The 121,896-nt window shown below is 44.3% G+C and overlaps 2 protein-coding genes across 6 annotated transcripts in view; both read right to left on the minus strand.

The window, feature by feature from the left end:
• The window catches only part of tmem131l (transmembrane 131 like), a 143,718-nt gene extending 132,081 nt beyond the window's left edge, over positions 1–11,637 (minus strand). For all 4 annotated transcript variants that reach the window (XM_067991802.1, XM_067991812.1, XM_067991821.1 and 1 more), the window contains exons 1-3: positions 11,448–11,637; positions 11,014–11,084; positions 807–850 (exon numbers count right to left, since the gene is read on the minus strand). In XM_067991802.1, the coding sequence (XP_067847903.1) occupies positions 807–850; positions 11,014–11,084; positions 11,448–11,571 (239 nt within the window). In that variant the 5' untranslated portion in view covers positions 11,572–11,637. The remainder of the gene's footprint in view (positions 1–806; positions 851–11,013; positions 11,085–11,447) is intronic.
• A 43,809-nt stretch (positions 11,638–55,446) lies between these two features.
• On the minus strand, positions 55,447–119,530 carry mnd1 (meiotic nuclear divisions 1 homolog (S. cerevisiae)). Of its 2 annotated transcripts, none has more exons than XM_068007894.1 (8): positions 119,459–119,530; positions 113,040–113,105; positions 107,988–108,045; positions 100,402–100,550; positions 94,415–94,489; positions 58,855–58,969; positions 57,831–57,875; positions 55,447–57,706 (listed from the first exon to the last, which is right to left on the minus strand). In XM_068007894.1, exons 1-8 carry the CDS (start codon positions 119,459–119,461, stop codon positions 57,600–57,602), a joined length of 618 nt encoding a protein of 205 aa, XP_067863995.1. In that variant the 5' UTR covers positions 119,462–119,530; the 3' UTR covers positions 55,447–57,599. The 2 variants fall into 2 exon arrangements, with proteins under 2 accessions (XP_067863995.1, XP_067864080.1); XM_068007979.1 differs by lacking the exon at positions 119,459–119,530 and adding an exon at positions 114,515–114,654.
• Between the last annotated feature and the right edge of the window lie 2,366 nt (positions 119,531–121,896).

The following is a 121,896-nucleotide window of genomic DNA, read 5'->3' on the forward strand; positions in this document are numbered from 1 at the left end:
CTGCTAGTGGCGGTCTTGGAAGAAAGCTGGAGGCAGGTTACTTGTTCACTAGGCCATTAGGCACCCTTGGTGGTTTAAAGCTTTTAAGACATTTAAGCTAGTGAGCACATTACCCTCAGACTGCTGGTATGCAGGTGATTATGTAGCCAGAGCACTGACACAGGCCTGGCAACAGACTGCCAACCTGCCTACCTTTTAGGATAGGTAACCTATACAGCACAGGAAAAAACAAAACTCGTCACACTTGTAACATGACTGAAAATGTTGGATTTCTTTGTCATATCACTGCTAAAAATAAAAGATACTCCTGAAACTTCCCCAGTGGTTCAGTCAATTTACCCATGAGCGAGCCTGGACCACGATTGCAAGTGAGTTATTTGTAGAGTCTGGCCCATCATAGCCAACGCAATCTCGTCCTCAACATCCACACACAAGCACTTCTAGAATGGGTCACTGAATAGTTGTTAGAAGTGGGAACCATGGTTGATTTTTCTACCCACCCACAGTTCAGGATGCTGTGGACAAAGGGTGCAGTTCCATAAGCACTGTGGCTAACATAGCACAGATCAGAGATCAAATGTAATAGTTCCCTCGTCTGTGCAGCTCACTGCCACACTACAAATGCACTGACCCATTTATGTTCTGAATTTTAAAAACATCTGCAGCTTTTGGAACAAACTTTTTCTTATATATAAAATAATTATTTTGAAAGATTTTAGAATGGCTTAGTACAGCAAACTCTACTTTCATTTTGATTTTATAGTGGTTAGAATTAAAACACATTAAAACCAATTAATCACATTTACCTTTGTTCCAAAGGCAGGTCATCAGCACTCTGTTCAGAAGTAGTCTGCAACATAAGAGAAATAAATTGAAGTTATCTGAATGACAGTACAAAATCACCATCTCCTTGAGCATAATGGTCCTAAAATGTCCTTTAAGAACACAGCAATTACTTTAAAAGCAAGGCCACCTGTAAGGTGTATGATGCTCAATTTTGTAACTAGGTAGAAGAATACAACAGAAAATTTCCTGCTTTCTATTACAATACAAGATAATTTAGCATTTGGGCTAAGGATTAGTTTGTAAAGACCACTATTTTCTAACCTTACTTCCTTTTGAATACTGGGACAGTTTAAATATATTTAAACAGTTTAAGATGTGCAGAGAGGCCAGGCAGCTTGGTGAACTGCTTTCTCAGACAGGGAACTCGGAAGTAAGCTGCTTTTGTATTGGTTTTGTGCTAATGCTGCTGCCTCCCAAAGTGTGGGTTTCACACAGCTTGTGGCTATTCCAAAATAAATTTGATGGACTGGCAGGCCACTGAGAAGGCCTCATTACAAAAAATATAGCTAAAATACAGCCATTAACATACAGTTTTCATAATAAACCCTAGGAGTGACTATTTACTCCCTCTTGGATAAGCCTACTTCTTCCCTCTGTGCCTCCCTTGGCATCCTCCGAAGGGCCCATCGAGGCACTCTTTGCTGTCTCCTTACGAGCGGCAAACCCAACTGTCCCATCATACTCTCTCACCGGCCTTCCCACCCAGGTGCCTGCTGGGAACTAATCTTGCAAACCTCCTTCCTGTCCCTTTCACCCCTCCCAGCACCGACCCTGTGGACTCTGCCAGCGGATCAGCTATCACCTGCCCTCTTCGCATCTCTCTCAAGAATGTCTGTTCGTTTGTGAACGAGGCCCCTGCCATCCATGAGCCTATTGTGGATGATTGAATTGACATCATGGCCTTGACAGAAACTTGGCTCACAGGTGATGACACCTTCCCCCTTACTGAGGCCTCCCCGCCTGGCTATATCTTCCACCATTTGCCTGGCCCAGACCACCACGGTGACACGTGGCCCTTATCATTAAATCACACCTTGGTATGTCCCTCTACTCGTCTGGTACCTTCTCCTCCTTTGAGCATCTCACCTTGTTCCACCCCTCTCACCTCTCCTTCAAAATCCTTGTTCTCCACCGCCCACCCTAGTACCTCACCAAGTTTCGCACCGAGATATCGTCATTGCTTTGCTCCCTCAGCCTCTGTGCTGAACGACTTCTCATCCTTGGTGATTTCAACCTAAACTCATCATTCTCTCTCCTCAGAGTTCACTGCCCTACTATCCTCCCTTAACTCGCCTACCCATATTCACGGCCACCCCATCGATCTTGTCATCTCGCATGGCCTCTCTACTTCCATCGTGTCAATCAAAGATATGGTCATCTCTGATCACTTCCTTCCTGCTCCACTCTCATCCATCTCCGCCCCCCCACCAACCCCACTTCGTTTGGTGCCCACCCCTAGAAAAAAACTCTCCCCAAGTCACTTACAATGCCATTTTCAAATTCTCAATTGTCTAGCCTTTGGCCTTCCAGCTACCAATCAGCTCAATCGCACCCTCACCCTAGGAAAACCATTACTCACCCCCCTATCTCCGCTCCCTTAAGTCCATGGGGGCGTCGGCTTGAACGTTTATGGCAGACAACTGGTTTAGCCATTCATCCTGGAATGCAAAGATAACCCCCGGCTTCTCCTCCACTACAAACCGTCTTAAACCCCTCTCCCCTGACCTACAAGTGCGAGGAGCTCATGGACGTCTTTGTCACTAAGATTGAGACCATCCATTCAGCTGCCACTGCTACTTCCCTCCCTTCCCCTAGCCCACCAACCCAAACTTCCCCAAAAGGTTCCCCCTTGTCCTAGTCCTGAACTCGCATCTTTCTCTAGTACCTCTACTATCTCCCCTCATGCCCTCTCCAAGCTCATCTTTTACACGAGACCCACCTCCTGCGCTCAACCCCATTCCCAACAAACTGCTGACCACCCAACTTTCCCTTCCTGTCCCCCATGTTAGCTGATGTTGTTAACTGTCCCCTTCCCTTCAAATCACAGTCATCACCCACCCTCCTCAAAAAAAACTACCCTTGACCCCTCTGACTTTGCAAACTGCCACACCATCTCCAATCTCCCTTTTCTCACAACTCCTCAAACGTGTTGTCGTCCCCCAAATCCATGCCCATCTTTCCCGCAACTCCACGTTTGAACTCGTCCGATCAGATTTCCACCCCTGCCACAGCATTGAAATGGTCCTCATCAAAGTCACAAATTAACATTCTATGTGACTGTGACCATGATAAACTATCCCTAATCATCAGTCGCTTGGCGACATCATTCAAAAACATGTCAGGTTCCACACGTATGCTGACAACACGCAGCTCTACCTCACCGCCGCCTCTCTCAACTTCTCCACTGCCTCTGATTTATTATGCTGTTTGTCCGACATCAAGACCGAAGCCATTGTCTGCGGTCCCCACCACAAAGTTTCTTTCCTAGCCACCGACTCCATCCCTCTACCTGGCCACTGTCTGAGGCTGAACCAGACCATTCGCAACCTTGGGATGCTACTTGACCCTGAGCTGAGCTTCCAACCCCATATCCTCTCCGTCACTAAGACCACCTACTTCCACCTCCGTAACATCGTCCGTATCTCCCCTGCCTCAGTTCATCTGCTGTTGAAACCCTCATGCATGCCTTTGTTACCTCCAGGCTCAACTATTCCAATGCTCTCCTGGTCAGCCTCCCTCGTGGCACCCTCCGTAAACTTTAGCTCATCCAAAACTATGCTGCCCGTATCCTAACTCACGCCAAGTCCCATTCACCCATCACCCTGTGCTCGCTGACCTAGATGGGCTACCAGTCCGGCAACACCTTGATTTTAAAACTCTCAGGCTTGTTTTCAAATCCCTTCATGGCCTCACCCCTCCCTATCTCTGTAATCTCCCGCAGCCCTACAACCTTCCGAGATCTCTGCACTCCTCCCAATTCTGGCCTCTTGAGCAATCAACAATTTTCATTGCTCCATATTGGTAGCTGTGCCTTCAGCTGCCTAGGCCCTAAGCACTGGAATTCCAACCCTAAAACTCTCTGCCCCTTTAAGAAACTCCTTAAACCTATGACTTGGAAGATCATTTTTCAGCCTTAGAATCATAGAACTTTACAGCATAGGAGGCGGCCATTCGGCCTGTCGTGCTTGTGCCAACTCTTTGACCAAGATTTTGGTCACCTGTCCTAATATTTGGAATTCCCTATCTCAGAAGGCAATGGATGCTCATTGAGTATATTCAAGACTGACAGATAGATTTTTGATGTGGAGATCTTGGGTTCATGTCACGCTACACGTAACCCCACCAGCAGGGAAAAAAAGTTATCTGTTTTTAATACAACTGGACATTCTCTCTCTCTCTGCCTTTCGGGTCTCTTTCTCTCTCTGGCTTTGTAATCTGACCCATTGTGTATTCAGTACTGTTTTCCGTGGCTAACCTGTCTGAACACCAACGACACCTTTGATTGGTGTGATCGTGTCCCAGCCTAATATAAGATATGTGATTTGAGAACCTTTCACTCACTCACCTGACGAAGGAGATAATCTCCGAAAGCTTGTGATTTTAAAATAAAACTGTTGGACTATAACCTGGTGTTGTAAGATTCCTTACGATAGATTTTTGGACACTAAGGGAATCAAGGGATATCGGGATAGGGCGGGAAAGTGGAGTTGAGGTAGAAGATCAGCCATGATCGTATTGAATGGTGGAGCAGGCTCTAGCAGCCGAATGGCCTACTCCTACTCCTACTCCTATTTCTTGTTATTATGTTCTTATCTCATGGGGGTAGCTGTCAAATTTTGCTTGATAATGATCTTGTGAAGCACCTTGGGACGTTTTACTACGTTAAAAGCACTTTATAAACGCAAGTTGTTGTTTAGTTTACTTCAGTGCAAGGTCATCAACATGGCTTTTGAAGTCTTATTTATTGATAAATATCCAGTACTACTGTAGTCAGTGGGAGTATCCACGCTCATAAATATTACCACAGAACATATCTATTTCTGCTTGTGATGCTCACGGCAAGGTGCAGTGTGTGAGGAGTGGAGTCAATGCCACAGAATGTACTCAACCTCTATACAACAACCATTACTACAAGAGAAACAAACAAAACTACCCTGCCCCATACTCAATATGCTTAATCTGGCCCACTTGAAGATGAGATCGTACCATGTTAGGAGAAACCATCATAACTACTGAGCAAGACTGATCTTGTAAGTTCTCCAAAAGTGAAACAAACCAAACAGCAACAGATGAGGACTCATAGCGTTAGTAGCCCATGAGTACACATTTCACATATGCCAGGGGTCAGCGTAGTTGTCAGCATGCAGCAGTGATATTTGGTTCCCCAAGCCTGCTAGCAGACCCAAAGATGCTGTAAATTGATGTGCAAAAAAAAAACCCACTTCCTTTGAAATAGCTTCATGTGGTGCACACTTACATAATCCAAAACAGATACCCTTCACATGTGTAAATTAGGAGGTGATCAAGTTGATTATAGTAGAATACAAAATATAGTAGAAGCACAATAAGCATTCTGGTTTCAACCAAAGGCATTAAACTTGAATACAACACAACAGAATGAGAAAACCTATGACTTGGAAGATCATTTTTCAGCCTTAGAATCATAGAACTTTACAGCATAGCCATTCGGCCTGTCGTGCTTGTGCCAACTCTTTGAAAGAGCTTTCCAAGTTAGTCCCTCACCCCAGCTTTTTCCCCATAACCCTGCAAATTAGTCCTCTTCAAGTACATCTCCAATTGCCTTTTGAAAGTTCGTATGTAATCTGATTCCACCACCCTTTCAGATAGAGGGCTGTTAAGATCAGGAACGCACTGTGTGAAAAAAAATTCTCATTTCCCCTCTACTTCTTTTGCCAATTATTTTAAATCTATGACCTCTGGTTTCTGACCCACTTGCCAGAGGAAACAGTTTCTCCCTACTTGCTCTATCAAAACCCCTCAATTTTGAATACCTCTATTAGGTCTCCTCTTAACCTTCTCTGCTCTAAGGAGAACAATCCCTGCTTCTCCAATCTCTCCACATAACTGAAGTCAGTCATCCCTGATATCATCCTGGTAAGCCTCCTTCTCTACCCTCAAGGCCTTGACATCCTTCCTAAAGTGTGGTGCCCAGAATTGTACACAATATTCCAGCCGAGGCCTAATTAGTGATTTGTAAAGGTTTAGCATTTTTTGTATTCAATGCCCCATTTATCCCATACGCTTTCTTAACTGCCGTATCAACTTGCCCTGCCAACTTCAAAGATTTATGAATATGCACCCCCAAGTCCCTCTGTTCTTGCACCCTCCCTCAAAATAGTACCATTTAAATTATATTGCCTTTCCATGTTGTTCCTCCCAAAATGCATCACTTCATACTTAGCCACATTAAATTGCATCTGCCATGTGTCTGCCCATTTCACCAGTCTGTCATATCCTCCTGAAGTCTGCTACTACCCTGATCACTACAACATTGTCAAGTTTTATATCATCCACAAACTTCGAAATTGTACTCCATATACCCAAGTCCAGGTCATTTATATACAAGAAAAGCAATGGTCCTAATACTGATTCCTGGGGGACCCCACCACATACTTCTCTCCTGTCAGAGAAACATCCATTCACCACTACTTTCTGTCTCCTATCTCTTAGCCAATTATGTACCCAAGTTACAAGCGTCCCTTTAATGCCACTTGCTTCTATTCTCCAAGTAAGTCTGTTAAGTGGTACTTTATCAAATGCCATTTGAAAGTCCGTTTATACATCTACTGCACTACCTTCATCAACCCTCTCAGTTGCTTCAAAGAGTTCAATCAGGTTAGTGAGACACAAATTTGCCTTCAACAAATCCGTGCTGGTTGTCCCTTATTAACCCTCGCTTCTCCAAGTGAGAATTAATTTTGTTCTTGACAATGGTTTCTAGTAGTTTTCCCAGTAATGTGCGTTAACACTAATTGGCCTATAGTTATCAGGTTTATCCCAGGCACCACTCCCACATGCAAGGAGGATTGAAATATTGTAGTCAGGGCTTCTGCTATCTCCGGCCTTGCTTCCCTCAGCAACCTAGGATGCAGCCCATCTGGACCGGGTGACTTGTTAAATGACCTGGACTTGGGTATATGGAGTACAATTTCGAAGTTTGCGGATGTTAACTTTGAGGGATGCCAACCTATTTGGCACCTCATTTCTATCTAATTTTATCCTATCCAATATCTCTACATTTCTCCCCCTCCCCAACCACCTCCTCTACTGCAACATTAACTTCATCCTCTTCTTTTGTGAGGACAGATGCAAAGTACTCATTCAGTACCTCAGTCATGGCCGCTGCTTCCACAAGATTTCCTTTTTTGTCCTTAATCGGCCCTACCATTCCTTTAACTATCCTTTTACTTTATGTTTATAAAAAAATTTTGGGTTCCCTTTTATGTTACCCGCTAATCTTTTCTCATACTCTCTCCCTCATATCCTTTTTCCAATTTCCCCCTGCACTCTCTATTCTGCCTGGTTTTTGACTGCATTCTGTACTTCACATTTATCATAAACCACCTTTTTCTGTTTTATTTTAACCTCTATTTCCTTTATCATCTCTCCCTTTGGATGCCCCATCTTTCCTCATGGGAATATGCTTGGTTTGCACCTGGAGTATTTCTACTTTGAAGGTCATTGCTCATTTACTGATTTCCTGGCCAATCTTAGCTTCCAAAACACCTGTGCTAGATCCCTTTTCAAAAATCACTAAAATTGATCACTCTTCCAGTTGGGTATTTTGACCTTTGATTTTCTTTGTCCCTTTCCATAACTACTTAGTGATCATAATATAATTAGATTTCATTACCCAGATGTTCTCCCACTGCAACACGTTCCACTTGCCCTACTTCATTCCCCAGAATTAGATCCAGCATTGCTTCCTTCCTCATTGGGCTAGAAACATACTGATTAAGAAAGTTCTCCTGTACACATTTTAGGAATTCTTCACCCTCATTGCCCCTTACTCTGCTTTTTTCTGTCTATATTAGGGTAATTGAAGTTCCGTACCATTACTGCTCTATTATTTTTACATTTCTCTGAAATTTGCCCCTCTATCTCCTTCTTACTATTTGTGGGTCTATAGTAAACACCCAGGAGTGTAACAGCAGCTTTGCTGTTCCTCAACTCTAACTAAATGGATTCAGCCTTTGAACCCTCCAGTATGCTGTCCCTCTACAGAACTGTATTATCCTTGACCAGAAATTTAACTGGACCAGCCACATAAATACTGTGGCTACAAGAGCAGGTCAGAGGCTGGGTATCCTGCGGCGAGTGACTCACCTCTGACTCCCCAAAGCCTTTCCACCATCTACAAGGCACAAGTCAGGAGTGTGATGGAATACTCTCCACTTGCCTGGATGAGAGCAGCTCCAACAACACTCAAGAAGCTCGACACCATCCAGGACAAAGCAGCCCGCTTTATTGGCACCCCATTCACCACCGGCGCACGTGGCTGCAGTGTGTACCATCCACAGGATGCACTGCAGCAACTCGCCAATGCTTCTTCAACAACACCTCCCAAACCTACGACCTCTACCACCTAGAAGGACAAGGGCAGCAGACACATGGGAACACCACCGCCTGCACGTTCCCCTCCAAGTCACACACCATTCCGACTTGGAAATATATCGCCGTTCCTTCATCGACGCCGGGTCAAAATCCTGGAACGCCCTACCTAACAGCACTGTGGGAGAACCTTCACCACACAGACTGCAGCAGTTCAAGAAGGCGGCTCACCACCACATTCTCAAGGGCAATTGGGAATGGGCAATAAATGCTGGCCTTGCCAGCGATGCCCACATCCCATGAACGAATAAAAGAAAACTCCCACCACAGCCCCGCACTCCTGTCTTTTTTCCTTCCCTATCCCCTCTGAATATACTGTAGCCAGGGATGTTTAGTTCCGATTCCTGCCTATATTTAAACCACTATGTCATAACCTCGTGGCAACTTGCGCCTGTAGCTAGTCAACCTTATTTGTAACACTCCTTATATTAACACACGTGCATTCCAGCATCATGCTAGTCAGCTTTGCTTTTCTCCCCTCCATCTAATTCTTGCTCTTTCTACACTATTCTTTATCCCTCCTAGTTTTCTATGCACCTTGTCGCTCCTCTTTGCTGCTGAGCCTGGTGCCCCTCTCAAAATTAGTTTAATACATTCTTTTAATACATTTTACTTCATGTGCAAAAACATGCCATTCAAGAATGTTTAAAAGGGAAATTAAAGAAAATACCATTTTTACAGAAAAGTGCAAATAAGAGGTTACAAGACATAATGGCAGAACACCCAATACAACGCTTGCGAATGACTTATCGTGACAGTTTTGCTGGCTTTTCATTCTCTCTAAAATGCTTGCTGGACATTTTTCCACAAAGGTAATGGGCCAGAATTTGCTGGCAAAGTAAAAAAATGAGTTTAATGCGCTTGCCGTTATTAGTATATAAATAACCCAACAATTTGTGGCAAGAGGTACACCATGGGTTGCGATTCGCCACAAACTGCTGGACGATTTGCGCCGTTAGCCTCACGAAAACGGGAGCTCGCCATCAACCTCCCCATGAGTTTCAAGAAATTGCTGCACTTGCGCTGTTAAAACAAATTAAACTTGCCGGATGGAGAAAGCTAGAGCTGGTACTTTATGTTCCTGCAATGTCACTCAACCTCTCCAGCACAGAAAGGGAATTGAAACTGTGGAGTCTTATTCCTGCAGGTAGTAAATTGTTCTTGGAGGTTTTAAAAAAATTCTTACTTTTCCTTTCTCTGTCCCTTTTTTCTCTCTCAATCGAATCTTTCTTTCCCTCTCTATTTCTCTTTTTGCACCTAATTTGACACTAATTCATCCCATTTCCTTCTCTGTTGTTCCCGTTTCTGTCTCTATCCTTAAATCTCATTGATTAAGGAGATAGATTGTCGATTCTGTCATTCACCAAGGTCCCAGATGCCCCTTTGACCTCACTATCAGTTCGCACTTCCAGTCATTTGCAGCGCAAAAATTTTTCGAGCCGGGGGTGGGGGGGGAAGGAAAAAAAATCTAACGAATGGGGCACATTATGCACATATGTTAAGAGAAGTAGTTGGAGGACTTTACAAAAGGGAGAAGTTATCAATGCCCCAGTTTGGGAAAAGGATGACAAGTAGTAAGGTAGCTCACAAAAAGTATTCCGTGGGCCTTAGGCTACACTGACGTACAGCTGCCTTTACACACAGGAAAAAGTTAAAAAGCACTGCAACAACATTTTGTGTTCTTTGCCAAGTAGGCAGGACCTTTACAAATAATTTTGTTTGTGAACTCAGTAATAATCTACATTACTAGGTTAACCTCTTCACGGGTCCACCTTTTTAGAAAAAGCTACTGCAATACTCAGTCTGGAGCTATGAAGTCAATGTAATTTAAGTTTACTTTGATTACTCATATAAAAAAAGATTAGATATCCTTGTTAAACAAAACCATAGCACTTATTGACTGCACAAACAGAAACTGGAGTGCAAACATCACAGATTTATACCAAAAATTAGATTAACCTGAAGTTCAAGTAGTGTCTGATAAGTCGCTGGAGATTGTAATCATCTTCCCTGAATACTCCTGTTTAGATGTTGTGTGGAGCAAGGCATCAAGTGAAATAAAGCAGATCAGCTAAATGCAGTAATGTTAATGATCTATGTTCCTAAATTAAAAATAACTTCTTGTTGACAAGACAAAGAAACACAACTCAAAGTGATGCAAAAGCAGAACAATGAATGTTGGCAGGTTTTATTGATGGGAGACCGTTTATTAGTTGTTTGATAGTTTAGTAAACTCTGAGAAATGCCGAAGTGGAAACAAGTTACTTTACAGTTTCGATTACATCTCTTTACATTATTTAATTAGCTCTTGCTGCTAGCAAGACACAGATACATAATTGAGGGTGTTTTGTGAGTGTAGTATAGTACTCATAGGTCATCTTAATTATATGTTAGCTAATTTCATTAAAAATAACAGCGAACCATTATGTACGATTACATAAACTAGGAACACATTTTTTGACATCCAGCTGCAGGAATTCCCGTTCCCCAGAAATGTTATGAATATAGTTCCAGGCCTTATTTCAAATGTCTCACCTGAGTGGGAAGTAATACTTCTCCCTCCTCTGCCTGCCAAAGCTCCACTACGCTGGGAATTTCAGCAAGTGCTATTCGAAGAAAGAAAAATATACGTATCTTTTAATGAAAACGAAACCGCTTCGAGACACGAAGTACTTAAGAATACTGAAGATTTAAATTGCAGGTTTTAAACGACAACTAAATAACTGTTAGAACAAGACCACGATATTTCAATAAAAACATTTTGAAACATTAAATTTTGAACGACGAGTGGGGACTTATAGCACATTGCTCTCTGGATCACTAATGCCTCACCACAGGAGAATATATACATGGTCATTCTATATCCTGCCAAGATACAAAAAAAAAATCGCTTTGCAAACATGTACAATTGGGTCTGTTTAAAAATATTGAGAATCACAAACAATGTGGCACACAAAAGACTCCCAAACCTTGTGCGGCAGACGTCCCTTGTCGAAAGCAAGGTAAAATAAGCTGCAGGATACCCAATAGTAACTTTATCCATTGAGCACGATTGCAGCAGCTCCGACCCGGTTGCACGCACAGCCCCGCCATGCTGCTCAGTGTCCCTCAGAGTGACTGTCTGCACTCCTCGCCTCTCCTCGCCTCGCTCGCTCTCAGCCTCTCGCGCTCCGGGGCCACTCCCCCGGCTCGTGCTCGCCGGCCGCGCGCGCGCGCGCGCTCTCAGTCTCTCGAACTCCTCGCTATCGCCTCATTAACAGGCTCGCACACCACCACACACTAAAACAAAACGTAACGTCCGCCTCCCCGGCACCTACCGCGCGGGAGCGCGCGCGCGCGCGCACAAACCCCGGCCGCAAATATTACTCCTACCATCAGCAGCCTGAGGCGGCGCTATTAGCGTTATACGCGAACGAGTTCTTCCCTTAAACCTGGAAAGCCCCAAACTTGTTTTTTTTATATAAAAAATTATTATTATTACTGCAGTTTTTAAGAATGCATCTTTGGTCAACGGAGGGTGTTAGAACGCTGGGATATTTTGTTAGTTGCTTGGACTTATATGATTACAAAAAAAAATTGTTTTCCACACAAGCCAGTGGCATTGGAGAAGGTAGTTGATGCAGGGTCAGTTGCACCCCATTTAAAAGGGAGTTGGATCCGTATCTGTTGAGAAGGGAAAATTGAAGTTATTGTTGCAGGAGTTCCTCAGGGCAGTGTCCTCGGCCCAACCATCTTCAGCTGCTTCATCAATGACCTTCCCACCATCATAAGGTCAGAAATGGGGATGTTCGCTGATGATTGCACAGTGTTCAGTTCCATTCGCAACCCCTCAGATAATGAAGCAGTCCGAGCCCACATGCAGCAAGACCTGGACAACATCCAGACTTGGGCTGATAAATGGCAAGTAACATTCGCCCCAGACAAGTGCCAGGCAATGATAATCTCCAACAAGAGAGAGTCTAACCACCTCCCCTTGACATTCAATGGCATTACCATCACCGAATCCCCCACCATCAACATCCTGGGGATCACCATTGACCAGAAACTTAACTGGACCAGCTATATAAATACTGTGACTACAAGAGCAGGTCAGAGGCTGGGTATTCTGCAGCGAGTGACTCACTTCCTGACTCCCCAAAGCCTTTCCACCATCTACAAGGCACAAGTCAGGAGTGTGATGGAATACTCTCCACTTGTCTGGATGAGTGCAGCTCCAACAACACTTAAGAAGCTCGACACCATCCAGGACAAAGCAGCCCGCTTGATTGGCATCCCATCCACCACCCTAAACATTCACTCCCTTCACCACCGGTGCACAGTGGCTGCAGTGTGTACCATCCACAGGATGCACTGCAGCAACTCGCCAAGGCTTCTTCGACAGCACTTCGCAAACCCGCGACCTCTACCACCTAGAAGGACAAGAGCAGCAGACACATGGGAACAACGCCACCTGCACGTTCCCCTCCAAGTTACACACCATCCCGACTTGGAAATATATTGCCGTTCCTTCATCGTCACTGGGTCAAAATCCTGGAACTCCCTTCCTAACAGCACTGTGGGAGAACCTTCACCACACGGACTGCAGCGGTTCAAGAAGGCGGCTCACCACCACCTTCTCAAGGGCAATTAGGGATAGGCAATAAATGCTGGCCTCGCCAGCGACACCCACATCCCATGAACGAATAAAAAAAAATATGAACAACTCTGATTTTTTTTTCAGGGAACGAACTTAGCGTTGATTAAAGTGGGGGTGTCGGGTTGCAGAGAGAGTTTGTGTTAGAAAAATCATGCATGGATTGTGGATAAAGTGGGCTTAATGGCTCGACTGGCCTTTTTTACACCAGACTGTCTTGTTTTTTATGTCTTCCTCACATGTGGAGTCACATGCATCTCTACTGCACATTCTGTTTAAATGATTTCTACAACTCTTTCAAGCTACTTTAAAAAATAGCTTTTTAATTACTTTCCCATCTTTGGATTTTGCCTCCAATCTACCCTCTCTCTCTCACCTTTGTTTCTGGCTTCAATTTCCTCCACCCAGTGGCTATTCTTGAATTGTACTGCTTAACCTTCATCTCACTCGGAGAGTTCAGGAATTTGAGTGGGAGACAGGCTATAGAAAGAAAGAAACACGTGCATTTATATAGCGCCTTTCATGATCTCAGGACATCCCAAAGCGCTTTACAGCCAATGAAGTACTTTTGAAATGTAGCCAATGTTCTAATGTAGGAAACATGGCAGCCAATAGCACACAGCAAAGTCCCACAGACAGCAATGTGATAATGACCAGATAATCTGTTTTTAGTGATGTTGGTTGAGGGATAAATATTGACCAGGACACCGGGGAGAACTCCCCTGCTCTTCTTCGAAATAGTGCCATGGGATCTTTTACATTCATCTAAAAGGGCAGATGGGGCCTAGGTTTAACGTCTCATCTGAAAGACAGTACTTCTGACAGTGCAGCACAAGTGTCAGGCTGGATTATGTACTCAAGTCCAGTTTTCCAGATTCTAATTGTTAGTGACTCCTAATGACAGCCTGGGGCTGACAACTCAATTATGGTAAATTGTGTACTGGATTTACACAGGTTGATGTCAGAATTGCATTTCTAAGATATTATTTTGATATGTAATGATAACACAATCCCTCGTAATACTTATTATTCAATGTTTACATGTCTTCATCCACCAGATACTGCATGTTCTTGAATAATGTGATTCATTTAAGGGGAAGCTGGATAAACACATGAGGGAAAAAGGAATAGATGCTTATACTGATAACATTAGATGAAGAGAGCTGGGAGGAGGCTCGTGTGGAGCATGAACACCGGCATAGACCAATTGGGCCGACAGGCCTGTTTCCGTGCTGTACATTCTATGTATTTCTATGTAAGTCTCTGGAGTGGAACTTGAACCCACAATTTCAGACTCAGACTCAGAGGCGAGAGTGCTCACTCTGAGTCACGGTTGTCACATCCGATCTCATAGTTTTTTTGGGGGTTACCGAAACTTTCTATTACAAAAATGAGTCTAGTATTCTTACCAATACTAGACAAGATTCAGGAGTGCAAGTAATAAATACTAAGATAGCCCCACCTTGTAAGAGTAACGAGGAAAATAAGAAAGAACAGGAGCAGCACTGAATCAAAACTGAGAAATCAGGAGGCGAATTTGGAGACTGAAACGTGGAAGACAGGAAATCATGGGGAATTGAAAGCTAACGTGGGTAATAAGCAGAACACCACCATGTGCATGAGGAGAAGAGATGCTTTATATCAGGAATTACACTAACAAAAACAAAGTGCACCTTTAACATAAAGAAACATCCTAAAGCACTTCACAAATAGGTGCAAGGAAACAGACGCTCCTGCTAGGAAGGAAGAGATTAGGAGAGATAGCCAAAAGCTTGGTCAAAGAGATGAGATTTGAGAAGGTTTTAAAAGGTGGAGAGAGAAGTGAAGAGTTGAGTAGGGTAGGGGATTTCCAGAGAGTCGAACTGAGACAGCTGAAAGGTTTTTCCCTAGTGTTGTAGCAAAGGGAGAGGAGGGTTGCACAAGAGGCCGGACTCCGAGTGTTCGGTAAGTGATACTGAGCTGGAGAAGATTGAAGAGATAGAGTGGGGTTTTGTCTGGAGAGATTTATATATGAGGGTGAGGACTTTAAATATAATGTGTTAGCATACTGGTAGATCAATGAGAATGGGAGTGATGGGCAAGCAGGACTTAGTGCGGGAAAGAATACAAGCAGCAGAGCCTTGGATAAGTTGGAGTTTATGTAGGATGGGAAACAGGCAAGGAGGGCATGAAATAGCCAATTCTGGAGATGACAATGGTATATGGATTTCAACAGTGCAGGATCTGAGGTAGGGGCAAATGTGGATGATGTTGCAAAGGTGGAAGTAAGCTCTTTTTGTGATGATTAGGAAGCTAAGTCAAAAACCAGCACAGAGCAAGTCTTTAAAAAAGGAAAAAGCACTGAATAATAGAAATAACTGCGAAAAGGAGAAATACAACAAAAATGCAACTAATGATGAAATCAATAAATAACAGTAGCAAAAAGACATAAAGGAAGAGCTACAGATATTTAAGGAAAGAGGGATACAGAAAGAGATTAATAATGTCCATGTTTCTTAAAAAAATTAACTGAACCTCAATACCATTTATGGCTATTGAAGTGCTTCTTAACATTCCTCCCCTCTGTACATTTATCAAACTGCTATGTACTAGTCCTATAAGCTTGATTTTTGGTCAGTTTAGGTTAAGGAAAACTTATATGGAGGGAGAAAGATTTGGAGACCACGTCAACCTGAGTCACCTTTGCGCACATCTGGAAAACTAAGACAGTTATTGTCAGGTGTCCTCAGAGTACATCACCTGTGCACCCATTGGAGTAGGGAATAGTATATGGTCATCTAATAATGAAAGAAAATCAGAAAACTGAATTTTTGTAACCACAGTAATAACCAAATAATATCAAACCGAATGCCCCTTCATAAATATTTTGTTGGAGAAAGTTATCACATAGTAATGGCTGAATGAATAGAAAAATAATAAAAAGAAAGGGAAACCAGATGATGCGCAAATGTAAAGGTTAGAACAGGGATGGAATAATAAGCATGTCTAAGTGTGCATTATATGTATGAACTACAAAAGTATATACTCACATCAAAATTAACATTATTATTAAAATACACTCAACTGCAGCCATTCAATAGAAAGGAAAGGAAAACAAATTCTGGTTTCTAAATATACACTTTATTAGAGTGGACAGAGAGGTAGGGAAGGTTCATAGTATCATAGTAGGTACAGCACAGAAGGAGGCCATTCGGGCCATCATGCCTGTGCCGACTCTTTGGTAGAGCTATCCAAATAGTCCCACACCCTCGCACTTTCCCCATAGCCCTGTAAATTTTTTCCCTTCAGGTATTTATCCAATTCCCTTTTGAAAGATACTATTGAATCTGCTTCCACCACCCTTTCAGGCAGCGAACTCCAGATCATTACAACTTTCTGCTTCCTCATGTTGCCTCTGGGTCTTTTGCCAATCACCTTAAATCTGCGTCCTCTGGTTACCGACTCTTCTGCCACTGGAAACAGTTTCTCCTTACTTACACTGTCAAAACTGTTCAAGATTTTGAACACCTCTATCAAATCTCCCCTTAACCTTCTCTGTTCTAAGGAGAACAACCCCAGCTTCTCCAGTCTCTCCACATAACTGAAGTCCCTCATCCCTGGAGGAGGAGGAGGACACTGACTCAGAGGTAACCAGCTGAGTGTGCTTACACAACAAGATGGATATTGGACCTTACAGACGAATTTGGCAGGGGGATAGGCACCAGAAGGAAACATTAGAGAGGAGAAACAAGGTGCACAGAGGACTGGGAGGGACAAGTAGCACTAGAGTAAAGAGAAGTTCGGAAATAGGAGGGATTGGACTGGGGGCAAATGTGAAGCTGTGTAAGATGAGAATGGAGTGCATGTGCGTAAATGCACGTAGCATCAATAAATAAGGTTGGGGAGCTGCAGGCTCAAGTCGCCACACGGGACTATGATACAATGGCAATAACAGAGACCTGGCTCAAAGAAGGGGAGGATTGGGTACATAATATTCCTGGCTACAGGGTATTCAAGAAAGATAGGGAAGGATAGAAAGGAGGGGCGAGTGGCAGTATTGATGAAATAAACAATTATAGCACTGGAAAGGGATGATATAGTTTTGGGATCAATGACAGAATCATTTGGTTAGAAGTAAGGAACAATAGAGGAGCTATTACACTACCGGTGTATACTATAGGCGACCAAATAGTGGGAAGGAGATAGAGGAGAACATTTGCAGGCAAATTACAGAAAGATGCAAGAACTATAGAGTAATGATAATGGGGGACTTCAATTATCCCAATATAGACTGGGACAGTAACAGTGTAAAGGGCAAAGAGGGGGTGGAATTCCTGAAATGTGTTCAAGAGAACTTTCTGGAACAGTGTGTTCCCAGCCCAACCAGGAAGGAAACAGTGCTGGATCTAGTTCTGGGGAATGAAGTGGGGCAGGTGGAGCATTGTTTCAGTGGGGGAGCATTTGGGGAACAGTGATCATAATATCATTAGGTTTATAATGGTTATGGAAAAGGACAAGGAACAATCAAATGTGAAAATGCTTAACTGGAGAAGGGCAAATTTCAGTGAGTTAAAACGGGATCTTGCCCAGGTGGATTAGAATCAAACATTGGTTGGCAAAACAGTAATTGAACAATGGGAGGCCTTCAAGGAAGAGTTGGTTCGGGTACAGTGTAGACACATTCCTACGAGGGGAAAAGGAAGGGCATCCAAAGCTAGTGCTCCCTGGATGAGCTAAAGATATAGAGATTAAAATTAAACAGAAAAAGGAGGCTCATGACGAATGTAAGGTTCATAATACAGTAAAGAACCAGGCTGAATACAGAAAGTACAGAGGAGATCTAAAAAATGGAATAAAAGGGGCAAAGAGAGAATATGAGAATAGATTAGCGGCTAACATAAAAGGAATCCAAAATTCTTTTATAAACATATAAATAGTAAAAGCGTAGTCAAAGGAAGTGTGGGACCGATTAGGGACAAAAAAGGAGATCTTCTTGTGGAGGCAGAAGGCATGGCTGAGGCACTAAATAAATACTTCGCATCCGTCTTCACTATAGAAGAGGATGCTGTCATTGTAGCAGTAAAGGAGAAGGTAGTAGCGATATTGGATAAGATAAAAATGGATAAAGAGGAGGTACTCAAAAGATTGGCAGTACTCAAAGTAGAAAAGTCACCCGGTCCAGATGGGATGCATCCTACGTTACTGAGGGAAATTGCAGAGGCTCTGGCCACAATCTTCCAATCCTCCTTAGATGTGGGGATGGTGCCGGAGGACTGGAGGATTGCAAATGTTACACCCCTGTTCAAAAAAGGGGAGAGGGATAAACCCAGCAATTACAGGCCAGTCAACTTAACATTGGTGGTGGGGAAACTTTTAGAGACAATGGGCTCGATATTAGGAGGGAGGCAGGTTGCCAGCAGTGGGTTGACTGGGCGCATGGGTAACCTGGCCAGTAAAATCGGTGGGTTCCCCACGCGATTGTAAATAAATTGAAGCCACTTACCTTGGCTTCCGGGTTTCGCGCTGGAAAGCTGTGCAGCGGGCGGACTGCGCACCCGCATCATAAGCTGTCAGCTAGAGGAGCCCTAGGAGCAGTCCTCCACTGACTGATGCTGCGGAAAGGAGCCAAAATTACAGCATGGGGCAGCCCACAGCGAAGGCTGCTCCCAGGTCTAATGATGCCTCACTCCAGGTCCTACTGGATGGGGTGAGAAGGAGGGGGAGGACAGAGATCGACTCCCCGGCGGACGGGAGGAAGTGGCCTGCCTCTGCCACCATGAAGGCCTGGCTCGAGGTGGCAGAGGAGGTCACCAACACCACCCACATATCGCCCACTTGCATACAGTGCAGGAGGCACTTCAATGACCTAAGTAGGTCAGCCGAAGTGAGTACACTTACTCATTCCCCTACACTCCGTCTGCCACATTACCGCCCACACCCCACATCTCCTTCTGCATTGCCAACACTACTCTATTACATCACTCCTCACACCCACTCAAAGCTCATCCTCATCTTACTGCACTTACTCACCTCGCCAGTACTCATCCCACCACTACCACTCAACCCAATCCTCATACAATCACATGGCTCTGTCTCATACTCACCCTCTCATGCATCTCTTTCATGGTCAGCCTCACCCAACCTGCCACTACCTGTGCTGCAGCCACAGAGCATGTATCACATATGTGTAGTAGGAAGCGTAAGGCAAACATGTCGTGAGCATGAAGAGGATGCACAAGGGTGTTTGAGGGTTTGTCATGGTTTTTACTTATATTTGATTTCTGATCAACTCACATTACATATTATATTGTCACCACTACTGCCACGGCTTGGCCATTCTTGACTGGCTTGTGCAATAATGTCCTTTCATGAGGTTCTCCATGAACACCCTTGATGCCACCCATTGGGTCACCCCACAGTGGGTGTATGTGTAGTTGCACGAATACTTTGTGCAGGTGCCTATTGCACAGCACTGTGTTTTGTAGCTCCACGTGGCGGAGGTGGACGGCGTGCCTGGTGAGGCTGGTCCTCCAATGGAGTGATGAATGCAGCAATGGAACCCCCCCCCCCCCCCCGCATCCTGACGGTGTGAGTGTGAGGGGGTCCACAAAGTAGGTAAATGTGTTTGGACAGCAGAGTTTAGAGTATGATTTAATAATTTGGAGTGTGGAGACAACGGTGTGGCAGGCCAAACTTTGTCTGAGGTGACAGAGTGCCCTGCTGCAATGAATGAGGGTTTACCCGGCATGTGTTAAATGGACCTTTGCAGCTGCCACTGGCTGCAACACGTCTGTTTAAACAGGGAGTGTTTCCCCCAGCATGGGAAACATGCTCTGGGTAGTCCAAAATCTGAATCGTCCTAAAATCTCCAACTAATGAGGTCTGTCAACGACCTCAAGTACACAGATAATGATCTTAAGTGGGATCCGGCTGGCTTTGATTGCCGGTGGGAGTCCCACATGCGGGGGCTGCGCGCGCATCGATTCGCGTCATTGGGGAACCTGGAAGTGGACAGGTTGGACCAGGCTCCGGACCCGCTCCGGGAATCCCCAATTTTAGGAGCCCCCCCCCCTCCCCCCGCCACGAACACACCTGCTCGGCCATCCGCAAATTGACCCCAATAATCCGGGACAAAATAAATTGGCACTTGGAAAAATGTAGGCTAATAAATGAAAGTCAGCACGGATTTGTTCAAGGAAAATCATGTTGACTAACTTGATTGAGTTCTTTGATGAAGTTACAGTCAGAGTTGATGAGGATAGTGTGGTTGATGTGTGTATGGACTTTCAAAAGCATTTGTTAAAGTACCATATAATAGACTTGTTAGCAAAATTAAAGCCCATGGGATTAAAGGGACAGTGGCAGTGTGGATACAAAATTGGCTAGGGGACAGAAAGCAGAGAGTATTGGTGAACGGTTGTTTTTCAGACTGGAGGGAAGTATACAGTGGTGTTCCCTAGGGGTCAGTATTAGGACCACTGCTCTTTTTGATATATACGAATGACCTGGACTTGGGTATAGAGGGTATAATTTCAAAGTTTAGAGATGACACAAAACTCAGAAATGTAGTAAACAATGTGGAGAGTAGTAACAGACTTCAGGACAACATAGACAGACTGGTGAAATGAGCAGACACATGGCAGATGAAATTTAACGTAGAGAAATGTGAAGTGATGCATTTTGGTAGGAAGAATAAAGGGAGGCAATATAAACTAAATGGTACAATTTTAAAGGGGGTGCAGGGACAGAGAGACCTGGAGGTGCACTACACAAATATTTGAAGATGACAGGACAAGTTGAGAAGGCTGTTAAAAAAGCATATGGGATCCTGGGCTTTATTAATAGAGGCATAGAGTACAAAAGCAAGGAAGTTATGCTAAACATTTATAAAACACTGGTTAGGCCTTAGCTGGGGTATTGTGTTCGACCTAACAGTACTGTGAGAGAACCTTCACCACACAGACTGCAGCAGTTCAAGAAGGTGGCTCACCACCACCTTCACAAGGGCAATTAGGAATGAGCAATAAATGCCGGCCTTGCCAGCGACGCTCACATCCCATGTATGAATTAAAAAAAATTCTGGGCACTACGCTTTAGGAAAGATGTCAAAGCCTTAGAGAGGGTGCAGAAGAGATTTACTAGAATGGTGCCAGGGATGAGGGACTTCAATTATGTGGAGAGACTGGAGAAGCTGAGGTTGTTCTCCTTAGAGCAGAGAAGGTTAAGGCGAGATTTGATAGAGGTGTTCAAAATCATGAATGGTTTTGACAGAGAAAATAAGGAGAAACTTTTTCTAGTGGCAGAAGTGTCGGTGACCAGAGGACACAGATTTAAGGTGATCGGCAAAAGAACCAGAGGCGACATGAGGAAACATTTTTTTTACGCAGTGAGTTGTTGTAATCTGTAATGCGCTGCCTGAAAGGGCAGTGGAAGCAGATTCATTAGTAACTTTCAAAAGGGAATTGGATAAATACTTGAAGGGAAAAAGTTTAGAGGGCTACGGGGAAAAAGCAGGGGAATGGGACTAAATGGATAGCTCTTTCAAAGAGCTGGCATAGGCACGATGGGCTGAGTGGCCTCCTCCTGTGCTGTACCTACTATGATACTATGAAATGCTTCTGGAGACTGTGGTTTAGTAAAAAGTTTGTCCATGAACTGTCACCTTCTGGAAAAAGACCTGAACCATGGTCCCAAGTCTTCATCGCACTGTTAATGCCAGTACTCATGGTGGTACTCATTAAAACCCTCCATTAAAACTGTGGCTACACTTCAAAAGTACTTCATTGGCTGTGAAGCTTTTTGGGGCTTCCTGATGTTGTAGAACCGCTACGTACACTGGAGGGTTTCAGAAGGGTACCATTAATATTATCCAATTGGAGTGCATCCAACAGGTCACAGATGCCTTGGGTCAATGTTTGTCTTGCTACTGCCCCGTTTTTCGGTGGAAGCAGGGCAGCAGTGAGATGAAAATCGCAAAAAAAAATTTCCTGCCAACTTACCACCACCTCAAGCTCAGTGCAATTTGGAAGGGGCCCTGAAATAGCCAGCCAGTGTTCCTGCCGGAAACAGTCAGGAGCCTTATTAATATAGTTAAATCAAGGTCCTGTGGCATACATAAGACCCCGATGCAATTTTGATGTCCAAACACATGGGGCCTGATTTTAGCAGGCCTGCGGGTTTCCGGCGGGTTTGGTTTCGGGAGCGTGGTCAACGCGCCCGGTGAAATTAGTGGGTTGCCCGCGCGATCGTGGCAGGCAACACACTAATGTGATTCAGTTACCTGCTCCTCCGGGCTCCGCGCTGCTGGTCTGCGCGTCGGGCGGGCTGCGCATGCGCAGTACGATCTGTCAGCTGGAGGCTCTCTACTTAAAGGGGCAGTCCTCCACTGACAGATGCTGCAACCAATGGAACAAATTACAGCATGGAGCAGCCCAGGGGGAAGGCTGCTCCCAGTTTAATGATGCCTCACCCCAGGTATCATCAGATGGGGTGAGGAGGAGGGGGAGGACAGAGATCTTCCACCCGGCGGGCGGGAGGAAGCGGCCTGCCTCTGCCATCAAGAAGGATTGGCTCGAGGTGGCAGAGGGGGTCACCTGCACCACCAATATATCGCCCACCTGCATACAGTGCAGGAGGCGCTGCAATGACCTCAGTAGGTCAGCCACAGTGAGAACACGTAGTCTTTCCCCTACACGCCGTCTGCCACAACACTGCCCCCACCCCACATCTCCTTCGGCACTGCCAACACTACTCTGTCACATCACCCCTCATACCCACTCAAACCTCATCCTCATCTTACCTGCACCTACTCACCTCGCCAGTACTCACCCCGCCACGAACACGCAACCCAATCCTCATACAATCTCATGGCTCTATCCCATACTCACCCTCTCGTGCATTTCCCTCACGGCCAGCCTCACTCAACCTGCCACCACCTGTGCTGCAGCCACAGGGCATGCATCGCATATGTGCAGTAGGCAGCGTACGGCAAACGTGTCGTGAGCATGAAGGGGATGCACAAGGGTGTCTGAGGGTTTGCCATGGGTGTTACCTATATTGAATTTCGGAGCAACAAACATCATACATTATATTGACACCACCACTGCCATGTCTCCCCGAATCCTGTCTGTTGTGTGCAATAATGCCCGTTCATGGGTATCACTATGAGGAGCCACCACTGATGCCACCCATTGTGTTACTGCAGAGTAGGTACAGGTGTATTTGCAGGGCTCTTCCACGCAGACGACTGAGAGACATCGGCGGTGTACCCGGCTGCACCCTGGAAGGATGCGGAGGAGAAGTTGTGGAGGGCAGTGGTGACTTTGGCAGCGACAGGTAAGCAGATGGTGCTGGGGCCAGCCAGGATCAGCTCGGCATGAAAGAGGCTGCAGATCTCCACGACTAGATGTCGAGTGAATCTGCGCCTCCGTGTGCACTGCTGCTCGGAGAGGTCCGGGGAGCTGCGCCTCGGTCTGTGGACCCTGTGGCGAGGGTAGTGCCCTCTGTGACGCGTCTCTCTCTGCGGTAGCCCTCCCTCCTGCTGTACAGGTGGATGTGTCACAGCACTCTGTTGTGGAGCTCCACGTCTCCGAGGCGGACAGCGTGGACTGCGAGGCTGCTGGGGCTGGTCATGCTGTTTGTCCTCCGAGGATGTCAACGCACCACCCATCTGGCAGGTGTTGGTCTGAGGGGTTGTGCAGGGTAGGTAGGTGGTTCCTCGCACTGGGGCTGCGGTTTCACGTCGGTCTGTCCTCTGGCTTGGCGGGGGGTGGTGAAGGGCAGGGGTTGCCCTACGTGACGCGGTGGCCTCCTGCGTGGGTGAGGGCTCTCCCACCCGCTGTGGAGTGCACCTTGGCAGCTGCCACAGGCTGCTGGCTGGAACACGACCGGTTGAAGGGAGACTGTTTCCCCCAGTATGTGAAACACACTGCCTTGAAGCTAAAATCCCACACTTCCTGTTTTGACAGCTGCTTCAGCTCATTTAATGACCTCAACAAGCAAGGTAAGTACACTCAAGTGGAACCCCGCTGGCTTTAATTGCCTGCGGGATTCCCACCAGTGGGGGCCACGCACGCAGCCCCGCACGTCAGCGCGGCACCCGGAAGTGGCCGGGATCTCGGCGCGATCCGGTCACGTGACTGGATATCGGGATTTTCGGGGCCCCCCCGCTGGAAACCCGCAGGAAACCCGACGCTAAAATCGAGCCCATGGAGTCCATGCTGTGCAAACTCTGCACTGAATAGAACGCAGCCAAAATAGCATTCTTTAAAGGGATCGCTGGATGCCACTCAGACATGGCCAAGAAATAGGAAATAAAAACAGAAAATGCTGGAAATACTCAGCAGGTCAGGCAGCATCTGTTGAGAAAGAAACAGAGTTAACGTTTCATGTCGATGACCCTTCGTCAGAAATGGGAGAAGTTGAAGATTAAACAGTTTTTAAGCAAATATAGAGCCAGGGAAAGGGGAGGGGGGGAGGAAGGGGAGGGGAGGAAAGAATAAAAGGGAAGGTCTCTGATAGGGTGGAGGGCAGGAGTGATTAAATGACAGAAGGGATGATGGTGCAAGGCAAGGAGGGTGGTAATGGGACAAGTTAAGAAACAAAAGATGGGTCTAGAGGAGCTGTAAGTGGCAACATCAAAACCATTACCAGCATCTGCTGTCTGAAAAAAAGGAGCAGGGATTATGATCTGAAGTTATTGAAATCAGTGTTGACCCCAGAAGGTTGAAATAGGTTAGGCCAAAAATAGGTTTGTGGTAGATTTTTGAGAGGCCGGAAGAACATGAATGCTCTTTCTGTGCCTCCACAAAAATCCTACCAGCTGTTGCCTGACCTTCTGCTGCGTTCCAACACCACCATCCACCTCCCCACCCCGCCAATTGTCCTGGCCCTCCTCTGCAAAGGTGAACTGTTGGCTCAGTTCTGCAGTTTGGCTTCTGGACTTCCTACCCTTTCCCCCCAATTGGTGAGCTGCCTATTAGCACGAGCAGCTTGATAATTCTATTAAAATGAGGCCAATCATGAAAACGGTTTGGAAGCAGAGAAAGCTTCATTTAGTAAGCAGTGGGCTCAGTCATGCCCGATGATCAGGACCACATTAAAATTTCCCCTGTTGTTTGACAAGGCAAATAAATACATCATGTTCCCCATGGATGTCAAGGAGCAGCAAACACGTGGGGCCCGATTTTACCAGGGGTGCGGGTTCTCGGCGGGTGGGCCTGCAGGCGCGTTGAGAACGCGCCCGGTGAAATTAGTGGGTTGCCCGCGCGATCGTGCCAGGCAAACCACTAATTGGATTCACTTACTTGCTCCTCCGGGTTCCCCGCTGCTGGTCTGCGCGTCGGGCGGGCTGCGCATGCGCAGTAAGATCTGTCAGCTGGAGGAGCTCTATTTAAAGGGGCAGTCCTCCACTGACAGATGCTGCCACAAATAGCAAAAATTACAGCATGGAGCAGCCCAGGGGGAAGGCTGCTCCCAGTTTAATGATGCCTCACCCCAGGTATCATTAGATGGGGTGAGGAGGAGGGGGAGGACAGAGATCTTCCACCCGGCGGGCGGGAGGAAGCAGCCTGCCTCTGCCACCAAGAAGGCCTGGCTCGAGGTGGCAGAGGAGGTCACCAGCGCCACCAACATATCGCCCACCTGCATACAGTGCAGGAGGCACTCCAATGACCTCAGTAGGTCAGCCACAGTGAGAACACGTAGTCTTTCCCCTACACTCCGTCTGCCACAACACTGCCCCCACCCCACATCTCCTTCGGCACTGCCAACAGTACTCTGTCACATCACCCCTCATACCCACTCAAACCCCATCCTCATCTTACCTGCACCTACTCACCTCGCCAGTACTCACCCCGCCACGAACACGCAACCCAATCCTCATACAATCTCATGGCTCTATCCCATACTCACCCTCTCGTGCATCTCTCTCACGGCCAGCCTCACTCAACCTGCCACCACCTGTGCTGCAGCCACAGGGCATGCATCACATATGTGCAGTAGGCAGCGTAAGGCAAACGAGTCGTGAGCATGAAGGGGATGCACAAGGGCGTTTGAGGGTTTGTGATGGTTGTTACTTATATTGAATTTCAGAACAACTCACATCACACATTATATTGGCACCACTACTGCCATGTCTTCGGGAATCCTGTCCGGTTTGTGCAATAATGCCCGCTCCTGGGTATTCCTATGAGGACCCACCACTGATGCCACCCAGTGTGTCACTGCAGAGTGGGTGTAGGTGTATTTGCAAGGCTCTTCTGCGCAGACGACTGAGAGACATCGGGATGTCCCCAGTTGCAGCCTGGAAGGCTGCGGAGGAGAAGTTCGGGAGGGCAGTGGTGACTTTGACAGCGACAGGTAGGAAGATGGTGCACGGGCCAGCCAAGAGCAGCTCGGCATGAAAGAGGCTGCAGATATCCACGGCTACATGTCGACTGACTCTGAGCCTCCATGTGCACTGCTGCTCAGAGAGGTCCAGGAGGCTGAGCCTCGGTCTGTGGAACCTGTGGCGAGGGTAGTGCCCTCTGCGACGCATCTCTTTCTGCGGTAGCCCTCCCTCCTGCTGTACAGGTGGATGTGTCACAGCACTCTGTTGTGGAGATCCACGTGTCAGAGGTGGACGGCGTGGATGGCGAGGCTGGTGAGGCTGGTGATGCTGTTCGCCCTCCGAGGAGGTCATGACTGCAGCTACGCCGGCCCCCATCCGCAAGATATACATCTGAGGGGGTCCGCAAGGTAGGTACATGTCTCCGGACCCCGGGGTAAGTGTGCAGGTTGGTGACTTCGACCATCAGGAGGAGGGTGGTGGAGGCCAAACTTTGTCCCAAGTAATGGAGTGGCCTCCTGCAATGGCTGAGGGTCTCCCCCCCCCCCCACCTGTCAAATGGACCTTTGCAGCTGCCACAGGCTGACAGCAGCAACACGTCCATTTCAACTGGGAGTGTTTCCCCCAGTGTGGGAAACAGTCCCATGTTTATCCAAAATCACACACAGTCCCTTAATCAGGTCAGTTAATGACCTGAAATACCTAACTAAATATTGTCAAGTGGCAACCCGCTGGCTTTGATTGCCTGCGGGATTCCCACCAGCGGGGGCTGCGCGCGCACGCCGGCGCGTCATCGGGGAACCCAGAAGTGGGCGGGATCGAGGCGCGATCCGGTCCCGCACCTGGATTTCGGGATTTTCGGGGCCCCCCCCGCCGAGAACGCACCCGGTAGCGGGTGCTAAAATCGGGCCCATGGTTTCTACATCTCACTGGTTTGCCCAGGATGTGATTGGCAGGAATTATAGTGGGCCTGGAGTTCCAGTGGAGAAGAGTCCCTTACATGAATCGTAACAAGTTTAACTCAATGTGTAGATAGTGTAAGATAATGCAGGTCAATGTCAGGTTCCCTGGTGACTTGTACAATCCCTTTATCCTATGTCATCAAGTCGGGACGGTGTGTGACTTGGAAGGGAACATGCAGGTGGTGTTGTTCCCATGTGCCTGCTGCCCTTGTCCTTCTAGGTGGGAGAGGTCGCCGGTTTGGGAGGTGCTTTCAAAGAAGCCTTGGCGAGTTGCTGCAGTGCATCTTATAGATGGTACACACTGCAGCCACGGTGCGCCAGTGGTGGAGGGAATGAATGTTTAAGGTGGCGGATGGGGTGCCAATCAAGCGGGCTGCTTTATCCTGGATGGTGTTGAACTTCTTGAGTGTTGTTGGAGCTGCACTCATCCAGGCAAATGCAGAGTATTCCATCACACTCCTGACTTGTGCCTTGTAGATGGTGGAAAGGCTTTGGGGAGTCAGGAGGTGAGTCACTCGCCGCAGAATACCCAGCCTCTGTCCTGCTCTTGTAGCCACAGTATTTATGTGGCTAGTCCAGTTATGTTTCTGTTCAATGGTAACCCTCAGAATGCTGATGGTGGGGGATTCGGCGATGGTATTGCCGTTGAATGTCAAGGGGAGGCGGTTGGACCCTCTCTTTTTGGAGATGGTCATTGCCTGGCACTTGTGTGGCACGAATGTTACTTGCCACTTATCAGCCCAAGCCTGGATGTTGTCCAGGTCTTGCTGCATGCGGGTTCGGACTGCTTCATTACCAGAGGGGTTGAGAATGGAACTGAACACTATGCAATCATCAGCGAACATCCCCACTCTAACCTTATGATGGAGGGCAGGTCATTGATGAAGTAGCTGAAGATGGTTGGGCCTAGGACACTGCCCTGAGGAACTCCTGCAGCGATGTCCTGGGGCTAAGATGATTGGCCTCCAACAACCACTACTTTGTGCTAGGTATGACTCCAGCCACTGGAGAGTTTTCCCCCTGATTCCCATTGACTTCAATTTTACTGGGGCTCCTTGGTGCCACACTCAGTCAAATGCTGCCTTGATGTCAAGGGCAGTCACTCTCACCTCACCTCTGGAATTCAGCTCTTTTGTCCATGTTTGGACCAAGGCTGTAATGGTCCTGGCAGTACCCAAACTGAGCATCGGTGAGCAGGTTATTGGTGAGTAAGTGCCACTTGATAGCACTGTCGACAACACCTTCCATCACTTTGCTGATGATTGAGAGTAGATTGATGGGGCAGTAATTGGCCGGATTGGATTTGTCCTGCTTTTTGTGGACAGGACATACCTGGGCAATTTTCCAGTTTGTCGGGTAGATGCCAGTGTTGTAGCTGTACTGGAACAGCTTGGCTAAAGGCGCAGCTAATTCTGGAGCACGTGTCTTCAGTACTACAGCCGGGATGTTGTCGGGGCCCATAGCCTTTGCTGTATCCAGTGCACTCAGCTGTTTCTTGGTATCAAGTAGAGTGAATCGAATTGGCTGAAGACTGGCTTCTGTGATGGTGGGGATATCGGGAGGAGGCTGAGATGGATCATCCACTCGGCATATCTGGCTGAAGATGGTTGCAAATGCTTTTGCATTCACGTGCTGGGCTCTGCCATCATTGAGGATGGGGATGTTCACGGAGCCTCCTCCTCCCGTTAGTTGATTAATTGTCCACCACCATTCACGACTGGATGTGGTAGGACTGCAGAGCTTTGATCTGATCCGTTGGTTGTGGGATCGCTTAGATCTGTCTATAGCATGCTGCCGTCGCTGTTTAGCATGCATGCAGTCCTGTGTTGTAGCTTCACCAGGTTAGCACCTCATTTTTAGGTAAGCCTAGTGCATTGCACAGTGTTTTTCTTTTACTCATGCCGCAAAACCATCCTACTCTTTCCTGTCACTTTAAAAATGAGCTGCTGGCAAAAATAAGTTCTCGGAAGTACTCCAGGGCATTTGGCTGCAGGTTGTAGGCCTCCACACTGCTCACCGAGGCTCAGGCTTCACTGTTTCCTCCACAGGCTCTCTCAAGGCCCAAAGCTGCAACAGCCCCTTTAAGCAGCCACTTAGCTGTTTTAATTTCCTGTGCCCGCATGACTGCACCCAATAGCAGGCCTCTGCGACCACCCACATAACGCCCACAGCATGCAAATTAGCCTTGAAAGGAAATCACAACACAGAGAAATGGGTTAGGTGCAACACTATTTCAATGTCCTGCCTTGAGCCCAGAAAATTTTCAATGTGCATCCTTTAAAACAGCTCACATACCTCCATTTATGAAAGTATTACATAAAAACTGTCAGAATTAAGTATAAATAAGGATCTATCGTCTATATGAATGAAAAAAGTGTTTATTGACCAATATGCAAACAAGACATGGACTGATTTAGAGAAAATGTTAAGCAATATATTTGTTATTGACAGATTCATTCCAGAGGTATCGGCAGCATATCTAAAACTGTACACTCCACTATTTAAGAAGGGTAAGAGAGACAAACTAGGCAACTATAGGTCTATTAGTCTAACATCAGTTGTGGGGAAGTTAGTGGGAGAGTCATAGAATCATAGAATCGTAGAAAGTTACGGCACTGAAGGAGGCCATTCAGCCCATTGTGTCCGTGCTGGCCGATAAAGAGCTATCCAGCTTAATCCCACTTTCCAACACTTGGTCCATAGCCCTGTAGGTTATGGCACTTCAAGTACACATCCAAGTATTCTATAAATGAATTGAGGGTTTCAACCTCGACCACTCTTTCAGGCAATGAGTTCCAGACCCCTACCACCCTCTGGGTGAAAACGATTTCTCCTCAGCTCCCCTCTAAGTCCAGAACAAGGGGGCATTACCTTAAAATTAGAGCCAGGCTGTTCAGGGGTGATGTCAGAAAGCACTTCTTCGCACAAAGGGTAGTGGAAATCTGGAAATCTTTCCCTCAAAAAGCTGTTGAGGTGGAGGTCAATTGAAAATTTCAAAACTGAGATTGATAAATTTTTGTTAGGCAAGGATATTAAGGGTTACGGAACTAAGGCGGTTAGATGGCATTAAGGTACAGATCAGCCATGATCTAATTCAATGGCAAAACAGGCTCGAGGGGCTGAATGGCCCACTCCTGTTCCTATGTTCCTATGTACACACTCCTTCCAGATGGTGCTCCCCTCCCCAATACTTGCCAATATGGGAATTCCTAGGAAGGTCCAGGGACATGCTGCCTTAGAAATGTTATATTATGGTCAATTTTGGAACACTTTTTTACTTCATAGGTGATAGATTTTTAATTTGGGAAAACAAAACACTTCCATCTATTTTTATGAGGATGGTCACTCCAACTCCTTAAAAGAGTGAATTTTTACTGTGAGAGTTCATGACTTTTTAGTAGGAGAGCTTAACATTTTTATTGCAATAGTTCCTCGCTTTTGATTTGCATCAATTATGACCATCATTTTTAATAAACAGTTCCAGTAAAATGAGAAGTTTAACTTCTGCATTTATGACCAGTTGCAGCCGACCTTACGCAGAGACTCGGAGTTACGGGGAGTTTTTCAGACTGGTTGGAAGTGGGTAGTTGTGTCCCATAGGATTCAGTTCTGGGGGCACTTCTGTTCACTGTGCATATCAATGATTTGGATATAGGCCTAGAGGGAGGAGTGTCAAAGATTGCAGATGATACATAAGAACATAAGAAAGAGGAGCAGGAGTAGGCCATACGGCTCCTCGAGCCTGCTCCGCCATTCAATAAGTACGTGGCTGATCTTCGACATCAACTCCACTTTCCCACCCTATCCCCATATCCCTTGATTCCATTAATATCCAAAAATCTATCAATCTCAGTTTTGAATATGCTCAACGAATGAGCATCTACAGCCCTCTGGAGTGGAGAATTCCAAAGATTCACAAGCCTCTGAGTGAAGAAATCTTTCCTCATCTGAGTCCTAAATGTTCGACCCCTTATCCTGAGACTATGCCCCCGAGTTCTAGGCTCTCCAGCCATGGGAAACAGCCTCTCAGCATCTACCCTGTCAAGCACTCTAAGAATTTTATATGTTTCAACGACACCACCTCTCATTCTTCTAAACTCCAGAGAATATAGGCCCATTCTACTCAATCTCTCCTCACAGGACAACCCTCTCATCCCAGGAATCAATTTAGTGAACCTTCGTTGCACCCCCTCTAAGGCAAGTATATCCTTCTTTAGATAAGGAGAACAAAACTGTACACAGTACTCCAGGTGTGGTCTCACCAAAGCCCTGTACAAATGTAGCAAGACTTCCTTACTGTTGTACTCCAACTCTTGCAATTTGCCTTCCTAATGCTGTACCTGCACGTTAACATTCTGTGTTTTGTGTTGTTGACCGGAAGTCCAGTTAACAGTTTTGGCTTAGTACACAGAGGAAGAGTCAATTCTCTCTTAATTCTCAATTCGCTTTATTAACGTTATTAGATCATGTACATACCGCTTATACGTCTAGTTAGATATAGGCATGTAGTTTACAGCAGGTTATACAGGTTTATACTCAAACTAGGATTTAAACGCACACCCACTAGGTTTCTCTATTAATACTCCCCGAGTATTAGGCTTTAAATGCACACCCACTAGGTTTTCCTGACAACACTCCCAGAGTGGTCACAGAATAGAAAGGATATTATATTACCCGGAAAGGAGAGACACTGCTGGCCAGGCAATTCTCCCTGTTACTCCCGACGTCGTCTCCACGTCCCTGACGCAGTCTTTACATCCCTGACGTAAGGTTCTCACTTCCACGAGGGTTAGTCTCCAGAGTCTCCCTCACAAACAAAGACACAAACACACACCAACAAAAACACACACTGACTCTCTCTCTTGCTCACAAACAAACAAAGACACACACTGGGACCAAACCAGCAACTCTTCAGTTTTTATTCCCCAAGTCTGTCTTTTCGAACGATGCTGTCTTCTCCGGTTGGCTCAAAGTTGCTGGAGTGACCGATGTCATCCCCTGATTGGCTCTGTTCCAAGGGCCTAGGTAGCATCACCGTCCCTTTGTCTCTCTAAGAAGCGGAACGAATTCAAACCGGGTCTGGCCAGTTCAGACCAGTGACTGAACTCCAGGTCACCTCAGTTCAAAAGTCAGTGTCTTTGTTAGCACTTCGAATTAAGCTCAATAGGTTTTTGCAGCCTCTGGCCAACAGTGTACAAGGTCATCCAAATCCCTTTGAATATCAACATTTAATAGTTTCTCACCTTTTAAAAAATATTCTGCTTTTCTATTCTTCCTACCAAAGTGGATAATTTCACATTTCCCACATTATACTTGGTTAAATTACCCAATCACTTACCCTGTCCATATCCTTTTGTAACCTCTTTATGACCTCCTCACAACTTACTTTCCCACCTCGCTTTGTATTATCAGCAAACTTGGATAAATTACAATCGGTTCCCTCATCTAAGTCATTGATATATATTATAAATAGCTGAGGCCCAAGCACTGATCCTTGCGGCACCCTACTAGTTACAACCTGCCAACCCGAAAATGACCTGTTTATTCCTACTCTCTGTTTTCTGTCCATTAACCAATCATCTATCCATACTAATATATTACCCAAAATCCCATGAGCCCTAATCTTGTGTAACAACCTTTTATGTGGTACCTTATTGAATACCTTTTGAAAATCCAAATATACTACATCCACTGGTTCCCCTTTATCTACCCTGCTAATTACACCCTCAAAAAACTCTAATAGATTTGTCAAACACAATTTCCCTTTCATAAAACCATGTTGACTCTGCCTAACCATATTATAATTTTCTAAGTGCTCTGTTAGCATGTCATTAATAGTAGAGTCTAGCATTTTCCCTACTACTGATGTCAGGCTAACTGGCCTATATTCCCTCTTTTCTTGAATAGCGCATTTGTTACCTTCCAATCCACGTGGACCATTCTAGAATCTAGGGAATTCTGGAAGATCAAAACCAATGTATCCACTATCTCTGCAGCCACCTCTTTCATTACCCGAGGATGTAGGCCATCAGGTCCAGGGGATTTGTCGGCTTTTAGTCCCATTAATTTCTCCAGTCTTTTTTCTTTACTAATATTAATTACTTTAAGTTCTTCACTCTCTTAGAGTCTTGGTTCCCCACTATTTCTGGTATTTTTTTCTGTCTTCTACTGTACCAAAATAGGAGGTGTAGTTCATTCTTTAAAAGACAAAAAAAAATGCTGCAATGGGATATTGTATATGGGGGGATGGGCTAATAAGTGGCAGATGGAATTCAATATCAGTAAGTCTGAGATGATCCATTCTGGTAAAAGAAGTAACAGCACATATACTCTGAATGGAAGTAGCTCGGTATTGTAGAAGAGCAGAAGGAATTGGGGGTACAGGTTCACAGGACATTAAAGGCAGTACCGCAGGTTGATAAGGCCGTAAAAAGGACTAATGCAATTTTAGGTTTTAGTACAAGTGGTATAGAATATAAAAAGTCCAGCGGTAATGATTAGCCTACATAAAATCTTAATAAGACCTCAGTTAGAGTACAGTATGCAGTATTGGGCTCCACTCCATAGGAAGAATATTGAGGCTTCAGAGAGGGTACAATGCAGATTCATGATGAAACACAATGTGAAGAAAGACTTGAAAAATTGGGTCTCTTCGTTAGACCAATGCAGATTATGAGGCGATATGATAGAAGTGTTTAAAATTATGAAATGATGGGACATAGTAGATAGAAGCAGACTGTTTCCAGTCGCTGAGGGGTCTGGAACAAGAGGTCATAGATACAAGATTAAATGTAAGAGATTTAGAACGGAAGAGAAACAATTTTACAGATTGGTGTGAGGCTATGAAATTCATTTCCAGGGTTATTGGTTGAAGCAGAAACTATGTCAACATTCAACATTATATTGGATAGGTGGATGGAGGAAGAAGGGATGTAGGAATGGGGTGAGTGAGTGTGATTCGGACTATTTGCTCGTTTGGAGGGTAAATGCTGACATACACTGGTTGGGCCGAATGGTCTGTTTTCATGTTGTAACTTCTAACTTCCATGTGGGAAAGTACTGAGAAAACAATGTGGTCTATATGTGGAACTTTGCATCATGCCACAACTTTATGAATACATGTCAGTGGCCAGTATCATCCAATAACACCACCCCCATAAAAAATCTTCCCCATTGATTCCATCCCAGCATGGAGGACACTCCTCAGAAACATCTCTCTGCTTCAATAAAATAAGGTGGCAGTAGGGATTGTGGATGCTTTGGTAATAATTTTCCAAAATTCTCTGGACTTGGCAAAGGTCCCGGCAGATTGGAAAACTGCTAATGTAACACCCTTATTTAAAAAGGGTAGTAGGCAGAAGGCTGGAAATTACAGACCAGTTAGCCTAACATCTGTGGTGGGTAAAATTTTGGAGTCTATTATTAAGGAGACAGTAGCGGAACATTTGGATAAACATAATTTAATAGGACAAAGTCAGCATGGCTTTACCAAGGGGAAGTCATGTCTGACAAATTTGCCTGTGTTCTTTGAGGACATAACGTACAGGGTGGAAAAAGGGGAACCAGTGGACGTAGTGTATTTAGACTTCCAGAAGGCATTCGACAAGGTGCCACATAAAAGATTATTGCTCAAGATAGAGAATCACTGGATTGGGGGTAATATTCTGGCATGGGTGGAGGATTGGTTATCTAACAGGAAGCAGAGAGTTGGGATAAATGGTTCATTCTAGGACTGGCAACCAGTAGTCAGTGGTGTTCCGCAGGGGTCGGTGCTGGGTCCCCAACTCTTTACAATCTATATTAACGATTTGGAGGAGGGGACCGAGTGTAACATATCAAAGTTTGCAGATGATACAAAGATGGGAGGGAAAGTAGAGAGTGAGGAGGAAATAAAAAACCTACAAGGGGATATAGACAGGCTGGGTGAGTGGGCGGAGATTTGGCAGATGCAATATAATATTGGAAAATGTGAGGTTATGCACTTTGGCAGGAAAATCAGAGAGCAAGTTATTATCTTAATGGCAAGAAACTGGAAAGTACTGCAGTACAAAGGGATCTGGGGGTCCTAGTGCAAGAAAATCAAAAAGTTAGTATGCAGGTGCAGCAGGTGATCAAGAAGGCCAACAGAATGTTGGCTTTTATTGCTAGGGGGATAGAATATAAAAACAGGGAGGTATTGCTGCAGTTATATAAGGTATTGGTGAGACCGCACCTGGAATACTGCATACAGTTTTGGTCTCCATACTTAAGAAAAGACATACTTGCTCTCGAGGCAGTACAAAGAAGGTTCACTCGGTTAATCCCGGGGATGAGGGGGCGGACATATGAGGAGAGGTTGAGTAGATTGGGACTCTACTCATTGGAGTTCAGAAGAATGAGAGGCGTTCTTATTGAAACATATAAGATTGTGAAGGGGCTTGATCGGGTGGATGCGGTAAGGATGTTCCCAAGGATGGGTGAAACTAGAACTAGGGGGCATAATCTTAGAATAAGGGGCTGCTCTTTCAAAACTGAGATGAGGAGAAACTTCGTCACTCAGAGGGTAGTAGATCTGTGGAATTTGCTGCCCCAGGAAGCTGTGGAAGCTACATCATTAAATAAATTTAAAACAGAAATAGACAGTTTCCTAGAAGTAAAGGGAATTAGGGGTTACGGGGAGCGGGCAGGAAATTGGACATGAATTTAGATTTGAGGTTAGGATCAGCCATGATCTTATTGAATGGCGGAGCAGGCTCGAGGGGCCGATTGGCCTACTCCTGCTCCTATTTCTTATGTTCTTATGTTGTTAAGGTCACCCTAACTGTAAATCTAACTCTAAACCGAATGCTAGCCCTAACTCTAATGATAACCCTAAATCCAACCTTATCCCTTAATCTAACCAGCAATATAACTTTTATCAGAAGCCTAAATCTAACACTGAATCTAATCTCAACCTCAAATTAATTCTAACATTAATCCTAAATCTAACTCTTATCCTAAGTCTGAATCCAAATCTAATCCTAAACCTAAATGTAACCCCAAACCTTACCGAGTCCAACCCTAACCGAAATCTAACATGTGAAATCTAACATTAACCCGAACCCTGAATCTAACACTAACCCTAAATGTAACTCTGACCCGAAATCTAACCCCATACCTAAATCTGAGCTTAACCCGAAAGGGGTCACTTTGCAAATGTAATTTGTAGATTGCCAATACTAAAACTGAGGGACACTTCCCTGCTGAAAGGAGTACAACTGTGAGTGTGACTGTGCATCATGGTGTCCCTGTGTATTGTCCTGGCCCTCTGAGTCTGACTGATGCTCAGGAACATCATGGCACACGGTCGCACTGCACAGACAGACTTCTTTGAGGTGGCTTTTTTCCTCAGTTTCGGAACTGCCAATCATGCCAGTGCCCCCTGCAAAAATATGTACAAATGTATGTCTGCCTACGCCTATTGTTTAATCAGTTTGTGTATGGCTGTACCGTTAATGTAGAAATGGACCCAAGCCAGTAATTGCTTTCTTTGGGAAAATGTGAATGATTGTCTTTTAAAAATACAAAAAAACGATCTAACAGCAGAAGTATGACCTGAGGTAGTCATAAATAGGGGGAGAACAAATGTACAGTGCTGTTACAGTAATATGGACTACAAAAGGACCTGGACAAAATTTTCAAATAGGCAGAATTACACTAGATAAAATTCAATGAAGACAATTGCAAGGTTTTACATATCAGAAGGAAAAAATGGGAGACGTATTCAATGAATGGTGTCAAACTGTAGCAGGAGGCTTACAGAGATCTGGAAGTGATAGTAGACTCAACACTTACCATGCCTAGGCATTGCAGAGCAACTGCACCAGGCTTCCATCAATCACAATTAAACAACCAAACTACTCTGCACCAATGGGCCACAACTTAACAGTTTTCCAAGTTCCTACAGTGGTACAATTTCCCAAATAAGAAACTTGATATTGCAGTTTGTAGAAGTTTGTAAGTGAGTGAGGTTCTCTTCATTTCTGCAGAACCAGGTTCCAACCCTATAGTGGAATCTTTGCTTTTGGGGCTGCAAAAGTGGTGAATGAGCCTGAGTCAGGAATAGGTATCACAAAACACTGACCAGTCTAATAACAATTCAGGTTAAGGATTAGTTGGGCCTGATGATGGTCATGGAAGGATGTCCTTGCCTTGGAGGGAGTGCAACGAAGGTTTACCAGACTGATTCCTGGGATGGCAGCACTGACGTATGAGGAGAGATTGGGTCGACTAGGCCTATATTCACTAGAGTTTAGAAGAATGAGGGGTGATCTCATCAAAACATATGAAATTCTAACAGGACTAGACAGACCAGATGCAGGGAGGATGTTCCCGATGGATGGGGAATCCATAACCAGGGGTCACAGTCTCAGGATACAGGGTATGCCATTTAGAACCGAGATGAGGAGAAATATCTTCACTCAGAGGGTGGTGAACCTGTGGAATTCTCTACCACAGAAGGCAGTGGAGGCCAAGTCATTAAATATATTCAAGAAGGAGATAGTTATATTTCTTAATGCTAAAGGGATCAAGGGATATGGGGAAAAAGCGGGAACAGGGTACTGAGTTAGACGATCAGCCATGATCATCTTGAATGTCAGAGCAGGCCCGAAGGGCCGAAGGGCCGAATGGCCTACTCTTGCTCCTATTTTCTATGATTCTATGAACCAATGTCCATTTAGTTTTGATGTTCAAATAGTTCTTTACTCATAAAAGTATTTTTATTGAAAAATGGCACATTATCAAAATATTTTATACATTGTACCTTAGCCAACCACCTGAATGCAGAATATATAACAAAAAACTAGACAACTGGCACTATAACTGTTTGAATGAAGAAAAATTCCAAATTTTTCATACGGAATTGTATGGTGGAAGTTTTTTTTTATTCGTTCATGGGATGTGGGCGTCGATGGCGAGGCCGGCATTTATTGCCCATCCCTAATAGCCCTTGAGAAGATGGTGGTGAGCTGCCTTCTTGAACCGCTGCAGTCCGTGTGGTGAAGGTTCTCCCACAGTGTTGTTAGGAAGGGAATTCCAGGATTTTGACCCAGTGACGATGAAGGAACGGCGATATATTTCCAAGTCGGGTGTGTGTGACTTAGAGGGGAACGTGCAGGTGGTGTTGTTCCCATGTGCCTTTTAAAATTTTTTTTTTATTCGTTCACGGGATGTGGGCGTCGCTGGCAAGGCCGGCATTTATTGCCCATCCCTAATTGCCCTCGAGAAGGTGGTGGTGAGCCGCCTTCTTGAACCGCTGCAGTCCGTGCCTGCTGCTTTTGTCCTTCTAGGTGGTAGAGGTCGTGGGTTTGGGAGGTGCTGTCGAAGAAGCCTTGGCGAGTTGCTGCAGTGCATCCTGTGGATGGTGCACACTGCAGCCACTGTGCGCCGGTGGTGAAGGGAGTGAATGTTTAGGGTGGTGGATGGGGTGCCAATCAAGCGGGCTGCTTTGTCCTGGATGGTGTCGAGCTTCGAGTGTTGTTGGAGCTGCACTCATCCAGGCAAGTGGAGAGTATTCCATCACACTCCTGCCTTGTGCCTTGGAGATGGTGGAAAGGCTTTGGGGAATCAAGAGGTGAGTTACCTCAGGAGGCCGCAGAATACCCAGCCTCTGACCTCCTCTTGTAGCCACAGTATTTATATGGCTGGTTCAGTTAAGTTTCTGGTCAATGGTGACCCCCAGGATGTTGATGGTGGGGGATTCAGCAATGGTAATGCCGTTGAATGTCAAGGGGAGGTGGTTAGACCCTCTCTTGTTAGAGATGGTCATTGCCTAGCACTTATCTGGCACGAATGTTACTTGCCACTTATGAGCCCAAGCCTGGATGTTGTCCAGGTCTTGCTGCATGTGGGCTCGGACTGCTTCATTATTTGAGGGGTTGTGAATGGAACTGAACACTGTGCAATCATCAGCGAACATCCCCATTTCTGACCTTATGATGGAGGGAAGGTCATTGATGAAGCAGCTGAAGATGGTTGGGCCTAGGACACTGCCCTGAGGAACTCCTGCAGCAATGTCCTGGGGCTGAGATGATTGGCCTCCAACAACCACTACCATCTTCCTTTGTGCTAGGTATGACTCCAGCCAGTGATGCTGTTATTAATAATACTGAGATCACAGAACTATCTAACTTCTTTTCCTTGTATCTTTGCTTCAGTATTATGTCTACTGTCATTGTCCTTTGCTTGATTTATATATATGGCGTTCCTCTAATCTACTACAATTGTTAGAGCAGCCTCAGGTCCTCCTGCTGGGCTGTTTCCATTATGTTCTTTGGATCAGAGTTTGAAAGCAGCGTTTGTGGGCATTTTTAAAGAAGTTTTTATGGGGATTTTAGGTAAAATTCCTCCTTTTCTCTGTGATAGTCTCCCCCTTTGTTGTTGCCTAGCCTGACATCTCTGCAACCAACAGGGCAGACACTGCTGCTCCCAGACCAGTGACAGTTCTTTCTGTAGGCAGTCACCAGGAGATGGCAGGGATGGCAAAGCTGTGACTCTCCCCTACAATTTTCCCTCCCTCCATTCTGTCAGATAGCACTCACTGCATATAACCTCTCTTCACATTATGTGGTTCAGGTCAGAAGCATTAAATAAAAGTATTATATTACTGTATTCTTTAACCTCCTCGTCAAGTCATTTTTACCAATAAAAGTATGCAAAAGTATATTTGCTGGTGAAAAACACTATCAGTAAAAAGAAACCTTTTATTTTACACAAGGCAATTTGAGAAAAGAAACAGAAATAAGCTTTCATAATCAGTTATAGTGACAAAGCAAACCTCATTCTCTATTTCGATACACATCCAATGAGACTTGTTGAGTATTCATTATCATCTAGCAACAGCAAATTCTGTGAGTCTTTCTTTACTACCATGTTTTTACTGATAAGTATACTAACTCATGCACAAAGCTCACAGCGGTATGAGAAAGCTCAATAATGTACAAGGATCATTCTAGGAATGAAACACCTTGCTGATTTAATAAAAACATAGAAAAGATTTTTAAAAATACTATTTCAGCACTTTATGCTCACAATTATATTTTCACTAAAATTAGCAAAGACAAGAATTTCACCAACATTGTTTTGGAGGTTCTACCTACTAGATTTCAGGACTGGGAATTCTGGTTGATTTATGCCCCTCTCCAACCCTTGGGTGTTGAGACTGATTACAAGCACCCCTCCCATTGTCCTTGCTGAGATCAGCTAACCCAGTGCAGATCAATTATCAAACCAGGGACCATCCTGGTCTGTATGACTCAGCTCCTCGTTGGATAAACTCACTGAGCCATTGAGGGAGGATCCTTTATTATTCAATTGGTTTTTCAAGACATAAATAATGTCTTTGAATACATCTTAATGTTTTGGGGACATTAATGAATATTCATAAAGCCAAGAGAAAGGACTGTGCACTTTGAACATTTAACTAAATGAAGAGTCTCGGTTATGATGCATGCTCCACGTAGACCGGTAGACAAACTCCTTGACAGGCACAGCAAAGTCTCAACTGTCCTTAACATTGATGCTTTGGGATCATTTCAAGCTGCCACTAGAGAAATCAGCAACATAAGCTAAAATCAGCTATCCACAGATGTATGAAACAAATGGCAAATACCTTGCTTCGACAAGCAAGCAATTTTATCAGATCCCCCACAGACAACTGATAGTAAGATTAGAGAATTGTGAAATATCATGTGGCAGGATTCCTGAAGATTCAGAGGGTTATAGGTTGTACCAATGTAGCCTACATGCATTCCCACACAATTCACCATGACTCCCCATTTTGAACCTCTTCTGTCTTGCTTCCACCTCTCTCGCAGCATAGAGATTGCCCTCACCGATGATTTTCTCCATGACTTTGACCATGGTGCATTATCCTTCCTAGTCCCTCCTTGATCTTTCCATGACATTCAACGTGCTTAATCATGCCATCATCCTCTATTACCTCTCCTCCAAGCTGCACCTCCTTGCGTGGTTCCACTTCTACCTGTATCAAGCTCATCTCTTCCATGAGACTCAGATTCTGTTCTCTTGATTCCTTCCCCACTCAACTCCTGATCACTCAACTACTGCTTACTTTCACCTTTTTGACCGTGACTACCTCTGCCCCAATCTCACTTCCACTGCAGCCGAAACCCATGGTTTCATCATTGCCAGACTTTAATGCCCTCCTCACCTGCCATCTAAGCTCCAAAAACTCGAATCTTCCAAAATTTCACCACCCATATACAGTTCTACATTAAGTTCCACTTATTCCTCAGTCCAATTCTCACTGAACTGCAGTGGCTCCTTATTCTCCAGTGCATCAATTTCAAAATCCTCATCCTTATCTACAAATTCCCCCATGGCGTCACCTCACCTCACCCTACCTCTGTGACCTCCCCCACCTTTATGTCCCATCCTGAGCCCTTTATCCCTCTAACTCTGGCCTCCTGTGCATTACATTCTGTCCCGCTCCCCCTTTTCACCATGGGTGGCAGAGTTTGCAGCTACCATGCCCTACTCTTTAGAATTTCCTCCCTAAACCCCTGAGTTGTTTCTTCCCTCCACACCTTATCCACCTTCTCAAAACCTCACCAATTCGATTATGTCATTGGTCATTTTTCTGAACTCCCTCACTTATGCTCGCTGTTCATTTTTACTCCTCAGTGAAGTGCTTTGGGAAGGTTTTCTGCGGGGGACGGGGGGACGGGGGGGGGGTGGAATTGGCCTATGCTGTGCCCGTTTGTTGGGCGAAAAATTAGATTTGGACGACCAATTTCTGGGAGTGATCCTGAACGCGCGATCTCCCCTGGAAGTGCACCGGCTACAAATTTGGCAGCCAGCAACTCCCGTTTTTCCGGGTCTTCAGTGGCCTAAGCAGAGGTCCTTACTTACGTTTATTTGGAGCCAGCAGGTGTGCTCCTCCTGGCTCCACAACAGTACTGCGGGCCACTACTGGCCCTTTGCTTTCTCCCCTCCGGTTCATCTCCTCTCCCGTTCCAGGACTACCTACAGGCTGGATCGTGTCGTAGCCAAACTATTTTCCTGAGGCCCCCACCAGTGAGCTGCATTGGAACACCCAATTGGTGTTTGTGAGCGCGTGTTCCAGGCATGATGCCCATTTTGTGCTGGGTTCTGGCACTAAACAAATTTCTTAGCCTCTATGTTATGTGCAGTGTAAAAATACAGGCAACTGCATCAAGAAGTAAACATGTGTACACATCTTTCTTTAAAAAACGAACGTCCAGGGTTTGGATAGTGCATTGAGCTAAACACTGGCCTTCACTTCGGAGACCTGGCTGATGGAATGAAAGTCTTCTCTGTTTGCTGACTGTAAGAGTTTTACATGAAATAAGTTTTGGCACTCTCATTATGCAAAACTGTCCCGAATTAAGTACCAATTGGCACTAAGTTGGCAATCTCACTCAGAGAATTTACATGATGACTGTGTGGGAAATGGAAAAATGTCACTCTGGCAAAGTAGGGTACGCTTTTCTGAAGTTGAGACCAATGTACATTGTTGTATGTAACCCTGATGTACCTGACCTAGGGGTGCTTGTTGCTGACACTGGATCCCTGAAATGGAAAGTGTTTCATTTTTCACCACTAACATCCTTCACCTTGAAGACCACAAAATTATTTTTTAAACTCAGGCCCTCAAGTTCAAGTTGTAACACACTAATGCATTGCCTACTTTCTTTCAATGCTTCTTTTTAAATTAATTGTTCATTTAGGCCACATTATTTGACATTGATATATCCATCACTAGCCACAGTTACTAATGTGTACAATTCAACTATAAGGTTATATCTGTAAATAATTCAAAGATTTTTGGAAAACATACAGATTATGAAAATTAAATAACCACTTGCATTTATATAGTCGTGCCTTTAACGTAGTAAAATGTCCCAAGGTGCTTCACAGGAACGTAATCAGATAAAACAAATTGACACCGAGCCAAAGGGGGGCAAAGAGGTTTTAAGGAGTGTCTTAAAGAAAGAGAGGTGGAGAGGCAGAAAGGTTTAGGGAATGAATTCAAAAGCTCAGGGCCTAGTCAGCTAAAGGCACGGCTGCTAATGGTGGGGCAAAAGGGGGGATGCAGAAGAGGTCAGAATTGGAGGAACGCAGAGTTCTTGGAGAGTTATAGGGCTGGAGGAGGTTACAGAGATGGGGAGGGGTGAGGTCACGGAGGGATTTGAACACGAGGATGAGAATTTTAAAATTGAGGCATTGCCGGACCAGGAGCCAATGTAGGTCAGTGAGCACAGGGGTGATGGGTGAATGAGACTTGGTGGGAGTTAGGATACGGGATGAGCTCAAGTTTCTGCAGTGTGGAAGATCAGAGGCTGGCCAGTCTAGTCTGGAGGTAACCAAAGCATGGATGTGGGTTTCAGTAGCAGGTGGGCTGAGGCTTGGGTGGAGACAGGTGCTATTACGGAGGTGGAAGTAGACGATCTTAGTGATAGACAGGGTATGGAGTCTTATCTCAGCTCAGGGTCAAAAGGACGCTGAGGTTGTGAACAGTCTGGTTCAGTCTGAGACAGTGGCCAGGGAGGGGGATGGAATCTGTGGCCAGGGAACGGAGTTGGTGGCGGGGGCCGAAGACAATGGCTTAGAAAAGTGTCACACAGCATTAAACAAGTCACAAGTTTACAAAATATACATTAGTTCATTATAGTGAAATAAAACATTAGATTTGTTAATTAGGCATTGAATTTAATTTTAACAATGACAGAGGAGCCTGGTAGATAAAACATTTGAACACTTGACTTTCAGTTAGGAGGCATAATTTTAATGCAAAATCGTAACTAACATTTGCACAAGGGCTTCCCATTTTGGTGAGATTATCAGTACCGGCGGATACCTAAAACAAATTAAAACTTGATTATCTGACTATTGCAACAAAAAAAATAAGACTTATTGGAGCAGGGAGAAAAAAAAGTCGCTGATTGATAGAGCGCAGTGACACATCTCCAGGAAATGGGCTAACTGCTCTCAGGTTGCAAACGTATTCAACAGTTCAAAAGCAGTGCTTTCTCTGCTCTGAGCGGAAGGATTATATTGGTCTAAGCAAATTAACTCTTTTTTCATCAAAAACCACACTAGATTTTTAACTTACTTCTACTTCCTCTCGCTACCTAACTGAAAAGTGAACGTTTTCTTTTTGCAGCTGTTTGTGTTTGTGTTTGTTTCCAAGTATCTCAGCATCATTACCCAGACATCTGTTTTCCAGTTCTGGTAGTAGTCAAACCAAATACTTTCAAATTAATTCTAAAAATTATGTACAGTAGTGGAAAGACTGAGTTTGAAAGAAGTAGCTTACTAAATAGAGAATTGAAAGATGCATTTGTACAACAACATAGAATAAAGAAACACACTGGAAAAGGAACCCATTTCAGAAATAAAGGCCTCGATACATTCCCCCCCTACCCTCCAAAGACAGACAGGAGAGGGATGGGGTGGGGGGGGGGGATTAAAAATTTAAAAACGAGCGACCTCCTCCCCTCTAAGCCCCGATCTCTGGCTCCCTCCCTCATGATTGCTGCTCTCTCCACAACCCCCCCAACCAAACCCCAATCTTTCCCTCCCTTCGATTGCCAGGGACTGTCCCTAAGGGTCCCGGGCTGCGGCCTCCTGCCACTGGTTTTCCTGCCCGGCAGCCTATCAATTTGGCCGGCGGCCGGGCGGGAATCAGAAGAAAAAAATTATAACTAGGTCCTGCCATTAAATTCGGCAGAAACTCTGCGTCCCTGGACTTGCTGGGTTTTCCCCATGCTCCCCTGCTCCCTCCCTGTCTCTCCATAAATATCGGAGCCAAAGTGATTAAAAAAATGGAGTTATAATTTTAAAATAATTTTTTAAAAAATCAGACAGGATCCCGCCTCCTGATCACTGGCCAGTGATCTCTATTGGAAAGTGCATGTACGTGGATGTTGGGAGAAGACGGGATTAGGCTTGTCTATGATACATCCCAGTTTCAAAAAGCTCATCAATGCTTCCTGCCTAGCTTTGCACATGAAGAACAACCATTTGTTCGGGACTGGAGGTCAACTACCACTCATGTAATTGGATTCTAGCATGAATCACCATCTTAAAGAGAGGAGGGAAGAAAATTGGTGGAGCAAAAAGGAATTTAATTACTTTAAAAGCAGCTGGGGTTACCTATTTAAATTTCTTGAGTGTCAATTGTTTGAATTTCAAAGAATATGCAGCAACGTAAGTATTAAATACATGCAGACAAATACATATACAAATACAAAGAGCTCATCTCTTTTAGTTCATGCACCACAGACAAACAAAATTATTCTGTTCAGCGGTGCAGTGTGGTCATTAATGTCATAGTTATGTGCCACAACCATCATTTTCACACTGGGGCATCACACAGGAATGAGCACGCAATTTTCTGGAAATTAAAAGGGCCATCCTCACACAATATAAATAAAGGATTTTTAAAAAAAATCTTGAACATAGTATCAATGCCACTTTTGAGCCCTTTCCTCACTGGTAACTTTTTGGGGAGAGGAAGGGAGAAAGAACTGCCAAAAAATGGAAAATGTGTCACGGCCCTTCACTACTCCACAATCAAGATGGTCTCATGAGTTTCTTTAGGCCAGTGCAAATTTATAAACTAAGGCCGCGCTTAATGTTGTATAAAACTAAAATAGGAGACTGGCATTGGCTGCACAAAAGACATTGTATGAATCAATATTTTCCTGCTGCTATCCCAATATCATCACTAATAGGCAGGAGGAAGGATAAAGTTTTAAAAAGATCACCAGCAGGTATTGTCCTATAAATCCTAGACTGGAGTGCCACAAACAAAAATAGAATTCTGTCTGTCAATGTAATTCCTTCGAAGCAAAATGAGGAAGATGGTAAGAAAAGGAATTTCCACTTTTGTATTTTGTATTCTCAGGATTCATTGGTCTGGGCAACTCAGAGCAGTTGTTATTAAAATATGTTCATGTTTTAAATCACTAAAATGTTTGTTGTTTGTGAAGCTAATTCATGTTTCAAAGTTTAATTAAAATCATCCCCGCCACAGAGAACCGATTTTTTTACTTCCTTTTTTCTTTAATCAGGGTGTTTTTTTGGGTTTCCCCCTGTTTCTGTTATTTTATTCCATTTCTTCCACATCAGCTAGAGGCGTGAGACCTCTACAGCAGAGATAGCCTGCTCGCAGTGTGCCGTCAGTGTCCTCTGTAGCAGGCTATCAGAAATTGCCCTGGTATGACTCTCCTTCCTCTTCATGGGAGTCTATTTCATTGAAAACTCATTATAAGTACCAGCATTCTGTTGTGTCTGTAGGTGGCACTGTGATAGGTATTTTCAATATTAAAAGTGACACCCTTTCCTGTCACAGCCTGTGTCACATACAATAGTAGCTATTTCATAGTGAAAGCATATGGTTGTTGTAGTTTTCATAGCTTCGTACTCCTCCATTGGAGAATAGTGTAAAGTAGTGGAAGGATTCACAATCTGACAGGTTGTGAAGTGAACGCTCCTTCCATGGCCATAATAATCTTTAAACCACAGAAAGGGTAGCTAGTCCTTTATAGTGGGAGGGTTTTAAGAGCTCCCACAACTCAAACAATGAGGGGGAGCATGAATATCCCACTGGATGTCAACCCAGGATTCAGAGTCAGAGCTGTGGTCTCCAATTGCCAGGACTGTCTAGGGCAGGGTTCGAACACTGCACCTTCTGACTCAGAGGCTACCACTAATCCAAAGGTTAGCTCCAAAGCATATGGTAAGAAAACCATGCAGTTACAGGCTCTGGTCACTGAGTGGCATCAGGAGCAGATTTCTGAAATGTTTTTGCCAGCTTAAACACCATGTGGGTATTAATGTTTGTTCCTGGGCAAAAGACAAGCGACAGCGAATCAACCGCCTTTTTACACGCTACTGAAGTCAATGGAAAGGAAAATCAGGCGGAGTGTAAAACAGGCGGTTGATTCGCTGTCGCCCGTTTTTTGCCCAGCGACAGAAGTTAAAATTAGCCCCCGTGTTTTTTTTCTTTTGATTTTTCTCTTGGGGTAAGTTTATTTTTTAAACATTATTCTATAGTTTATACTTTAAAATTTTACATTTTCAGTGTTACTGATGATTTCGCCTTTCTTTCAGGTTTTTCTCTTCCCATTCGCTGATACCTCCAGGCCCCACCCAGCACCTGCCGGCTCTGACTACGACCTCAATCAACTCCCCATTTCAGACCTTCAGAACTCTTCCTGCTCCCACATCACCTCTCCCCTCTGGTCAATACTTTCCTTTTGACTTTCTACATCAATTTTCATGTCCTTTTTGCAGTTTTCTTAACTGTTAATATCCTAGATTGGGCCTCCAGGCCGTTCCTGCTGCCACCTCCCAGGATATTCCAGCTCCAAGGCCTTTTCTCCTACCCATTTGGCCCTCTCCCCTACTTTTTCCATCTCCATTGTGCTCTTAAAATTTCTTGATTTTTCGATCATGATACTCAGCTAATTCTTACTGCCGGAGATTGGATCCTCCAGACCATTCATACCTTCTCCCCTGCCCCCAGCTCTGCCCACCACCTCCTGGGCAATTCCAGGTCGGGCCTCAAGGACCCTCTCGTTTATCATCATAATACATATACTTGTGCACGTATTATATATTTATATAAAATATGAATGAAATAAAATGGGTGCAAGAGGATATATATAGCTATTCAATTTTTAATATTTCCATTCATAAATATGTATTCATAAATAAATAATTAATATCTGATATTTAACTTTTCAATTCAAATAAATTGTAATTTTAAACATTTAAATTATTCAAAGTTCATTTAATAAATTAAACAATGTATTTTATATATATCATCTTAATTTATCATACAATTACTTTTTAAATTTATAATTTGAACATGTTACTTAGTTACATTAAATGACTGAGCATTTCTATATTTTCCTGTGCAATATTTCATTAATCATTTTGATGATTTACTCAACCAATAGTAAATTATTAATTTTCTGTTGAGTCAGACTCAGTATATTATAATTTAAATTTTTCATTTATTCTTCAATCTACATTATATTTTTCATAACTTTCATAATTTTAGAACATTGCTAATTATGGGTAGGTTGGCTCTTTCAAGACCATGAGGCATTGTGATAGCATTGTGAGTGACTAGCACTCCATTAGCTTCGGACGGGACAGAATGCAGTGAACAACAACTCTAACAGCACAAGCTTCACATCAGTGGCAGACTGTTGCCTCAGACTAACCATGTGGAATGCCATGGGTGATTGATTAGAAATATATTAAATTTGCTATCTATGGCATGCACTCCATATTTGAGCATCAGGACTTTCATACACGGCCTTACCTATAGCTGCACATTTCTACCACTAGTTGGAGCTTCATAAGCACTGAAAGCTGCAGATCTTCACCATCCCTAATACACTCTGAGGGAAATTTACTTTGTCCGGACTTTGCATGGGCAGCACCATGACTTAGTCCACTAGTGTATTCTAGTTTTTCATAAACTGTCCTTCAGTGGCAATTTATTTCTTGGACATGGGCTGGGAATTTCCTCCTAGCTGCTCCCTGGCCGCTATAACCTTGTTGGAAATGCAGCGGAAACCCTGTTTACACACATAAACCAGCTTCTCAATGCACTCCCGATGAAGTTACGACAGCAGAGAGAACAAGCTCCAAGGAAATTCCTGGCATGGGCATCATCACAGCACGAGGGATATGGCACAGTGCCATGTAAAGAAAGAAAGAAGTTGCATTTATATAGCACCTTTAACAATCTCAGAACATCCTAAAGCTCTTCATACCTAATGAAGTACTTTTTGAAGTGTAGTCACTATTGTAATGTAGGGAAAGACGGCAGCCAATTTTGCACACAGCAAGGTCACACAAATAGCAATGAGATAAATGACCTGATAATCTGTTTTAATGATGTTGATTCACGGATAAATATTCAGCAGGATACCACAGAACTCTCCTGTTCTTCTTTGAATGGTGCCATAGGATCTTTTAGATTCACTGGAGAGGGCAGATAGGGCCTCAGTTTAACGTCTCATCCAAAAGACAGCACCTCTGATAGTGCAGGACTAATGCTCAGACGTCTCAGCCTAAATTATGCGCTTAAATCTTCGCATGAGGCTGGAACCCACATCCTTCTGACTTAGAGGCATGAATGCTACCACTGAGCCAAGTAGCCAACCTATAGAGGTCATCTCTTTCCTCTCTCCCCCTCACCACCCCCCTCCCCAACACCAAATACTTTATCCAGTCTATCAATTCCATGTTTGCCAGATCATATGCAATTTGCAGTCATAGGCTCCCCATAACTTAATCTCCTGAGGCAAGTGAGTCCACCCATCTGTTGTGCTTTGCCCTTGACGTATTCAAGTCTCACGAGATTCTTGAGCCAATTACTAGGGAAGACTAGCTGAGGTGGTTTCCCATTGCCTTCCTCACAATTTGTATCTGCAGAGTACCTTCTCCTAGGTGGGCAGCAACCAAGGCTAAAGAGCCCCACCTACTCTTTACGATGGAGTGATAAATCCTGCATTCAGAGCTGGCGCTCAGGTTTCCACTTGCTGGGACAGTCTGGAATAGGGCGCAAACCCAACCCTTCTGATTCAGAGGTGAGAATACTACCACTGAGCCAATAGTCACTCCATCAGGGAAGTGAATAATTACTAGTAAAATATTCAATTCTTCCTTAATACCCAAAAATGATTTGACAGATGACTCCAGAATATCAGAATAACTTTGCAACCTACATTATTCAACCCTGGCTGGTTACATTTCAGAGATGACATTCCCACAGTTTCAACAAGGCTAATATTTGATCATCTGGGTCTATACTTATCCTTATGACCTTCAAACCTATTCCAATTTTGTTCAATTGAATCCATGCAGAGCGTAGATAAGATTTATACAAACCAGGATCAGTCTAATAGTTCTTACAAACTGCTAAAGTGAAAGACAGGTCAAAGCCAGGCTTTATTAAATGATTGCTGCTTACCACTGAAATTATTAATGAACCATGGACCGTTGGCAAATGTATCATTTTCCAAATCAACAAATGATTATCTTGTGCAACTCATTGGAAAATTAGCTTTCCTAATGGTTATTTCACTGACAACACATGGCCTGGATATTTAGCAAAAGCTCGCTCTTAGTCATAATACATAATTTAAATGTCATCAGATGTGAAAGGTCCATACTGTATATAGATCTACTAAATTGGTTATGCTAGTAATAGAAAATCACTGACACAAGAATTCCTGCAGTTTGGACTAAAATCAAGTTGGCACATTAAATTACCATAACATCTGTAAATGCATGTGCAGAACTATAGATTAAAAATTGAAAGATAGCCACAAAATTGCCTATGAGTATTTAGAGTGTACTTGTGCCCAAGAATGCAAAGACAACAGTGATCAGTGGATTATGAAAATCAGGCAGTCTCTTCCCAAAGTTACAAATGACCAGGTAACTAGTAAAAATTTTACTTTTATGATTTGTATTCATTATGTTTGAATTCAAATATATCTTATTTTACACCTGCACATTACTAAACCGCAGTTCTGATTTCTATATTTTGTTTCCAGTGTGTTAGACAGTAACAAAACTTAAGCTGCAGCCTGAAATGTTAACTTGTCACTTCTCTCCACAGATGCTGTGCCTGACTTGGAGTGTTTCCAGCATATTCTGTTTTTGCTTCAGATTTTAAGCATCTGCAATATTTCATTTTTTCTTGAATTAAAAATGGTCTGTTGAAATGTGATTAAAATGGGTATAACCTCCTAAAATGGCTGCATATAAAAATATGTTCCGTCCATTTAGAAACGTTCAGGAGCAAAACCATTGCTAGAATGACAAATAAAGGCAAACAATTGGTGCTGAATTGATAAATTAAAATGGAATTAAAAAACAAAAATTGAAAATGGGTTGAATCACAACATGGTATCACCAAATGGCATTTCTGGAGTTGGAGTTCAGGAAAGGTAAAAATAAAAAGTAATGATAATTGAAATGAAATAAAATAAGAAAATTTGAATAGTTTAGTAACTAACTCCAGATGAAGCCAGTCAACAAGCAGCTCAGGAATCAGCAATGGGCACCAACTCACTGAGAAACTTGGAAATATTAAAGGCAGCTAATTTAATTCACCAATCATCTGATTGATTTATGGGAATGGAGACATTCTCACTGATCAATCAAATTAGAAGATTCATGCAAGATACAATGTTTTTAATGAGATAGATATTTAGATAAATGTAAGTAATGCGCCAGAGTTCTAAAACAGTCACTCACTTTTTAAATCAGCTTAATTAGTATTCTGCTAATCCTAATATGAAGTAATAGTATAAATGATTTTGTTTAGAATTCTGACTCACCATGAACATAGCAGCACATTGTGCATCAGAACATAGCAACAGTGCAATGACAATGTAATTTGTCACCCTAATGATCTTATGACAAATTACACCAATAACATCTTGTGCAGATGAGCTTCCAGAGAAAACAGATTGTTGAATGTGTTTAAAATAATTTGATGTTGTTTGAAAAAAAGAATGTACGTTTTCCACTGAGGAAAAAAGGGTGTAAAAGAAATGACAGCCAGCCATGGCTAAGTAAAGAAATTAAGGATAGTATCCGACTAAAAACAAGGACATATAAGGTAGCCAAACTTAGTGGGAGGATAGAAGATTGGGAAGTCTTCAAAAGACAGCAAAAAGTAACTGATTAAGAAAGGGAAGATAGATTATGAAAATAAATTAGCAAAAAATATAAAAACAGATAGCAAGAGTTTCTATAGATATATAAAAAGAAAAAGGGTGGCTAAGGCAAACGTAGGTCCCTTAGAGGATGAGACCAGGAAATTAATGGTGGGAAACATGGAGATGGCAAAACTGCTGAACGGTAGAGGACACTAAGAATATCCCAACACTGGACAAACAGGGGGCTCGAGGGGGGAAGGGGCTAAATACGATTAAAATCACTAAGGAATTGGTACTCAGTAAATTAATGGGACTCAAGGCGGATAAATCCCCTGGACCTGATGGCTTACATCCTAGGGTCTTGAGGGAAGTGGCAGTAGGGATTGTGGATGCTTTGGTAATAATTTTCCAAAATTCTCTGGACTCGGCAAAGGTCCCGGCAGATTGGAAAACTGCTAATGTAACACCCTTATTTAAAAAGGGTAGTAGGCGGAAGGCTGGAAATTATAGACCAGTTAGCCTAACATCTGTGGTGGGTAAAACTTTGGAGTCTATTATTAAGGAGACAGTAACGGAACATTTGGATAAACATAATTTAATAGGACAAAGTCAGCATGGCTTTATGAAGGGGAAGTCATGTCTGACAAATTTGCTTGAGTTCTTTGAGGACATAACGTACAGGGTGGATAAAGGGGAACCAGTAGACGTAGTGTATTTAGACTTCCAGAAGGCATTCGACAAGGTGCCACATAAAAGATTATTGCTCAAGATAAAGAATCACTGGATTGGGGGTAATATTCTGGCATGGGTGGAGGATTGGTTATCTAACAGGAAGCAGAGAGTTGGGATAAATGGTTCATTCTCGGACTGGCAACCAGTAGCCAGTGGTGTTCCGCAGGGGTCGGTGCTGGGTCCCCAACTCTTTACAATCTATATTAACGATTTGGAGGAGGGGACCGAGTGTAACATATCAAAGTTTGCAGATGATACAAAGATGGGAGAGAAAGTAGAGAGTGAGGAGGACATAAAAAACCTACAAGGGGATATAGACAGGCTGGGTGAGTGGGCGGAGATTTGGCAGATGCAATACAATATTGGAAAATGTGAGGTTATGCACTTTGGCAGGAAAAATCAGAGAGCAAGTTATTATCTTAATGGCGAGAAACTGGAAAGTACTGCAGTACAAAGGGATCTGGGGGTCCCAGTGCAAGAAAATCATAAACTTAGTATGCAGGTGCAGCAGGTGATCAAGAAGGCCAACGGAATGTTGGCTTTTATTGCTAGGGGGATAGAATATAAAAACAGGGAGGTATTGCTGCGGTTATATAAGGTATTGGTGAGACCGCACCTGGAATACTGCATACAGTTTTGGTCTCCATACTTAAGAAAAGACATACTTGCTCTCGAGGCAGTACAAAGAAGGTTCACTCGGCTAATCCCGAGGATGAGGGGGTGGACATAAGAGGAGAGGTTGAGTAGATTGGGACTCTACTCATTGGAGTTCAGAAGAATGAGAGGCGATCTTATTGAAACATATAAGATTGTGAAGGGGCTTGATCGGGTGGATGCGGTAAGGATGTTCCCAAGGATGGGTGAAACTAGAACTAGGGGGCATGATCTTAGAATAAGGGGCTGCCCTTTCAAAACTGAGATGAGGAGAAACTTCTTCACTCAGAGGGTAGTAGGTCGGTGGAATTTGCTGCCCCAGGAAACTGTGGAAGCTACATCATTAAATAAATTTAAAACAGAAATAGACAGTTTCCTAGAAGTAAAGGGAATTAGGGGTTACGGGGAGCGGGCAGGAAATTGGACATGAATTTAGATTTGAGGTTAGGATCAGATCAGCCATGATCTTATTGAATGGCGGAGCAGGCTCGAGGGGCCGATTGGCCTATTCCTGCTCCTATTTCTTATGTTCTTATTTGTTCCTGTTCAACTGGATTCTGCTGAAGATTTTAGGATAAATTAAGTTCATGAATTGTGAAAATGTGGCCCATGAAAGCCTCTTTTATTATTCACCTGTTAAGTTACTTACGGGAATAATTTCGGTAGTTTTATCACGTCTCCACCATTCTTTTCCCCTCCATCCCCCACCTTGAACATAGTTTAAAACTGCGTTCTCCACAATCATTTTAATTTCATTTTTATTGTAGGTTGTTTTATGCAGTCAAATTAAAACAAACACATCAGAAGCAGAATTTGATTAAGAACTGGCAATAGTCTAGGTTGTTACTTCAGAAATAAATAATGGAGTTTCTGACCATACTAAACTTGGAACAATTTTTAAAAAAAAATTAGGTCTTCTGTGGTGTTAATGAGTTGAAGGATCCTGTTATGTAACAACAGGGGCATTACACCATGCTCAAATGTATTGTTTTATATATAACTAGTAGAGCTCCCGTGGCATTACTCGTCACTAGGTAATGATCTGTAACAGTTGTGTGTGAAATGTTCAGAAGTGTTTTAATACAATAGGCTGCTGCATAAATACAAGCCCCCTTTTTCCTTCTGTAACCTTCTTAGTGTCTTTCAGTCTAATTCTTTATGTCCCCCGTGCTGTCTTTCTCTTCTACATTTTTTTCTCTCTCCATACAACTGTCATGCAGTTTTTTCATTGTAATGCCTGTATTTCTGTACACAGCTATTTCACTCACTCTTTCCTTATGACCTTTTCTGTAATTCTCTTCTTTCCTCTGTCACCTAATGTTTCTGCATGACTTTCATTTATATATTCCTTGAGTCAATTTCTATGTCTCACCTTTATTATACCCAGAGTATGCATAATGGCAGCAAACAAGTAGCATGTCAGAGATGGATATTGGATTGGGTGAAGACAGGCTGTGCAGGAGCTGATGCATTATGCATAGAATCATAAAAAATTTATGGCATAGAAGGCGGCCATTCGGCCCATCGTGTCTGCACCTGCCAAAAATTAGCCTCCTAGCCTAATCCCACTTTCCAGCACTTGGTCCGTAGCCTTGTAGGTTATGCCACTTCAGGTGCATATCCACGTACTTTTTAAAATGTGATGAGGATTTCTGCCTCTACCACCCTTTCAGGCAGTGAGTTCCAGACCCCCACCACCCTCTGGGTGAAAAAAAATGTCCTCAGCTCCCGTCTAATCCTTCTACCAATCACTTTAAATCTATGCCCCCTGCTAATTGACCTCTTTACTAGGGCCAATGTAAGGAGTCTTACAACACCAGGTTATAGTCCAACAGCTTTATTTGGAATCACAAGCTTTCGGAGCTTTCCTCCTACACTCACCTGACGAAGGAGGAAAGCTCCGAAAGCTTGTGATTCCAAATAAAGCTGTTGGGCTATAACCTGGTGTTGTAAGACTCCTTACATTTGTCCACCCCAGTCCATCACCGGCATCTCCACATCATCTTTGCTAGGGGAAATAGGTCATAAGAACATAAGAAATAGGAGCAGGAGTAGGCCAATCGGCGCTTCGAGCCTGCTCCGCCATTTAATAAGATCATGGCTGATCTGATCCTAACCTCAAATCTAAATTCATGTCCAATTTCCTGCCCGCTCCCCGTAACCCCTAGGTCCTTCCTATCCACTCTATCTAGGCTCCTCGTAATTTTGTACAACTCAATTAAATCACCCCTCAGCTTCCTCTGTTCCAAAGAAAACAAGCCCAGCCTATCCAATCTTTCCTCATAGCTAAAATTCTCCAATCTTGGCAACATCCTCATAAATCTCCTCCGTATCCTCTCTAGTGCAATCACATCTTTCCTGTATTGTGGTGACCAAAACTGTACACAGTACTCAAGCTGTGGCCTAACTAATGTTGTATACAGTTCTAGCATAATCTCCCTGCTCTTATATTCTATGCCTCAGCTAATAAAGGAAAGGTAAGAAAACTGAATCACCGGCTCCAGGTGCGATTTGGGCTTGAATACAGATTAGGTCTGGCAGCAATGATGGGGTGGGAAACTCATGAAAAAGTTGCCTGTACTCTACTAATATTAAAAAAGAACTGACAAAGAGCAGGAATGCAGAGCTCTTTCCTGGGAGGCAGAGTGCAAGTCATGACCTGAAATATAATGCCAGCTTTGCTGGAGGCACTTAGCACTCTGCAGTCTAAGTGGTTGCTGCCACTGATTAAGAGCACTCAAGTGATGGGTCTCAACTGTAAACATACAGCAATATTTTAAATTAATATCTATCTAAGCAACCCTTCCACATTCAGTGGTTTGTTTTTTCATTGACATTTGCCATTACATTTATTGTTACTTAATTCATGCTTTATGTACAGTCAGGCCCATGAACAGGAGCCCTGATAATTTCTGTTCATTTTTGTACAGGGAAAGCTATCTTCAGAAGCTTTGCACTGAAACAGTTCAGTATTTATTTCAATTATGATAAGTAAGTAATAGGCTGGGTTTTTGCTTAAGATTGCATGTGATATTTATTACAGTAATACAAATTTCTGATTTACAATTCACTTATATAACAGCCCCATAGACCACATTTCTGGCATAGTAGATGTAGTAATCTTATCATGTCCCAATTTCTTCATGACTTAGTCAACATAAGTATAGTGTAGTCAGTCCTGTTGCATTAGATAATCTGGTTCAACTTTCCTCATTTTTATTTGTTTATTTCAATACAACTTGGATCAAATATTTGTACCTGGCACGGTTTTGTTTCCTTCTTTGCGAAATGAAGCAAAGCACTACAGTAATTTTCCTTTTGTTTTTGAAAAATTGAAGCAGTGGAAGAATATTCAGTACAGCCTCACTTGATAAACATTTTTCTCAGGTTGGGATATCAGAGACAGTGTTGTAACAACATGTAACTGGGTCACTTAGCGTATAGAACAAACTGTTCTTAGTTTTATCAGGATCAGTTTAATAAAAATTACTGCAGAGTGGTCATCTGTGAGTTATGGCTAATCCGTCATTCCCATGGGTGACCATAATTGAAGATTGCTCTGTTTAATACAGGTGACTTATATACAGGTCATACTATTATTAGTTGGCTTGTAGAATACATCTTTATACTACTTTAGTCAATTCCTGTTTAATTTAACTGGACTCCATTATCCATCAATTGTCAATAACTGCCAGGAATTTGTCTTTCATAATGGCAGATAATCAAGGTTCCCAGTATAAAGCATGTACAAAATAAAACAAAATCAACTATGTGAAAGTGGCAAAAAAATAATAAAAGGTCTTTCTCTCTACAATATTTTGTGCCATTGCTTGATGCCAATATTCTCAAAAATATATCCAATGAACATCCTACTATGTATACCGTGGGTACAAAATAACACAAATTTTAATGATCCTAGTTTGCAATCCTTATTCTCTGCTGCAAACACTGATTTAAACAGCAGTAACAGAAGACTCAAAGTATCTAAAGCAAACTGAACTCAACAAGACCGAGAGCCCAGACGTGGAAGTTTAAATTCTCTTGTGGTAAAATTAGATATTTTTAATAAACATAACAGTTTGATACAAACTCAAAACAAAAGCAAGACGGATTCATACAGTTTGAAACCATCACTCAATATAGTCAAAATCTTCTGGAATTCCAAAAGCCTTATCAATTTGATTCTGTTCAAATCCAAATTTTTTCTTTGCCCAGGATTTTATGGCATACACATTATCTAGAAGAACAAACAGAAATGACTTAACATTAAAGAACAGCTGAGTCTCCATTGTGACATTTGGAAACGGATAATAAAGAACTGTGATAACTTTACTGTGAAATACAGGTCTTTTGTAACATACCAGTCCACCTATTGGCTGCATCTTTTGCTACCTTGTTTATCTGCCCTATAAAAAGACACAAAAAAAATCATTCAGAAAGGCCACATTACCCGTACTTAACAAACTTATTCTTCCTAACTGGGGAATATGCAGGGTAATATTTTATCTGCCTACTGTACCAACAGAAATCGCAATAGATTAGGATTATATAGCATCAATTTAAATTCAAATTTAGACTAGGTAACGGATTGTAGCTACCAAACCCAACAGACTAGTTACCATTGTTAAGAAGTATTCAAATAGTTTCCTTTTTGTTTACTTCTTTGGTCAATTGTCATGGTCCATGTTTCAGGATGGATGCAGTGGTCAACCTAAAAAAATGGGTAACCACACAGCTATCAAAGTAGTGGTAGGAAAATACTGGATAAGAAAATACCACCTATCATGCATTCAACATATTGATAATCTACAAACAATTTTGATTTAGAAATACAGCTGATCCCGATCCAGTCAATCAGCCTCACAGCAATGAAATTACTACAGCCGTACAACCATTAAAAAAAATATATATTCTGCACCAACTGATATGAAAAATACATTATAGATGCACTCTAACAATCAATGTTACAAGTTTGTATGACTAAATGCTTTGATACCCTCCACTGCCAAATAGAGAGCAGTTCTGTATCATCAGCTCTCAATATAATGAAGTCACCATACACTGTTCACAAAAAAAAAGGAACTAGGTCCATACTGTCTGGAACTGAAAACTGCTCATTCCAGGTACAGCATCATCTTTTAAGGCAATGTGAAATCATCATACTTCACTGGTAAGCACGCGTTACTGTGCCAAAACATCAAAATATACTGCTTAGCCATTATCAGGTTGTTTAGTAACCTCCACTTCACAGGTCCAAAGGCACCTCCACTGGAAGTGTCGTTTGGGTTTATCTAAACCTCAATTTAAACTAATTTAGAGAAGCAAAATCTTCAGAATGCAAATATCAGAACTATTTTGACTAAACTAAATGGATTAGTTACTCACTGATTTCTTCGATTACTTCTGGATCACATTCTTGGTATTTTTCCAGCTCTGTTTTCAACTGATTCCTTTGGTGTCGAAGTCCCTCCAATTCTTTTAACATAGTTGCACGACTCTCCTATTTTTAAAATAAACATTTTAATGCCATTATGCACAGATAATTTGTAATTGATAATGTAACATAGCAGGTTTAAAAGTCATCAGCCCTGAATTTCCATGGGGTTCTCCCGATCTCTCATCGCAACTTTGGTGGACACCATGGAGAAATGGCCATTAACTAACAAATAATTAGCTAATGGCTAATTATTTATTAATCCTGCTAGAGAACCCCTGCAGGCAATAGTTTTCAAATTTACATTAAATGGGTAGAATTACAAGTGGTTAAGTTTAAAACATTTTAAACACAGAAGAACCCTATTATGATTAACATTGCCAAAATGTAATCATGATTAAAGATCAATTCATGAATAAAGTTATTCTTGTTCAATGCATTGCAAATTGTTAGCTGCACCAAAACATTGGATACCTCTTTTACTAAGTGGAGATAAAATTCACCCATCATCCGTTAGCCCCACTAGATGTTCCTATCATGCACAATACGCTACAGTCAGCATTTTTAAAGTCACCAGTTAAACCCAAAAGAAAATCAGGAGTGTGTGAAGGTTCATCTTACTATAATCAACAATGGCTTCTTAGTTTAAAGAAACTATTAAAAACCACTAAAAGCAACATGCAGAAATTAAAAGGTGACATAGCTCTCCTTTACAAAATGGGTAAAAGTGCTCAATTTGGATAAAGAATATTTATAAAATCAGGCTATAAGTAGCACCCACTCTGACTTTTTGCTATAACTATTGCTACTGCATAGAAGCAACATGGAAGAAATACTTAGATGAGTATTCAGAGTGGTATATAATCACTATTAATATTCCCACACATTATCAGAATAATTGCTTTGGAAAGGACGCTTCAACTCTTCCTCTGGAACCTATAGAAGCATCACCTGCATCTTGTTCACCAATCAACTGTTGACTATGAGGACAGAATAATCTACATTAGGTTTTCTGTTAGATAAACTCACTTTGATGACCTGTGACCTAGCAGTGCTCAAGCAAAAAGTACGTCATGGTTTTTAGATCTGGCAGTCAACAAAAAGATCTACATCTCAGCTTGCGACAGCTTAACATACCTCATGGTAGCTTCAGTTACATTTCTCACCCTAAAAATACATTTGAGTTGCGTGGCCGGGTGCCTAGCAAAAGGAAGTGCATTTTTTGCTTTAAAGGGTGAGAAACATTACAATTGTGGATGACAGATCGCAAAAGTAGCAGCAACACACCCAAGTGGGTGCATTGGCACCGTTACAAATCCAGGTCTACTGTCGATACCTTCTCGGGTTCCATGGTGTCAGTTCCTCCCATAAGCAATCTGAGCGTTTTCTTTTTTTTTAGATGGGAGTTGACTCACATTGCCCTATATCTACTTGTAAGATAGTGTCATGCAGTGTGTGTAACAATAATATCCCCTTAAGACCTGAACCAGATATTTATATCTTTTACACATGTACCTTCTTCAATCTCTCTGAAGGCAGATGGAGCGAATACTTAGTGAGGTGAGGCTTGCTATGAATCATTCAGCTGCTTTCTTTCACAGCAAGTGAACATAAAGCCATAATTATGATCAGATTCATTTAATTCAAATCAGTACAGCTCATCTTTGGGTAATGATACAAAATAAAGAACAAGCTATGCTTCCCCAGATCAATGAATCACCTTACTTGAGCTAAACATGATGAAGGTGATCTTCAACTTTCTCCTGAAACAGGTGCAAAGTAAGCAGAGTGGTTGGTCTGCCTGCTCATTTAAATGCAGCCTGTGAGCTGCGGACGCCTTGCAGCAGCTCTCTGGTTGTGGGAGGGTGGCAAATCAGCCGGCTGAATTGAATTGGCCAGCAGGTCCGGCTGGTGGGTCACAGGTTGGCTCGTTCCTGTTCCTCCTCACCGTACAGAAATAAAAATCAAAAGTTTCCTCGACCATTTTTTCAAGCAGCCTTTAAGGACCGCTCCACTCATTTGTACCTGATAATTGCAGTTATGGGTTCTACAACTGGCATAGGACTCCAATTTGCATTTTTAAGAACTCTCCCACTGGAAACAGGTGGGCGAACTGCTTGCACAGTTACAGGCCTGCCTGAAAATTGCATCAGGTGCGCCACAGGCATCAATGGGATGGCTGAAGTGCCTTCCCCTGCCCCGATTTTCAACTACCAGTTGCCTGTTTTTCAGGCGAGAAACGAACATCTACCAATTGAAAATCGTCCTCTACGCCTTTTGACTATTCTTCAGTATTTCTGACTTTTCCCACTTCAGAGAAGGCCCCCACAGCTTATCTTTACACAAATCTGACTGTCAACATGCGGGTCTTTGTTCACCTCATTTCTGCCCCATAGGAAGCTGGTGCTTGGCTCGTGGTCCCTCTCCAGTGGTTGGCCAGAAGAGCTGCTAATCAAACTTGCATCCGTGCCCCCTCCCTTTGAAACTAGCATCATGAAAAGCTCAACAGGAAGGAACATTCCATCATCCTACAGTGTGAATGATTGTTGGAAGCCCCTGGGATTGTTCCCAGTCCTCCTGAATAACAGCATGAATTTCTGGCTTTAATACATACTTTGAGAATGCTTCAAACCTATGGTTTTCATTTTTAAACCTATGCAAATAGGCTCTGTTTTAAAATCCAACATTTAAAAGTAATTCTTTCACAAATTCTCTCTGTGGAAAAATGGTCAAAATAATCCCAAAATGTGGTGGCTACATACAAAAAGAAATAACTCGCATTTATATAGCGCCTGTCACGATCTCAGGTCATCCCAAAGTGTTTCACAGCCAATGAAGTGTAATCACTGTTGTAATGTAGGATAACATCAAGTTTGAATCCAAAATCACCAAAAAACAATTCAACAGGTGCAGCAGGTTCAATATTCCAACGATAATTTTGACCCACAAAGTATTTTCACAAACATTGAAGATTTTTGCATGTGCACTTTGTTTTTCCTTAGCTTTCCTGAAACCAGTGATTCATGCAGTAGTACAGTTCCACAAGTGCCAGGAGCTCACTGGGTACCTCACCAGAGCGGTCATGCCTCATGTATGTTATCAGGCTTTTTGACCATGGGAAGGGGAAGGTGGGGCATCACAGCTGAGCTCGATCATGTCCCCACGTGACATCCAGGAGGTAGCTCTAGTGATTAAAATGGCTGACTTTGGCTGATTTTCCCCTTCCTTAGCCAGTAGGCACTAGAGTCAACTGCAGTGCTCCCAAAGCCACCATAACTGAAATTTGCAAATTCAGTACACCAACACTACAACAACTTGCATTTTGTTAGTGCCTCTAATGTAGAAAAACATTCCAAAACTCTTCACAGAGACATGTAGGGAAAAAAAAATGGATGTCAAGCCAAAGAGTTAGAGATTAGGAAGGGTGACCAAAAGCTTGGTCAAAGAGGTGGGTTCTAATCAGGGTCTAAAAGGAGGAGAGAGAGGTGCAGAGATTTAGGGAGGGTATTCCAATGGGTTAACCTCTGACTTAGTCTGTTTAATGCTACAAGGTGCATTTACCATTTAGACGTCAGACAAAAGCACAATTTGGATAATTTGAACATACTGTACTAGTTACATTAAGGACTTTTTTTCAACTTAAAAATTCAACAGGAACTGTATGGTGCAACAGATTAGAACCTCTTCAACTCTTTGACTTGGCTTTAATTGCAATGAAAATCTCCCCTCTCTGCCAGCTTGTAATGGCCTTATATGACAGTAGCACGAATAGTCTCAAACCCATTCCCAGTAAGAGAATGTCTGCAGCACAAATCTATCAACAAATTGGCAATCTCAAATGCCATAAGGGCAGTTTGAATAGGAAACAAAGGCCCCGTGTAAGAGGTTTGGGTGAGTAGCACATTATTGGTACAGAATTGGCAGAGAACAGCTTTGCTCTGACTCTGCCTTATTTGGGAATGAGTGATGCACTTTAGCACAAAAATGACATATGAAACAAGTGATGTGTATTTTGAAATCAGGAAAAGGTCTGTCAGCATTAATAAAAAATAAGTGGTGCACCAGTACTGTGTTTGCTGCACTAGATGTCGCACAAGTTTTCTCAAACATGATTTGTTCGTGTTGAAAAATAATTTGGTTTCCTACTTTTGTAGGAGATAGACCCAGTACATTTACCTGCATTTGCTTAAAGAAAAGGTCCTCTGTTGGTGCTAAAAATAGAAAAAACTTCAAATGCTGGATTCTGTAATATAGTAAATGCAGTGAGTCTATCCCCACCTGGACTGGAAAAAAGGATATAGGGACCGATTTTTTGTCTCCACTACATTCACACCCAAAAACAACAATGGCAGTCAGAAAATCTAGTGGGATTTGGTCCCATCCACCTAATGAGTTTCTGGGGCTGCCCAATTTTCTGGAGGATGCAGGGTTTCTGGGAGCTTCCTTTGCATATTTAAAAGGGTGATGGAAAGTCTGGACACTAAGTCCCCAGCTCGTCCATGGAAACCTGGTGAGGAGGAGGCCTCTGGCAGACTTGGAAGCAGGCTTATGTGGTTTATGCCTACTTGTGAATTTGTCTTGGTGTTGTTTTAATTATCATTAAAAACCTTTGTGACCTTTGACATTTTTTTTTCCACTGAGCACCATTTATTGGCAGAGGCTTTGCCTAAACGGATACTCTGAGCTGACGTGTTCAGAGAAAAAGGAGGTGTGGATGGATGACAGGCAGGTCAACCTGCCTGAGGGGTACTCGAGGCCCTTCCCAAACAAAGCTGCCTGACTAACCATTACGCTAGGAGGTTCTCGAGAAGCAACCCAAATCACAAGTCGTGCTTTCCATGGTACTGCACGAAAGGTGGCACATCAGAGTGATCAGGCAACAGCATTGCCCCTTTGGTCACATCTACCAAAATGCCACCAATCATTTCTGCAGACCCTGCCAAACCCACCTAGGAATGACTATGAGAATCTGCCTTTTCAGTGTCTAGATCAGCAGAGACGGATGCTGAGCTGTGCCATCTGCAGTAAGAACACCTGCAGCTGCTGTGCACCATACAGTGCGCACGTGTGCAGGGACAGCAGCAGTCAGCTGTGGCCTTAAACTTGACTTCACCTCTTGTAAGCAAGCTGCAATCATGACCTATGGGATTGTGCTACAGAGTGGCGCAGATAAATAACCTTCCTCACAAGAATCTCATGCAGCCTCACTTTAATTACAGCAGCTAAACAGGAGGCTAGGCTATTCTGTACTTGGCTGCAGGCTCATGCTTACACCCAAGGCTTATTTTCCCTTCATGAGCCCTGTTACTACTTAACAGTCTTCATTAGAGAAGAGGATGCTGCCAATGTAGCAGTAAAGGAGGAGGTAGTAGTGATATTGGATAGGATAAAAACTGATAAAGAGGAGGTACTTAAAGGTTGGCAGTACTCAAAGCAGAAAAGTCACCCGATCCAGATGAGAGGCATCCTAGGTTACTGAGGGAAGTAAAGGTAGAAATTGCAGAGGCTCTGGCCACAATCTTCCAATCCTCCTTAGATATGGAGGTGGTGCCAGAGGTCTGGAGGATTGCAAATGTTACACCACTGTTCAAAAAAGGGGAGAGAGAATTACAGGCCAGTCAACCTAACTTCGGTGGTGAGGAAACTTTTAGAGGCGATAATCCAGGACAAAATAAATTGGCACTTGGAAAAGTATGGGCTAATGAATGAAAGTCAGCACGGATTTGTTAAAGGAAAATCGTGTTTTACTAACTTGATTGAGTTCTTTGATGAAGTAACGGAGAGGGTTGATCATAGAAATTCACAGCACAGAAGGAGGCCATAGAGCTTTCCAGCCTAATCCCACTTTCCAGCTCTTGGTCCGTAGCCTTGTAGATTACAGCACTTCATAGGAACAGGAGTAGGCTATTCAGCCCCTCGTGCCTGCTCCGCCATTTGATAATATCATGGCTGATCTGTGATCTAACTCCACAAAACTGCCTTTGGTCCATATCCCTTAATACGTTTGGTTACCAAAAAGCTATCTATCTCACATTTAAATTTAGCAATTGAGCTAGTATCAATTGCCGTTTGCGGAAGAGAGCTCCAAACTTCTACAACCCTTTGTGTGTAGAAATGTTTTCTAATCTCACTCCTGAAAGGTTTGGCTCTAATTTTTAGACTGTGCCCCCTACTCCTAGAATCCCCAACCAGCAGAAATAGTTTCTCTCTATCCACCCTATCCGTTCCCCTTAATATCTTATAAACTTCGATCAGATCACCCCTTAACCTTCGAAACTCCAGAGAATACAACCCCAATTTGTGTAATCTCTCCTCGTAACTTAACCCTTGAAGTCAGGGTATCATTCTAGTAAACCTACGCTGCACTCCCTCCAAGGCCAATATGTCCTTCCGAAGGTGCGGTGCCCAGAACTGCTCACAGCACTCCAGGTGCGGTCTAACCAGGGTTTTGTATAGCTGCAGTATAACTTCTGCCCCCTTGTACTCTAGTCCTCTAGATATAAAGGCCAGCATTCCATTAGCCTTATTGATTATTTTCTGCACCTGTTCATGACACTTCAATGATCTATGTACCTGAACCCCTAAGTCCCTTTGGACATCCACTGTTTTTAACTTTTTACCATTTAGAAAGTACCCTGTTCTATCCTTTTTTGATCCAAAGTGGAAGACCTCACATTTGTCTACATTGAATTCTATTTGCCACAGTTTTGCCCATTCACCTAATCTATCAATATCGCTTTGTAATTTTATGTTTTCATCTACACTGCTTACAATGCCACCAATCTTTGTGTCATCGGCAAACTTAGATATGAGACTTTCTATGCCTTCATCTAAGTTCTTAATAAATATTGTGAATAATTGAGGCCCCGAGACAGATCCCTGCGGGACTCAACTAGTCACATCCTGCCAATGTGAGTACCTTCCCATTATCCCTACTCTGTCGCCTTTCGCTCAGCCAACTTCCTAACCAAGTCCGTACTTTTCCCTCGATTCCATGGGCTTCTATCTTAGCTAACAGTCTCTTATGTGGGACCTTATCAAATGCCTTCTGGAAGTCCATATAAATAACATCCATTGACATTCCCCTGTCCACTACTTTAGTCACCTCTTCAAAAAATTCAATCAGGTTTGTCAGGCACGACCTACCTTTCACAAATCCATGCTGGCTCTCTCTGATTAACTGAAAATTCTCAAGGTGTTCAGTCACCCTATCCTTAATTATAGACTCCAGCATTTTCCCCACAACAGATGTTAGGCTAACTGGTCTATAATTCCCTGGTTTCCCTCCCTCTCCTTTCTTAAAAAGCGGAGTGACATGTGCAATTTTCCAATCTAGAGGGACAGTTCCTGAATCTAGAGAACTTTGAAAGATTATAGTTAGGGCATCTGCAATCTGCTCATCTACCTCCTTTAAAACCCTGGGATGGAAACCATCTGGTCCTGGGGATTTGTCACTCTTTGGTGCTATTATTTTCTTCATTACTGTTGCTTTACTTATATTAATTTTATCGAGTCCCTGTCCCCGATTCAATATTAGTTTTCTTGGGATTTCCGGCATGCTATCCTCATTTTCTACTGTAAATACTGACGCAAAGTAATTGTTCAACAAGTCCACCATTTCCCCATTGTCAATGACAATATCCCCACTTTCAGTTTTTAAGGGGCCAACACTGCTCCTGACCACCCTCTTTTTCCTAATGTAACTATAAAAGTTCTTCGTATTGGTTTTGATATCCCTTGCAAGTTTCTTTTCATACTCTCTTTTTGTAGCTCTTACTATCTGTTTTGTGACCCTTTGTTGATCTTTCCCATTTGCCAGGATCTGTGCCATTTTTTGCCTTTTTGTATGCCCTTTCCTTATGTCTTATACTGTCCCTTACCTCTTTAGTTGTCCATGGCTGTTTTTTTTGGCAAGTAGAGTTCTTGCGCCTCAGGGGTATAAACTGATTCTGTATCCAAGTACTTTTTAAATGCGATGAGGGTTTCTGCCTCCACTACCCTTTCAGGCAGTGAGTGCCAGGCCCCAACCACCCTCTGGGTGAAAACATTTCTCCTCAACTCCCCTCTAATCCTTCTACCAATTACTTTAAACCTATGTCCCCTGGTTATTGACCTCTCTGCTAAGGGAAACAGGTTCTTCCTGTCCACTCTATCTAGGTCCCTCATACTTTTATACACTTCAATTAAATCTCCTCTCAGCCTCCTCTGTTCCAAATAAAACAACCTCAGCCTGTCCAATCTTTTCTCATAGCTGAAATTCTCCAGTCCTGGCAACATCCTCATAAATCTCCACTGTACCCCCTCTAGTGCAATCACACCTTTCCTGTAACGTGGTGACCAGAACTGTGCACAATACCCTAGCTGTGGCCTAATGTTTTATACAGTTCTAGCATAACCTCCCTGCTCTTGTATTCTATGCCTCAGCTAACAAAGGAAAGTATCGTATGCCTTCTTAACCACCTTATCTACCCATCTTGCTACCTTCAGGGATCTGTAGACTTGCACTCCAAGGTCCTTCTGTTCCTCTACACTTCTCATAATCCTACCATTTATTGTGTATCCCCTTGCCTTGTTTGCCCTCCCCAAATGCATTACCTCACACTTCTCCGGATTGAATTCCATTTGCCACTTTTCTGCCCACCTGACCAGTCCATTGATATCTTCCTGCAGTCTACGGCTTTCTTCCTCACTATCAACCACACTGCCAACTTTTGAATCATCTGCAAACTTCTTAATCATGCCCCCTTCATTTAAGTCTAAATCATTGATATGTACCTCAAAAAGCAAGGGACCTAGTACTGAGCCCTGCAGAACCCCATGGGAAACAGCCTTCCAGTCACAAAAATCACCCGTCGACAATTACCTTTTGCTTCCTACCACTGAGCCAATTTTGGATCGAACTCTCTATTTTCCCTTGGATCCCATGGGCTTTTACTTTCCTGATCAGTCTGCTATGTAGGACCTTGTCAAAAGCCTTGCTAAAATTTATGTAGACTACATCAAATACGCTACCCTCATCGACCCTCCTTGTTATCTCCTCAAAAAATTCAATCAAGTTAGTCAGACACGGTCTTCCCATAACAAATCCATGCAGGCTGTGCTTGATTAATCAGTGTCTTTCTAAATGACGATTAATACTATCCTTCAGAATTTTTTCCAATAATTTGCCAACCAAGGTTAGGCTGACCAGCCTGAAATTACTCGGTCTATCCCTTTCTCCCTTTCTAAACAATGGTACAACGTTAACAGTCCTCCAATCCTCCAGCACCACACCTGTAACCAGAGAGGATTGTAAAATAATGGTCAGAGCTCCCGCCATTCCCTCTCTTGCTTCGCTTAACAGCCTGGGATACATTTCATCTGAGCTTGACGATTTATCTACTTTTAAAGATGCTAAACCCCTTAATATTTCCCCTCTCACTATGTTGATGAGGGTAGTGCGGTTGATGTTGTGTATATGGACTTTCAAAAGGCATTTAATAAAGTACCACATGATAGGCTTGTAAGCAAAATTAAAGCCCATGGGATTAAAGGGACAGTGGCAGCATGGATACAAAATTGGCTAAGAGACAGAAAGAAGAGAGTAGTGGTGAACAGTTGTTTCTCAGACTGGCAGGAAGTATATAGTGGAGTCGCCTGGGGGTCGGTATTAGGACCACTGCTCTTTTTGATATATATTAATGACCTGGACTTGGGTACAGAGAATATAATTTCAAAGTTTGCAGATGACACGAAACTCGGAAATGTAGTAAACAATGTGGAGGATAGTAACAGACTTCAGGAGGCCATAGACAGACTTGTGAAACAAGCAGACACATGGCAGATGAAATTTAATGTAGAGAAGTGTGAAGTGATGCATTTTGGTAGGAAGAATGAGGAAAGGCAATATAAACTAAATGGTACGATATTAAAGGGGGTACAGAAACAAAGAGACCTGGGGGTGTACGTAAACAAATCTTTGAAGGTGGCAAGACAAGTTGAGAAGGCTATTAAAAAAGCATATGGGATCCTGGGCTTTATTAATAGAGACATAGAAAACAAAAGCAAGGAAGATATGCTAAACCTTTATAAAACACTTGTTAGGCCTCAGTTGGAGTGTTCAATTCTGGGCACCACACTTTAGGAAAGATGTTGAGGCTTTAGAGAGGGTGCAGAAGAGATTTACTAGAATGGTACCAGGGATGAGGGACTTCAATTATGTGGAGAGACTGGAGAAGCTGGGGTTGTTCTCCTTAGAGCAGAGAAGGTTCAGAGATTTGATAGAGGTGTTCAAATCATGAAGGGCTTTGATAGAGTAAATAAGGAGAAACTGAATCCAGTGGCAGAAGGGTCGGTAACCAGAGGACACAGATTTACATTGACTGGCAAAGGAACCAGAGGTGACATAAGTTTGCATTTTTTTTTTAACACAGCGTGTTGTTATGAATGCACTGCCTAAAAGGGTGGTGGAAGCAGATTCAATAATAACTTTCAAAAGGGAATTGGATAAACACTTGAAAGGAAAAAATTTACAGGGCTATGGGGAAAGAGCAGGGAAACGGGACTAATTGGATAGCTCTTTCAAACAGCCGGCCCAGGCCCGATGGGCCAAATGGCCTCCTTTTGTGCTGTAACATACTATGATTTCCTTGTCCCTTCATCCTTGGGAAAGGCTGCTGATGGATCAAGATACCGTTTAAGGCTCTCCATAAGGTTTTTGGATTGATGTCCTTCTCCTTGTGACACTCTTTTTAATTGCCAAATGCCTTTAAATTTCACATACAATTTTCCCTTCCTACCAATGGCGTCATCCCATGACCCATCCAAATCGGCACCTGGAGCTGTGACAAAATATGCAAATGAGCTCACACAGAAAATTGAGTACTATTTGCATTTGAAAGGTAGGGTGTTATTAAAACAGTACAAACCAAACGAAGCAATTCACAGGTCATCGCATGTGTATGTGTGTATTTTCCCTCTCCCTTTATTCGGTTCCTTTTTAAAATAAGTGTTTTTCTAATATCCTACCACTCTGATAGAGGGTCCACACCTGAAACGTTAACTCTCCCCACAGATATTGACTGATCTGCTGAATTTTTCCAGCATTTTCTGGTTTTGTTTTAAACCAAATTAAAACTGACATAGACCAGATTTAAAAAATGGCCCCATGTTGTTTTGGGTAAATACCCTTCACCAGGAGCACTGATAAACGGGCTCTACCCGAAAGGTTAGACTATCTTTACAGATGCTGATGGTTCCAGTGTGTACAGCCAGCATTTTCTGTTTTTACTTCATTTGCTTTTTTTAAAAAATAAATGTAGACTCCCTATTTCTCCATCAGATTCTTCAGTTTTGTTTTTTTGACCCTCAGAACAAAATACAACTGTCTTGCTGTTCCCTACATCTCTAAAATACAAATAAACACTACTTATTTTAATCCAATTTTTAAAAAAAAGTTTCTGGAGGCTAGATTTCCTAAATTGCTTTAGAATTAGGCAGTCATTTTCTGCTTAAAAGACTCCTTTCAATTCCTCTGTAAATAATTGCTGGGAAGGGTTTCCTGGTAAGAAAAGGGTTGGATAAAAATAAAGTTTTTAGCAATATCAAGTCTAGGTGAATCTTCTTATCGAAGATGTATTTTTAAACTACTGGTCATGCGTACTATATCAGATACACTGATGCATTGTTGGTGCAGTGTTACATAGACACATTTTAAAAGGACCACTAAACTAAAATACAGGGAATTGAAATATCCCTATTACTTTGTTTGTATCCTGTCAAAACATGCAAATCATGTGGGGTTTTGGAAACTATGGGCATGGTTTTATCTCCGAGCTGGGTACCCCACACGTCCAGACATTCACGTGGGGAACCCGGAAGCAAATTGAGTGCGTTGCAATTTGCGATCGCAACTCAGTTGAAGGTGAGTATTTGAGCTTCCGGGTTTCCCACGTGCCAGGCAGCCAGACTGACAGGCTAGCTGCCTGTCAACAGTCAAAAAAGCTGCAAATCAGAGAGGGGGGTGGGAGGGACAGAGCGAGAGATCATCAGCAATGGAGAAATTCGGAGGGAGGTGGGAGGGGGGGAGTGGACGACATCGGGGGGTCCAGCCAGTATCGGAGGGGGTGGTTCTGTTGGTCAGGTGAGCTTGTTGGGCCTGAGTGAAGCACTCCTGCTCCTCCAGGCCCATAAGCAGTGCAATAAAGGCACTTACCTCATGGATCAGGCCCTTCCCGCCTGCTTGCATTTGACGTGAATTGGAAGCGATGGGAAACCCGAAGAGGTGAGGTTAAATTCATTTAAGTTTTCCAATACAGAAAATATTAAGTACCTCAAGTATTTTAATGATATACATTGCCCCTTTAAGTATCAGACCGCCAGCTTTAAGTGGGGGCTGGACTTCCTGGTGTCTGTTGTGCGCACGCATACAAACCTGCCTGGGTTAAACCCTGAAGTGGGCGCGTGGGAGCCGCGATGCGGTCCCGCTCCAAAAAGTTATTATTCTAACCTCCCACCTGCTCCCAACCCACACATTCTTGGAGGTTAAAATTGCCCCCTAGATATCACAATGGTTTCTTTCTGCCAGAGAGTCAAAAGTACTTAGTGGACAGAAAATACATTTAAAAAAAATAATACAACCTCTATATTTGATTTATAAAGAAAATTATCTCAAAAATAAAACGTCAATCAGAAAATGTTGGTGGGAAACATTCTGGTCATTTGAAGAAGTACTTAAAAAAGACATGTCTTGCCCCAGTCAATATCGACATCAGCTTTTAAAAATACATCCATGCCCACCATGACTTTTAAATTCTAGGAAGAATGCAGGCAGCTTTCAGAAATGTTAATATGTCACTAAACGCAACAACAACTTGCATTTATATAACGCCTTTGACGTAGATAAACATCCCAAAGCACTTCACAGAGACGTAATCGAAGAAAAGAATGCCAATCCAAAGGAGATATTAGGAAGATCAACCAAAAGCTTGATCAAAGGGATGGGGTTTAAGGAGAGTCATAAAGGACAAAAGGGGGAGGTGGAGAGCAGGAGGAATTTAGCAAGCGGCCTCAGTGGCTGAAGGCACAATTTCCTATGATTTGGCAAAGTGAGGGGAGGATGCACAAGAGGCTAGAGACAAAGGAACAGAGAGTTGGCGGGGAAAGGGTTGTAGTACTGGAGAAGGTAAGTGAGATAGCAAGGGCCGAGGTCATGGAGAAACTTAATCAGGAGAATTCCCCAAATGACTCAATTGCTAAATTTTTTTTTAAAGTTCGTTCATGGGATGTGGGCGTCGCTGGCGAGGCCAGCATTTATTGCCCATCCCTAATTGCCCTTGAGAAGGTGTGGTGAGGGTTCTCCCACAGTGCTGTTAGGAAGGGAGTTCCAGGATTTTGACCCAGCGACGATGAAGCAACGGCGATATATTTCCAAGTCGGGATGGTGTGTGACTTGGAGGGGAATGTGCAGGTGGTGTTTTCCCATGTGCCTGCTGCTCTTGTCCTTCTAGGTGGTAGAGGTCACGGGTTTGGGAGGTGCTGTCGAAGAAGCCTTGGCGAGTTGCTGCAGTGCATCCTGTGGATGGTACACCCTGCAGCCACTGTGCGCCGGTGGTGAAGGGAGTGAATGTTTAGGGTGCCAATCAAGCGGGCTGCTTTGTCCTGGATGGTGTCGAGCTTCGAGTGTTGTTGGAGCTGCACACTCCTGACTTGTGCCTTGTAGATGGTGGAAAGGCTTTGGGGAATCAGGAGGTGAGTTACCTCAGGAGGCCACAGAATACCCAGCCTCTGACCTGCTCTTGTAGCCACAGTATTTATATGGCTGGTCCAGTTAAGTTTCTGGTCAATGGTGACCCCCCCAGGATGTTGATGGTGGGGGATTCGGTGATGGTAATGCTGTTGAATGTCAAGCGAAGGTGGTTAGACTCTCTCTTGTTGGAGATGGTCATTGCCTGGCACTTGTCTGGCGCGAATGTTACTTGCCACTTATCAGCCCAAGCCTGGATGTTGTCCGGGTCTTGTTGCATGCGGGCTTGGACTGGTTCATTATCTGAAGGGTTGCGAATGGAACTGAACACTGTGCAATCATCAGCAAACATCCCCATTTCTGACCTTTTGATGGAGGGAAGGTCATTGATGAAGATGGTTGGGCCTAGGGACACTGCCCTGAGGAACTCCTGCAGCAATGTCCTGGGGCTGAGATGATTGGCCTCCAACAACCACTACCATCTTCCTTTGTGCTGGATATGACCTGCATGATGCATAAATGAACTGCATGGTGTGATACTAAGCTGGAAGGTTCTAGGTTCGCTCCCTAGCCCTGCATTAGTTGATCAGATGTGTTACTGAAGAAAGGTGCTGCAATTGACCTCAGTATCTTCAGCTATGGAACAGCACAGAGGAAAAATAAAGGCCTGGATTCCTGCTCACAATCACAATCAAGTGACTCCTGCAATAAATGCATGTATCCGTGAGGGGAGGACAGGATTAACTGTGACATGCACACCAGATAGACTGTACTTGTCTAGACTCCCCGGGAGGAACGGTCACTTGGGTGAAGTAATATAGGGTTGCCAACACCCACAGAAACATACCCCAGCATGAATCATCATCTTGAGAGAGGAGGGGAGAAGATTAGGTAAAAAAGACGCTCTTCAATAATAAATTTGTGCATTACTTTCACAATCCAATGGAACCTTTTAATTTGCACAAGATTTCACTGCAGCAGGAATCAGCTGAAGTGGTGAGTGAAGTATGAGACAAATGTTTGTTCAGATGCAGCTGGAAAGGGCAGAGTTGGATGTATAATTGCAGAAACTTGCACTCAAAGCAGCGAAAAGTAAATTAGAAAAAAAAAAGATATGTATTGTAGAAAATTCTTTCAGATTATGAACAGCTGCAGGAAGAATAACAAAGAAATGAAGTAGAGGAAAAAAAATAGGAATAAATTTAAGCCAAATTGAGAAATGCAGATGTAGAGTTGAAAGGTCAAGATGTTTCTCCCAGGAATTAAGTTTTCAAAACTGCAATTAAGACATTCAACCTGTCTGAAAATGATTAAGCACAGTTCATAATTACTGACCATTCTAGCACAAGCCTAAGAAAGATAGATTGAAATAAAATAATATTGTATTTTTGAGAGGCAAATTCCACATTTTAGGACCAAAAAAATTGATTAACATGCAGAATTCATTATAAATAGGTTGTAAATGTTGTTACAAGAATATCTCCCACAGTGTTGCTCACAGCAAGTCAGAGGTTACATTGTTCTATAACAATAGGGGTCTTATGCCATACATTACAAATTTATCAAAACTACCAATTTACAGTGACTGAATAAGTTAAATTCCATTTTTAATGCATAGTATTTTGGGATTTCTACTAGTGTTTTGGGGATTAAATTCCATGTCTGTTCATTACTCTGTAAAACTGCAAATAAATGGTGTGTATATAATCTCTTAGGATAGATAAACAGCAAGGTGGTATGCAAAATGTACCAGGTTGGAGGTAAATACTTGGTAGTTAGCAGAACTGAAAAGGGGGCCATAGGGTTTAACAGCAGGGAGTTGATCATGGGCTTCAGTGGCACTTGGGGATTTTTGCAGCAGCAGGGTGAGTGTGTTGGATTTTGGCAGCTGATAGGTACCTTGTTGTTTGGCAGCACTGTGGAGGGGGAACCTAGGATTTGGCCCATCACTGGGATCTGTCAGCATTGGGGGAGGGGTCCCAGTCTGGCAGTAGTCATTTGTAAGATTTAATAGATCTTTGCAAACATTGAATTAATTATTGTGTGGAAGGTTTGTGGGAAAATACAGTTCTCTTTAGACAAAGAAATATCAGATGCATAAATAAATATACAGATTCCACTGTGTCACTGCCTCTCTGGAAAAGTAAATAAACACATGGTTGCTTTAATAAAATGTATTTTTATTTTTCAACCAACAAACCCAAGTCAGTAATACTTGCAATGCTTGGAAAATGGGTTGGCGGATCAGGCTTGCCACTGACATCTTCTATAAATGGTCTGTCTTTCTGGCACTCATATAAACTACCCAAGGTCAGAATCCCAAAATATTGTTTTAGTTGAAAAACTGAAAATAATGCTTTACTTTATCAAGGTGATATACATATAAATTATCATACACAGCTTCCAGGACTTTCCTCAACAGCAAATCATGTGTCTTTCAAACAGCTGCCTATGATTAGTTTTTGAATAAATCATGCAAACAATAGGGCAACATCTTTTTGGAGTTTCATACGCTGTCTGAGTGAACTGTGAAGTTAGTGGCTTTTATTTAAAAGTTTATTTGAAAACCTATTAAAATTCACCATGCAATTTGTATTTAAATCATTTTCAAAAACACAAACTGAAATACTGAGAAACAATTTATCTTTTCCACTAAAGAAAACAAATAGATCAAATGGAATTCAAACAAATAAAAGCTGTTAAAGGTAATCATGCTGCGTTATATTTGAAATTAATTTCTGTGTTTTCATTTCTCTTGCACGCAAATGGACACGCAGCTTCGGTTTTAAAAACCATGAAGAAATTTACCTGAATGAAGCTTATGCAATTAGTCCTCTAGTTTTTCCTCAAACAGATACTGTTAGAGGCTGAAGAGAAACAGTCCACCAAAATGGGCTGACAAAATGGCATGATGCATGCTGGGAAAGTTTACATTACTCTTGCTCGGACTCCAGGATCTGCCTTCAACTAACCTCAGTCACAACTCTGGGCAAAACATAGTCTAATTCCAGGCTCCTGGGAGGGACGGAGGGCTTCAAGTAAAAATATTAAATGAAGCTACTCAAAAACACAAAAAAAAACTTTACTTAAGTTCAATGAAGCATTTGTGAAATATGTAATTTTTCATGTCTTTATGTTATAAACCTTAATAGAAATTTCAGTTACTGAGAAAAAAAAGTTGTAGACAAAGTTAAAAAGCATACGGGATCATGGGCTTTATAAATAGAGGCATGGAGTACAAATGCAAGGAAGTTATGTTGAACTTTTATAAAACATTGGTTTGGCCACAACTGGAGTACTGTGTCCAATTCTGGGCACTGCACTTCAGGAAGGATGTGAAAGCCTTAGACAGGGTGCAGAAAAGATTTACTAGAATGGTTCCAGGGATGAGGGACTTCAGTTTTATGGATAGACTGGAGAAGCTGGGGTTCTTCTTCTTACAGCAGAAAAGGTTGAGAGGAGATTTGATAGAAGTGTTCAAAATCATGAAAGGTTTAGATAAAGTAAATAAAGAGAAACTGTTCCCATTGGCAGAAGGGTCAAGAACCAGAGAACACAGATTTAAGGCGATTGGCAAAAGAACCAAAGGCAACGTGAGGAAAAACGTTTTTTTAAAAAAACAGCGGGTAGTTATGATCTGGAATGCACTGCCTGAAAGGGTGGTGGAAGTAGATTCAATCTTGGCCTTCAAAAAGGAATTGGATAAATACTTGAAGGGAAAAAATTTGCAGGGCTATGGGGAAACAGCAGGGGAACGGGACTAGCTGGATTGTTCTTATAAAGAGCCGGCACGGGCTCGATGGCCTCCCTTCTGTGCTTTAACAATTCTATGGTTCTGAATATTTTTCAAAGTGTTGAGTGATTTGATTGGCTCTTTGCATTTATTAGTAGGTTCTCCTGATTGTTCATTTGGAACTGGTTGTTAATACATCCTCAGTAGTTTTTCATTAGTAACTTTCTAGCCAGTTTCCACACTTCTGCTTCTATATTCCCCAGCCCTTCAGTTCTAATTTGTTGCAGTTAAACTTTGAACAAAAGTACAATGGCAAAAATGTGATCTTTCAGGAAGTAAGCATGACACTCAACAGGAAATGTGCATTCACCAACCATTAATCGATAGGAGCACTATATCCCCAGACCTTTGTAAAGAGCTATGGGGGAACGGGATGTACAGTAATGTCTGGTCCTTCTATGTCTTGCCCCTTTAATCTGGCAGAAACTTCCCTTTGATATGCCACAATGTACTTTCCAGCACACATCTTGGGTTAGGTTTCATGTCAGTGGTGATTGAGGCACATCAATATAAACTGGCAATGGACTCAAATCAGATCTGCTCCATTCTAGTCAAGTTATTGCTCCCCCACCACCATTATTCGTGCTTTATTGCTCCTACCCCCCAATAAATAAAAATCTTTTGCAGGTGCATATGTCAATCTACCTCACGTATGCACAAATATATTTAAATTAAAACAATTTCTTTTGATAGAAGGAACTTTATAAACACCACAGTGGGAGTAGCCAAAAGCAGGGCAGCTGTATTTAATGCACCTACACAGTCAGGTTATGACAGTCTGTCTTAGCATAGAACAGACTCATTTGCCCACCTATCGACATTTGAACACATCCACTAAGCCATCTTATCACCATCTCCTTGGAACAGTCAAAGGACACAACCAAAGATATTTACATGCCTCCAGAATCAGGACATATGGATTTTAAAAAGTTCCTTGACCAGTGATAAAATTTCATTCCCATTCCTTTGTGATTGCTACAACAGTACTTTGAATGCTGGAGGGTTAGTAAAATCAGGTTAGTTAAAATGCTAATATATGACTATTAATTAGTGCATTTCTGGGTATGTTCTGCTAAGCTATACAACTTTGCCCACCCAGCCCCAACCAAAGACAAAGGTTTTACAAAATTCATGCCAATACCACAGTTCAAACAAATATTCCACAAAAACACTATTCGACAACTGTGGTATTTGTTGTTCATTGCACCACCAGCCCTCATTCCCCAAAAAAGTGTCCCAGTACATATGCATGTTCATTTGATGTATTCTAAATATTATTTATGACCCTTTGGACATAATAGAAATTTTAAATCCTGCTTTCCTGGTTGATAGGTTTCGGCAATTTTCTCTTACCCTCGTTACGGATTCGGGTCTGCCATAGATACAGCCAATCATTCTGAAGCGGTCTGAGTTTCTTGCTATTGTGCAAGTTGAATCACACCGTCCTATATCTATTTTCACGATAGCATATCCCAGGAATGGAACAATAGAATCCCCTTATGATCTGGACCAGATACTAGTGTCCTTTGCATGTGTATTTTTTCGATCTCTCCAACAGAGATCACTAGTTGAGTCGAGGCCAATACGAATACATAAGCTACTTTATTCCCATAGCCAGGTAAAAAATACATACCAGTTGCAGTTGGTTTTGCTTACTTCCATCAATACAACTTGTCTTTGCATAATAATATAAAAATAATGAACATGCTATGCTATCCCACTTCAGTGGGTTGTTTTGTTTGACTAGACCCCCTCTCCTGTGTTCCATCCTCCTCACAATACTTTCCAGTCTTAGTGTCCCCCCCCCCCAGCTTTTGTAGCTCTGGTTTTAAAAGCTGGACTCCAATGTCAGCTTCAAGTCAAATTGACTACCCCTCACCTAGGGCAGAATCCACCAACCTAACTTGGCAATAACCCATGCTGAGTTCAAATGAATAGAGTCATCAAAGCAGCAATGTGTGTGAATGACGATGGAATGTCAAACTATCTTTCATCGTCCCCAGGACACTGTTCCAGATGTCCTGCCTGAAACCTAATCTACACTTGCCAGCCCCGGCTCTGCTGTGAATTTAACCCCCTATTAAATTTAGTTTAATAGCAGCATTTTTGACATATATTAACCTGCCCCTTTGGTGGCTTAGTCTAAAATCTCAAAACATGACACTTTTCTTCTGCTAAGGGGATGATTCCAACTGAGGTACAATACCACGGTGGTGGTCCACCAGTATCTTGTCCCATTGGCTATTCTTCTTGTCTGCTGAGACAGAGCCCGATATTAGGAGGGAGGCGAGTTGGCAGCGAGGGGTCGACTGGGCGCGTGGGTAACGTGCCCAGTGAAATCGGGGTGCTCCGCATGCGATCGCAGCCTAATTGAAAGCACTTACGCGTGCTTCCGGGTTTCCCCTTCCAGACCTGCGCAGCCGGCGCACTGCGCACCCGCATCGCAGGCTGTCAGCAGGAGGAGCCCTATTTAAAGGGGCAGTCCTCCAACAATCTTCCTGCAGCAAAGAACCGTTTTGGGAGCATGGAGCAGGCCAGAGGCAAGGCTGCTCTAAGGTTCTCTGACTCCTCAATCCAGGTGCTGCTCGATGGGGTGAGGAGTAGGAGAGAAATTTTTTCCCCATCTGATGGGAGGAGGTGGCCTCCCTCTGCCACCAAGGCCTGGCTGGAGGTGGCCGAGGAGGTCAGCAGCAGCAGCGTGTGCCAAACCTGGGTCCAGTGCAGAAAACGCTTTAATGACCTAACCAGGTCAGCCAAAGTGAGTATACTTACGCATTCTCCCACACTCCGTCTTCCACATCACCTCCACCACCACACAACTCCTTCTGCACTGCCACCACAACGTTCTCGCATCACTCCTCACATCGACTCAACCATCATCTTCACCTTGCCTGCACTTACTCACCGCCCCAGTTCCCATTCGAACACAACCACACAACCCAATCCTCATACACTCTCATGGCTATGTCTCAAACGCACCCTCCCATGCATCTCCCCCACGGTCACCCCCACCCACACCAATGCATGCAGCGGGTCACTATGCAACCATCACTCAATCATGCATCTCTGTGTTTTGTCTTGGTAGGAGAAGAGATGCCAGAATGCCCGGGAGAGGGCAAGGACAGGAGGGGAACCGCCACACCAGGTGGTCCTAACAGATGCGGAGCAGCAGGCATTGGAACTAAGCCGGACGCTGGAGTGCCTATCCGTGGTGGACGCCGAGACTAGGAGCACACAAATGGCTGGTGATAGAAATCTAACATTCAGCACTCATGATCTTAGCTTCACTTGGCATCTGCAGCACCTCAACATCAGTCCACATGCTTAATATTGCTTTCTGTTCTCTTGCAGAGCCATCTGCGACCGTCGTGACTGCGGAGGGCGATTTCTCAGAGGTCCTACCGGCCTGAGGGTGCATCATCACATCTGAGCCAGCCATCCACCAGCGTAGATACACACACCTCGGTGGGTCCCTGTCCTCAGTTAGTTGGGCTTGCACATGGTGTGTCACCACGCACATGAGCACGAGCAGATCCTGGTGGCAGGGGCAGCCGTGGAGAGTCTGCGTCAGTGGGAGCACTCTTCTCCAGGCTCTGCGCAGCTGGACCCAGATGCTGAATCCTGGGGGCCAGCCATGAAAAGGAGACATCGAGGGCCAACAGCACATTGCCGAGATACTGGAACAGGTGCCATGTGCACTCCACAATCGCGTAGAGGATGGAGGAGTCCAACTCCTGCATGAGTGGAATGGTGGCACAGGTAACAGGAGGGTATCTCCAAGGTGCTGTCACAGGGACGTGAAGGCATCTCTGAGATAGTGTGGCGGGTAGGTGCGGGAATGTCTATGATGGAGGCTAGCCTTTCCTCCATCGAGCTTCAAGCACGGCTCAACAATGAGCCCATTCAGGCCCTGACAACGGCCGTTCGGATTCAGGGTGAGCAACATTCTGCCGCCTTAAACAGGCTGACAGATACATTACAACTGGCCTTCCAAGGCTTCATACAAGTCCTCCAAACTGTCGTCCAGCAGGGTGGAAGGAGTGATGTGGGCCTGGGCCAGGAGAGGGATGATGGTGAAAGAGGACAGGGAAGTGGGGACGCCACTCAAAGCGCTTCCACATCTCACCCGTTGCCCCCCCTCTCAACCAGTACCCGCAATGCTGCCTCCTCTCCAGGTGGCAGAGTCTGCCCCTGCACAGGTGCAGGTGGAGCAGTCTTTGCAGGGGCCCTCACGGGCACCGAAACCCAGAGGGCGTCCGCGCAAAGCATCTCATCGGTCAGGGCATGGACAAGAGCAACCTGCCACTACCTCTGCAGAAGCCACAGGGGTAGCACCACATAGGGGTTCCCATAAACGTACGGCTAAGGTTTTCTGAGCACAAAGGGGATGCACAAGGGTGTATGACAGAATGTCATGTTTTTGATTTAGTTTTGTTTGTTTTGCAAAGCACATTAAAAATTTTAAATCACCACTACTGCCACGTCTTTGCAAATCTTGTCTGGTTTGTGCAATAATTCCCTTTCCTGAGGATCACCATGAAGACCCACACCCGATGCCACCCATTGTGTCACTGCAGAGTAGGTGTAGGTATATTTGCAGGGCTCTTTTGTGCAGATGACTGAGGGACGCAGGCGATGTCCCTGGTGGCACCCCGGAAGGATCCGGAGAAGTTGTTGAGGGCAGTGGTGACTTTGACAGCGACAGGTAAGAAGATGGTGCTCGGCCCAGCCGGGAACAGCTCAGCATGAAGGAGGCTGCAGATGTCCACGACTACATGTCGAGTGACTCTGAGCCTCCGTGTGCACTGCTGCTCAGAGGTCCAGGAAGCTGAGCCTCAGTCTGTAGACCCTGTGGCGAGGGTAGTGCCTTCTGCGACGCATCTCTCTCTCTGGTTGCCCTCCCTCCTGCTGTGCAGGCGGATGTGTCGCAGCACTGTGTTGTGGAGCTCCACGTGTCAGAGGTGGACGGCGTGGCCGGCGAGGCTGTTCGTCCTCCAAGGAGGTCACGACTGCAGCTATGGCGGCCCCCATCCGGAAGATACACGTTTGAGGGGGTCCGCAAGGTAGGTACACCGGTAGTCTGCACACCGGGGTTGAGGTTCCATGTTGGTGAATTTTAGTGTTAGGAGGAGGGTGGTGCAAGCCAAACTTTGTCCAAAGTGACAGAGTGGCCTCATGCAACGAGTGAGGGTCTCCCCCCACCCCCCCCCAACCTGTCAAATGGACCTTTGCAGCTGCCACAGGCTGGTGACTGCAACACGTCTGTTTCAACTGGGAGTGTTTCCCCCAGCATGGGAAACACGCTCAGTTGACATGAAAATCCCACCCCTCCTAAAATATCTTCCCAATCAGGTCTGCAAACGACCTGAACTATCAAAATAATTGCTGTAAGTGGGATCCCGCCGGCTTTAATTGCCGGTGGAAGTCCCGCATGCGGGAGCTGCGCGCGCACCTAAGCGTGTCATTGGGGAACCCGGAAGTGGGTGGGATGGAGCCGGGCTCCGGACCTGCCCAGAGAATCCTGAATTTTCGGAGCCCCCCGCCATGAACGCACCCGCTTGGCCATCCTAAAATCGACCCCATTGAGTCTCAACCATGGAGGTTGAGCCCAAACTTATTGTTAACTAAAGACAATTCCTGCAACTTCCAGCAGGAATCACTAAGTAAAAATTAGGAGTAGCCTGGCTGATTTTTTTCCCTTCATTCTTCAGCACAGGGATGCTGAGGCCAACTCTGTTGACCCCAGCACCACCCCTGCTGAAATAAGCTAGCTCAGCACAGACCAGGGACTAAACCTGTGGCTTATGTCTCTGTGTCACATATGTAGCACAATTTTCCACTAAACAATCATGGGGCCTAGTTAATGAATGTTTCACTCATTATAGCACGAGGCAGATGTCTTTGTGCAGTCTCTACAATGTTGCAATAAGGCCCAGCTGCCTAACTGTTTACAAGGTGATTTGGCTCATAATCATTAAAAACAAAAGGACTCATTATAAAAGCTGAGCTTGCTTCTCCTAAGTACACATTGGTAGCAGAGTTCAAGAACTCAGCAAAGCGAGTACATCGTGTAGCTTAAAATTCAACCAAATCCATCACACTTGTTTTCCCTGCCAATTAATTACCTGTTTCAACATGCTTGCAGATCTTGTTGCAAAAGTACAGAGCAGCTTCTTAGTGATATTTCACAAAGTTCTTGAAATGAACGTTTTGCAATAATTTCATAACAAACAAGTTACCATATGTCAGTGAACAGAGACTTAAAAAGATTAGGACTCAGCAAAAATCTGCTGATATCCAATCTCCACTTATTACAAATGAATTTCAGTGATATAGCTTATTCCTGCAAATCTTGTATTACAATTTCATTGAATTATCTCACAATTGCATGCTGGTTCCCAATATTACAATTAACACCCCAGTAAATTGAAGGGTTCCAGTGATGTCATCATTCTAGATTGCAGTTCTGGGCTAGAGCTCCTGCCCCAAGGATACAGCATTACCCACCTATTTAAGAAAACACAACTAACTTTGTATTTGTAAGGGAAGAACTGAAAAAAAAACAATTCTTCACTTAATTTTTCTCCCTCAACAATCCCAAAAGTGTTGACGTCATACTGGTGCCATCTTCATCAAGCACGTTTGCTGCGCTTTCACCTGTGCTGACCATAGTAAAGGTCTCTGTTCCAGTTATCTAATATTTTAGATTGGATTTTCTGGGATACAAATTGTTTTCTTGTATTAGAGGGATCCCAAACTGAAAAACTACATGACATTCATGCTAGGTTGTGTAAACAAAAAATCTTGAGCAGTCATGGGAACTCTTACCATTTATCTGATGTCGACAAACTGATGTAAATTGTCCTTGAGGAAGTCCATTTAAAACACGGCAGGGTGCAGATGAAAACCTGGGAAGGTGTCTGGAGTAAGTACATTTACCCACACCCATATGGAAGTCTCATAGAATCATAGAAATTTAGGCTTAAAAGGAGACTATTACAATGCATTGTGTCAGCACCACTGCTAGTTCTTAACGAGTTTGGCTCAGTTGGTAGCATTCTCACCCGAGTCAGAAGTTTGTGGGTTGAAGCTCCATTCTAGGACTTGAGCACATAATCCACATTGACACATTAGTGTAATAAAGAGAGAGTGTTGCATTGTTGCAGGTGCTGTTCTTCACATCAGACATCAAACAAGACCACATCTGCCTGTTCAGGTGGACTTAAAGATCCCATGGCATTACTTGAAAAAGAACAGAAAGTTCTCCTGGTGTACTGGAAAACATTCCTCCCTCAATCAACTACAGCAAAACACAATTAACTGGTCGTTCATCTCATTACTGTTTGTGGCATTTTGCAATGTGCAAAATGGCTCCTATATAACAAGACATTGCAATTCAAAATAATTCACTGTATGCAAAGCTCAGAGATGTGATACAACACTATATAACTGCAAGTCTTTCCTTCTTTTCTAAACCCAATTCTGTTATTGACCTGGAGTTGAAGGCATACTTCTTTGGAAAGCCAGAGTTAAGTTGAGTTTGTATGTTCTGGTCTACAGTGTGCCTTTCCAAGATTATCAGAAGACATTCTAATTAGCTCTACAAGTCTGAAAACCAACACCACAAAGACCAATGAACAACAAAAACAGATATCATGGATGTCAGAAGCTGGAAAGGATCCGTAGCACTAAATGCTGATCTTGAAGCCGGGGTGGGGGCGTAATTTTAACCTCCAAGAACGGGTAGGGTGGGGGCGCATGGCCACTAAAAAGAGATTGTTTTTGGAGCGGGACCATATCCCAGCTCCAACACGCCCATTTCCGGGTTTAACCCAAGCATGTTTGGATGCGTGCGCAACAGAAACCCAGAAGTCCCGTCCCCACTTAAAGCCAGCGGGCTGATATTTAAAGGGGCAATGTATCTCGTTGCGATAGTTGAAGCACTTAATTGTTCGTGTATTAGAAATGTCAAATGAATTTAACCTTACCTGTTCAGGTTTCCCATCGCTTGATTCACATCAGGTGAAAGCAGACAGGAAGGGCTGGATCCACGAGGTGAGTGCCTTTATTGCACTTCTTGCGGGCCCGGAGGAGCAGAAGTGCTTCATCCAGGCCCAACAAGCTCACCTGGTGTGATCGGACTCCCACGATCAGCCGACGACACCCCCCACCCACCCACCCCACCCCCTGCAATTTCTTCCACAGCCCATGATCTCTCTCTTCCCCCCTCCCTCCTCTCCGATTCATGGCTCCTTTCCCTTCCGACTGGAGCCAGCCTGTCAATCTGGCTACCTGGTGCTTGGGAAACCCGGAAGCACAAATACTAACCTTCAATTGAGTTGCGATCACAGATTACGAGGCACTCACTTGACTTCCGGGTTCCCCATGTAAATATTTACGCACACAATGGGTTCCTGGCTCCAAGCTAAAATCATGCCCCAGGTGTCAATGCTAGCTGATACCAATGGGCAATCAAGAAGATCCATCTGAGGTAATGCTCTAACAGACTAGTTTGGAAACTAGTGAAACTCAAACCAACAAAGGAGTGCATGACAAACAATTTTTTCTGAAAATAACCATTTTTTAAGAAACAAAACTCAGACTTTTATTTACATTTATGGAAAGCAGGGAAACTTTTCATTCTGCATCCAACTGCCACCAATGAGAAATGGAAGATGCATCTCAAAACTAAGCCTTATATATGACAATGAAGAGCATTTGTCCACTCAACGCTCAAAAGAGACAATGGGCCCGATTTTAGCAGGGCTGCGGGTTCTCGGCGGATGGGCTAGCGGGCGCGTGGGTAACGCGCCCGGTGAAATTAGTGGGTTTCCCGCGCGATCGTAGCAGGCAAACCACTAATTGGATCCACTTACTTGCTCCTCCGGGTTCCCCGCTGCTGATCTGCGCGTCGGGCGGGCTGCACATCCGCAGTAAGATCTGTCAGCTGAAGGCGCTCTATTTAAAGGGGCAGTCCTCCACTGACAGATGCTGCAACCAATAGCAAAGATGACTGCATGGAGCAGCCCAGGGGGAAGGCTGCTCCCAGTTTAATGATGCCTCACCCCAGGTATCAATACATGGGGTGAGGAGGAGGGGGAGGACAGAGATCTTCCACCCAGCGGGCAGGAGGAAGCGGCCCGCCTCCGCCACCAGGAAGGCCTGGCACGAGGTGGCAGAGGGGATCACCTGCACCACCAACATATTGCCCACCTGCGCACAGTGCAGGAGGCGGTCCAATGACCTCAGTAGGTCAGCCACAGTGAGTACACGTAGTCTTTCCCCTACACTCCGTCTGCCACATCACTGCCCCCACCCCACATCTCCTTCGGCACTGCCAACACTACTCTGTCACATTACCCCTCATACCCACTCAAACCTCATCCTCATCTTACCTGCACCTACTCACCTCGCCAGTACTCACCCCGCCACTACCACACAACCCAATCCTCATACAATCTCATGGCTCTATCCCATACACACCCTTTCGTGCATCTCTCTCACGGCCAGCCTCACTCAACCTGCCACCACCTGTGCTGCAGCCACAGGGCATGCATCACATATGTGCAGTAGGCAGCGTAAGGCAAACGTGTCATGAGCATGAAGGGGATGCACAAGGGTGTTTGAGGGTTTGTCATGGTTGTTACTTATATTGAATTTCAGAACAACTCACATCACACATTATATTGGCACCACTACTGCCATGTCTTCGCAAATCCTGTCCGGTTTGTGCAATAATGCCTGCTCCTGGGTATCACTATGAGGACCCACCACTGATGCCACCCATTGTGTCACTGCAGAGTGGGTGTAGGTGTATTTGCAGGGCTCTTCTGCGCAGACGACTGCGAGACATCGGCGATGTCCCCGGTTGCACCCTGGAAGACTGCGGAGGAGAAGTTCGGGAGGGCAGTGGTGACTTTGACAGCGACAGGTAGGAAGATGGTGCACGGGCCAGCCAGGAGCAGCTCGGCATGAAAGAGGCTGCAGATGTCCACGGCTACATGTCGAGTGACTCTGAGCCTCTGTGTGCACTGCTGCTCAGAGAGGTCCAGGAGGCTGAGCCTCGGTCTGTAGAACCTGTGGCGAGGGTAGTGCCCTCTGCGACGCATCTCTCTCTGCAGCAGCCCTCCCTCCTGCTGTACAGGTGGATGTGTCACAGCACTCTGTTGTGGAGCTCCACGTGTCAGAGGTGGACGGCGTGGATGGCGAGGCTGGTGAGGCTGTTCGCCCTCCGAGGAGGTCATGACTGCAGCTACGGCGGCCTCCATCCGCAAGATGTACATTTGAGGGGGTCCGCAAGGTAGGTACATGTCTCTGGACCCCGGGGTAAGTGTGCAGGTTGGTGACTTTGACCGTCAGGAGGAGGGTGGTGGAGGCCAAACTTTGTCCCAAGTGACAGAGTGGCCTCCTGCAATGGGTGAGGGTCTCCCCCCACCACCTGTCAAATGGACCTTTGCAGCTGCCACAGGCTGACAGCTGCAACACGTCCATTCGAGCTGGGAGTGTTTCCCCCAGTGTGGGAAACAGTCCCATGTTGTTCAAAAATCCCACACAGTCCCGTAATCAGGTCAGTTAATGACCTGAAATACCTAACTAAATATTGTCAAGTGGCATCCCGCTGGCTTTAATTGCCTGCGGGATTCCCACCAGCGGGGGCTGTGCATGCACGCCGGCGCGTCAGCGGGGAACCCGGAAGTGGCCGGGATCCGGTCCCGCTCCTGGATTTCCCGATTTTCGGGGCCCCCCCGCCGAGAACGCACCCGATAGCGGGTGGTAAAATCGAGCCCAATGTCCTTAGTATCTCCCCCATTAGATAACTACACTTTCTTACATCTCAGCAGAATTTAATTGAATTAGAAAGAATGCAGATTTTAGTATTAGATCACTAGTCTAGAATTTCTGCTCAATTAACTTCAGGTGTCATCAAGAAATTTCAGACTGTTTCCTTCTTGCAAGTTTCCAATTGTTTTTCACCCCTTAGGAGATTAAGTAATGTGGGAAAGCCATGACAGTGTAACTAGTATGTGGTCTGTACGATTGAGTAGGTTGGATGGGCTGAAAGGCTTTTCCTCATTCCATACTTCCTATGCTAGGCAGGGTTACTGATACTCAAATAAATCAAGAGTCATCCTGCACAGGAAGTAGCACAGATCTTGCATGGGGAGCTGAAGTAGGAACCAAATCTCAATGTTCAGTATTAAATTCTAAAACCATGGGGGCAATTTTAACCCCCAAGAATGAGTGGGTGGTTAAAATAATAAATTTCTGGAGCAGGACCGCATCCCGACTCCAATACGCCTGCAGGTTTGTATGCATGTGCACAGCAGACACCAGGATATCCTGCCCCCACTTAAAGCTGGTGAGCTGATACTTAAAGGGGCAATGTAACGCACTGAAATACTTTTTTTTTTATTATTCGTTCACGGGATGTGGGCGTCGCTGGCGAGGCCGGCATTTATTGCCCATCCCTAATTGCCCTCGAGAAGGTGGTGGTGAGCCGCCTTCTTGAACCGCTGCAGTCCGTGTGGTGAAGGTTCTCCCACAGTGCTGTTAGGAAGGGAGTTCCAGGATTTTGACCCAGCGACAATGAAGGAACGGCGATATATTTCCAAGTCGGGATGGTGTGTGACTTGGAGGGGAACGTGCAGGTGGTGTTGTTCCCATGTGCCTGCTGCCCTTGTCCTTCTAGGTGGTAGAGGTCGCGGGTTTGGGAGGTGCTGTCGAAGAAGCCTTGGCGAGTTGCTGCAGTGCATCCTGTGGATGGTGCACACTGCAGCCACAGTGCGCCGGTGGTGAAGGGAGTGAATGTTTAGGGTGGTGGATGGGGTGCCAATCAAGCGGGCTGCTTTATCTTGGATGGTGTCGAGCTTCTTGAGTGTTGTTGGAGCTGCACTCATCCAGGCAAGTGGAGAGTATTCCATCACACTCCTGACTTGTGCCTTGTAGATGGTGGAAAGGCTTTGGGGAGTCAGGAGGTGAGTCACTCGCCGCAGAATACCCAGCCTCTGACCTGCTCTCGTAGCCACGGTATTTATATGGCTGGTCCAGTTAAGTTTCTGGTCAATGGTGACCCCCAGGGTGTTGATGGTGGGGGATTCGGCGATTAGACTCTCTCTTGTTGGAGATGGTCATTGCCTGGCACTTATCTGGCGCGAATGTTACTTGCCACTTATGAGCCCAAGCCTGGATGTTGTCCAGGTCTTGCTGCATGCAGGCTCGGACTGCTTCATTATCTGAGGGGTTGCGAATGGAACTGAACACTGTGCAGTCATCAGCGAACATCCCCATTTCTGACCTTATGATGGAGGGAAGGTCATTGATGAAGCAGCTGAAGATGGTTGGGCCTAGGACACTGCCCTGAGGAACTCCTGCAGCAATGCCCTGGGGCTGAGATGATTGGCCTCCAACAACCACTACCATCTTCCTTTGTGCTAGGTATGACTCCAGCCACTGGAGAGTTTTCCCCCTGATTCCCACTGATTTCAATTTTACTAGGGCTCCTTGGTGCCACACTCGGTCAAATGCTGCCTTGATGTCAAGGGCAGTCACTCTCACCTCACCTCTGGAATTCAGCTCTTTTGTCCATGTTTGGACCAAGGCTGTAATGAGGTCTGGAGCCGAGTGGTCCTGGCGGAACCCAAACTGAGCATCGGTGAGCAGGTTATTGGTGAGTAAGTGCCGCTTGATAGCACTGTCGACGACACCTTCCATCACTTTGCTGATGATTGAGAGTAGACTGATGGGACGGTAATTGGCCGGATTGGATTTGTCCTGCTTTTTGTGGACAGGACATACCTGGGCAATTTTCCACATTGTCGGGTGGATGCCAGTGTTGTAGCTGTACTGGAACAGCTTGGCTAGAGGCGCAGCTAGTTCTGGAGCACAAGTCTTCAGCTCTACAGCTGGGATGTTGTCGGGGCCCATAGCCTTTGCTGTATCCAGTGCACTCAGCCGTTTCTTGATATCACGTGGAGTGAATCGAATTGGCCGAAGACTGGCTTCCGTGATGGTGGGGATATCGGGAGGAGGCTGAGATGGATTATCCACTCGGCACTTCTGGCTGAAGATGGTTGCAAACGCTTCAGCCTTGTCTTTTGCACTCACGTGCTGGACTCCGCCATCATTGAGAATGGGGATGTTTGCAGAGCCTCCTCCTCCCGTTAGTTTTTTAATTGTCCACAACCATTCACGACTGGATGTGGCAGGACTGCAGAGCTTTGATCTGATCCGTTGGTTGTGGAATCGCTTAGCTCTGTCTATAGCATGTTGCTTCCGCTGTTTAGCATGCATGTAGTCCTGAGTTGTAGCTTCACCAGGTTGGCACCTCATGTTTAGGTACGCCTGGTGCTGCTCCTGGCATGCTCTTCTACACTCCTCATTAAACCAGGGTTGATACCCTGGCTTGTTGGTAATGGTAGAGTGAGGAATATGCCGGGCCATGAGGTTACAGATTGTGCTGGAATACAATTCTGCTGCTGCTGATGGCCCACAGCGCCTCATGGATGCCCAGTTTTGAGCTGCTAGATCTGTTCTGAATCTATCCCATTTAGCACGGTGGTAGTGCCACACAACATGTTGGATGGTGTCCTCAGTGCGAAGACAGGATTTCATCTCCACGAGGACTGTGCGGTGGTCACTCCTACCAATACTGTCATGGACAGATGCATTTGCGACAGGGAGATTCGTGAGGACGAGGTCAAGTAAGTTTTTCCCTCGTGTTGGTTCGCTCACCACCTGCCGCAGGCCCAGTCTAGCAGCTATGTCCTTCAGGACTCGGCCAGCTCGGTCAGTAGTGGTGCTACCGAGCCACTCTTGGTGATGGACATTGAAGTCCCCCACCCAGAGTACATTTTGTGCCCTTGCTACCCTCAGTGCTTCCTCCAAGTGGTGTTCAACATGGAGGAGGACTGATTCATCAGCTGAGGGAGGACGGTAGGTGGTAATCAGCAGGAGGTTTCCTTGCCCATGTTTGACCTGATGCCATGAGATTTCATGGGGTCCAGAGTCAATGTTGAGGACTCCCAGGGCCACTCCCTCCTGACTGTATATCACTGTACTGCCACCTCTGGTGGGTCTGTCCTGCCGGTGGGACAGGACATACCCAGGGATGGTGATGGAAGAGTCTGGGACGTTGGCTGAAAGATATGATTCTGTGAGTATGGCTATGTCAGGCTGTTGCTTGACTAGTCTGTGGGACAGCTCTCCCAATTTTGGCACAAGTCCCCAGATGTTGGTAAGGAGGACCTTGCAGGGTCGACTGGGCTTGGTGTTTTGCCGTTGTCGTGTCCGGTGCCTAGTGGTCCGATGCCGGGTGGTCCGATGCCGGGTGGTCCGATGCCGGGTGGTCCGATGCCGGGTGGTCCGATGCCGGGTGGTCCGATGCCGGGTGGTCCGATGCCGGGTGGTCCGATGCCGGGTGGTCCGATGCCGGGTGGTCCGATGCCGGGTGGTCCGATGCCGGGTGGTCCGATGCCGGGTGGTCCGATGCCGGGTGGTCCGATGCCGGGTGGTCCGATGCCGGGTGGTCCGATGCCGGGTGGTCCGATGCCGGGTGGTCCGATGCCGGGTGGTCCGATGCCGGGTGGTCCGATGCCGGGTGGTCCGATGCCGGGTGGTCCGATGCCGGGTGGTCCGATGCCGGGTGGTCCGATGCCGGGTGGTCCGATGCCGGGTGGTCCGATGCCGGGTGGTCCGATGCCGGGTGGTCCGATGCCGGGTGGTCCGATGCCGGGTGGTCCGTCCGGTTTTATTCTTATTATGACTTTTCGTAGCGAGATTTTACAACTGAGTGGCTTGCTAGGCCATTTCAGAGGGCAATTAAGAATCAACCACATTGCTGTGGGTCTGGAGTCACATATAGGCCAGACCGGGTAAGGGCGGCAGGCTTCCTTCCCTAAAGGACATTAGTGAACCAGATGGGTTTTTACGACAATCCGGTAGTTTCATGGCCATCATTACTGATACTAGTATTTTAATTCCAGATTTTTTTTTATTTAATTAATTGAATTTAATTAATTAATTGAATTTAAATTCGCCAGCTGCCGTGGCGGGATTTGAACTCATGACTCTGAATTTTAGTCCAGGTCTCTGGATTACTAGCCCAGTAACATAACCACTATGCTACCGTGTGTATTGGAAAACTTAAACGAACCTTACCTGTTCAGGTTTCCCATCACTTCCAATTCACGTCAGGTGAAAGCGGGTCGGAAGGGCCGGATCCACGAGGTGAGTATCTTTATTGCACTGCCTTTAGACCTGGAGGAGAAGGAGTGCTTCATCCAGGTCCAACAAGCTCACCAGGCCGACAGGATCCCTGTGATTGGCTGACCCAACCCCCCCCCCACATCCCTAATGCTGGCTGACCACCCCCACCTCCCCCCCACCACCCCTGATGTCCTCGCTGGCTGGCTGACCACCCCCACCACTCCGGTCTCCGGTGCTGACCACCGCCCCCCATTGTTGGTTGATCATCCCCCCCACCCCGATCTCCAATGCTGGCTGACTCCCCCTGACCTGATCCCTGATGCTGGCTGGATACCCCGATGTCGTCCACATTACCTCCCCCCACAACTCTGATTTTTTTTTTTTGCAATGCCCATGATCTCGCTCTCCCTCCTGCCTCCTTCTCTGATTTGCAGCTCCTTTCACTGCCTACAGGCAGCTAGCCTGTCGATCTGGCTGCCTGGCGCATGGGAAACCCGGACGCTCAAATACTCATCTTCAATTGAGTTACAATTGCAGGTTGCAATCCACTCAATTCGCTTCCGGGTTCCCCACGCGAATATCTACGGATACATGGGGTACCTGGCTCTGAGTAAAAAATCATGCCCTATGATTCCTTCACCAAATCTGGGGATGATGTTGACTTACTGGAAACTCTTGAACACTACAATGTCTTTCAACAGCAGTGTATTTTAGTCCAGGAGATAGATCAGTGACACTTACCTATCCATTATAAAATTAGTCTATTTATAATAGTTGCGTCCAGAAAAACTTATTCAAACATCGCTCCCTGCCAACACTATGCCACTACAGCTACACCATCTAAACAGCTAAAACAGAACTCTGTTGGTGGTACAATACATTCTGCTTTTTTGAGCCGTCAGTTGCTGCTTTGCGCAAAATCACATACAATATATTAGAAAGAAAGCTACGGTCACAGCAGCATGGCAAGTGAATTACAATACACTACCCAATGGAGTGGTACACCACAGCTTTGCACCTGTGGTTCCTCACATTGTAAGTTCCCCACTTTTAGCCAAGCACTTAAAAGTCAATCACCCTGAACTGCTTTTATGCACATCATCGCCATTGAACAACAAAACCTATAGTTCTCCTAGTAAAGTAACTTTTCCTTCTTTGAAATTTGCAGCATTTAATCCCCAAGCATTAGTTGATTTTTTTCTAGCTATAAGCTCAACTCCAGTTAGGGGGAGGAACATGAGTATACAATAGTAAGTGTGAATATGTGCGGCATGGATTTCTGCCATATAACACAAGTCTGCAATAATGTTAAGATATTTAATACACCCTCAGGACATAACACAAATACGAAAACCCTTATGTAAACCATAGGGCAGCATATATTACTAAAACCTCATACATATACATCATAAGATTTGTACAGATAAAACTTCTAGATAAATTTAGATTAAGTATGGATAATCTTTACAACCTACCAACCTAAGGGTGGATTTTATAGCATTTTATATTTGTTAAAGAAGTATACTTCAGGGAAGGCCTACAAAAACTGCATTTACATAAGATTTAATTTCAATTTGATGCTCCATCCAGTACTTCATGTAATTTTCAATTACCAAAGCACTGCAGCTACCAGACTATTCCTGAGATTAAGTTTGCAATCAGTCCAATATGCAGGACAGCAATTTCCAATCAAAATTTTAAATACAAAACAAGCACAAACTGTCACTAAGAAACAGTGGAAATCTTGTCTGTTTTCTTATTCTAACAACATTTTCACAATTCTAAGTGGCATGGGGCTAAGAGTAAAGAATGATCACATACCCATTGTTACAATTCAGGGGCTCTCCAGATACCAATACTTGTGTCCAGTCCAAACAGTCCACTTCAACAGGTGGGCCCACACTACTAATGAACCCAAAGGTGACTATATACGTGAAATTATCTGGGAGGTACTGTGCCCAGGCAAACAGTAACGCATTTCGCATTGATATGAACACTGGAAATTGTGACCATGGACCATTCAAACAGACAGACAAACAACACTTGGAGACTGTATATCTCAGTCACAACCATAAAACAGCTTTATTAATAAAATCAGCATAAGCAAAATTAAAAACCACAGGTATATGGATAGTTGTTCTCACTTAACTTACATAACCAGTCACAAAACAGGAAAGAATCTTTAAGCTCTCACAGATCTGGAAGTAACACTCTTGGTTTGACCAACGTCCTTGATGCAAAGTTTATATATTAAATGGGTTATTTACGGAATCTTGCACCCACCCCACTTGTTAACTGCCTGATGAGGTAGCGATTTACTGAATAAATGTCATATAGGGTTCTAATTATACCTCACTTTGCTTTGACCTCTGAAATGTAACATGGAAGGATAATACAAAAGGAACCTTGCCAATTGCACAGCACTATCAATGAAAAGGCTGCACAGTGGCACAGAAACTACGAGACAGTTTCCCCGATAGAACCTGTGAAACAAAGCAACTCTGATACAAGAACGATTGCCTTCCCCTGGCAAGCTGGTCAGCACTGATAACAGTGATCATCTGTGATACTTGTTAGTCAATTTCCTGTGTTATGGCCAGATAACCCTTTGTGCAGTGACATTAACACATTAGGCAAGATACAATAGCGCCAAGCTCTAAATTCTCAAATAAATATTAAAATAGTTCATTAATGTTCAAAATAAGGCAAATCCGATTAGTAACAACCATATTCTACCAACCTCATAATTTTTACCTAGGTACACTCCAAGTTTCAACATAAAACTTCTTACTGTATTCTGACGTCCCACTTTGGCTTTCTCAATACTTTGCTGTAAACTTTGTTTCTTTTGGGTTCCTTCAATGAGCTGAAAGGGGAAAAGGGAAAAGAAAAAAAATCAGTTGGGAAATTTAGAAAGTATATGATTTTATCCACAAATGTGGGCTTTAAGATTCATGAGCTTTGTGGAGACACACAAACTGCAATAACTTGCATTTATATAGTGTCTTTAAAGCAGAAAAAAGTCCCAGGGTGCTTCAGAGGTATGATCAGACAAAATGGACACTGAGCCAAAGAAAGACTTCTCAGGGGGCACAGACTTGAGCGTATCTGGCACACATCAATTTTAGCCATCAATCGCCAGATATAGCTAGACCACTTCAAGCACTATCAAGCCAAAACCGTCCACTACTCCAAGATCATCCTGTAGAGCAAAGGTAATTCCCGGCACAACACACATTGAAGTCATCCTTTGAGGACGAACTTTACTTTGCATTTTTTAAAATAAGTATGTAATTATAACATATATATGCAAGAATGGGATGAGAGGGTTGTCCTATGAAGTGAAATTAAGTAGAATGGGCTTATGCTCTCTGGAGTTTAGAAGAAGGAGAGGTGATCTCATTGAAACATAAGATTCTAAAAGGGCTTGACAGGGTAGATGCTGAGAGGCTGTTTCCCATGGCTGGAAAGTCTTGAACTAGGGGGCATAGTCTCAGGAAGAGGGGTCGGCCATTTTGGACTGAGATGAGGAGAAATTTCTTCACTCAGAGGGATGTGAATCTTTGGAATTCTCTACCTCAGTCGTTGAGTATATTCAAAATTGAGATCGATAGATTTTTGGATACTAAGGGAATCAAGGGATATGGGGATTGGGCAGGAAAGTGGAGTCGAGGCCAAAGATCAGCCATGATCTTACTGAATGGCGGAGCAGGCTCGAGGGGCCGTATGGCCTACTCCTGCTCCTATTTCTTGTGTTCTTATGTAAGAACTCTATCCTATTACTTCCAAAGCAGAATATGAAATTGAATGGAGAAATCCAGTAATATTCAATTATCTCTGCAATCAATGCAGATTCCTGCATCAAATTTAGGCTACACAACAATTGTAGCATCAGTGCAAGGAGAAATCACTGTCATGCTAAAGTTGTAACATTAGTAAAACATCAATTGGAAAAAAAAGTTACATTTTATTTAAGAAACACTGGGGTTAAAAATGTTGGTTATGCTTCATTTCACCTACTTTATTTTAGGTATTACATTTTTTTGGTCAAAATAATTGTCACCTTTTTAAAAGATATAGAATAGAAAATTCACTGAGTAATATTTTAAATGTTGGGTACTTTATTAATAGTCTGTAAATCAATAAACCAATCTTAAATCATTTACATAATACAAGTATAGCAAAAGAGAGGGAATTTGATCTGTTTTTTAAAAAAAGTAATCATAGTTATTCCCCACTCATATCATATACACCATTTCCTAACCAAGATGGTAGGCCTCTGCCATAGTACTCTTGTTCCAGCCACCAAGAGGTACGTGTGCAAGTTAACCACACCCGTTGTTTTACTCTCCTTGCCTCTCAGTCAAGCACTCTAGCACCACAGCCCAGGTAAGATGAAGAACACACCCTGCAGGCATACTGCATCAATAAACCCACTTTAAATATTACATACATCATCACTGTAAAGGCATTTAATTAATCATAGAAATTGGCTTGATGTGAAGGACTTAACAACCTGCCAATACAGGTTATAGAGATGCAGTAAAAAAAATTCCATCTCAAACCAAAATGACCAAGTAACAGCTGCTAGAAATTAACACTTTTCATGTACTTTGGTTAAAAACAGGTTTTACTGCTCTGTGTTGAAATACATCAACTTGCCACCACTGGGTGTCATATGGTGACAGATTACAATCCGTCACCATATGACACCTAGTGGTGGGAAATCACTCAGATGCAGCTTCCTTTGAGCTAAAAGTTTGCAGAAATGTTCAAACACACCCAGTTAATTTCCAAGCAGATAAGAATATTGCCCAAAACTAACAGACGAGCAGAATACTACTACTGACATGCAGTGACAAAGATCTGAAGTGGGAGGGCAGAAAGTTCCCAGTGTCAAGACAGTTTACTTCTGGTGCCTACCTCTGTCATTTTTGTATATGCATTGTAGTTTACCATTGGTAGATCAAGTAATGCAAGTTCTCTAGTACATGCCATCTTGGGAGTGATGCCTATAGTAAGTTAATTCGAAAAGCCCTCGCACAAAAAAGCCCTCAATAACCAAATGGATATTGATGTGCAATGTTTTCAAATAGCAATCTGAAATGTTTTGTTGAAATCCAGTCAAAAACAGAGGAAGAATCAAGACAACAATTCAAAACATCCTGGAAGAATACTGCAGAGTAGTGAACCAGAAAACTAACTAACCATGCACAATGTTGGGTACACCAAGAAACTTCATATAATATCTGATTAAAGAGAACATCAGCTAAGTTCTTAAAATAATGAAGACAATCAATAACCTGGATGTGAAAATGTATTTTGGACAAAACTACAAGACATTCTTATAAGATATAAAAACCACAAGCTAAACTTAAAGGACAAGGAAAGCCCTGGGGTGTATTTTCTGTATAAAGTACTCTCCCACCTGTCTAATTTTAAAGTGTAATCCATCATTTTCCCTCTTGTAGAAATCTGCTATTTCAGCTTTCCTCTCATTCATCTAGAAAGCCCTACAGTTCCTTTCAATCACAACATCCAGGCGTCTTAATGATTACAATATTTTTGCCTCCACTACCCAACTCAGTAGTTCAAATCAACATGTTCATCATTGTGAGACGAACTTCCCAGATTTGCCTTTTACCAATATAAAGCAGCACCCCCACCCCCCACCACCGTCCTACTGTCATGGTTTTATTTGAAGTAGGTTCCAGATTAACCATCTCTATACTATCTCATGTACTTCTATTATATTCCTTCTCAGTAAGTTCCTTTCAAGGCTAAAACGCCTAAGTTTCCTGAGTCTTTCCTTATAACTCAGTTCTCTGACGCTAGGGATTAGCTAGAACATCTTCCTTGTGTCTCAGTGACCAAAACTGGGTTCAGTTCTCAAGGAACGGTCTGACCAGAGCACTGTACAGTTCAGCATGACATCCTCAGACTTTTACTCTACTGATCAATATCATTCAGCGTTCCATTTTTTTTTATTGCTGCTCCATAGTAAATGGACATATTAAGTGCCAAGCCAAAGAACCCTAGATCTCTGAACTTCACCCTTTGCTATTCTGACCCCATTTATACTATATACATCACTCATTTTTTCTAATGATGTGTTGAATTTCATCTGGTACTCTACTGTCCCCTTACAGAGTTTAATAAAACTCATTTTGTAGTTCCTTGGCTTTCTCAACATGCCCCTCACTAATTTAGCATCACCTACGTATTTGACCAACTTGCACTGAATTCTGAGTATTGTCTGTAAATTGGACCAACTTGCATTGAGTTTCACAGCAGAACTAGATCCCAGATTCAGAAAAGCAGGTTTGGAATAATAAAGGGAAAAAATGGTCAGACCAATACTAAATCTTAAAGAACAAATCAAGTTGTTGCCGGTCAGGGAACGTCACTTTTCCACGCATATTAAAAGTTAGGGAAGAGATAGCAGAGGCACTATTACATATATATAAAAATTCATTAGAAAACAGAATAGTGCCAGAGGACTGGCAGACAGCTAATGTTATTCCTATATTTAAAAAGGGAGATAGAACAAGTCCAGGGAACTATAGACCAGTTAGCTTAACGTCGGTGGTAGGAAAGATAATGGAATCTTTACTCAAGATGTAATAGAAAAACATCTAGAAACCAAAAATATAATAAAGCGTAGTCAGCACGGATTTCAAAAGGGAAGGTCGTGCTTGATCAATCTTATTGAATTCTTTGGAGTTACAGAAAGTGTAGACAAGAATAGTGCAGTAGATGTAATATATTTGGATTTTCAAAAGGCCTTCGATAAAGGTAGAGCATAGCAGACTCAATTACGGTCAGAGCACGTGGAGTCAGGGGACAAGTAGCAGAATGGATAGCAAGCTGGCTACAAAACAGAAAGTAGGGGTTAAGGGTAGCTACTCAGATCAGCAAAAGCTACAAAGTGGTGTTCCACAGGGATCGGTGCTAGGACCACTGTTCTTCACAATTTGCATTAACGACTTGGACTCGAGAAGCGGAAGTACAATTTCTAAATTTACAGATAACACCAAATTGGGAGGTATAGTTAACACTGAGGAAGAATGCGACAAAATACAAGACAATAATAAATGTGCAGAAAAGGCGTGTAATTGGCAAATGAATTTCAATATAGATAAGTGTGAGGTGGTGCATTTTAGAGTCATAGAGTTATACAGCACGGATAGAGGCCCTTCGGCCCATCGTGTCCGCGCCGGCCATCAGCCCTGTCTACTCTAATCCCATATTCCAGCATTTTGGTAGGAGAAATAAGAAGGCCACATACTGCCTGGATAATAAGAGTCTAAGTGGGGTAGACGAGCAAAAGGAGCTAAGGGTACAGATACACAAATCACTAAAAGTAGTGACGCAGGTGAATAAAGCCATAAAAAAGGAAAATCAAGCACTGGGGTTCATTTCTAGAGGGATAGAATTGAAAAGCAGAGAAGTTATGTTAAACTTTTATAGAATCTTGGTTAGATCACATGGAGTACTATGAAGTGTTCTGGTCTCCGTATTACAAAAAAGATATAGAGGCACTGGAGAAGGTACAAAAAAGATTCACAAGGTTGATATCAGAACTGAGGATAAACTTATCAGGAAAGACTGAACAGGCTGGGGCTCTTTGCTCTAGAAAATAGAAGGCTGAAGGGTGACCTGATAGAAGTCTTAAAGATTATGAAAGAGTGAACGTAGAGAATATTGTTTCTACTTGTGGGGGAGTCTAAAACTAGACGTCAAAAATATAAGATAGTCACTAAAAATTCCAATAGGGAATTCAGGAGAAATTTCTTTACCCAAAGAGTGGTAAGAATGTGGAACGTGCTACTACAAGGAGTAGTTGAGGTGAATAGTGTAGATGCATTTAAGAGGAAGAAAGGAATAGATGATATGCTGATAGGGTTAGAGGAAGAGGGGCAGGAGGATGGTTATGTGGAGCATAAACATCAGGATGGGCAATAAATGCCGGCCTTGCCAGCGACGCCCACATCCCATGAACGAATAAAAAAAAATAGACCAGCTGAGCCGAATGGCCTGTTTCTATGCTGTTGACTCTATCTAATTAAGTAAGTTAGATGAGATTGAACATCCTTTCCTCACTCCTGCAGTTTTCTAGATTATGCATGCACAAAATGGTATCACTGCATATGGACAAGCTGTTTTAAAAAAAAAGACAAGCAAATGAAACATCAGACAAACACGTGCTCATTCCTCTTCTGTCAGCCATGGCTCAGTGGTAGCACTCTCCCTTCTGGGTCAGAAGGTGGTGGGTTCAAGCCCCACTCCAGAGACTTCAATACAAAATCTAGGGTAACACTCCAGTGCAGTACAGAGGAAGTGCTGCACTGTCAGAGGTGCCGTCTTTTGAATGATACGTTAAACAGAGGCCCCGTCTGCCCTCTCGAGTGGACGCAAACATCACATGGCACCATTTCGAAGAAGAGCAGGGGAGTTCTCCCTGGTGTCCTGGCCAATATTTATCCCTCAACCAACATCACAAACAGATTATCTGGTTATTGTCTCATTGCTGTTTGTGGGGCCTTGCTGTGCACAAATTGCTTGCCGCGTTGCCTACATTACAACAAAGACTACACTTCAAAAGTACTGCATTGACTGTAAAGCACTTTGGGACGTCCTGAAAGGCACTATATAAATGCCAGTCTTTCTTTCTATTAAAAAGTAATTTTAATTAAATATTCTTTTTAGATCCAATATAGATGCCAAGTATTCCTTAAACCCAAAACTTTTGGTCATCTTTAACACCACAATCTTTACCTGACTCTCCAAATGCTCCAGTTTCTGTTTCCTGATATGAAGAGCTTTACTTGGAAATGCCCAGAAGTAATTGGAAGTTCCAATTCGATCACTGTCCACCATTGCATCATCTACTAGACTCTGCAGTACTTCCTTCACTGACATGGAAGCTAAAATGGTAAAAATACGTCAACAGCTTGCACTTGCCTCCCACAATAAACCACAGAATAATCACAGTTAACATGATTTGGATTCAGTTACACAAAAGCCAGGTTTATAACTTTAAAAGGGCTAAATTCAAAGAAACAGAGGAAGAATTAAAACAAATGGACTGGATAATAGTCGACATTTCAGTAGAGGGGAGGAACAGCTTACATTTACAAAGCACCGTTCATATCTTCAAGCACTTCACAGCCAATGAAGTACTTCTGAAGTGTAGTCACTGTTGTTTTGCAGTAAATACAGCAGCCAATTTACACACAGCAGAGTCCCACAAACAGCAATGAGATAACTGACCAGATAATCTGACGTGCGGGGGTGCGTGCGTTGGCCCCGCTGGTGGGAATCCCGCAGGCAATTAAAGCCAGCGGGGTTCCACTTGAGTGTATTTATCTTGGTATTTCAGGTCATTAAATGACCTGATTGAGCTGTTTATTTAACAGGTGTGGGATTTTACAGTGAAATGAGACTGTTTCCCATACTGGGGGAAACATTCACACTCTCAACAGACGTGTTGCAGCCAGCAGCCTGTGGCAGCTGCCAAGGTGCATTCCACAGGTGGGGGGGAAGGAGAGAGCCTTCACCAACGCAGGAGGACACTCCGTAACATTGGGCAACGCCTGCCCTCCACCACCCTCCTCCAAGCAAGAAGATTCACCGGCGTGGAAGTCCAACCCCTGTGCGAGGACACACTTTTCTAGCGTGCACAACCCCGCAAACCTAAACCTGCCAGATGGGTGCTGCGTTGACATCCTCGGAGGACGAACAGCATGACCAGCCTCAGCAGCCTCGCAGTCCACGCCGTCCGCCTCAGAGACGTGCATCCCCACAACACGGTGCTGCGGCACATCCACCTGCACAGCAGGATGGAGAGCATCCGCAGAGAGAGATGCGTTGCAGGAGGCACTACCCTCCGCACAGGGTCTACAGACCGAGGCTCAGCTTCATGGACCTCTCTGAGCAGCAGTGCATACGGAGGCTCAGAGTCACTCGCCAGGTAGTCGCCGACATCTGCAGCCTCCTCAATGACGAGCTGCTCCCGGATGGACCAAGCAGCATCTTCTTACCCGTCGCCGTCAAAGTCACCACTGCCCTCAACTTCTTCGCCTCCGGATCCTTCCAGGGTGCCACGGGGGACATCACCGGGGTCTGTCAGTCGTCTGCACACAAGTGCATAAGGCAGGTCACCGATGGGTTGTTCCGCAGGGCCTCGACCTACATCAACTTCGCCATGGATGAGCGCAGCCAGACGGAGAGGGCGGTTGGATTCCATGCTGTGGCTGGCTTCCCACGGGTGCAGGGTGTAATCGATTGCACCCACATAGCAATACGGGCACCTCCACATGAGCCAGGGCTGTTTATCAACAGGAAAGGGTATCACTCCATGAACGCCCAGCTCATTTGTGACCACCGCCAGAGATTCCTACACGTGTGCGCCAGATACCCTGGCAGCTGCCACGATGCCTTCGTCCTCAGGGAGTCCACCGTCCCGCCCCTCTTCCACGCACCCAACGCCGGCAACGGCTGGCTCCTCGGCGACAAGGGATATCCCCTGCACACGTGGCTTATGACACCTCTGAGGAACCCCATTACCGAGCCACAGCGTCGGTATAATGACAGCCACATTGCTACCAGGTCTACAATTGAGCAGGCTATAGGGCTGCTCAAGATGCGCTTCAGGTGCCTTGATCGTTCCGGGGGAGCACTCCAATACATGCCATTCAGAGTGGGACGAATTATAGTTGTCTGCTGTGCCCTGCGTAACATGGCACTACAGAGAGGGGTGCCGCTGGAGGAGGCCCCATGCACACCCGCCACCCACATTGAGGACGACAATGAGGAGGAGGTGGAGGAGGAAGAGGAGGAGGAGGAAGAGGGAGAGGAGGAGGAACGACCCATGCGCCGAACACCGGCTCACCTGCGTGCTCGTCAGGCCAGGGAGGCACTCATATGCCAACGGTTCTCCTAACATCACACTGTGTGAGGCGTTCACATGTCATAACGTACACAGACGAGGGTCCATACAGGCTCCCTCCACAGAAGAGTGGTGCCCGTACACCTGCACCCACTGGATTATGCCCAATGGGTGGGACGGGGTGGTCGTCGTCATGATGAGGCGCACGGAAGGGACATATTGCACAAGCCGCAGAATTATGGACAAGAGGTGGCAGCATTGGTGAGAAAAAGTGAGTTTATTTTGTGGTGACATTCAAAGAGTGGAAAATTAAACAAAAAAAATAGACAAACACCCTGGTGCAATCCCTGTGTGCTCACGGAACTTTAGGCGTTCGTTTTCGGGACCCCCTACGTGGTGCTACCCCTGTGGCTCCAGCAGAGGTGGTGGCAGGTTGCTCCTGTTCGTGCCCTGACCGGGTAGATGCTTTGGGTCGACGCCCCCTGGGTTTCGGTGCCCGTGAGGGCACCTCCACAGACTGCTCCTCCTGCACCTGTGCAGGGGCAGACTCGGCCACCTGGAGAGGATGGACTATTGCGGGCACTGGTTGAGAGGGGGGCAATGGGTGAGACTTGGGGGCGCCTTGAGTAGCGTCCACACTTCCATTTCCCCGTTCACCATCTTCCCTCTCATGGCCAAGGCCCACATCACCCCTTCCACCCTGCTGGACGGCAGTTTGGATGACGTGGGTGAGACCTTGCAAGGCCACCTCCAATGTATCTGTCAACCTGTTGATGGCGGCAGAATGTTGTTCACCCTGAATCCGAACAGCCGTTGTGAGGGCCTGGATGGACTCATTGGTGAGCTGTGCGTGACGCTCGAGGGAGGCTAGCCTGTCCTCCACCGCAGACGTTCCCACACCTACCCGCGACACTATCTCGGAGATGCCTTCACGTCCCTGCGACACTATCTCGGCGATACCCTCCTGCACCTGTGCCACCATTCCCCTCATGCAGGAGTTGGACTCCTCCATCCTCCGTGCGATTGTGGAGAGTGCGCGTGGCACCTCTCCCAGTACCTCAGCAATGTTCTGGTGCCCCTCGACGACTCTCCTTTTGACAGGTGGCCCCCTGGGTTCAGCATCTGGGTCCGGCTGAGCAAAGCCTGGAGAAGAGTGCTCCCACCGACGCGGACCCTCCGCGGCTGACCCTGCCACCAGGGTCTGCTCATGCTCACGTGTGCGCGGTGACTCACCATGTGCAATCCCAACTAGCTGAGGGGGGGGACCCACCGAGGTGTGTGTATCTGCGCTGGTGGATGCAAGGCTCATGCGTGACGATGCACCCTCAGAGACAGGCATGTCCTCTGAGGAATCGCCCTCAACCGAGACGTCGATCGCAGACGGTCCTGCAAGAGAACAGAGGGAAATATCAGGCATGTGACCAAATGTGGCGGTGCGGCATATGCCATGTGATGCTAAGATCATTCACGATCATGAGTGATGAGTGCCAGCTTTCCCTTACCGGCCGTTTCGCCAGAACCAGACTCGCCATCCGCCATCGACAGGCAATGCAGCGTGCGGCTGATCTCCAGTGCCTCGACCTCGGCGTCTGTCAGGGCCACCTCGTGTGGCGGGCCCCCTCTGGTGCGTGCCCTATCGCGTGCGTTCCTGGCCCTCTTCTCCTGTGAGGGCAAAACACAAAAACGTTATTGAGTGATGATTACAATGTGAGACGCTTCAAGCATTGGTGTGATTGGGTTGAGCGTGTGCCAGATGGATGGGAGGATGCGTGTGCCACATGGCCATCCCATTGTATGGGCATTGGGGTGTGTGGTAGTGGTCGAGTGGGGACAGGGACAGTGGGTACGTGCAGGCACTGTGAGGCTGATAGTTGGGTGGCTGTGAGGATTGGTGCGGGAGCGCAGTGCTGTCAGTGGAGATGGGGTTGTGAGGTGTTTGAGGTGATGTGGAAGACGGAGTGACGCAGAGTGCGTTAGTGTACTCACTTTTCCGGACCTGGTGAGGTCATTGAATCTCTTGCGGCACTGAATCCAAGTGCGGGTGGTGTTTCCCCTGCTTGTGACCTCCGCGGCCACCTCCTTCCATGCCCTCTTGGTGGCGCTGGCAGGGCACCTCCTTCCATCCGTGGGGAACAGCGTCTCCCTCCTCATGCGGACCCCGTCCAGCAGCACCTGGAGGGCGTGGTCCGTGAAACGGGGAGCAGCCGTACCCCTGTGCTCCTCCATCCTTGATGGAGTGTAGTTTGTGGCTGGAGGAGCTTTGGTGGACTGCCCCTTTAAATAGAGTGCAACCATCGCTCAGACGTCAATGCGCATGCGCAGGCCGCCGGCACGCAGCTGAGAAGCGCAGAACCCGTAACTGCCGGCTAATTACATCAATCATCCCGCGATCGCGTGCGCAACGCACTCAATGTGGCCGGCGCGTTTTCCTCGAGCCCGCCTGACCACCCGCTGCCAACCCGCACCCCTGGTAAAATCGGGCCCATGAACTTAATGTGCAGGAAATGACCAGCTGGGCCATCTAGCCTGCCCCAAAATACAAGTCAGAAGAAGTCATCAAACTGTACAGTGCTCTGATCCAGCGTTGTCCAACAGAAATTGCTCACTAGCCACAGGTGGCTACGGCGACACAGTTGTAGCTACATGCACTAATTTCAGTAGAAAACGCCTTGCACACAGGTACTTCACGTGTATATTTACTTTACACATTTACAAACGGCTGTGTCTATTACTCATTTTTGTTTATTTACTAATCAGAAATTCAATTCACCACATCTGAATTCCCAATTAGCCACATGTAGCTAGTGGCTAACAAATTGGACAACATTGCTTTGGCCAGACCACACATTGAGTACTATGCCTAGCTTTGATTGCCAATAAACAAGTGAGACATTCAAGCACTGGAGGCAGTGTAAAGAGCCACGAGGCTAATCCCTATTGTCAGAGGCCTGAGTTTTGACTAAAGACTGGAGAGTCTTAGGCTTTTCAGCCTGAAAAGGTGTTCAACAGGTGATTTTATGAAGGCAAAGTATAGAAAATGATATGGAAAAGATTAATCTGCAATACTATTTTAAATTAAACTATGGGAATAGGACAAAAAGACACAGGTTCAAACTAGTAAAGGGTAACTTTAGGACTGATATCAGGAAGTTATTCATCACGCAGAGTGATCAATAGCTGAAATGGACTTCTGGGCAGAATGGTGCAGGCACTAAAATCTATTAAGAAACAAACTTCCACCCTCTCACTCCGTAATTCTCCAATCCTTGGGAGGGAGGCCATACAGTGTGTGGGAGATGGGGAAGAGGATGGGCAGCTGCCAGCTGCAGGTTTGTGATAACATCCTACTTCTCTTCTTTCCTACACTGTACCCTGCTTATTTGTCAGAAAACAATATTATGACAATGTCATGTCACCCCTTCTACTTAAAGTGACATGTGAATTTTGCTCTTCAGCAAACCATGCTAATCTTTCTTCCTTTTTATAGACAAGGCAGAACCAGGCACCAGTGGATCCGGCCCTGTCATTACATCAAAGCATATGCTCACTCATGTCTTTGCAAGCACCAGCCTCGAGGCATCCATCCTGGGCAAATTGGAGAGTGAGGGGACTGTACTGGGTGATATACCAATCCTGCTCTTAAAAAGATGGATGCTTGCAGAGCATCAAGCATTTGTGCAAATACTAGGAGCTGTGTCAGATAGTGTTCATAAGAGCAGTATAATTCTCAATAGCTTTGCAGCACTGCAGTCTACCCTGGAGCACGTTGCAGTTCCAGAGACATCTATAATCATAGACCGAAACAACAGAGGCCCCAAGAGCAAATTTATGCATCCTCTATAGATTCTCAGACCGTTGTCATAGAAACTTGAGGTGCCAGATTAGACAGAGCTGTTTCTTCAGGCATTCAATTGATTGGTGCTGAGTTGGGTAGATACAGTAAACAAGAGGTCTCCCATATCAATATGTCTCTTGGAGATGGCAACACGTTTTGCTTCCAAATTATCTTTAAGCTGTTGCGGCTCCTGTTCCTCATGGGGACCTTTGTAAGCCAAAGGTGTGCAGGATGCAGCTCACCACTATGATCCTCACTGAACCATACAAGATGCCCCCAGATCAATATTGGCTCTTAAAGTGCAACTTGGACATTCCAATTGTGAACACATCTACGGAGTGTAGAAGATAATCTTGATCTCCAAGGAGCCACCCAGAGACTTGTTTTTCTGGGGTAAAGACGGTAGTAATGGTGAACTGCCTTAAAATAAAGGCATTGTGGCAGCTCCAAAGGAAGCAAGTATTCATGTACATGATGATTTGCTGCTGGTCATAAATGAGCTGCACATTCAGAGAGTGCTATCTTTACCCTGTTGACATTTACATGGCCAATCAAGAGCATGTATGGCCATGTGGGTGCAAACTATGACTTCATAGACCTTGGAGAATCCTGTCATGTTGCTACTAGTTGTCCATGGGGAAGCTGATGAAACGGCTAGCTTTAGATAACAATACAATCCAGCCATGACTCACTGCATCTGTAGATAGGTCCTTAACATACGTTGCAGATGTCCCCAGTGGCAGGCTGGAATCACCTCGTGGCATAGAAATTAATGGCAGTTGTGACTTCAACAGCCACTGGCAGAGCGGTACATATGGTGGAGGTGGGTTGCAAGTCCGTTTGCAGCATATGACATAACTCTGCGATAGCCTCCTTTAGAAAGCGAAGCCTGTAGAGACACTGATTCTTAGTCAAGTGCAAGTAGTAGCCTCTGCCACTATACTCTGGTGTGGAGTTACCTCCCTTTCTTGCTTCTTCTCTTCTTCCAAGAAGCAAAGAAATCCATTGTGCCCTGTTTTAAAAAGGGAGGAGGGAATGACAGTTCCATAGAAGTGGTATAAAGGCAGAAGGGAAAGTAGTTGACAGCATCAACAACAACAAAAAAATGGCACAGTAATAAACTTTTAACAGCAACTGTAAATGTAGCATCTAATCCATTTAAATTCCCTTCTGGCTTCAATATACTACCTAGCAACCCTGGATGCCAATTTTATAGTGGTGTGATTATCAATCAGACAAACCATTCAGATGGTTAATTTATACCAAACTGTGGATAGTTTTGTGCTGTGGGCATGCTACCACTAAAAAATAGTTTGAAACTCCTCAGTCATTTAATTCATTATACCCTCGTTCCGGCATAAACACTTTAATCCAATCAGTTACTCACTGTGATACCCAATCCATTCATTTTCCAGTTTTGTGAGGTAATGGTTACACTTTTTAAAAAAAGTATGCAGAATTTCCCACAAGAGGATGCCAATCATATTTGGTACAACCCATAAGACCAAATATCAGGACTGTCCATTCTGTAATCTGTGCATGATTAAATGTTCAGGAAATAAACCTAACTAGATACCAAATACTGTAGCCTCAGAAGACAAGAGAGCAGAAAGTAGTGACAATAAAATTAATACGTACTGATCCCTTTCTCCTTCGGGGCAATCTTCTCCAAATCTTTAAGCTGAAATACATCTTTCTAAGAACACAGACAAGTTTTACTGTGAATCATCATCTTCACTTATCATTAACAGATTCTGAATTTTCTAAACCTACAGGATGAGTGAAACCTGGTCATCCATTGTATTCTGCTACCAGTGCATGCACACACTCAAGTGTTTTGTCAAGCATATAAACTGTAGAAAACACTGACAATAATCATAAAGATACAATTAGTTAGCAAACTTCCTCAAATCCAAGCTGCATTTCAACTAATACTTCAACTATTTTAACTAAAACTAATACTTAATTCTATTATAGCAAAGGAACTTGTGGGAATGATGCAAGTCTTTGCGATTGAAAAGGAGAACAAGTTAGCCGGTATTTTCCCCTGCCAGCCTTTGTAGTGACGTTAATGGGGTGGCCAGTAATGGGAGGGAATTATGTCCTGCTGGATCTCTGCCCACTTTGCTCCACAATTAAGTTTCTGGACAGGGTGAGCCCACTTCAGACTGGCAGGTAATTCATTCATGTGCATTTTGGGGCAGGGACATCATAAATACCACTTTTCAACATTTGGATGTGCAGGACATAAGGTATAAAGGAACCCCCCCACCCCCCGAAATGGGTGCCCATGGTTGCTAAGCAATCAGCTGATTCAAAAAGCACAAAAGTAATTTTAATTCTTAACATTTTAGTCACTATTTGACCATTTTCATTACTTTCTTTTCCTTTTTAAACCTGCTGGAACCTAGGTCCTCGTGAGCAATTAGGAAGGTAAATGGCCTTTATTGCAACGGGGAGGGAGTACAAGAGGAAGGAAGTCTTGCTGCAATTGTACAGGGCTTTGGTGAGACCACACCTGGAGTACTGTGTACAGTTTTGGTCTCCTTACCTAAAGGACATACTTGCCTTAGAGGCAGTGCAACGAAGGTTCACTAGATTGATTGTGCGGTCTTTAAAGAAGAGATGGTTCGGGTACAGTCTAGGTACATTCCCACAAGGGGGAAAGGTAGGGAAAACAAAGCCAGAGCTCCCTGGATGACAGAAGAGATCAAGAGTAAGATGAAGCAGAAAAAAGGGGCGTATGACAGATGTCAGGTTGATAATACAAGTGTAAACCAGGCTGAATATAAAAAGTTCAGAGAGGAAGCGAAAAAGGAAATAAGAAGGGCAGAGAGAGTATGAGAATAGACTGGCAACTAACATAAAAGGGAATCCAAAGTCTTCTACAGGCATTTAAAAATAGTAAACGGGTAGTAAGAGGAGGGGTAGGGCAGATATGGGATCAAAAAGGAAACCTACATGGAGGCAGAGGGCATGGCTGAGGTACTAAATGAGACTTTGCATCTGTCTTTACCAAGGAAGAAGGTGCTGCCAAAGTCACAGTAAAAGAGGAGGTAGTTGAGATACTGGATGGGCTAAAAATTGATAAAGAGAAGGTACTAGAAAGGCTAGCTGTACTTAAAATAGATAAGTCACCAGGTCCGGATGGGATGCATCCTAGGTTGCTGAGGGTAGAAATTGCGGAGGTACTGGCCACAATCTTCCAATCGTCCGTAGATACGGGGGCGGTGCCAGAGGACTGGAGAATTGCAAATGTTACACCCTTGTTCAAAAAAGGGTGTGAGGATAGTCCCAGCAACTACAGGCCAGTCAGTTTAACCTCAGTGGTGGCGAAACATTTAGAAATGATAATCCGGGACAGAATTAACAGTCACTTGGACAAATGTGGATTAATTAAGGAAAGCCAGCACGGATTTGTTAAAGGCAAATCGTGTTAAACTAACTTGATTGAGTTTCTTGATAAGGTAACAGAGAGGGTTGATGAGGGCAGTGCAGCTGATGTGGTGTATATGGACTTCCAAAAGGCATTTGATAAAGTGCCACATAACAGGCTTGTCATCAAAGTTGAAGCCCATGGAATAAAAGGGTCAGTGGCGGCATGGATACGAAATTGGCTGAGTGATAGGAAACAGAGACTAGTGGTGAACGGTTGTTTTTCGGACTGGAGGAAGGTACACAGTGGCGTTCCCCAGGGGTCGGGTACTAGGACCACTGCTTTTCTTGATATATATTAATGACTTGGACTTAGGTGTACAGGGCACAATTTCAAAATTTGCAGATGACACAAAACTTGGAAGTGTAGTGAACAGTGAGGAGGATAGTGATAGACTTCAAGCGGACATAGACAGCCTGGTGGAACGGGCGGACACGTAGCAGATGAAATTTAACCCAGAGAAGTGCGAAGTGATATATTTTGGTAGGAAGAACGAGGAGAAGCAATATAAACTAAAGAGTACAATTCTAAAGGGGTGCAGGAACAGAGACCTGGGGGTATATATGCACAAATCGTTGAAGGTGGCAGGGCAGGTTGAGAAAGCAGTTATAAAAGCTTACGGGATCCTGGGCTTTATAAACAGAGGTGTAGAGTACAAAAGGAAGTTATGATCAACCTTTATAAAACATTGGTTCGGCCACAACTGAAGTATTGTGTCCAATTCTGGGCACTGCACTTTTGGAAGGATGTGGAGGCCTTGGAGAGGGTGCAGAAAAAATTTACTAGAATGGTTCCAGGGATGAGGGTCTTCAGTTACGTGGATAGACTGGAGAAGCTGAGAACCTTCTCTGCTCAAAGGAGAGCAACAAGAGGAGATTTGATAGAGATGTTCAAAATCATGAGGGGTCTAGACAGAGTAGATAGCAGAAAGGTCAAGAACCAAAGGACACAAATTTAAGGTAATTGGCAAAAGAACCAAAAGCGACATGAGAAAAAACTTTTTAATGCAGCGAGTGGTTATGATCTGGAATGCAATGCCTGGAAGGGTGGTGGAGGCAGATTCAATCATGGCTTTCAAAAGGGAATTGGATAAGTACTTGAAAAGAAAAAAAATTGCAGGGCTATGGGGAAAAGGGCAGCGAGGGGACTAGCTGGATTGCTCTTGCAGAGCTGGCACAAGCTCGATGGGCCGAATAGCCTCCTTCTGTGCTGTAACCATTCTATGATTTCTGGGATGAGAGGACTGTCCAATGAGGAGAGATTCAGTAAAATGGGCGTATACTCTCTAGAGTTTAGAAGAATGAGGTGACCTCATTGAAATATAGAAGATTCTAAGAGGGCTTGACAGGGTAGATGCTGTGAGGCTATTTCCCCTGGCTGGAGAGTCTAGAACTAGGGGACATAATCTCAGGATAAGGGGTCGGCCATTTAGGGCTGAGATGAGGAGAAATTTCTTCACTCAGAGGGATGTGAATCTTTGGAATTCTCAACCCCAGAGGGCTGTGGATGCTCAGTTGTTGAGTATATTCAAGACTGAGATTAATAGATTTTTGGACTCTAAGGGAATGAAGAGATATGGGGTTCAGGCAGGAAAGTGGAGTTGAAGATCAGCCATGATCTTATTGAATGGCAGAGCAGACTTGAGGGGCTGGATGGCCTACTCCTGTTCCTATTTCTTATGAGTCTTTATACTAATTGTTCAAATTTTTTCCATCAGCACCATAATTGGTACTAATGGGTTTTTCAATAGGAATTCCCTTTCTAAATTTTTTCTGAAGAGGACGACAGCCTATGGAGGAAAACTAGACAGCTCAAGAGATGATCAGTGCCCATCCACCAGAACCCTCATACCCACATCTGCAGAGGTGATCAGATCTTGGTTTGACAATTAGGACATGCTGCAGTTCCTCTTCCCCAAGGAAAGTGGGACAGCAGGTCTGATAGCACCACTAAGATAAGTGAAATGTCTAACTGTAATGTTGGGATGCTTCATGATAAGCACCCCAAATTGTGTCATGCTTTTAGTGACACTCCATGAAAAAAGATATGCCAGGGTGAACAACAGCCTATGTACCCAGATTGGCTACATCTTCCAAGATATCAGAAATCATATCTGTTGATCCTGGCATACCAATATGACAATGTTGGTGGGAAAGTCTTCACAGGGTCTGGGTCAGCAGAGAGCCAGATGTAGAACTGTGCCATCTGCTGCAAGGACACCTGCATCTACCATGCAGCATAGACCTGGTAGATCCAGTGACAATAATGGTCAGCTATGACATGAAACTTAACTGCATTTTCCTGCAGCCATGCTGCAATACTGACTTATGGGGGTGGGACCATGGAGTGGCACAGAGGGCCACCCTGTTTGCACCCACCTCAAGAAGCACCACCACCACCATTTCAGCAGCCATAAGACAGGAGGCTAGGTGTTGGACTGCTCTGTCACTTGGCTACAGACATGTGACTGTACCTTAGGTTCACTTCCCTAATTTTTACCAGTCATTTTTTTTGTTCTCTTCCCCCATCGATGGCTGCGAATGCATCGAGATGCCTTCTGAGCCTTTCAGAATTTTTGTCCTCATATTCTGACTCTCCACTTTTTAACAATCTGAAAAATTTGGCTGAAGTTAAATTATAAACCCTTAAATTATGCAGTATGGTTGTTAATGTTCAATATCCTAGAACAGCATTAAACAGTTGCCCTGAAATATCTTTTGAGCAAGAAAGGAAAACCTGTCTGTGAGAAATTTGCCTAGAAAACATTCATTTTACTTTTTTCTTTCTATACCGTTCTAAAGGGGAAAGGAAGTCTAAAGGAGTACACATTGTTCAAAATACAGTTTTATAGAAGGAAGGATGAGTCTCAGAAGAATTTTGACTGACTTTAAAAAAATGTCAATTTCTTTACTGCTATGGAAACCCTAGGGTTGAGATTCTCTCCCTAGTAAGCCACTCGAGTGATGTTGATGATGCGGAGCATCTCTGTGCAGTAGAGCCAATTACTTAATTTGGGCTCGAGAGCCACTCCAAAGCAAAGTAAAAGTATGTATCCTTGATCATTACTAATTGTTTACTTATTCCCATCAGTTAATTATCATTCTGTCAAAGGAACTAGTTAGTGCAAAAAAAACTAATTAACATTACATTATCAGTTTCTGTTACTTCACATGTTGTGCAGTGCTGATCAACTTGTAAAACACACAATACTGATGGAATACTTCAGCTTTGCAGCAGGAACTTTCGTTACTTACCGTTTCAAAAAATATTTCCATCATACGAGTTCGCTTCTCTTCAACACTCAGTCCCTTCTTTTTAGACTAAGAATTCAAGAATCAACATAAAAAGCAAATGTTACTGTAATCTTACTTGATTTATATACTTTGATAGATATTGTTTGTAACGAAATCAGTAATTTTGCAGTTTCGGCCATTCTGTTTAATAAAACAAATAAAATAGATCCACTACCCTGCCAAGATTATAATTTTCAAGTGGGCAGGCTCAGCATATTACGAAAGGACTGGACGATGGATGTATGCTAGGGAATGTTAGTTCACCATCTTAGTAATGAAGAGTTTATTACAAATGCCATAAATCGTACATTCATTTGCACATAGGGAAACTTTGCTCTATGACCATTTCCTGAAATTATCTTTAAACTATATATATTCTCAGTTTTTTTCCACTTCTGTGGCTTCTCTTTAGTCCTGCTTAGTCCTAATTGCAAGGTCCAGAACATGCAGACAGCAAATATATTTATTTTTCTACAACTAAGAATGTACCAGAGTGAGGTATGAACTCTGTGATCTTTCAGACCAGTCCAATGTATAGAAATGATATTTCTGGTCCTGTACAATCCTATATTCGTAAGGACATTGGAACATATGTGGGGCAGAGGGGAGTGGTTAAGTATAGCTAGTGATGCATCACGGGTAACAATGGTCTCTTGGAATTTGTTCAACAGCCTTAGGGAATCAGCAAGGAATTTCTTTAGAGTTTTTCCCAAAATTGGCCGTAAGTTTTTGCCTCCCCAGGAATTAGCAATACAAGCAATTGGGGAGATTGTGCCATCTAATGGATAAGATGAGCAATTATGCGACCCAATGGTCTTTCTTCACTCTTCCTTTCATACATTTGTAGTGCTATCAATGATAAACACTATTACTGATATAGTATTGGTATATTTTCACTGGAGAGCTACATGGTTACACCAATCCTTTAAAAAAACGCAAGTAATTTTCGCCCCCTCTTTCCGGTCTCATGGGCTATACAGTGAGGGTGGGTTTAGTGACCTTCGGCATTGCCACTATAGTCGAACGTCAATTCGCCCTTCGATTTTCTTCAGAGAGAAGTGAAGGGCCAGTTTGCCACTCCCCAACAGTTCAGATAAGTGCTATATATTCAGCAAACAGTGGCTACACCTTCCTGCCTGACCCAGTTTATTAAGCAGCCTGTGATGTAGTTATGATGCAGTTTGCCACTACGTGTTTGACCTGGAAACAAAGAGAACTAACTGAATTAGGGATGTTGTAAAGATGTAATTAATAAACTTTTAGAAATGAATAACTATAAATAAGATAATTTGTATGCTTATTTTCTTTCAGTTTTTGATGCTGTTAAGTCTCATTTATAGCTGTGATACATAACATCTGCTTATAAGAGTTTTTTTTCCCCTTGCCAATTTTACTCCCCACCCCCGCCCCCCCCCACACCGAAGCTGACTCCTTACCAGTGGATAGTTTTATGGTCGGTCTCCTGTATCTTGCTTAAGCAGCCATTATCCATTTCTGAGCCTTCACAGCAAATATTGATAGCTTTTTAACCACAGGTGGCATCATAGCCAAGTCCATTTTCAATTGGTATCCAAGTATGAGCATCTCTACCAAAGGTAACTGGATAGCAATTAGGAGAGGGGCGCTTGGGAAATTTTCCCTTCCTTCCCAGGACACTAAAGCAGATCATGGTACCCCAATCATCATTCCAGCTGAGTACAGACCAGGGGTCATATCTGGGTGGTTCTTAGTCAGTATGGTTCAACTATTTATTTGTTGAGCTAGCAGGAGCGCTCTTCATAGGCATTTAATCAAAATTCTTTCAGAAAGCAAAGTTAAAATGGAAGTTATGAGTATTATGATCATTTCCCATGCAGAACTAACTTGTTCTCAGCAAGGCAATGACAATGATCGTTACCACTTACTGTTTGCATGTGTTGTTAAAGAAGACAGTTTCCACAAATCATTTTCATCACCTACAAATGCTACAATGGGCACAAGTAGCATTATTGTGTTGCACATTTGCAAACCATGCCTCATGGCTTACAAAAGAACTTTTTGGAGGCAATGATATGACAATAGTGCTGCATATTCCTTCCTGAGTTTCCATCTATTAACAAATTTGTCACATGCGAATATTGAAAGAGGAAGGATTCCCAATAGTAATGCCATGAGAGGCAAAGGATAAAAGCACAGCCAAATTGCACAGATGACAAAATCAAAATATTGGCAGCGAGGGGAGCAGGATAAGCAGAGAAAATATGAAAATAAATGAGGAAGAGAGAATAGTAGAGAAGTAGCAAGAAGGAATAGATCAAGAGATTTAACATAAATTCACAAATTCATAACCTTGAGCTAGATAGATTTCTAGACACAAAAGGCATCAAGAGATATGGGGAGAGAGCGGGAATATGGTATTGAGGTGGAGGATCAGCCATGATCATACTGAATGGCGGAGCAGGCTCGAAGGACCGAATGGCCTACTCCTGCTCCTATTTTCTGTTTCTATGATGAGATCATACTAAGATGTAGCGAACAGTTTCCATACATTTTCTTGGTATATTGGTACTCATTGCATACAAGAAAACCAGGGAAATGCAGAGAGGAATGGTGTGGTCTACAGAAAAAGTTTGATCATGAAATGAAAGCACTGCTTTCATTGTAGGTTAAACCATTACAATTGCTTTCTTGGTCCATTTGAACTGTTCCAGATTAAATCTCACAGAATGCAACAGCAAAACTCTAAATTTAATACAGTATTCTGTATAAAAGAGAATTAGACATTAAATCCGTAAAATTTATGGACAAACAGTAGCAAGTCTCTCTTCAGAGGACCAAAGGCACAAGAGGGAACATAAGTCTAGTGGAGGTTGCCAACAAAAGGTGCGGCAAGGTTCCATTGAGGGATCGAAGGACGAGAATTTTAAATTCAATGCATTGGCGAACATGGAGTCACTGCACGTCAGCGAGGAGAGGAGCAATGGGGTAGTAGGGCATTGTGTAAGACAAGATACTGGCAGCTGAGTTTTGAACAAGTTGGAGGCCACCAAAGAAGACATTGGAGAAAGTCCAGAAGGTGACAAAAGCAAGGATAAGGGTTCCTGTGGCAGTGGGAGAACAGAGAGAGAGAGAGAGAGAGAGAGAGAGAGAGAGAAAAAAAAGAGCGCACGCGCGAGCAATGCTGTGGACGTGCAAGTTGGCAGTCTTGGTGATAGGAAGATAGGACGTTTGTGGTGTTTGAAGCTCAGTTCTGGGTCAAACAGGATGCCAAGGTTGTGTGTGGTCTAGTTCAGCCTGAGGAAATTACCAGGAGGGATTGAAGCCAGTGGCAAGGGCGCAGAGTTTATGGTGGGGGCCAAAAACAACGGTTTTGCTCTTCCCAATATCTAATTGGGAAGTTTGGTTGTGAGGAGGATGGAAGCAATGGTACCATCAGAGTACATATGGAACCTGACTCTGTACCTGCAAATGTTGTCACCGAGGGACGCCATATAGATTTTTGGTGGTGGGGGGGGGGTGTCAAGCATACATCCTTGGGGGACTCTGAAATGGATGATGCGGGAGAAGATGCTGCCAGAGTCTCGATAAAGGAAGATATAGTTAAGATACTGGTACTGGATGGGCTAAAAATTGAGAAAGAATAGGTACTAAAAAGGCTAGCTGTACTTAAAATAGATAAATCACCTGGTCCGGGTGGCATGAACCCCAGGATGCGGAGAGAAGTAAGGCGGGAAATTGCAACGGTACTGGCCATAATCTTCCAGACATCCTTAGATATGGGGGTGGTGCCAGAGGACTGAAGAATTGCAAATGTTATACCCTTGTTGAAAAAAGGGTGTAAAGATAAACCCAGCAACTATAGGCCAGTCAGTTTAACCTCGGTGGTGGGGAAACTTTTGGAAACGATAATCCAGGACAGAATTAACACTCACTTGGACAAGTGTGGGTTGATTAGGGAAAGCCAGCACGGATTTGTTAAAGGCAAATCATGTTTAACCAACCTGATAAGAGTTTTTTGATGAGGGAACAGAGAGGGCAATGCAGTTGATGTGGTGTATATGGATTTTCAAAAAGCATTTGATAAAGTGCCACATGGTAGGCTTGCTATTAAGATTGCGGCCCATGGAATAAAGGGGGCAGTAGCAACATGGATACAGAATTGGCTAAATGACAGGAAACAGAGTAGTGGTGAGCGGTTGTTTTTCGGACTGGAGGGAGGTGTGCAGTAGTGTTCCCCAGGGGTCAGTGCTGGGACCACTGCTTTTCTTGATATATTGTAAACAATTTTACAACACCAAGTTATAGTCCAGCAATTTTATTTGAAATTCACAAGCTTTCGGAGGCTTCCTCCTTCGTCAGGTGAAATTTCCACAACATTCACCTGAGGAAGGAGGAAGCCTCCGAAAGCTTGTGAATTTCAAATAAAATTGCTGGACTATAACTTGGTGTTGTAAAATTGTTTACAATTGTCAACCCCAGTCCATCACCGGCATCTCCACATCATTTCTTGATATATATTAATGACTTGGACTTGGGTGTACAGGGCACAATTTCAAAATTTGCGGATGACACAAAACTTGGAAGGGTTAGTGAACAGTGAGGAGGATAGCGATAGACTTCAAGCGGATATAGACATTCTGGTGGCATGGGTGGACACGTGGCAGATGAAGTTTAATGCAGAAAAATGCGAGGTGATGGGTTTCGGTAGGAAAAATGAGGAGAGGCAATATAAACTAGAGGGCACAATTCTAAAAGGGGTGGAGGAACAGAGCGATCTGGGAGTGTATGAGCATAAATCATTGAAGGTGGCAGGGCAGGTTGAGAAAGCGGTTAAAAAAGCATACGGAGCCCTGGGCTTTATAGAGGTATTGTGCACAAAAGCAAGGAAGTCACGATGAACCTTTATAAAACACTGGTTCGGCCACAACTGTAGTATTGTGTCCAGTTCTGCACACCGCACTTTAGGAAGGATGTGAAGGACTTAGAAAGGGTGCAGAGGAGATTTACTAGAATAATTCCAGGGATGAGGGGGCTTAAATTACGTGGATAGACGGGAGAAGCTGGGATTGTTCTCCTTGGAACAGAGACGGTTGAGAGGAGATTTGATAGAGGTGTTTAAAATCATGAAGGGTCTAGACAGAGTGGATAGAGAGAAACTTTTCCCATTGGCGGAACGGTCAAGAACCAGAGAGCATAGATTTAAGGTGATTGGCAAAAGAACCAAAGGCGATATGAGGAAAAACTTTTTTTTTTACACAGCGAGTGGTTAGGATCTGGAATGCACTGCCCGAGGGAGTGATGGAGGCAGATTCAATAATGGCCTCCAAAAAGGAACTGGATAAGTACTTGAAACGAAAAAATGTGCAGGGCTACAGGGATAGGGCGGAGCAGGGGGACTAGCTGGATTACTCATGCATTGAGCAGGCATGGACTCAATGGGCCGAATGGCCTCCTTCCATGCTGTAACCTCTTATGATTCTGGTGCTGTGTTCAGACAGGTAGCAGAGGAATCAAGTGAAGGTAAGCTCATAGAGCTGGACGGTGGATAAGAAGCAATGGAGGAATACAGCATAGTATTAAACACATCAAAAATGAGGGTGGGGGGTTGTAAGAGGCAGGAACATGTGTAATAATCCAGATTCAGAAGACTGGAGGGTGCAACCTGGGAGGCAGGACTGAAGGAGAATGCGGGGGTGGGGTGGGATTCCATGGGGTGAAGTAGCCACGGGGGGGGGGGGTTAAATTTTGAAATGAATGCATTGGTAATGAGGAGCCAGAGGTCAAAAAGCACAAAGAGGATAACAGTCGCAGAGGATGTCATTGTCATTCGTGGCTTTGACCAGGCAGCGAGCAGGGCAGCAGTTGGACTGAATGGATTCTGTGAGTTTTCAAAGAGATGTGCACGGAGCAGGGACTGGGACCGGTGGACACGTTCGAAGAGAGGGAACTTGGAGACCCTGAGAGGAAAGAAATGGCACATTGTAACTAAGCAATTGGCTAGTTATTTTCTACATGTCGACATAGAGAAAGTCATGATGTGGAGATGCCGGTGATGGACTGGGGTTGACAATTGTAAACAATTTTACAACACCAAGTTATAGTCCAGCAATTTTATTTGAAATTCACAAGCTTTCGGAGGCTACCTCCTTCCTCAGGTGAACGATGTCATTTTCACATCGTTCACCTGACGAAGGAGGAAGCCTCCGAAAGCTTGTGAATTTCAAATAAAATTGCTGGACTATAACTTGGTGTTGTAAAATTGTTTACAATAGACATTGAGAAAAGCAACTAAATTATAGTTAACTATCAGTCAGGTTATGGTCAGGCGAAAGGGGGGAAGGATTCAGCAGTCAGTCACTTAAAACATGTGAATCACACGACCCCAGAAGCCCGGCACTCACCATATTGGAAGAGACCCAGGCCAACAAACCAAACACACTCTCCGCCGTCGCCAAGGTAACTGGCGCCTTCCTGCCCCCACCCAGCATGCCATGCGAATCTGCTAACGAGAACCGATGGAGACCTCCGGGGGAAAAGAGAGAACCTCATTCGCTTTCTCGTTGCTCAGCAACAGTCCTTGGCGCTCTTCTGATGGAGAGGAGTTGGAGACAGCGGCCTCTGTAGGCAGAGGTGGCAGCTGGAGGATGGAAACGGACGTTAGCAGCCCAGTCCGGCCGTTTAGAAAGCGTGCACTGCAGAGCTCTGGTCGGTCAGATGTTAGGAGTTGTGTTATGATTCTTCGCACTGCTGTTGTCTTTTTGACCTCCGGCCAAGCTTCAAAATCCATATCCTGACAACCACCATTTACACCTCCACAACATTGCCTCACACCTGAATATACTCACACCCTCACCTCACTTCCAGGCTCAACAGCCCTTAGCAGCTTCCCTTATTGTATCTTACATCAACTCCAACTCATCCAAAACTCCACTGCCCACATTCTATCCTGCACCCCTCTCCTTACCAACCTCCATTCTTTCACTTTACCTAATACACAATTTAAAATCCCAGACCTCATTTACAGATCCCCCCCACAGCCTCACCACACTACCTCTACAGTCTCAGGCCTAGGTGCCAGTATATGCTTTGCACTTCTGATTCTGGCCTTCTGTGCTTTCCTCAGGGGTCAATGCTTGCGGCAAAGCCTTGGGATGTCTTAACCATACACTGGAACTCTCTCCATAAGCCCCTCCACCTTAATAAAACATTTTTAAAAATTCGTTCATGGGATGTGGGCGTCGCTGGCAAGGCCAGCATTTATTGCCCATCCCTAACTGCCCTTGGTGGTGGTGAGCCGCTGCAGTCCGTGTGGTGAAGGTTCTCCCACAGTGCTGTTAGGAAGGGAGTTCCAGGATTTTGACCAGGTGACGATGAAGGAAAGGCGATAGATTTCCAAGTCGGGATGGTGTGTGACTTGGAGGGGAACGTGCAGGTGGTGGTGTTCCTATGTGCCTGCTGCTCTTGTCCTTCTAGGTGGTAGAGGTCGCGGGTTTGGGAGGTGCTGTCGAAGAAGCCTTGGCGAGTTGCTGCAGTGCAGCCTGTGGATGGTACACACTGCAGCCACAGTGTGCCGGTGGTGAAGGGAGTGAATGTTTAGGGTGGTGGATGGGGTGCCAATCAAGCGGGGTGCTTTGTCCTGGATGGTGTCGAGCTGCACTCATCCAGGCAAGTGGAGAATATTCCATCACACTCCTGACTTGTGCCTTGTAGATGGTGGAAAGGCTTTGGGGAGGCAGGAGGTGCGTCACTGCCAGGAGCAGCACCAGGCGTACCTAAAAATGAGGTGCCAACCTGGTGAAGCTACAACTCAGGACTACATGCATGCTAAACAGCGGAAGCAACATGCCATAGACAGAGCTAAGCGATTCCACAACCAACGGATCAGATCAAAGTTCTGCAGGCCTGGCACATCCAGTCGTGAATAGTGGTGGATAATTAAACAACTAACGGGAGGAGGAGGCTCTGTAAACATCCCCATCCTCAATGATGGCGTAGTCCAGCACGTGAGTGCAAAAGACAAGGCTGAAGCGTTTGCAACCATCTTCAGGCAGAAGTGCCGAGTGGATGATCCATCTCGGCCTCCTCCCGATATCCCCACCATTAAGGAAGCCAGTCTTCAGCCAATTCGATTCACTCCACATGATATCAAGAAACGGCTGAGTGCACTGGATACAGCAAAGGCTATGGGCCCCGACAACGTCCCAGCTGTAGAGCTGAAGACTTGTGCTCCAGAACTAGCTGCGCCTCTAGCCAAACTGTTCCAGTACAGCTACAACACTGGCATCCACCCGACAATGTGGAAAATTGCCCAGGTATGTCCTGTCCACAAAAAGCAGGACAAATCCAATCTGGCCAATTACCACCCCATCAGTCTACTCTCAATCATCAGCAAAGTGATGGAAGGTGTCATTGACAATGCTATCAAGCGGCACTGACTCACCAATAACCTGCTCACCGATGCTCAGTTTGGGTTCCGCCAGGACCACTCGGCTCCAGACCTCATTACAGCCTTGGTCCAAACATGGACAAAAGAGCTGAATTCCAGAGGTGAGGTGAGAGTGACTGCCCTTGACATCAAGGCAGCATTTGACCAAGTGAGGCACCAAGGAGCCCTAGTAAAATTGAAGCCAATGGGAATCAGGGAGAAAACTCTCCAGTGGCTGGAGTCATACCTAGCACAAAGGAAGATGGTAGTGGTTGTTGGAGGCCAATCATCTCAGACCCACGACATTGCTGCAGGAGTTCCTCAGGACAGTGTCCTTGGCACAACCATCTTCAGCTGCTCCATCAATGACCTTCCCTCCATCATGAGGTCAGAAATGGGGACGTTCCCTGATGA

This window comes from Heptranchias perlo, chromosome 1 (genome assembly GCF_035084215.1).
Source record: "Heptranchias perlo isolate sHepPer1 chromosome 1, sHepPer1.hap1, whole genome shotgun sequence".
Classification (NCBI taxonomy): domain Eukaryota; kingdom Metazoa; phylum Chordata; class Chondrichthyes; order Hexanchiformes; family Hexanchidae; genus Heptranchias; species Heptranchias perlo.

Coding starts and splice junctions, on each gene's coding strand:
- mnd1 (XM_068007894.1), bottom strand. Junction 100,551..107,987: donor CCCGAAGGAGAAAGGGATCA/GTACGTATTAAT, acceptor TTACCATTTTAG/CTTCCATGTCAGTGAAGGAA. Junction 57,876..58,854: donor AGAAGTAATCGAAGAAATCA/GTGAGTAACTAA, acceptor GTCTTTTTATAG/GGCAGATAAACAAGGTAGCA.